Raw genomic sequence first — 144179 nt, forward strand, 5'->3', positions numbered from 1 at the left:
GTCGTCGCGTTATACGTCGGGGTAAACTTCGGGTACAACGGCCAGACACGCATATGTGCCGGTCTGTAAAATTCTAAGAGAAACGGCTTGCACCCTATTCAACTTGGGGTGAAGGGGTGGAAAGACCCTTCTAGACATGTAGAAGAATTTCGTAACCTCGTTGTGAGTAGCGGGAGCATCCCTGTGGCCGTAGGGGGAGGGGAGTCGGCGCTGCTTACAGAGGAAGCGCGGTCGGTGAGGTCGCGCGCAGCCTCGTGAGCAGACTCATTGATATTCGGGGGCCTTGCAAACTCACCGGCTACAATTCGAAAATTGACACATGCCCCGTATTGTAATTAATTAAGAAGTTAATTAGTGATTTTCTGTTAATTAGTTGAATATGCGTTTTCATTTTTCGTGGTACTAATGTCTGCCTCTTTGAATAATCCAGCTCAACGACAAGAATTATGCCTGAAAATTTTTGTGACAGATCACGAATATGATAGCGCACTTCTGTTGAGGAGTCGGCAGCGAAGATACTCTTATTACTTGCGCGCGTGTGTGTGTGTGTGTGTGTGTGTGTGTGTGTGCGTGTGTGTGCGTGTGTGTGTGTGTGCGTGTGTGTGTGTGTGTGTGTGTGTGTGTGTGCATGTGTGTGTGTGTGTGTGTGTTGTGCTGCTTGTGTGTGTGTGTGTGTGTGTGTGTGTGTGTGTGTGTGCATGCGTGTGTGTGTGTGCATGCGTGCGTGCGTGTGTGTGTGTGTGTGTGTGTGTGTGTGTGTGTGTGTGTGTGTGTGTGTGTGTGTGTGTGTGTGTGTGTGTGTGTGTGTGTGTGTGTGTGTGTGTGTGTGTGTGGTGTGTGTGTGTGTGTGTGTGTGTGTGTGTGTGTGTGTGTGTGTGTGTGTGTGTGTGTGTACCCGGGGCTACTTGCCGTACGAGGCAATGTAGCCCCGCGTGTTTCAACGTCTGGCTGTCGTAGTTCGGACAACGGCCTTAGTCATCGGCATAAACCCTCCCATCCACTACCGCACCCACCCACATTTGAATACTCTGGTACTCCGCTCAAGGAGTTCGGAATGAGTATGCTTCCACGTTGTTTAGGTCTCGCTTATCAGTTGCTCCACGCTGAAAAAGGTCAACGTATCCGAATACACCCATTTCCACTCGTTTGTCGGTCCGCTCCATGCTTGTTGCTTTATTTTACACTTATCGGAGGCTGTCCATTTCGTTTATTCTGTCATACTGTATTACAATATCGTACTTCGGTGGAATGGGGTATGACACAATGTTTCTTCGCTTGTTTTCTTGTAGTGCTTAGGCTTCGATACACACTGGTGTTGACTAGCGCAGCTGTCCTTTCATTACACAACTTCCTATTTAGAAACCGTAGAGTATATAAGTACGCCTGGCACTGAAATTACGCCACTTGCCGAATATTTCAGATAACAAACTGTAAGAACAGTCTCATTCTTAATAACTTCTTGCGCCAGCCAGACAAGTGGGTGTAGACTGGCAGAGCATGGTATATTTAGGGTCCTTCGTTTTCGGGTCTAATGTTATTTGAAATTCTGGGAGTAAAAATCAGGTGCTATTTTTAAAGAAAGAAACCTGACAGGGATCTGGGGTTCTGTCCTGTGGCAGCCGAAAGTTAGGGATTTTCCCGATAACTTTTTCAACGATTAATACCCCAGTCACACCGACACTTTCAAAGTCCTCTGAATCAAAGATCCTTTACTCCAAGGGAAGACGCGTGCTGTCACATGGGCGCATCAAAGGAGGCGTAGTTGAAGGGGGCTTTAAGTCAAAGGAGTCCGCGTTTGTCCTTTGAAATCCCAAAGGAATACTTTTGAGCCTAGAGGGCGTCCGACAGAAGAAAACAAAATTCTGTACGAAACTTCAATTTTTTACCTGTAAAAACAAGTTTCACTATATTATAGAAGTTTACAAGCACTAAACACGAAATTTCGTGACACCCGCAGTCTCAATGATGAATGCGCCGGTACAACAGCGCCGGCACGGCCTGTCACAATCAGCAACACCGACGCAAAATGGGTCTTGGAGGGTTTACGGTAACGCGATTAAAAGGCACAACAAAACCTGACACACAGGGAGGGACACACGGCGCTAACTTCGAACAGTGTTTGTTATCGAAGTCCAGTTCGTACTTTTAATCGCGCTGCCGTTAACCCTCCAAGATGCGTTACCAACAAGCCCACATTGCAACCCTCGTGAGCAAAATGGGTGCCATGTGCGATTTGGTTATCGGCTGCTACGCGTGGAAGTGTCCTTGTGTTTCTTTTTTTTCTCTCGTCACTTTTGTATTTTAGAATACGTTGCGGTTTCTGTCAAAAGCTTCAGCGGAGACCACCTGGCGACCGTGTAGCACTGATACATATCCCTTGAACTAATGTTCCTGTGAATGCTCTATATATGCTCCTTAACTTCAAAGACCTTCGGTTTGCCCGTGTGACTGGGGTATAACATGAGCAACGACCTCCTTTTAGACACAAACATTCTATTTAAAGAAGCGAAATCACTATGAGGAACATGGAATCCCAAAGAGATCTGCTCGCAAATCACGTGACGAGCTCATCTCTACAAATCCTCGTTATGAGGCATTATTAATACAGTTAAAAGAAACCACAATAGCAAAAAGCAGGTTCGGCAACAATAAGGGGAAAAATAGCGTGGTGAGCATACCGATAAAAAAAGAGCAAGAATACAAATGTGTCGCATGCTATAAGGACCTTGCAAAATTTCAGTCGGTGTAACGCAGAGAGAATAAATACTTTTGTATTGGTTTTCGTTTTGTTTGAGAATAAAGTGCTTTCATTGATCGACACGTAAGCAACTCACGGGTTGTGAGAGATGTCCTAGTGGGTACAAACATATTTATTATTACAAGTTCTCCTCCCCTCTTGACCATTGTCATCCGGGGTCGACGAGGCTGGAATAGTTCGGGTCCCTTAGACTTGGGCCATGAGGCTCGTCTCACTGAGGTAAGGAAAAAGTGCAATTCGCTTGCGCTGATTGTGGCCTATGACTGATTGCGTCCACTCTTGGAATATGGATGGTCTGGAGGTGCGCGGCAGTTTTCGTATATCTGCGTGGATCACGATGTTGCGAGAGCCGGACAGAGCCACACTAAAGATGTTGTGCCAGCATCACCCGGTAGTGGGGGTCTCAGGGTTAAATTGCACCACGTATGGGTGCTCTAACCTGCACCCAAAGCACGGTACACAAGACTTTTTGCAATCTGCGCCCATCGGAATGCGATCGCTGCAGCCACGAAGGCACGGTGGAAAAAGCCACCGCGGCAGATCAAGAGCTTGGAACAGAAAAGTCGAGAAATGCAAGGACACCTAAAAAAAGTGTCGCTGTTGAAATTATTATTTTAAAAAAGTCAATAAAAAATTGTACACCTTCAGGAGGTGGATCGATCACGCCGGGGGAGGGGAAAGAGATGGAGGGCAGTGCAATTCGGTGATGGAGCACGCCGCATGAAAAAAAATGAGAAAAAAAAATAACTGCGTGGAGAACTGAGCCCTTAACACAAACAGGCTACGATAAAATACACGAGAGCCCCTTGAGCCACTATGAAAGGCAGCGCACAGAACTGTGTACTGGCACAAGTGTGTGTAAAGTGCAGGAAATGTTAGCATTTGGTCAACAAATTTTTATCCTCACAACGTTGCAATCTAACATGCCTTGTTTTACAGTTCTTGTCTCTGCGTTTTGTGTTATTCCATTTCTACTTCAGTAAAACTTGATTTGGGCCTAGTTTCAGTTCAGATTCATTTCCACTTGTTCATTTGATTGTGTTTGTTTATCGGGCGCAGTCTAAAACTACCAATCTGCGAAGTACCATTACATGGTACTTCGCTGCAGAAGTTGCTCCAAATATTATTTTTTAAAGGAAACCTTTTCGCGAGCGGTAAAGGTCAAAGCCAGGCACCGGAAGAAAGAATTCTCCGCTAAGAGCGCGGCAGCATTCAAGCAACATCATGCCCCTACCTGCGCGTCTGTCTGCCACAGCGTGACGCCCGTTCTCGCAACGGGTGGTACGCGCACACTCCCGACACCGAGGTGTAAGCCAGTTGCTCACACGTAGCATATACAGAACGGTGGAGGTCGACGGCCAAGGCCAATGTTTGTCATGGTCATGCTCTTTATTATTATTATAATAAAGTATAATAATACACACAAGCAGACACGCCAGAGAAGGATCGAAGTTCTTGAGGTCGTTTTTCCTGTTTACTCTTGTATAAAACGAATATTTTCATTGTTATTGGCGTTCTGTGGATTCTACATAGGCAATAATTTCGTTTTATTAGCATACGTGCTCTATCTTGTGCGGTGCCAGCGGCGTATGGATTCACCACAATTGCGGAACGTCCTCGCTATACTTTGGAATTTGCCGGTGTATTGGATGCGGTGAGTTTTATTTTCACAGGTGCACGTAAAACTAATTAAATGGCTTCCAAAGGAATACTAAAATTACAGTCCATGATTATCGAAGCTACCGCACAGCCAGTGCGGCCACCATTACGTCAACCATGATTACGTGCGAAGGGATTCACGAATTAGATGTTTCATAACGTATCATGCACAGCGGGCCACGATTTGAAGGAAAGTCAAAGGAAAATTTGTTCGAGTCACTAAATTTCCGCTTAATTCTTTCCTTACGGCAAAAAAATGGCTACATTTCATTGCCCTAGTCGAATAAAAATCTCCGCACTACCGAGAAGCAGTTCTCATAAAACCTTTTTTTCTTCTTTTTTTTCTAGGACTAACATAATTTTAAAAGTCGCATGTGGCAAGTAGCCCAATTCTAGTCTTTGAACTGGATTACTCGAAAAGGCAGACATTACTTGCACGAGCAATCTAAATGCATAATCGACTAATTAACAAAATTTCACTGCATGAGGTCGAGATAATTACTTTACAGCACATATAGTAATTTACAAATTGTAGCTGGTGCGTTCGCAGAGCGTATTCATTTGGAAGTGTCAGGATGACACCAGTTTCTAGATATTAATTCCCACTTGTGCGACGAAATATGTTGGCCTTCTACTTATTTACGTGCTTCAAAGCATAAAACAGTCTTTTGTAAAAAAAAAAAAAAAACTCAGTGGAATTCTGATGCATTTTTACCGCAAGTTTGACTACGTATATCTTAACACCGGTGTAATCCTCAGAATTCGTTACAAGATGATATGCCTTTCAAGGTGAACGGCTATAATTCGTACGTTGCAATATTTCCCGTAAATTAATTAGTTGAACAATAAGCGGTATTTGTTTGATTATTCAATTATGCATTTCAAGTTGTTGTGCAAGTAATGTCCGCCTCATGAATCTAGTTCAAAAAATGTAACTGTGCTTCCTGCCAGTTCAAAAAATATAAGTCTGCTTCCTGCCAGAGTCAAGTTTAAAAAATCTGTATTGCCTTAAAAAAACACACTGGGATTTTTTACATGCGTTGCCTTGCTTAAACAGTAATGACTAAAGAAAACTTAGAGGGAACACAAAGGAAATTTCACTCGATGGTATACTGAGGAAATATTTCATCGATTCGGAGAAGCAAGGTGTCGATACCAGAGTCGGGAAATGTGTCGAAGATGATGTCGAAGAGCAAAGGCAACTTTTTCGGGCATTGTAGCTCCCTACCGATACTCTCTTCCATCCGATTTCGCGCCTTCAGCAAGATCACCTAGTCCAATGTGGTGTGTCTGGCAGCAACCAAGGTCGGCTTTCCATTCCAGGAGTTCGAAAGAACTTGTGCCCTGCATCAAGCCACTCTATATCGACTGCACGATTCCTACTCCAATTGACCTTTTGCAAAATAGTTGTGCGCATGCGCGAAAAAACAGCTCGCTAGGCGCGCCCTCTACTTGGATGGAAAACAAACCGCTTCCCGCCGGCCGGGCAGGCTTGAATACTAAGAGGCGACTGATGTGGCTGCGTTTTCAGCAATGCCAACTCATTGTGTTGCTTACGGCTGCACGAATTACTTTTATGGCAAAAATAAGCTTAGTTTTTTTTTTTTTAGATTTCCGAGCAAGAATAAGGTGGCCAGGAGAGCAGCATGGATTGCGGCTATCAGACGCCTGAATCCCGACAGTTCGGCATGGGAACCGAAAGAACACTCGCGCATTTGCAGCGCGCATTTCATCGCAAGTTTCTTTCTTTTTTCATTTTATTCTCGTTAACACCATTTGTCATAGATGACAACGTCCTTCTTCCATCCTAGGCCGGCCGTCTAACTTCGTGAAGCGCCCTGGGGCGCGATCTTGTACGCGTTCCAAAATGGAACGGAGGCGTTCCGTTCCATCGAGCCGCACACGATTGGTCAATTTCAATCGCGACGTTCAAATTGACCAATCGTGTGCGGCTCGATGGAACGGAACGCCTCCGTTCCATTTTGGAACGCGTACAAGATCGCGCCCCTGATTACGTTCCGACGGTCTTCACGTACTACGTACATGCGTACTCCTGGCGACGCTGTTGTGCGACGACACAGCCGCTGGTTGAAACGGCAGCATATCGAGTTTAAGTGCGCTATTCACCTAGTTTGTTGTTGTTGCACATGTACACAGAACTCGCGGGTGCGCGCGCAGTTTTCCGTGATGCTTTTCATGGGTGCGCACAGCAACAGCAGATGATTTGTGCGCGAGGCACGACGCTTACTCAAACTGAGTGACACGGCCAGTAATACCGATATCACACGGGCTCTTTTAATCGCGATCAACGCCGATCCGTATCGGATTTTTTGATCGCGATCAACAGTGGTCGCCGTTACGCGGTTGAAACTAATACGGATGGAGTTTGACGCTAACGCGAGCCAAATCGCGATCTCAGACAGATCACAATGCGCAGATCACGTTCGTCTTGATCCCGATTAAAGCGTGACCGCGATTAAATCTGACCGTGTAGCAGCAGCTAATACTGATCAAACCTAATCCGGATCGGTGTTGATCGCGATTAAAAGTGCCCGTGTGACACCGGTATGACACAAGCATTTTTTTAATTATTATTTTGGAACTCATTCGCTTCGTGTGAAACTTCGACGTAAACGCCGCTCTTCATAGATGGTGAGCATGCCGCTCGAACCAGCCCAAAGCGCGAATCGCCTGTTTTCAAGTTCATCATCGCATTGCGAATGTAGCCTTCTTCCTTCAAGGCCCAGCCCCGATGCGCCTGGCGAACGTTGTGCGTGCTGTTATGGACGGGTTGGCGTTTCATCTCAGCACTGCCATCCGTTGTTGCGGGTCGGAGATTAATCCGCCGCTGCTGCCAGTTTGTTGAGACTCGGGTAGCGTTTAGGCCGGTGATCCTTCAGCCAAAGGGATGAGTACGTCCGGGAGTAAGAGCGAGAGAAAAAAGGGTTTATTTTACATATTTACAGTGGCTCCAAATATCGAAGCCCACTCCATGGGGGAGCACTTTGAAAGTCTAAGCTCACTACATGTCTGAGCACATGTCAGAACTCGTCAGGACACACCACTGCACGCAAGGTGTCCCCTTATAAAACATCGGTCTTCCCTAGTTGACCCGACTAGGGAATCAGATGACCTTGATGCGGCCAATCAGACGGGCCGTCTTGTTCGCTGAACTCCGCCTCCAATGTTGCACCTTCGAAGCAAGGACGAAGCAATCCGGAAACAGGGGGTTGACACTCCTTCTACGAAAGTCGGTGACCTGTTTCTTGCCCTCCGACGGTCAGCTTGCCCGGGTCAGGAGAATGGCCTTTGCACTAATCCCCGCGTCTAACGAAGGGGGGCAAGCTTCGTGAGCTTCTTTGTCATCGCGTCCCAGCTGGTGTCGCGCCGCGTCGACAAGTAGGCGGCGGCTGATGAAGGTGGTGGCATCGTGGGAAGCACCTAAAGAATGCGCACTGCCTAGTTGGGGCGCTTGTTTGCCCGTCTCGTCGGTGTCTGGCACTGTCGCCGTCTCGGCGACGCTCATGAAAGGGCCTGCCTCGATGGGAAACAGTCAAAGAATGCGCCCGGCCGATTCGGGACGCAACAGACTCCTCCCCCGCCGGAAGATCCGACCTGAGGGTGACCAGCTGTCAGGTTGCCCGAAGCGTCGGTGGTCGGTCGAGAGCTCGGGGTTTCTTCTGGAAATGATGGCCGATGACACACTCGAGCATGAGGTCCCAGCGTTAACCTCGTTGTGGCCTTCTCCCTGGGAATACACAAGCACACACACGAACCACAGGGCACAGGAAAGCGCCTTGCTTGCACCGAGAGCCATCGGGTGTAGTGAACAAATCAACGCACCTGCCCTTATCTAATAATGCCACCAAAGCAGCCATCAAATCACTAAACCTTCGCTGAAGCCCACAAATTTGAGATTAGATCAGGATTGTGCAACCTTCTCGCAATATCCGACACGGAAGAGTCATTCCCAGTGACCAAGCGCCACACGGCGTGCAAGCGCCCGAAATCCATTTAAATCCACCAGGCCTCGCTTGTCCCAATAATTTGGACCCCAAAATTTTGTGCCGCCAAAGGGAGCTCTCATGAACCTCTGAGTTCACCAAAACTAGATCGTCGTGCTGCAGAGAGCAAAGGTAGAATGTTCGAAAATGCTCTAAATAAATTAAATATCCTACGCAGCACAAAAGCAATGGACAGTCTTGCATCCGCTAGTATCGCACGTACTAGTGCCACTAAGAGCCACATTAGCATCAAGGATGTACTGTCAGAGTCGCTTTATCTTTGCGGACAAAATTCACATGTAATACGTGCGACTCACGCACTAACAATTTCCTTCTCATATCCACAAAGGGCCCACACACTAAAAAAACCACAAAAAAATATTGCGTAAATTACACGCTAGCAATACAAGACTTGCGAACATTTCTAAAAAGTGAAGTGATAATCAAGCGCGCCACTACAGGCTTTAAACCAATAACCTGGACCTGACGCTGCAACCGTATCTCTTACAAAAAAGAAGCCTACCTGCTTAAAAAGGAATGACACGTCGAAAAAAAGTTTCAAAAATTTTAACGCGAGCGAACCATTTCTTTCAGAGCATCGATGAGCGTCTAAAACAAACAATTTAAACAATGCTCAAAACGTGCAAATCGAAATGATCTCTATTCCGGAGATCTTAAAACGTTTAACCAAACACTAAAATAAAGAAACCAACAAACAAAATGATGTTTCCGCAAAACCTGAGTCGCTTTTGAGTCCGAGTAGCTTATGGTGACGCCGTATCTTTGAGCCTTACTCGAGGCGGGCGCGGTCTGAGAGTCTGTCTTGTCAACGAGGTTGCACAAAGGGCATGTAGGTTAATCTCCTTGCTGCCCACCCCCGACACTGAACTAACAGGCATCATGCCTTCTGGGCGCCGTGCGACGACTCCGCTGCCGCGCGTGACCGATTCGCGTCGCCGTACCGGCTCGTTCTGCAGTGTCATGCCTAAAACACCTCGAAAAGAACCCAAAGAGGGGGAACATAATTGCCCCCTCCGCGCCGCCTTCGCTTTTGTCAACTTTCGAGCCGAACGGCCCTTTCCCTTCTTCGTCCTTCGGCGGTTCGGACGCGATCTCTCTGAAAACGTTCCTAGGAACAAACGCGCCTCTCGAACTCTTTGACTGGGCTCCCCACTGGGTTTAGCGCCTTTGTTGGGCCGCGTTGCCCTGTCTGCCGCATTCCCGACTTTGCGACGCCGTTTCATCCTAGCACGCCTAGTATTGCTCATTTGCAAGCCTTCCGCTTGAATCTCGTGCGGACCGGCACTTATTTCATCGGTCATTATTTCCGTCTCAACCGCACAGGCACAGTCCGAATGATTTGCGGGTAATCATTCCTCTCAGTGCTACCTCGACTGGCGGAGAGCTTCAAACACTTAGGGAAAATGCAGCTATTTCCCTTTTCGCAACGTAGCTCGCGTACTTGGGAGCTGACCCCAACTGCACTGCCCTGCCTACATGGGGCTTTAACGCACTTTCCTGACCGATTGGACTCTGCACAGGTGCTCTTGTCTGACGACTCGGGGCCACTTTGGGCTTCTGCAAGAGCTACCTTCGCGATGTACTCCCCGGATAACTGTGCCAAATCGTCCACAGCTGGCCTAGCTGCTTCTCTAGTATTCCATTGGCACAGTATCTCGTCACGCTCAATACGGTCCCCATTAACGGGCTTCTCAAGAACTATGTCACGGTCTACGAATCTGGCATCACCTGTGAACGTACATTTAGGTTCACTAAGATCAACCTTTCTTTCTACCATCGGTAGAACCGTGCGTGCTAATCCTTCGCACCTTCCGTGCGCTACTTCTACGGGTGCCTGACATTTTTGTTCCTTCACTTCAAAACCCTGTTCCAATATTTCAACCTCTTGACTGAGAGCTTCTATCTCTTCGTGTTGTTGCCTAATCCAATCCTGTCTTTTCAACTCCTCCTCATTCTCAATTGCTTCCTGTTCCTGCTCTTTTAGAATTGAGTTGCCGAAGAATTCAAAGTATTCCTGATCACTGTTGCTTTCTAAAATTGCTCTAATTTCGGCTTTGATTTATCATCCTCTATTTCTATGTCGAGCTCTTCCCACAACCGCAACAAGCTAGCTCTCGTCAAACTCATGAGGTCCATGGTCACTACTTTAGGCTTTGGCTCAGCTATTCCACAATATATACTTGCTGCAAAACCCGCACAAATCACAATGCAAGTAAAAAAACTACCAGCGGTTCAATTCTGTTTTCCCAAGAGAATTTGAAGCCTGGAAAATATAGCAAAACCAAATGCCTACACACAGAAGTAGTACCAAGTCCCCAAGTACTGCTCCACCGCATCGAATCAATTCAAAGAAGACGAAAATCCTGGGCCGCCTTTAAATGATAAGAATTACGGTAGTTCTCCACTTCCCAATTACTCCCACACAAGAATGAGGTCTGGTTTTAGTAGCTGGTTCAGATCTATGCTGAAAGCTGCTTTCTGCTTGGATGCGCAACAACCACAGTATCAAATGGGCAGTTGTACACGCTTCATCGGTTTTTAGAAAGTCTAGGCTAAAAGATCCGATGACTCAAGCGCAAAGCCAGGCACTCACCCTGTACCGTGCAGTCATGCTGCGCTGCATTCATCCAGCCGCTCGCGAACCAGTTGGCGATTGGCGTTGGCTGCAGGTTCCATCTTGCCGTTGTCATCCTGTCGCTCGTGAATCAGTTGTTGTTGACTGGCGTCGGCTGCAGCGTCCATCTCGCCACGGCCATCCAGTTGGTCGCGAACGAGATTCCGGCGACTGACGTTGACTGAAGGGTCGATCTCACGACGGTCATCCAGTTGCTCGCGGCTCGGGGCTAGGATTCATCCCATAGCTGCCATCCAGTTGTTATGGACGGGTTGGCGTTTCATCTCAGCACTGCCATCCGTTGTTGCGGGTCGGAGATTAATCCGCCGCTGCTGCCAGTTTGTTGAGACTCGGGTAGCGTTTAGGCCGGTGATCCTTCAGCCAAAGGGATGAGTACGTCCGGGAGTAAGAGCGATAGAAAAAAGGGTTTATTTTACATATTTACAGTGGCTCCAAATATCGAAGCCCACTCCATGGGGGAGCACTTTGAAAGTCTAATACCCTCTTTACACGGGCACTCTCAACTGCCATTGAGCTAATGGCAGTTGATGTCAATGGCAGCTTACCGAATTTACACGGCAACTCCAACTGTCATTGACATCTCAACTATCGGCCTCAACGGAGGTCGAGGGTCTCAGTTGACAGTCCCTGAATGGAGACGGGAAGATGGCAGCCTCCGTGGATGAAAACGTGCTACCCGCAGCTGCCGATGCTGCGAAGCGTTTCGTGTGGACAAGGTCCATGACGTACATGTTGCTACACGTGTCTCGCCAACTAAAAAATCTAACGGCTCCGACTGGATCGTCTACATTCACGTTGAAATTTTTTCCATTAGGTATGTTTTGCAGTCTAAGAAAGAGAAATGTTGCAGCGCAATAATAAATCAAACAGATTTTAAAGATAACCATGCAAAAGTAGCGAGGAAATATGCAATAATTTATCGCAAATTACTCTCGATTCAGCGCGCTCACGTGATAGCAAAATTTAACCCGAAAGTCCGTGTAAGCGCAGTTAACAGTCATTCACTTCAATGCCAGTTTGAAAGTTCAACTGTCGTTGATTTCGATGGTCGTTCAGGGTGACCGTGTAAAGAGGGTATAAGCTCACTACATGTCTGAGCACATGTCAGAACTCGTCAGGACACACCACTGCACGCAAGGTGTCCCCTTATAAAACATCGGTCTTCCCTAGTTGACCCGACTAGGGAATCAGATGACCTTGATGCGGCCAATCAGACGGGCCGTCTTGTTCGCTGAACTCCGCCTCCAATGTTGCACCTTCGAAGCAAGGACGAGGCAATCCGGAAACAGGGGGTTGACACTCCTTCTACGAAAGTCGGTGACCTGTTTCTTGCCCTCCGACGGTCAGCTTGCCCGGGTCAGGAGAATGGCCTTTGCACTAATCCCCGCGTCTAACGAAGGGGGGCAAGCTTCGTGAGCTTCTTTGTCATCGCGTCCCAGCTGGTGTCGCGCCGCGTCGACAAGTAGGCGGCGGCTGATGAAGGTGGTGGCATCGTGGGAAGCACCTAAAGAATGCGCACTGCCTAGTTGGGGCGCTTGTTTGCCCGTCTCGTCGGTGTCTGGCACTGTCGCCGTCTCGGCGACGCTCATGAAAGGGCCTGCCTCGATGGGAAACAGTCAAAGAATGCGCCCGGCCGATTCGGGACGCAACAGTGCTGGAATGCAGGTATCGCCAAACGTCTTCGATTGTCACTTTGCACTGCGAAAAATCGCCTGTCCATCCAATCTCCGAAAAGGAGAACGGGTTTGTATCTTCCTCGATCATCGGCAAAGGCGTGCAACAAGAAGCACCACTTTAAATCGATCAGAAAAAAAAAGGCGCCAGCGAACAATGGCTTTCGCAAGGCAGCACGGCAGCTCAGGCACTGTTTTCCATCCAAATATGTTTCGGCCGCTGCTCGGTAGAGGGCGCGCACTATTTTGAAAAAGGTCAATTGAGTTCGCCTTTATGCAGATGGCTCTTCGACTCAAACGAGCTCTGGTGCGGTAGTTATTCCATCGACGTCAATCTGCAAGAAGCTCAAGACCAGCCGCATCACAAGATCGGCAGGGTGACAACTTGCAGCATTCCGTAACGCAGTGCTTTATGTGTATCAGCAGTTACCAAATCACTGGGCTATATACTGGGACTCAAAGGCAGCCCTTCAATCACTCTTACCTGCTTTGCGCCGCAACCGACATGAACAATTAGCAGCAAAGATACGATTGCGCTACCATCAAGCGCTGAACAGAGGCCACTACATTGTATTTCAGTGGCTACCTAGGCACGGCAATATTACTGGGAATGAAAGTGCCGACAAAGCTGCCCGTGAGGCACATGGTGACTGTGAAAGCCCCTCGACACCATTTTCGAGAACGGATGCAGCGCGGCATCTCAGCGGCCTTGCCCATACTATTACTCTAGAAAAATGGAAAACAACGCAGTTCACCAACCAGTGCCTATGTGCAATGGACTCACATATGAAATTACAACTTTTTCCCCGGTTTTAACCGAAGGGAAGAAGCGTTACTGTGCCTCCTGATAATAGTTTCTCTCACAAACGCCTACTCATTTCTAATTCTAATGGCGGACAGTCTCAAATGCAACACATATGGTGTTGAAGAAACCGCCTAACATGTCCTGTTTGACTGCCCCCCACACGAAGATAAGAGGAGTGCCCTTCGGACGACTTTGGGGCACTTAGACGACACGTCAGAGGAGGAGAAGGAGCATTCACAGAGGAGAAGATCTTGGGCCCGTGTCCTCGTGCGTCTGCTATGTCCAAGGCCACAAAGGCGCTGCTGCGTTTCTTGAAATGCACCAGCCTGAATGACCGCCTGTGACTGACTCAGCGATGAACGATTGTGTATTGTTATGCCTGGTGGTCCCTCGGGACAAAGAATGCTTCGCCAGCAGACATGCAGCTGTAAAGTGCTGTTCACGCTTCCTCGTTTTCTCGAGGCCAAGGAGCTAGCGACTAATTCAGCGTCACCTGGGGCGAATGAACGAGCAATTATGTATCGTGTATCTCCGGCTGTTCGACCGCTCAGAGCTGGTGGGCGAGACGAGTTCTGGGACCCCAGGCTACAATGAGTTATCGGCCTCGTGCGGCGCTAAAGCGACAACGTCGCTTTTGGGGTGTTTCCGGGAAGCGCTAGCGCCCGCGCGGACTTCGTCGAGGTCCGGCGCCGACGATGACGCGCAAGCCAGGAGCCCCCTTGCGAGACAACAGCCGCCGCCTTCCCTGGAAATGGTGGTTTCCGCGAAGGCCAGTCTCCGGGCCCCGTCAAACTGACCGTCACGGAGAAGCCACTAATACTTGCACGGGTCCAACATCGAGCATTACCGTGAAAACCACGGCGACGTTTGATTCCCAAGTTACCGCCTGTGGCCTGGTGTGCGGGGGGCGATCGGGCGACATTGGAGGCGGAGCCCGGTGGGGAACGGTGCCACATCATGGGCGGGATATCACGAACTGATCGAAGATTGTGATTAGCCAAAAAGAACTGAAATGTACTCCCTCAAGGGGGAAAGTAACTGCAATAAAAATTGGAGCTTGCGTGTTGTGAGGGACGCTCGACCATGTAGAAGCTCCGAGATGTGAACGCTCGGACATGCCACGACTTAGCATGTAGTAAGCTCCAATAATCATGGAGCCCTTGTTTGAAAATATGTACATATGTATATGAAACGCTTTTCTCAACTATCTGGATATCTCATTCTCCCGGCACTTGGCACGACACCACCCATGGATCATTCGTGGCCGCTCGGACTCCTGCTCGGACAGTGGATGGCAGCTCAGTGCACGGGATCAGCCAGCGTCAGCTACCCGAATGTGGTGAGTGCCTGAAGTTTACCTCTCGTATTGCCAGACTTAGCTAGCTCACTTCATTGTTAGTAGGTTTTGACGTTTTGTCGTTAATTTGTAACTTTTTTTGGTCAGCCAAGAATTGAATGGTTTGACTGCTTAGTTATTAGTAGAGGGTAAACGAGGCGGAGTGCAGTATCAGTATGGACAAGTTCAAAGTGCAAGACCTCCCTCCAATTTGCGAGGAGTTGGGCATTTGTGCCGGCTCCGCAAAAACGAAAGACGCAATTCTCGACGTTATGAAGGCAGAAGATGTGACGGTCGAGGAAGCTGACGAGGCTTGCGAAACCTTTGTTGAAAGAAGGGAAAAGGCAGAGGAGTGCGAGAACCACCAGCGTGAAGCTGAAGTGCGCAAGCATGAGGCAGCGCGACAGCACGCTCTTCGGATGCAAGAGCTTGAACGGGAATATCAGATGCTTAGATGGCAGACAGCACGACGCCAGCTAAACACTTTCATTACAGACGAGGATATAGTTTATTTTCCTGCCTGTTTTTAAAGAGTGTGTGAGGAAGAGGGTGTCAGCCGGGACTCGTGGACTGAGCGATTAGAAGCGCTGTTCCCGTTCAGTGTAGCGTGCGTCATGAAGTGCTTGCTTGACGAGAAAGCGCGAGACTACGACAGGGCTAAGAGGGCTTTGTTCAGCCACTTTGGTGTAGCATGTCAGGCTGACTTCGAAGGCCAACATGAGAGAGAAAACGCCGAGCCTGTCGATGGCAGCAATGAAATAGGTAGTTTAGAAAACTTTGCAAAAGGTGTGATGCAAGTGACACACACACAAAGCGAAAATAGCGGCGGATTTCTCACTTCAGAAACGGAAGGCCCTTTAGGCCAAGTGAGTACGGAGGCGGCAATTTCAGCCGACCTGCCAGATAACTTCCCCTATTTCTTTTTAGATAGGTCAGAGCAGGTGCTATACAAAAAGAGACAGTTTTCTTCAATTAGGAACACGGAGAGTTTTTCTCCAAGGAAGAACATGGATCGCTTTTTCACCTCTTGGCGAAGGCCAAGACGACAGTAAGAAAGCTAGTGTTGATAGCGCTAGTTTAGAGGGCGCTGAGAGGGCTGTGGTGCCAGTAGCTCACGCACACACTCACAAGCTCGAAGAAACGGCTGTTTCGCCATTTAGCGAGGCTGTTCTGGAAGCAGAGGCCGACTTCAAAGGCAAGCGAGGAATTCTTCCTGCAGTCAAGGGCAGTGATAGAGGCCAGCTGAAGATAGACTTCATGACGAGCTAGCTTGCTCAGCGGTCAAATCTGGTCATGTTTGGTAGCCTTTTCGGCTCAGGTTAGACCCACAATTTCAAGTGGAATGTTTACGCGACGACAGGTATAGACTTGGAATGCAAACAGTGTCAGGGTTGCATACAGTTTGAAAGGTTACGCACAAGTTGCGCAAGTTGCGCAAGTTTATCAGCTACGCTTTCGCGCGAATTAATAACGCGTCGTGTTTTGTTCAACAGGAATGCCCTTTTTTTGGAGGCACGTTTTTTTATGTTACGTTCATTATTTTTCATTTATTTGATATTTCCTTTTGAATGACTTTGAGTTTTAGGAACATTTGGTTAGGCAGAGGTTATAGTTGGTCTCTTCTGATCGTGGTGGAGCCAGATAATTTTGAGTTAATTTGATGTTTGCTTTCATGAAAACGTGACAGCTGAACGCTCGAGAAAGGATAGCGTCAGTGTTTTCGTTTATTTATTTTCACGGAGATGTAGGCGGAAGACAGCCTCAGTGTAGTTTTGATTGCGACTTGTTTTAGATAGTTCGCGTAAGTTTTCGTCAGGATAAGGCTTTCTTTTCGGATTTCGTGATTTTTAATAATCACACTGTATCAGCTTAGATATTGATTGTTCTGCAGTTTATTCCAGCTGATTTTTGAAAGCGTCGGACAGTTGTTGCTGCACGCATGTAGAGAGGACCGCGCCTTAGAAACTGGTTGCGCGGATCGCTTTTCCCTGCAACATATTGTCACCCGTAGTAGTGGGAATAGGGCAAGCGCAGAGGCGCAAGAAGAAAGAAGTGCGCGTGCTAACCGCCCCCGCTCGATAGTTAGCTCTCGCCGCCATTTTCTCCAGAGCCAGCTGCTCATAAATAAACGTCGTTAGCTCCCTTTGAAGGCGCGTGGCAAAGTGGTGGAGGTGCGGGGTACTTCTCACTCATGCCGCAGACTCCTCCTGGGAGCGGAAGCACCAGCCCTGTGTTAGTCGATACTCCCGTCCATCGGACCAGCCGCAGGATCCGTGGACTGCCTCTTGAAGATACTGAAGACACCGCAGTGCTTCAGACTACCCCAACCGGTATGGAACGTGCAATGACGAATCGGTATACGCTTCAAAATCCACTGGTGCCGAAGTCGTTCCATGGCGACGTCTTCGAAGACGTCGAAGACTGGATGACCGACTTCGAGCACGTGGCCGAATGCAACGAATGGGATGACGCGACTAAACGTAGGAATGTCTACTTTTGCCTGGAGGACGGCGCGCGTACATGGTTTCAAAACCGTGAGGAGCAACTGACGTCATGGCGCGACTTCCGTCGTCAGCTACTAGACACCTACGCCAGTCCTGATCGCCGCGAACGAGCCGAACGAGCAATCCAGGCCCGAGTCCAGCTTCCCAATGAAAGCGTTACTACGTTCGTCGAAGATATGACGCGCCTCTTCAGACGAGCAGACCCTGGAATGACCGAGGACAAGAAGTTGCGTCACCTGATGCGAGGGGTGAAGGAGCAGCTCTTCGCTGGTCTGGTGTGCAATCCTCCCGAGTCCCAAGACTGTCGCCGAATTTTTAGCCGAGGCTGTAAGCATGGAAAAGATGCTTCAGCATCGCTCGAACTTTTATGATCGGCAAGTGAACGCGAGTACAGACATTTTGACGGCCATTGGAAACAATAATGACAACCTTCGAGAACTCATCCGCACCGTTGTGCGCGAAGAAATAATGAAGGTTTATGGCACGCCACAAGCCACGGTGAGCTCCATTGCGAGTGTTGTAAAAGATGAAGTGAACCAAGCGCTCCGGTCCAACTTTCCTTTTGCTAACACCGCACCTGTACCTTCGCAGAACGCTGGACCTACGCAGAAGTGTTGAGACAGCCTGCATCGCCCCCGCCGCTGTTTGTCCAGGCCGCTCATCCGGTTGCACTTCCACCAGCCCAACCGGTGCCGTACATCGAGGAACGACGCACGCCTCCACCGTTTCCCCATGCCGCTCCTCCGGTTGTGCTTCCGCAGGAGCAACCAGTGCATTACGCCGACGATCGACGCATGTCCCCTCGGAAGTCAGACGTTTGGCGCACTCCGGATCACCGTCCTCTGTGCTTCCACTGTGGTGAGGCAGATCATTTGTACCGCCAGTGCCCATACCGACGCCTCGGGTTGCGGGGCTTTTCCGCCTACTCGCCACCACCCCGACTAGGCCAACGACCTCGGGACATTGAAGATTATTTGGCTCAGCAACGCATGGCACCGCCTACCGGGCGGCAGTCGCGCTCGCCGTCGCCAAGGCGATTTTCACCATCGCCTCAGCGGTATTCGAGCAGACGGTCGCCAAGTCCCCACCGGGAAAACTAACTCCAGCGACCTTTGGGGGCGAGGCCGCTGGCAGTCGCCGCGCTGAAGACCTCGGATTGACGCGAGTAACGAAGGGTACCGGTCCTACATCAACTGCAGCTGAACGGATTGACCGGCGTTCGCTCGACATACCTGTGGTGATCGACGGTTATGCGGTTAGCGCTTTAGTGGATACCGGAGCGGACTATTCTATATTAAGCGGGAAGATGGCGACGTTTCTGAAGAAAGTAATTACACCTTGGCATGGTTCGCAGATTCGTACGGCTGGTGGTCACGTCGTTACTCCACTGGGAACCTGCACGACAAGAGTTCGGATTCGAGGATCGACATTCGTGGTGAGTTGCCTTGTCCTACGCGAATGCTCTCGCGACGTCATTCTCGGAGTTGACTTCCTGCAGGAATACGGCGCTGTTATTGACTTAAGGGGAGGTGTAGTCACGTTCTCAGCCGACCAAGCAATCGACACAAACGCCGACAAACGACGTGATGACGCGCTACGTGTTTCCGCCGAAACTGTTACGCTTCCTCCACGAGCCAGTGTTCTAGTCGAAGTGATGTGCGGTGGATTGCGCGAAGGTGGAGGGGTCGCAGAAAGTAACTTAGCGTATCTACTGACGCAAGGTGTTTGTGCGGCCAGGAGTGTGCTACAGCTTCGTGATGGCCGATCCAAGTTGCTAGTCACCAACTTTAGTAACGAGCATCGACACCTTTTCCGCGGTACTTCGATAGCGTTTGCCGAAGAAATAGAACACGTTGCTGAATGTTTTGCCCCTGAACCAGTGAGGATGGCTGACAAGGCACTGGGCAACGTCGACATTAATTCAGAGTTGTCTCAAGACAAACAGGCAGCACTGCACGAGCTCTTGCTTGAATTCAGGGCATGCTTCGCAAGCTCGTCTAAGGTGCGCCAACTTCAGTTACAAGGCACAGGATCATCACATGCGACGACGCACGCCCGATACGCCAGCAGCCCTACCGAGTGTCGGCAAAGGAACGCGAAGCGATTCGTACGCAAGTACAAGAGATGCTTGAAGGCGGCGTGATCGAACCTTCCAACAGCTCATGGTCGTCTCCGGTCGTTCTTGTCAAAAAGAAAGACGGAACGCTACGCTTTTGCGTCGACTACCGGAAGCTCAACAACGTAACTAAAAAGGACGTGTACCCACTGCCATGTATCGACGACTCGTTAGATCGACTGCGGCATGCCCAGTACTTTTCGTCACTCGACTTGAAAAGTTGATACTGGCAGATCGAGGTAGACGAACGAGACCACGAGAAAACTGCCTTTGTGACTCCCGACGGCCTTCACGAATTTCGAGTGCTCCCTTTCGGTTTGTGATCAGCCCCAGCTACTTTCGAGCGAATGATGGATACTGTCCTCGCTGGATTGAAGTGGCAGACTTGCCTTGGTGTATCTTGACGACGTAGTTGTCTTTTCTGAAACATTTGAGCAACATCTTCATCGCCTGCGGCATGTGCTAGAAGCGCTCCGATCGGCTGATCTCACGCTTAAACCAGAAAAGTGCCACTTCGGTTATGAAGAGCTCAAGTTTCTTGGACACGTCGTCAGCGCCAAAGGAGTTCGACCGGATCCCGACAAACTTGCCGCTGTAGCAGCTTTTCCTCCTCCTGCCTACAAGAAGGCCGTCCGACGCTTCCTGGGCTTGTGTGCGTATTATCGCCGCTTCATCGACAACTTCTCGAAGATTGCGGAACCCCTGACTCGCCTTACCAGGGATGACACGCCATTTACCTGGACGCATGAGCAACAGGCGGCCTTCGCTGACCTACGACAACGCATGCAGTCAGCACCCGTCCTGGCACATTTCTACGAAGAGGCTGACACTGAGGTGCATACTGACGCCAGTAACATCGGCCTTGGCGCAGTACTCGTCCAACGTCAAGACGGCATTGAAAGAGTAATTGCTTATGCTAGCCGCTCGCTGTCCCGTGCCGAGGCGAACTACACTACTACAGAAAAAGAGTGTCTCGCGGTCGTCTGGGCGATCACGAAGTTTCGCCCTTATCTCTACGGCCACCCCTTCAAAGTGGTGACAGACCACCATGCTCTATGTTGGTTGGCGAACATATGCGATCCTTCAGGACGACTGGCACGGTGGAGCTTGCGGCTACAGGAATTTGACGTCACTATAGTTTATAAGTCTGGCCGCAAGCACGAAGACGCCGACACTTTGTCGCGTGCTCCCGCCGAATCTGTCAGTCGACAGTCAGAGGACGACGACGGCTTCCTGGGCGCCCTTACTACGTCGGATTTGGTCAGATGGCAGCCTGACGACGCTGAAATTCGACCTCTGATCGACCACTTAGAGGGCCGTCAAACAACCATACCACGCCATCTACGTCGCGTCTTGACGTCCTTCTGTCTACGAGACAATGTGCTGTACAAGAAGAACGCCTGCCCGAATGTCCGAGCCTACCTCCTAGTAGTTCCCAAAGACTTGCGGGACGATATTCTTTTCGCTTGCCACGACGAGCCTACATCTGGCCACCTCGGCTCCTCACGAACGCTTGCTAGAGAGCGCGAGATGGATTACTGGCCCGGGCTGTCGGCAAGCGTCAAAGAGTATGTTAAAGGCTGTCGTGAATGTCAGCGACGAAAGTCACCACCCCTGAAGCCTGCCGGGTTATTGAAACCCATCGAACCACCTCATAAGCATTCAACCAAGTCGGCTTGGACATTCTTGGGCCGTTTCCTCTATCAACCGACGGCAACAAGTGGGTGATTGTCGCCACTGACTATTTAACCCGCTATGCTGAGACAGAGGCGCTCCCACGAGCCACGGCTTCTGAGGTAGTGCAGTTCTTCGAACATGTGTCGCATTGTCTTGCGCCATGGTGCCCCATCCATTGTTATCACAGACAGAGGAACGGCGTTCACGGCACAGCTCATGGACGAAATTTTTCAACTAAGCAACACCAGGCATCGAAAGACGACCGCTTACCACCCGCAGTCCAACGGCCTTACGGAGCGACTAAACAGGACCATCACAGACATGATCTCTATGTACATCGACGTCCAGCACAAAACATGGGATCGTATCCTGCCTTATGTGACCTTCGCGTATAATACCGCCGTACAAGAAACAACGCGCTTCACACCATTTCGCCTCGTCTACGGCCGCGAAGTACAGACGATGCTGGACGCTATGCTTCCGTGCCACGACGCCGGCGTAGACAACCACCTAGCACTGACGTCGTTCACGTCGTACGCATGAAGCCCTACGTTGCGCGTTCGTGATTTTTACGTTCCCATTTGCACCTCATGCACTTACCTCTCTGTTTTACGAAGTTGAGAATTGTTTCTAGCTACGCTGCTGTAGCTATCACTGTGTTCCGTGCGCGAGCATCTTCATTGAGCGTGTTTTCTTTTTTTTTGTTTTTGTTTTTTGTTGTTGTTGTTTTTCCTTTCCCACACCACTTCTTGAGCATCGAGCCGATGCTCTTTCCGAGGAAGGGGGGAAATGTCGCCCGTAGTAGTAGGAATAGGGCAAGCGCAGAGGCGCAAGAAGAAAGAAGTGCGCGTGCTAACCGCCCCCGCTCGATAGTTAGCTCTCGCCGCCATTTTCTCCAGAGCCCAGCTGCTCATAAATAAACGTCGTTCGCCCCCTTTGAAGGCGCGTGGCAATATTATGTAAGCCTAGGTCACATAAATACGGCCACCTGCTCATTTGGAGCATAAATGTAAAGCAGCACAATTTAGAAGTGCGCTAGAGGAAAGGCAGAAGTCAGGCCTTCTGAGCCGAGCTATACTACTCAGGATATTTTAGTGTGCTTCTACACAGTTTATTTGTCGTGTAGTTAGCTTATTCAGTTTGTTTTTAAACATGCATATGACTTTTATATTCAAATGTGTTGCCTTCAGCGTTATGCTTTGTTTTATGAAAGGTGTACGTTGCCTCAATTGCTTCGCAAGGGGAAGGGGGCTTTATACTCGTCGCTTTGAGACAAGATTCGGAAGCGAAGCCGTTATGCTTCTGTTAGCTTCTTCGGTCGTTTGCTTCCCCTGCCTACATTCCAGAATTCTTGTATTCTGGGGTGCTATGCAGAATGCGCCGAGTTTCTCGTTCGCACGAGTTTCACCCGAGTTTTCTCGATGGCAGTCTGTGAACGGAGATAGCAAGGAACGTGCAAGAACAGCAGGCAAAACGAAATGTCGAGATAAAGCCGTGTATGACAACATGAGCGCACCCTGCGCGGTACAGTGCTTCAGGGCTTCAAGCACAGAGGGCTGCGCAACAAAACGCGCCAGCGCCGCGTATTGTTATCAACGTATTATCGCAATTTAGCAATACCGTCACTGTCCCGCTGTCTATCTGCACACTTGCCGTGAGCCACTTGCCAAGCCTTTCTAGGGCGCGGAAAGGGCGTGCCTCCTCTTTCGAGCATTATCTTTCTATCCTCCGTCGAATGCGAACAGGGCACATGCGGTGCATTGTTGCGCCTACACTTTCCCTAAATCGATTACGTTAAAATACAACAAATAAAATAAGAAACACTTTATTTCTTGAAGTACCTGTTTTTCTTTTGGAATGCTATAAATGTTTGATGACAAACAGAGATCGAGCGAATTATCAAATTTTGCACTTTTTTGCCGCGAGTGGCGACAGTGAGGCGAAAGCTCACAAGCGGATGCATTGTAGAGGGTCGCACGCACGAGGGAGTTCATACGGTGAGCAGTCGCCAGGGGCGCTGCAGTGCTATCCTTGATAGGGTGCCTTGATGCCCGCACGCATCGAGGCACTCTAATACTTGATAAAGTCAGTCATGATAATGATCTTTCCATTCCCTGACTATTAGGGGAATGGCAACGCAGCGCTACGGCATGGTTGTTCACCGCAGGTGCTTCACTTAGGCGGCTATTAAGGCCGCCGCTTTACCAACTGAAACGACGGGAACAACGGTTGTCATGCAGAATGGCTGTGCCGACTTCTAGGGCTCGTAGTGACGCAGCACAGTGAAAATGCGCCCGTTTATCTGCGTGCGGGAAGCCTCCGCGATGCATTGCAAAGAAGAGCGCGCTGCCCAGTGACACAATTCATCGCTTGTCATCGCTTGCCCAGTGAAGGTGCCTCCATTCGCATGTATACGCAGAGTTTGAGTGTGTTGTTCTCTCCAATGTGCTTGCCGATTGCCTCTGCTGCTGAGCTAACAGCGATCGTAGATGGATATACGTAACGACAGTGCAGCAATCGCATTTTGGCGGGTGATGGCTCCTGTGTGCAGTTAGGAAATTAGAGCTTCGAACGCAGGAAGGGGTTGCAACTGTTTAGTGTGCCGTGCTTGTGATGAAGAAATGCCATTCGCACTGGGTTTTAAAAAACGAGCGTTTCTCGGCGCTGACCGTGTTTGCCACACTGCGGATCCGATACATCACCGATGACAGAGCAGCCATCTCAAACAACAAGCTGCGATATCTTGACGTTGGAAAACACTACGCACTGCTCAGCATCGTCATCCACCACGGCTCATCGACGCCTTGCAAGCAGCTACAGTGTCGTTCCGATAATTATTTGCTGTGCGCTACGTCGTAAAATGCAGACAATGAACCATGTTGTGGGGCCATCACAGCCTAAGAAGATAGATGCATAAGCAAGCGAAAGTCGCCGCTTTGTTTTTGATATTGGTTCCATAGAGAAAGGAATTCAACAAGAGGGGACACTCCCATAGGGCCCAGCGGCCGAATTGACTGCAGCGTGCCAAGCGGTCGGTGTCGATCACTTGCATCACTTCCGGTTTCGGTTTTGGGCGCGCGTATTTTGAACGCAGGCTAGCACGCCGGCTGCGCACCCCCCCCCCCTCCCCCCCTTTTCCCTTTTTTTTTTTGCTCTTCGTGCAGAATCGGTTTATTATTTAGTAAAAATGATTGCGAACGATCTCGTAAAGTCCCATCGAATCTGTGCCACGTGCAATTTCACAAAGTAGACGCAAGACCTTTTGTGCAATGAGGAAATATTTATTTTGCTCTATATAAAAGCTCGTTCCGCGCTTTTTGTGCGCTCATCCAACGTTGTGACACCAGCAGGTAAGGCAGTAGTTCCTGTATGGAGCTCCACCGGACGGTACCAGCTGAAAAATAAGTAAATTACAAGCACGTTACATTTGCAAGCACGTAACAGCATGTTACAAGCATGAGTCATTTGGTATTTAGACATAGGAATACTGCGAGGCGAAACGTGCGAAAGCGGTGAATGGGCGGCATTACAAACAAAAGCAATTCGCTTTTACATACATGGCGTAGAAAATACCCGACTCATCCCAAACATATATGAAAACATCTGATTTCCAAGCGTTCCCCAATTTCCGGGCATTATTTCCTGCACTTAGGCAGCACAAATACACGAGCGACTTCGCGTTTCCAAAACTTGGCCTCGGGCGACGCGACGGTACGCGACATACACAGAGACGGACGCAACAGGCACTCAAGACAAATGCGTGGGTGCAATGCCTTTTTTCAGTCCTTTAGAAGACGTAATTTTCGAATTACAGGTTTCTGATATGTTCGTCGTTCGCGCGTTCTGCCGCCGCCAGCAGCACACCCCATGTTATCACTCTTGGCAATCGCCCATCGCGTTTTCAACAGGCGTGAGTATCGAAATAAAGTATATGTTGTTGCGGAGCCACAAAAAACGTCACAGACTTGTCCCTCTAAGATTCATTACACGCCAAATTAACTTTATCACCACGGCCGAGCTGCTTATCGCTAACTGCGTCACAGCGCGCTGTGCGGCCAGCGTGCCTCAAAAGTACCCCAGAAAGTAACGAAATTACTTTTCAGTAATGTCTGGCGTCAGAGAAAGCGGCACAAACTTCTCCTAGCAAGATGCACTAGACTACACACCACGGCTGAGTTCTCGCTAACTGCGACATGGCGCCCTGTGCGGCCAGTATGGCTCAAAAACCGAAATAAGTTACAATAGTCCCCTAGAAAGCGTCGGAAACATGTCTCAGCACGATTCATTTACTCAAATTAACTGCGCCAGGATGGCCGAGCTGTTTTTCGCTAACTGCGTCTTAAGTCTAGGTCCCGTGCTGTAAGCCTAATTGCGTCGTAGACTGTGAAGATTTCTCACCTTGCCGTAGTCCAATATAGTGCAGTGGTGTCTTGTCCCAGTGCAGAAGGAACGCAAGAATACGCCAAGAGCCCAATAAACCAGGTTACATTTAAAAAAGAAAAAAAAGAATGAGACAGACGGGTCGCCGCGCGCGAGCGCTCAAACGCGCGCGCAGCCATCCTCGCTGGCTTCGGCGGAGTGTCTGGCGGATGACGCATGTATCTGGCGCGTCATTGACCTGTGCCTAGGTAAGGCAAGGAAAATAAGTCGCAAAGCTTAAGTTCCTTTATACGCAAAACGTTTTAGTTTTCGCGGCAAAGAATTAAAAAAATAAATGAATGCCTGTTAACTTAAGTTCACTTTCTTTTTTTTCGATGCTCGCGGCAGCTAACGTTCGGTGTCAAAAGTATAGCGTGACGTATGGTGACGTGTTTCCTGTTGCCAGTTTTTGCCGAGTGTCCCCTCTTGTTGAATTTCTTTCTCTATGGTGGTTCTCAGTGCACCACCGATGACAGTGTGCTGTCCGTATTTTCTGTCGGCGGTCAAGATTGTTGATGCCTCTCAGTTCCGCACCACGTCGCTGTTGCCGGAAAATAAGTTGGGCGTGGCCCAACCGTGGCGGGCGCGCGCACAAGAGTTACATGCCTCGCGCGGGGCGTGACGTATGGTTTTGATTGACACGCGAACTCGGGCCAAACTCGTACATCGCGAAACCCCCCTCGAGTTGAACTCGGGAACAAGGTGGCGGCAGCAGCAGCCTGTGTAATCGCATCCAGCGGCAGCAAGCGTCAATATGACCGTCTGGACCCGTTCACCTACATGTCCGATGTAGAGTTTCAGCGTCATTTTTGCCTTTCCAAAACGTGAGTGCGCTGGCTGTGTGACGAGTTAGGCGAAGGCCGTCGTCTGCGGAGATAGGGTGGCGGGCAAATGATACTTTCCCAGCGCAGACTGGTGTGACTAGGCTGCGGAGGAATAGTTCGTGCGATCGCTTCGGCTCTCTCCTGTTTCAAGCAAGCTCGTCCACCGCGCCCCAGCCCCAGGCCAGGTCCGGCGTCGTCATCGGAGTATTGGAGCACCTGTGAGCACCTGGGGTTCAACCCGGACCAACCAATCCGGTGCAACAGGTGCCGAAATCAGTTTTCGCAGGTACACGGTACCACTGCACTGCACGGGCAGAGAGGCGAAGGAAGTTACTGCGCCAACACGGACCGCCTCGGCCGTCCGAACGACCACCTCTCCAGGCGTGATTACGTGATTTGGCTCACGTAATGCGTGAGCAAAAGCGTAGACATATGGATGATGAAAGAGACTGTAGATTCTTTTCTCTATCGGAGCACGCCATCGCCGACTGGAGGAGCTACCCCCGTAAGGTCGCGAGGGACGAGCTGCTGGCGCGAGCTCCACTCTGTGGCCCCGGGAAGACAGCGCAAATTGACGAGTGCCTTCTTCGCGGCGAGCAAAAGTGCAATCGAGGCCGCCTAATGACGGGTGACAACGTTCCGCCGAGCCGCCAAAATTACGGTGGTGTTAAAGATGGTGGCCCATGGGTCTTCGGCATGGTCTGCGCGACCTGAGGGGTGCTGCTACTTTTCAAGGTGACCGACGACAGGCGGCGACGCTAGGCGCCATTATTGCAGCCAATGTTCCACCGGGGACCATTATTCATAGTGACGAATTGGCCGCATACAACTGTATCCCAAATTTAGTTAATGCTAACGGGGGACAGTTAACCACAGCCTCTATCTGCATCGGGAGACAGTTAACCACAGCGTGCACTTTGTCGAAACCAACACGGGCGTTCACACGCAAAAAATAGAAAGTTATTGTCAAAAAGTGAAGCGCCACCTCGTCAGCAGTGGGTACAGAGTAACTGCACTGATGCTGGAGTCCCACCTGGGATGAATGTGGTGGCACTCAACGGCCACGTGTGCTGCAGAGACCCTTTCTCGCGTTTGTTAGAAGCCACGGATCGCTCGGGCTACCCAGTATAAAGACTCTTTCCTGCGGTTGTTAGAAGCCATCGCTCGGCGCTAGCCAGTATGAAGGTGCGTCACAATGTAAAAGAAAATAAAGCGTAGTTTTTTATCCTTGCATGAGTGTTTTCCGACATTTCTGAGTGCTTACGCGGTAAGCGCGCGGCAAACCGTTTCTGCGCTAGCCGACGCTCCCTTCGTCTCGCAGGCTTACTTTAGCGCGAGCAAACGAGCGATCTGTTGAAAGCCCAGTGTAAAAATCAGGCGCACACCAATCTGTGCTCGGAAATGGGAGCGCAAGCACGTAGCGAGCCGCGCCAATCCAATCCAGAGGAAGAAAGAGGAGGGCGAGCGTGCCCTCGTGATATAACGCGAAACGATTAAACTACAAATTAGTGTAATACACATTCAGTGTACAACTTGTAAACTTTAAAACACCGATATCCTACGGTAATGTGACTAATATCATTGTACTAAATGCATTTATTTGATAACTTGCTTGTGCCTCTAATGCACTCGGTGGAACGACAAACAAGTGAAAGAATGCACGACTATGCACCGACCGTATGATAACGTGAGCCCCAGTTTGTCGACCGCCCATATGGCAACGCCCAAGGGATGATGGCCACCCAGAGTGAATCTAGATAAACCAATGAAACTGGAGGTGTGCCGACGGACAAACTTTGTCTTGTTACCATTAGTTCTTTCATCTTGGGGCGTCGCCAGAGCTCGTGAAGATCCCGAGTTCCGCCAAACTCGGGGCATCCTGCATAGCACCCCTGTAGAAGCTATTGTCTTAACAGCAACTGAAATCGAGGTCTGATCTTCGACTTGCCGCCATAAGATACGCACTTCGTTCCATTAGAGCGTGAACTTTAGTTGTCAGGTATAATTTGTTTGAGTCAGGTCTGGCAGTTCGAGGGGTGTGCAGAGGGCACTTGCAGCGTTGGGCGTGGTTTGACAATGGTTGCCCTGTCGAGTTCGTCTTATCTCGAGGAACCTCGAGTCCGTGCGAGCTGCGTGTTCATGGGGAATGCCAGGAAAGAAAGCTGTGCTCCGGAGAGCTTCTCCTCCAGACCCATGGATGAGCCTGCTGACCAGCCACATCAATTCAGCCGAGCCACGCTGAGCAGCTCGTCATCCTGATGCAATTTTCGGCGGCGGGGGTGCTGTTATGCCTGGAAGTCCCTCAGGAAAAAGAATGCTTCGCCGGCAGACATGCAGCTGGGAAGTGCTGTTCACACTTCGTCGTTCTCTCGAGGCCAAGGAGCTGGCGACTAATTCAGCGTCACCTGGGGCGAATGAACGAGCAATCATCTTTCGTGTATCTCCTGCTGTTCGACCGCCCAGAGCTGATGCGCGCGACGAGTTCTGGTACCCAGGGATGCATCATCGGCCTCGTGCGGCACTAAAGCGACAACGTCGCTTTTGGGGTGTTTCCGGGAAGCACCAGCGCCCGCCCGGACTGCGACGAGGCCCGGCGCCGACGATGACGCGCAAGCCAGGAGCCCCCCTTGCGAGACAACAGCCACCGCCTTCCCTGGAAACGGTGGTTTCCGCGAAGGCCAGTCTCCGGCCCTGTGAAACTGACCGTCACGGAGAGGCCACTAATACTTGCACGGGTCCAACGTCGAGCAATCCCGTGGGAACCACGGCGACATTTGATTCCCAAGTTACCACCAGTTGCCTGGTGTGCGGGGGGCGATCAGGCGACATTGGAGGCGGAAGCCCGTCGGGGAACGGTGCCAGATCATGGGCGGCAGGGGCGTAGCCAGGGGGGGGGGGGGGTTGAACCCCCCCCCCCCCGAAATGTTTTCCACAACCTCCCCCTTCCCCCCGCCCCACTTACCCACCCTTTGTTCTCGTCGCTTCGCGCTGACATAATTCAAGGAACCGGTGCTACTATCACAATTTCATTCCTGGGCGCTTCCGTTTGGGTTGGTACTTTACAGCGAATCATTTCTGCATATGGAAAAAAAAACTGTCACGGTGTTTGTCAAGGCTTTGACACTCTCTGAGGTTTTGGCCGAGAATGTGGCGGCCGCATTCTGAAGCAACAAGTGCGGCAGCCGCATTTTAGATGAAGGCGAAAATGCTCGAGGCCCGTTTACTTAGATTTAGGTGCACGTTAAAGACCCCGGGTGGTCGAAATTTCCGGTATACATTTCCGCCGCTTCCCTTCAGATGCCGGTTAGGCCGCGCTCGCGCAGGACGTCTCTTGTTTGCGATTGCGCCCCTACGGAAGGCTGGTAGTTACTGTTGTGTTGAATCCCAAACCAGCAATTACGCAAGGCTAGTAGTTGCTGTTGTGTTGTGGAATTCCAAACCAGCAATGTACACACAAAGGGGTTGATGCCAGCAGTGAAATTCCACCGACTCGCAACAGAATGCACGAAACAGACAGCCGACAAGCATGGATTACTGCTGTGCGCAGTACAGCGTAAGTAAACTCTTGTTGCAGGCGTTGACATTTCTCGTCGGAGTTCACGCGTCCTGAGAAATTGATTATGTGCACTATGCACTGAACAAGACCGGAGTCCATTCCTGCATCACTAGTACACCAACCAGTCGAGATTCTGTGAGGTACGAGGCCGCATCCTATTTGCACCGGCGTAAGTGAAGCAGAAATGAGTTGCACGCACTACTTAAAATGCGTACACATGCCACATCTATGCTGTGCGGTGAAATATTTTGTACAATTCTGAATCTGTTGGCGTAAAGGCAAATGACGGCTGCACACTCGCACACAGCGGAAGACAGAGGCCCATGCACTTGCCGCAGGAAATGTAACCCTCTCGTATGAGGGAGCAGGGCGACGAAAGCTTCGAAAAAAAACAAAACAAAAAAAGCCTTACGCGTTTTTGCGCGTATTTAAGTTTTCTAGCGCAAAGACGCAGCGAACAAGCTATTGCTATGGGAGTAGTTATAGCCTGGTCACGCATGCATTTTCACGTGTATAGCCGGCCTTGACTTGTGAAACGCACTTCGCCCCGACGAGGACGCCGTCATCTACGGTTAACGAAGATTAACAATTAATGATGTCTTCTCCGATCGGGCGGATCGTCTCAATGATGCGTTTTCGAAGACTGGTCCATGCAGTGGCGCGATGAGAGACCGTTGCTCCAAACGCCCACTGTACCTGTCGTACTTACTGTATTTTACTGAGCTTACTTTACTTTTTACTTAATTTCTTCGCAAGCACACGCGAGGGGGGGGGGGGGGGGGGTCCCATGTCTTTGAGATACATGTATAGAGTCTGCTTAAACTACCGACATTTATTATCGATCACGTCACGTAGAAGAAAGCAGACGCTTGCCCCCCCCCCCCCCCCCCGAAAAAAATGTCTGGCTACGCCCCTGACGGGCGGGATATTACGAACTGATCGAAGATTGTGATTCGCCGAAAATAACTACAGTGAACTCCCTCAACGAGTGAAAGGGGGATATAATTAGGGGATGTATGTCTCCAGAGTCGTGCATGCGTCTCGCGTCGTTCAGTGTCGCCACTTCGCTGCTCCGTTTTCTTTCCGGATCACGTATCGTCTAGACAGCACGATGGTGCAGGCATTGAATTTCCTGCAAAAGCTGGCTGAGAAACCAGAGGCGCTCGCGACTACGACTCTTCCCGAGCGCTTCTCATGTGGCTGAAGTGTGCAGGGCGTCATTGAAACCGACGCACGAGCTAAGTATTGAATACGGAGGCTTGGAGTGCTTCTTGTTGACGAACTCTCACGCTGCAGCTTGGGAATTCGCCCTTTGATTCCGCTGCATTTCACGCTCCACAAGAATACTGAACCAAAAAAAAATTGGCTGTGGTTCAGCTCTGGTTAAACCTAGTCGAGTAGCGATAGCTACAGTCCCCCGGCTGCGCTTAGGCTTCGCTTGTAGTTAGACATGTTGTTATTAAACTTAGTGGTTTCCCACTAGACTAAGGAAGGAGATACGTTGTGGTCAACTAACGGGTAAAACTGTATTTTTCACACCAATGAATACGCTTCCATAAATCATAAAGTAATGGTCTTTTGTGGCGACATCGTCAATGGCGTAATTGACTCATCAAAGTTCCGCTGAAGAACCAGGTCCAAACGAGTTCCCACTGCGTAGTGCCCAACGGCAGTAGCGGTGGCCCCCCAGGCGACCGCGACGAGGCGAGTTGCCGGAGAATCGAGGCCCGTGGTGTGACGTCACAGAGAGGGCGCGGCAAACGCGTCAGGCGGTTGCCAGGCAACGGCGCACGCACGCCTGCAGGAGCGGTGGCCGCGCGGCGACCGCGACGAGCCGAGTTGCTGGAGAATCGAGGGCCGTGGTGTGACGTCACAGTGCGGCCCCGGCTCAAAGTGGGCGACGGCGAAGAGGCGAAAACCTGGCGTAATGTAGATGTCGCTACAAAAAACGGAAGGAAAAAAAAGGAAAAGACCGACAAGGACCGAATGCAGCCGGGAGGGAGTATTTTACGACGATAAACAATTAACGTGAATAATTAGTTTTCCCTCGCTTCATTTATCTAATGTTTTTCTGTGCGGGCTTCGGCTTCACTATGGCGTTTCCGCAACTCTTCCAACAGGAACCCGTGTCGATTCTGCCAACGCTTCTGTACGAGCTTTGCCTTCACATTGCCTTCGTTTAGTCCATTTTGGGACCTAATTATGTCAAGCATAATTTTCTCACGTCCTTAGCAATTTGTATAGTTCGAATCGTCAGAAGTTCGACTCTCTCACTTCCAAACGTCATGTCCGTACTTCTTCCCTTTGCCTATGACAAGCACTCAAAGTTGTCGAAATGAACGTGGAGTTACATTACGTAAGTTAGACAAACATGGTATCGTATGACTGGCGTCCTTATCGCAGTAATAGAAAGAAAGCATGCAGTAAAATAGCTAGGCGAATACAGAAAAAAAGCTTCTTCCGTGTAGTTCTTCATACGCCCTTCTGCATTTCGGGGTGCTTAAGATATGATGAAGTAGGTATACTCAACAGTGAGATCAAGTTGTATTAAGTAATCACGCGCTCTCACTCGGTTCAAATAGTTCAGTAATGTGGGGTCGTGTAAGTTTATGGACACCTTGCGGAGTTTGAAATAAATACATGAATATGAGACAAAATTTTCTTTATCACCTTTGTGCGAAATTCATCTTAAGTGATTTCTGGTAGGGTGGCTTCGGTGATACGACGGTCTTATAACGTAAGTATAAAATTCAGAACGTAAAATGCCATTTCTTCTGTATAATCGCTTGAAGTGCCAGACAGTGAAGCCACGTTTAATTAAAATGAAGATCTAATAAGCTAAAGTGAAATGAAATTGGACGAAAAAGTAACTCACCACAGGGCTGACAAAATCAAGGAGTTCGAATTTGGCAGTCTTGGTGCCATGATGTAGCATACGGAGGTTTATTGGCAAGTCGCCGATTGTTAGGCTCACGTATGCTACGTGACACCTGTGGTTGAGAGGACGCTCAAATCCGCCGCCTTGGCCTTGAGCGGTCCTGGCTAACACTCCTAGGGCTAACCTTGTACATAAATACAGAAGAAAATCTCCCGAGGGACGACACCGCGGTAACTTATTGGTAAAGCAACGCGCGCGTAATGCGGAAAATGTGGGTCCGGTACCCACCTGTAGCAAGCTATTTTTTCGTACACTTCATTTTCCTTTACCTGATTACTTGTACTTTTGACTTAATTCTTGCAATTAAGTTCCCTATGTTTTGCTGTCTTCTGTCTGTGACCTTGTATAATTATGACCAATAAAAAAACGCGAGCCCCTTGGATACATTTATCTTGTTGCTGATTTCCTCTGCTTCGGGCAGCACTTCGCGGTTCAAAGCAACGCCATACAACGTCATGATGACATTCTTGTGGGATATCTCTTCCGTCAAAAGCAAGCCAATATGGCGGCTATCTAAGAACGTTGCAATATTTGCATCAAACTACAGACTCAGCGAAGTGTGTTCAGCTGCCAACCCCTTCATCATGCTTGCTTCCCCTTTCAATTTTCCCTTTTCAGTTAAAACGTCACAATTTACCCTTATATTTAAAAAAAAACAATAAATAACATTTTCTTTTCTCGCTTGGTTTGCCACGCGGCATAACATCAGAATGGGGTTAAATATAAGCATGCAGGCCCGTTTCATAGAGATACTGCAACAGCTACTAAATGCGTCGTCCATAATCAATATATCATAGTCTTCTACTTCATCACTCTTCAATTTCACGCCTTTTAGAACACTTTCTCGAATTGTCTTTGTCCCAGGACAAGTCCAAAGTAGATGGTGGGCATCCGCTGAAGACGCAGGAGCAGAGCACTTCGGACACTTGGCAATGTCATCATACGGCTGACCCCAAGAACAAGTGACGGCCGGTGTAAGGCCCGCCCCGGCCCGAAGTCTCCGCAGAGAGACTTCCTCCACCCGAGAAAGATTGTGAGGAAGGGAGCAGACACGAACGTTTGAGCAGCGTGTCATGGCCCCGCTTCGCGCGACTTGAGGAGCGCGTCGCCAGTATGGACAACCGCGTGGCCAGCATCGAATCCCACCTTACCGCCCTAGACACCAAGGTCGCGGTCCTAGAGGCCCGCCAGAGCGTGACTGAGGCTACCCTCGCGCACCTCTCGCTCCCCACCCCACTCATCCCGGCACGTACCCCAACTCCGTCCGGTGACCCCGCCATCCATCATGGAAAGACACCCCCGCACCTTAATCTCTGGCAGTGGGACTCTGTAGGGTTCTGCGGCAAGCAGAGCACTCTGCAGTTCCACCTCCAGAACATCCCTCCCGACACTCTCCCCCCCGTCCTAGCACTTCAGGAACCCCTAACTCCAATGAAGCTGCGCGACTACACCTCCTTTCATCCTTCTGAGGCCCACCCAAACGTTGCCACGCTGGTGCACCGCAACCTTGCTGCCATGCTGCACCAGCTGGTTCCGTTACCAGTGGCTATGGCATTGCGCTGCTGAGCTTGAGGTGGCGGGTTCAACCCCGGCCGCGGTGGAAGGCAAGAACACCCGTGTACCGTGCTCTATAGGTGCTCGTAAAGAACCCCCTGCAGGTAAAGTCCCTATATAGGAAAAGTACCGCCATCCTTTGATCAACGCCGCCTCTGTCTCTCCTGTATCCCTGATTGGACGGTGATAGCGCGCGCTTTCGCTTCTTGATATTTTTTTTCCGCCTCAGAGCCATGTTGAAAGTCACTCTGCGCAGCCGCAGTCGCCGGCGGTGGCCGCGGCGCGCGCCCGGCCTGAAAGCTTCAACGGGGACTTTCTAGGGGCGCCACCGTCGACTTGCTTTCGCAAGCAAAAAGTAAAGAAAAAAAAGGAGACGGCGGAGGAAAGAGTAGATGGCGGTACTCTTGCTTAATCCGGAGCCCGCACTATATACGGCGTGCCTCATAATCATATCGTGGCTGTGGCGAGTAAAACCCCAGAATTTTTTGAGCTTCTGTTTCCCACCCCAAAGTTGAAAAAGCGTGCAGCCGCCATGCACGTCTATCACTGCCTTTGGGGTTATCGCTCCGCTAGCTTGCTTGCCTGAGAAATGCGCTGTCCGCTGGCTTTCTGACGCAAGTGCCAACAGCTTGCAAGGCTGCTCTGTGTTTAGTGGCGTGGACGGGTGTGGCGCTTATCTCATGCGGCAGAGCGCGATTTCGCCGGCTGCTTACGTTCATTATCACGTTACTTTCTTATCGGGCCCGCTTTCCAACCACTTCTTGGACGCATGGGCTATCGCCTTCTCGCGGCCCCGAAGATTTCAACACGGGTGGATGAGTTGGGATGAAATAACGTCTCGATTCTATAAGTAGGCGGCGGATGAAAAAAAAAGCGAGTAAACGTAATGGTCACATTATCCTGGCCTTGGTTGCTCATCACTGTGGTGCAAGCGGCGCAAAAGAAACGACACGAGGGCAGTCATAAGCGCACACCGTCATCTTAGCGGTTCCTCAGCGTAAAGAACCACGAAGAGGAAATTCACGCATCACGAGAAATGGCAGCACTCGCAGAAGAATCCCTTTCCTCCTTATACAACAACTCGGTACAGACCTTTAACTGAGGAAACCATTTTAGAACACCGCCACCACAAGACATCGCAGCGGAGGGCAACGAAAGCTCTGTTGCAGTTTTTAAAGAATACAGAATTGGACAAGCGGCTGTAGTCTGAACTGATGTTTACAGGGCTACAAGTGCTACTGTGCTATGCAGTGATTGTATGCGGTGAAAGTGACCGACTGTGATTTAGCATCAGTGCTCCCTTTCTTTCTCTATCTCTACTTTCCTGTCACTTTACCTCCCCCTTCCCTCTCTCCCCAGCGCATATAGGGTAGAAAACCGGACCTTCCCCTCTGGTTAACCTCTCTGCCTTTCCCATTTTCTTCTGTCTCTCTCTCTCTCGGCACAAAGGCTTGCTGGGACGCCCGAATAACATCGATATATATGCGTACGCGAGCGTTTCATTGTGCTCTGGATTAATATTTGTTAACGCGTTTCCGCAGCATATGGCAGGTATCAGGTTAAGACGTAAAGAAAGAGAAACTATTATGAAAGAAACTGCATCGCATGTCTCCAGATACTTGGCCAGATGGTGATGGGGCACTAACTGCCGATCACGAGTGATCCTACGTAAGGCTTACGTTGACGAAGTACTGCGCAATATTATATGCCGATACTCCACAAATTGTCTATTACAAGCATGAGGTAACTTGAGGCAGGACGAAACAATTGTCTATGAATACAGCACAAGTGCCGCAGGTGCGAGAAAGTCCATCCGACGTACCACGCCCGTGCGAAGGAGAATAGGTGACGCCAACGAGGAATCTGCCATCCTGCTTAGGAACAGTAGCGGAAACTGGATATGCCTGCCTCTCGATATTCTGTCTTCACAGGAGACACATCGGATTCATCTCCGGCACGTCTTTCATACGAAGACTCGCTCTTTAAGGCATACTGCAAGAACTCGGGCTAGGTCTATCTTTGGGTAGGCCGTCGGAAGCCTATCTACCCTTGTCGCAGATTATGCAAGGAAATATTGCACCCTGTATACGCTGTCGTTCCTTGAAGTTATGCCACGTATACCTGGACTTGCAAGAAACAAAATACCTAAAGTATCAACCCATCAAACTACTCTTATATATACATATATATATTTAAGAGTACTCAAACATGACTAACATTTTCACGGATGGCTCTACATGTCATCTGAGCTCTTCGTGCAGCCTCTTTATGCCCTCTACAGGATAGCGATTGTTGTTCCACCTTGAGACAGTGACGTCAGCCATGTCAGCCGGGCTCTTCTTTGTTGCTTCGGCAGCCATCAAAATACTGGGTCATATTGACAGATCCTAAAGCAGCCCTACAAAACATATTCAATATGCACCGGCGCTGTAACAACCAACCTGCGCCCTGTAACGTTGCCAATCTTTACTACAAGGCCAAAGTCGCTGGGCAGTGAATCGCTTTCTATTCAATCTAGGCATCTCACTGGAAGAACCACTGGGGTTGCCTTTTCATATATGTACAAGTTTCTATGTTTTTATGATTTAATAAACGTATTTCTCTCTCTCTCGATCTGGCCCCCGCGGTATTTCATTCAGCAAACTAAAAAGTGGATGAAGCTGCCCGAAAAAGACTTCATTACAGAAACTCTAAAAGAATATTTTTAACGAAATTGGACGCTTTCAACACGGGACAAATGAAATGCCTATGAAGGAAGGGATCCCCTTTGGAGTGTGCCGCTTCACCAGGACAAATTCGAGCGACCGGTTGATCCCTGGGTTGGAGAAGGAATAAAATTTATTTACAGAAATGAGCAGACGGTAAAATCGTCCGAGGTGGGTGGCGTTCATATATAGTCCAGGATGCCGTGGACCTGAGCCGATAGCTTGGCCCTGCTCGCCAGGCGATACTGGTCTTCAGGGCACCGGCTTGTCAGCTGGGCCTCCCACTGCTCGACGGTTGGTCCGGTGATGGGTGGTGTCCGATGGGTTTTGTCCACATTCCCATACCATGTGATATAGGCTTTATTGGGCGCAGAGCAGAAGGCGTATTTGTGAGTATAGCTCGTAGGATACATGACGTGTGCCAGGGTGCCGTGCAGGATTGTGCCGGTCTGCGGTTTGCGGAACATCACAGCCTCTTCTCTTGTCAGCTTGGGATACGGGGGTGGATAGATCCTACTACCTAGTCTGTAATGACTCAGGATATCGGCGTATCTTTTCGGGACGCTATCATGTTGGTCTACCGGGGCTCGTTAACCCGGTAGGATAGCCCTGGAGAATTTGATCTCGGGCAGCGGCGTTAGCCGCTACATTACCCGCCAGGGACGCGTGTCCCGGTGCCCAGACAATGTACAGTTCTTGAAAATTGTCTAGTTTTTCGAGGATGCTCAGGACTTGTTCGGATAGGCGGTCCTTTTGGTAATTTCTACATGCTGTTTGTGAGTCCGTGATGACTGTGATATGATCTTCCTCTCGTTTGCCCGTAGTGGCCGCCAGGGCTATCACCGTTTCTTCCGCGCAGTCGATGTCTGGAGTGTTTACCGAGGCCGCTGCTTCCTCTTGTCCTTGGTCGTTGATCACGCTGATAGCGTGGGCCGCTCCGTTCTTGTACTTTGCCGCGCTGGTGTATCTGACTTCTTGTTTTGGTCCTTCGTAGGCCTTATGTAGAGCTTGCATTCTTGCTCGCCTCCTTTCTCTGTCGTATTCAGAATGCACGTTTCTCGGGATGCTGGCCACCGTGATCTTCTCCCTCAGGGGTAGAGGAACCCGCTGTTTTCTGGACTCATATTCGACTGGGTAGCCCAGTCTTCTTAGCGTGTCCCTGCCCGTGCTGGTGAGCTTTAGTCGCTCTATCTGGGTCGTCTTGTGGGCCTCTGCTAGTTCCTCCCAAGTATTGTGGATGCCCGGGCTGAGTATCTTCTCCGTCGACGTCGTTGGTGGAAGCCCCAGTGCCAGCTTGTAGGTCTTTCGTATTAGAGTGCTCAATTTGTCTCTCTCGCTGTTCTTGAGACCAGGTATGGGGTGCCGTAAGGGACTTTGTTGATTATCAGAGCTTGTATTAATCTGATCGTGTCCTGCTCATTCAGGCCGGGCTTTCTGTTAGTCACTCTTCGCACCAAGTGAGCGACTTGGGTAACTGTCGCTTGTAGCTTTTTAATGGCGGCGAGACCGGCACCGTCCTTCTGGAAAGTGAGGCCGAGAATTCAGAGTACGTCCATCATCGGTATGTTGACTCCATGTAGGGTCAACGTTGGGTCTGGTGTCTCCTGTGGAGGCCGCCCTCTTGTCCTCTTTTTGAGGATCAGGAGCTCCGACTTTTCCGGCGCTCATGAAAGACCGCAGCGGTGTAGACAATGCTCGGTCCTGTCAACGGCTTCCTGCAGGGTGTCTTCTTGTTCGCCCGCCGATCCCGTGCACATCCACACGGTCAGGTCGTCTGCGTACAATGCATGACGGATACCCCTGATGTTCTCCAAGAGGTTCGGCAATCCCCTCATCGCTATATTGAACAGCAACGGGGAGATCACCGACCCCTGGGAGGTTCCTCTCTGCGGTATTTGGAACTTCTCGGTCCTGAGGTTCCCCAGGCCAATAGTCGCCGTTCTACCCATCAGGAAGTCCCGGACGTAGTTGTACGCCCGCCGTCCGCAATTGGTATGTTGTAGGCTGTTTAGCACTGTTTTGTGTGAGACGTTGTCGAATGCAGCCTTCACGTCGACTGCCGGGAGAGCACTCTTGTGGCGTGTGCTGAGGCCGTCGATGACTTCTTTTAGCTGAAGTAGGATGTCCTGGGTGGAGAGGTTAAACCGGAAACCGGACATAGTGTTCGGCAGGTGCCCCCCTTCTTCCAGGTAGGGCGAGAGTCGATTGTGGACCATGTGCTCGAAGAGTTTTCCCGCGCACGTGATAGAGATCAGGAGCAGGTTCTGTAACTTGATGAGCTTGCCGGGTTTCAGGATCATCGTTACGACCACGTGCTTCCAGGAAACCGGTATACTGCCGGTCTCCCAGCTTTCATTGATATACTTTAGTAAGCTCTCCGTTGCCCCGTCGTCCAGGTTGCGGAGGGTCTTGTTAATTTTATCTCGGCCGGGTGTCGTGTTTCTCGTGAGATTTCTTAAGGCTGCCACGATCTTCGACTTGGTGTTCTAAATCCGGATTGGGTTCCCCTCGTACTCCGGGTGAATTACGGGGTGCGCCTTCCGTTGTTGCTCGTCTCCTAGGTATTTCTCGGTGATGGCTTCGAGCACTTCTTCCTCAGTGCCCTGGGAGTTGTGTAAGTCTGTATGTGTTGCCCCGTGACAGTTTTTGATTCCGTTTTGGCCAGAAGGGTTTTTAAAATGGCCCAGGTCTTTCGGTTGCTGTGGGCTCCCTGTAATTGGTCGCACACTTGATTCCAGTTCTGGCGTCCGAGTTTTTCAGCATACTCCTCCGCCTGTCGGGAGACTGCGGCAATACGAGACTGTACGGCTGCTTGGACGGTGGCTGCCAAAGATTTGCGTATGGTGTCGACGGCCTGAGCCAGTTCGGCTCGGAACTCATTTCCCAGTTCAGCTTTGTCTTCGGTTCGGGCCTTGTTCATCTTGTACTCTATTCCAGATTCGAGGTCCTCTATCGAGGGAATATGTTACCTCGGCGGCGTTGGTGTTGTGGTCGGTTTCTGCTCTTTCTGCAATTGGTCAATGAGCTGTTGGTGCTTCTTCTCCAGGGCTGGTTCCCTGGCCTGAGCTTTTCTGCCCCTTTCCTCCTGACGTCTTTCTTGCTCTTCTAGACGCTTCATGAGCCCTTCATTCCGCTTCATCAGGTCGGCATTTTGCCTTCTGAGAGAGGAGATTGTTTCCTCGTGTCTCGAGTTTCGCTCTTGTGTCGGCAGTGAGGGAAACGGGTCGGTTTTCAACTTGGAAGTGGCTATCACTTCCGCCCAGCTTATCTTCTGCTGTTCTTGTTGTTGCCTATTTGTTTCGTATTCCGAGGAGCTTGCCCTTGTCTACCTTGTTATAGATGGCTGTCGGCCTCTTGATTTACTTCTCTCCCTCACGTACAAGGTGGGGGTCTTGGCTTGAGCCTTTTCTCGCACTCCTTGCTTGGCGTCTCGTGAGGTAGTCCGCATAGTTTGCACTGCAACTAGCAATCGTGGCCTGCTTGTGGGTTCTGCACCCCGCACCGGTTGCAGATATGTTTGTCTGGGTTGGGGCATACGTGTGGCCGACTTCTCCGCAGGCTCTGCAATACTGTACCGATCAACGGTATGGGCGGCAACGTGTGTACGAGCTGGCCACATTCACATAGAAAGGGACGTGCGGACCTTCGAAGGTGATAACTGCTGAGGTGGATTTTCCGAGCATACCGAGGATGCCACAGTTGTTGGCTGCCAGAAGTTCCGCCAGTCGTTCCTCTGTCGTACACGCAGTGATACCGCGCACGACTCCACGTACTGTTCCTGGGAGCGGTTTGATGTACGGCGTCATCTCGTATGTGGCCGCCCCTAGTTCGATGCTGTTGATGGAACCGAGCTTGAGTGCGTAGTCCTCGTCTGCGGTGCTCGCAATTATCAGGTTCTGCTTCCACTAGGTTTGGATGATTACGTTCGCGCAAAATTCTTTGCAATGGCCCTTGCCCTTGCAAGTCCCTCGGTTATCTTCTCATCCGGCCAGCTGGACAACTTCATGCCAGTTCTTGGTCGGTACACAACCTTTTAATCATTCTCTGGCAGCGGCGGCGTCGCGCGTCGCGACAGTGGCTTGCTGTTGGTTCTGCTTCCCTGATCTTGCTGCTGTTGTTGCTGCTTGCTGTTGGTTTGCATGCTTGCTTCCACTCTCGGGTTGCTCCTCGCGTTCAGTCCTCATTGCTGATTCCGGGGGTTTCCTTGCTTTCCTCCCTCTTGTATGCGGTCCTCGTTCGGCGCCTTCTTGTTTTTCCTTGCCTTGATTGCTTGGAAGTTGGAACCATGGGCCAGCTTGACTCAGCGTCTTGCCGCTGTTCTCATCGAATTCCATGTTGCTCTGTACCGCTGTCGAGTCTCGGTTATTGTTCTCTATTTCCATTTCGTGACCATTGCCGCTAGTTTCCCCTGCCATTCCCGATGCTCGCGAGGCCACGCAGGCCCGCTCCTGGGGCGCGTGTGGCGTTCGGAGAACGGTGTTCGAATATGTCGAGGTGCTCGTTGCTCGGTGTGTCAAGGTGAACAAATCCGTTCACCGCTGTAATTCTGGTATCTTTCGATGCCGCTTCCCTTACTGAGTTCGAGTGGGCGAGGCAGCAGCAGCAGCAACACAATGCTCACGCGGTGCTTCTTTATTGTGCTGTTCCTTGCCAGCCTTCTGGAATCATCGGTGCCTGGACAGCGTGGTGGTCCGGAATGCGTCAACCTATGCAAATCAACTTGCCGATCACCGAAGATGTATGCAGACTGCCCTTCCTGTCTTTCTGCCTAGTGATAATCTTGGCATGTCCGCTGCGCCTGCGCTGTTCCCAAGCGTCTATGCTGACTCACCACTGGGTCAACAAACCGTCGGCAGGGCAAACTCTGTGACGTCATCAGTATTGGATATAAAAGGCTCCCAGCCACAGCGCAGCTTCAGTGGGCGAGGCAGAAGCAGCAGCAACACAATGCTCACGCGGTGCTTCTTTATTGTGCAGGTATGTTACTCAGACAACGCACGTTGTATCCGTTCAGATAACCGTCACTTGCTGCTGTTTACTTGCCCAAAAACTGTTGTATCTTTATATGTTTCCGTTTATGCTCGGCTTGTGCATTGTATGAGTTGCTTGTGTTTATGTGGAGACGTTGAGTTAAACCCTGGGCCAAGGGGACGTAAGGATACTTCCGGTGAAAATTGTGGCACTGGCTCTGGAACACCTGCGCTGTTACCGAGTGGAGATGTGGGCGGTTCCGATAGCGACTCGGCATCCACGGATAGCGAACTTTCCGTTTCTGCCATGTTTTCCAGATTGCTGGCTGGTCAAAATAAAATAGCACAGGATATTGCTGCACTTCGTTCTTCTGTCAATTCGCGCTTCGAATTGCGTTGCGTCTTAACGCTCTTGAATCATCCAGTACTGCGTCTAGTGTACCTAAACAAAAAGGATGAATGAATTAAAAAGCACACTTGGTTTCCTAATGAGAAAGTGATTAAGCTCACGGTTCCGAATGACGACCTAGAAAATAGACTGCGCCGTAATAATTTGATTCTGCATAGAATTTCCGAATTTCGAGATAATGATAATGTGGCATTGGTCAACTTCGTTACAAAATTTTTCACGGAAACGCTTAGCACGGACTGCCCACAAATTGAAAGGTGTCATAGGATCGGTGGACGTAACACAGGCCGCTCCCGCCCCATTGCTTTGAAACGTCTGGATTTTCGTGAGAAAGCGCAAATTCTTAGAAATGCGTCTAAGCTGAAGGGTACCGGTCAACGCATATCTGAGGACTATTCAGTCAACCTGCGATCTATCGGAGGAAAGCTATGGGAGGCAACCAGAACTTACCGCAACAGCGGCTCCTCCGTGCGCATAGTACACGACCACGTGTTTATTGATAACCTGCGCCACAATTGGGACGCGCATACTAACACGATTGTGCAGTCTCGTAATCGCGATGCAAGGGCGTCTACTTCAGCTACTGCCTCTAATTCTCGTTGACGTCCACGTGACTTTCCCGATAGTCTCCGCATTTTAAATATTCACGCCAAAAGCTTAGTCAACAAGCTTCCCGATTTCTTGTCATTAACTTTGTCCTACTTTCCCCATATCATTGGAGTCACGGAAACGTAGTTTCATAGCCCTTCGGGGCTGCAGCATGTTAAAATAAATAAATAAATAAATAAATAAATAAATAAATGACACAAAATCGTGATGTTTCGTTAAGGTTAACCGCAATAGCTCGCGATAAAAGCAGCAGCAATCCCGTCCGCTCCACTCGGACCCTGGTATCAAGAATTACACGGCTACTTCGTCATCTACGTGTTATACCATAATTCCCAGGGTACACGTTACCTGCCACAGGCGATTTTTAAAAATTATGTAAAACTTAAAAATGAACACCCTGTATATTACATGGTGATCCAAGCAATATGATGCGATCGCGGCCGGAAGTGAACTAGGGAGCTCGCGCTCAATGGCACAATAGCATAGTCACTGAGTCACCATGGCGGGTATTTTGGGATTAAAACCAACGCTCATGGTTACAAATTCCCGTGCATTCTTCGGGAATACGCTGTTCACGCAATGCCAGGTAAGCCAACAAGCATTCTTGGTAGCATATTGCAGTGACATACTGGTCCACGAATTGGCAGCACCAAAATTATGCTTCGAAGAGATTTGACTATATTTCATGCTAACGCACTACGGACTTCTATCGAGTACTAAATGTCGATGTATCTTCATTCACAGCTTTAGGTATAGAGGGCTTAACCCCACGCGTTGTCGTTTTTTTGCTCCAGTCAGTCTCACTCGAGTAAGCATAACTTGAGCTGACACCTGACATCTTTCCTTGACTACCGACACAGGAAATTGTTGGAGGTCATTTTCGTAAACCTATTCACTTAGAAACTTAACAGGCGGGAAAATACAGCCTCCCGCATTTTTAACTTTAGCGCGCGAGAACACTATAGTGTGGTCCTGCGTCCTCCTGAAGGGAACATCGCATTAGACGACTCTTGCACAGGAGAGTGATTAATGCGCCTGAGAGTACTTACGCTGGTCTCGCTGATTATCACCGCTATAAGGCGATAAAATGACGTGTGACGCGTAGTTGAAAATGCGGGAGGCTGTACATGTATTGTAAAAGAAAGCTGAAGAATAGGCTGGAGTTACAGTGGTTAATGTACAGACTCTAAGAGTGAAAGTGGGCCCTACGTTTCCTTGTACACTCTTTAACGCAGCTGGCTAATCATGACGACATCCATGTTCTTGTGACTCATGATACTCACATTATTGCAGATGGTGAACTGCTGACCAAATTCCGTGCACCTATGACGGAATAATCAGACGTCTTTTTCATCACGTTTTCATGGAGTATGCCGTGGGGCACTTTTTTTTTGTAACAACTTCATCTTCCTCGAGGTGGGGGAGCCGGCAGCAAGCGAGGTCCGAGAAGAGAAACCACTAAAAGCTGCCGTGCGGGCAACTGGAGCCTTTGCATGGGGGTGCTCGCGCCAGCGGAAGCGGCCACAATGGCACCCTGGGCATGTGTTCTCGCCCGGCCAACGCAGTCGAACATGACAGTAAATTTCTCTAAGAGCGCGCCCCGTCAAATGAATCTTCTATTTAATTAAAAATTATAAATTTTGTTTATGAAGGTAAGAGGGAAAAGATAAAGTTCACTCATATAGACCGTTGACCATTACATCGGTAATGTACAGGTTAGCAATGCAGGGTGATTAAATTAAAACTGCAAGCATGGACAGAACATAATGGCATATTGGGAGAACTTAAGAATGACTTCAAATCGGTAGGCGTCTGGACGATAATTTGTTCTTATTCAGTGTATTGAAATATCCAGAACAGAAAGGAGACCGTTATCTGTGGCTTTTTCTTAGACATCGCCGGAGCGTATGACACCGTGGACCCCAACATTTTGTGAAATATTCTGGAAGTGGAAGGCTTAGGCAACGACTTTATACAGCTTTTCAGAAAGATTTACTAAGAAAATACCGTTTGCGTTAAATGGTCAGGGATGAGGAGCGAGGAGTAAGTTGATATCACCAAGGGGCTGAGACAGGGGTGCCCTTTATCGCCACTGTTGTTTATAATATACATAGTAAGGACGGAAAGGGCGCTAGATGGAATGAATACCGGGTTTAATTTCTCATACAACCAGGTGGCTACAATAGCAGAGCAGCAGCTTCCAGGTTTGTTTTATGCTGACGAAATTGTGTTGCTTGCTAACAGGCACAGTGATATGCAACATCTGGCTAATATCTGTGGATAGGAAGGTGATAATTTAGGAATGAAACTTAGCGTTAAAAAATCAGGTTTTGTGGTATTCAATGAAAACAGTGAACAGACAGTGTCAATACAGTGCCAGGAAATATCTGTGGTAAAATAATACAAATACCTTGATGTATGGATAAACGAAGGCAATAGAAGGAACCGCAGGAAAAAACTATAATAGCAAAGGAGAAGAGAAATGCGGCCATAATGAAACCCAGAGCGCTATGGGGATACAATTGGTACGAGGTGCTCCGGGGTATGTGGAAATGTGTAATGGCTCCATGACCTACATTTGTAAATGTGGCTGTTTGCTTGAAGTCCGAGATACAATCGGGACTCAATGGCAACCAAAGGTAAATGGGACGCCTTGCACTGCGTGCTCACGGGAAGACTACAAATGAAGCTGTACAGGGTAATATGGGCTGGACAAGTTTTCAAGTGAGGGAAGCGCAGAGTAAAATTGATTTTCCAGAACGACTGAAGAATATTAAAGAAAGTAAATGGGTTGTGAGAGTGTTCAGGTATTTGGACAGGAAAAACATTGACTCACAGTGGAAGAAAAGAAATAGTAAGCTTACCAGCAAGTATTCGACCGGTATAGGAAGCAACATGGCCACAAAGAACGTTAAACAGAAAGTCAGGGAGGCTGAGACAATATCCTTGGTGGCGGCATTAGAAAAGGAACCGGCTATGAGCAACTACCTAAGAGGTAAAAACGAAATCAGGAAAGAAGCAATTTATGGTAACTCAAAGGGAAGCTCTTTGCTTTTCTTAGCGAGATCAGGATGCCTTAGAACGCGTAGACATAAAGCGAGGTATACCAAGGAAGGAGAAGCGTGTGCTTGTTGCGGTAAAGATAGGGAAACGATGGAACATGTTTTAACGTGAAGATATCTTCGCAGCTGGTGGTCAAGGCTACGTTGGCCTGCTTGAAGCTATTCGGTTCAGGGTTAGCAGGGGGAAAGTAGTCATGTCCGCAATAGAAGTTAGTAACTTAAACCTGGATATAACGAAATTGACAAATTCCCGAAAAACTTCGTTATAAAGAGGATTTTGTTATATGCAGGTTCGGCACGAAAATTCGAAAAATAAACGTTTACCGTATTTACTCGATTCTAACGCGCCCTCAATTGTAACGCGCACCCGTTTTCCGTTTTCGTCGAAGCACTCATCCTCGGAATGTCACACCAGGTACCGGATGCGTGGACGCGTGTCGTTTCGCACAAGCGCGAGGTATCGGAAACGAAGAGCACGCGTCACGATGGCGTCGTAGCGTCGTATAGTGTTACAGTAGAACCTCGCTGTTACGTTCCCGGGGGCTGCGTTTTTGCGGCTGTTACGTCGTTTTCGACCGGTCCCGGCACAGCTCCCTTAGAACTCAATGCATTGGTAACCCCGCTGTTGCGTCGCAACTGTGGGACCGTTCCCGCATCATACGTTGCGAACTGCCACCCCGCGCCGGCCCGAGCGGCCATTTTGACTTTTCATGTCGCTTGGCTTGGTGGCTTGACGATGGCATTGGCCGCCCAAAGTGCCGGGGGCGACAACTATGACGTATTTTCGGTTTCCGCCAGCAAAAGTATGGCCCCTGAGATCCGTATTTGCTATATAAAGATGGTGTCCATGACGCGTTGTGGCCCTAAAATTGGTTTTGGCTCATGATATTCCGCATATAATGGTACGGCCACGCTAGCGGCAAAAAACGCGCGCGTCATGCAGCGAGCGGCAAGTTGCCGCGCGTCAGCGCCTTGCCGCGAGGCCACCGTGCCACGCGCGTCTCGCCGCGCGGCAGCGCGATAAGATCTCCCGCGCTCTCCGAATGGGCGAGCAACATCGCGAGCGCTCGTTGTTTCATGCGAGAGACGACGATCGTCGATTGAAAACCCGGCGCAGACCGGCGGCGTTCCGGTTGTGATGGCTCCGTGACGTCACCCTCATCGCTCTTGATTGGTTCTTCATCTCCCGGCACGCGGCATTTGCCGCAGAACCCATTTCGCGCGGCACGCCGCAAGACCCCCGATTCTTGCCGCTTTTGCCGCGCGTTTCTGACGCGCGTTTTTGCAGCGTGTTTCTGCCGCTATCGTGGCCGTACCCTAAAGTCCAAGGGCGATAACGCAGTCGCCGCGCGCCGTATGCTGTATGTGCGAGTGAAAACGTGCGAGGGGAGCCGACGACCGCGTCTAAATCTCGCGCGCGCAAGAAAAGCAGGGAGGAAGCGCGCCTTCTTCCGTTGCGCTCGAGGCACCGGCGAGGGAGCGAGGGGGGACGGATAGCGGGGCGGCGCGCGGTCGCGCAGGCCGTATCTTGAAAGCGATCTGCGTTGGGGCAGAGTGTATCTGCAATTAAACCATTTTTATGTAATCGCGGTAAATAAAACGACTTATTATCTAGGTTTAATGTCCATTTGACAATTTCTGTCACTTTTTATCAAAACATGGACTGCTGGACGCGGAATAATCGCTGGGGCTGGCCACGCTGTGCAGTGGCAATCGTGTTCAGCCGCCGCGGTACCGTAGCCACAGATGCCGTAGCTACAGTGTACTGTACCGTAGCCGCGATATCCGCGGTTTTATGAGAGGTGCTGCGGTAATTGTGCGTTCTGCAAACATCCGTTCCCAGTTTGCACTCGAAGTAATTGCTCAAGAAGGTCGCGGACACATCCTTTCAGTAGTCGCAGAAAACGCCCAGCTGCGCTGTGAACCCGTCCGGACAACGCCACACGACGATCTTTTCCCGTGAGTTCTTGTACTCTGGGTGGCAGCAATCCCATAATATTGGTCGCGCCTGGACGGCTATGATTCAGCCGATCGTTGTACGCGATTCGCGCAGCTTTCATCGCCATGCAGTGTAGGTGCGTCGGCGGCTCGTAGCTTTCTGCGTGCTGTGTGTTCTCGGCGCTCAGTTTGCGTTGAAGCGATAGACAGCATGAAGGTCACTTCGCTCGCTTCTCCAGCGGCGCTTCCACACGCCGCCAGCGTTTGACAGCGCGTGTCCGCGCTCATCGAGTCTGATGTGCCACAGCATGTACCAGCGCGTCGGCAACATCAGCTGGAAAAGGAGAGGGGACCGGCTTGGCGGGCTAGGCCAGCTGCAGCAAGCGGCAGGATCAGATTTGAATGAAGGGAGGGGGAAAGGTCACGCCCGCGGCGGCAAGATCGCCGGGTCGAGGGATGCAGGGCCGCCTCGCACACGCACGCACGCACACATACGCTCGCTTCGCATTCCATCGCGGCGGAGAAGGTGCTTCCGGTTGCTGCTCGCGCAAAAATGACAAAATTTTGGGCGAAATCTCTAGGTGGTCGGAGGGGAAAATTCGTTATATCGAGGGGGTCTCCCGCTGCCACTTCGTTACGTAGAGGTCTCAAATACATGTGCTTCTATGGAGTAACGGCGGGGAATCGAAAAACTTCGTTATATCCAGGAATTCGTTATACGGAGGTTCGTTATAAGCAGGTTTAACTGTAAAAGGCTATTGGAGGTTTGGTGGCAGAAAAGTAGGGCGACCACAAACTATGGAGGCGTACAATGTTCCCGATTGCGGTTCAGAAAGTTTGATGCTGAGAATTCTTTGTGTGTGTGTTTTTTTTACAGCGAAGCTGTATATGGGTAGGGTTCCATGTATTTTTTGTATTTGTGCGTCAACAATAAAAAGGTGAGCGTGAGCCAATCCCGGGGATAGGGCAATGCCGGGCTGACACACGGCGGAGGTGAAGCAAGCTTTAAGCACTCCACCCCTAATAATAATAAATAATAATAATAAAATAGAAAAATAAATCAAGATGCATTGTTTTCAGTTCATGGGTATACTGGGATCATTTGTGAACCGCACATGGACTCATGAGCAGGAGGCGTTACGCAAAGGACTAAATGTTGTATGTACAACCATACACCCTTGACTTGCAAGAGGACACTGCCACCGACTGTGGGGATGTCTGTGCCGTACAAACGAAAGACGGAATTGTGATATTCATCATCCTCATAATTATCATCATCATCACCATCATCATCGGCCTATATTTATGTCCACTGCAGGACATGTCACCTTTTTGTGATATTCACTAGGCATATATCTCCAGGCACACCTAAGTGTGATATCGAGAAGTTTATGACCACGCACTTTGCATGGGTTAGTCGTGATGACATTACCCCTGTGATCATCGTTGGAGACATTCATGTGGACATTTCAAAACCAGACAGGAAATGGTTCACTCAGTTTGTGGTGGAACAGTTTCGTTTGAAGTGCCACACCAATCCAAGTTACTCAACTAATCAACAAAGGTCGTGTATAGATTTAATTTTGGCCAAGAATCTTCCTAAGATTGTAACCGAACCAATCAGTGTATGTCACAGTAATCACAAAGCTATCGTCGCTACCATTACCAAATGATGAAAATAGATACATGTGCCCTTGTCTAACCCTCTGTGATGTGCTACACTTTTGCTAGTCATCCACCTTTACAGAGTGCAATGACTCCTCAATTTAAACAAAGAAGGATAAGTAGAACATTAGGCAAAATAAGAACAAGAGCTTGGTGGCGCAACGCACGGCCCCGTTTCAAAGGGGACGCGAATAGCTTCCATCCATACATCCATTCATTAATTCATCCATCCATCCATCCATCCATCCATCCATCCATCCACCCGTCCATCCATCCATTCATCCATCCATCTATCCGTCCATCCATCCATCCATCTTCTGCACGCGGCCAACCTTGGCGGAACCGCGAAACGGATGGGGACGAGTCTGTGTACGGGTCGCGATCAGTTCTCGCTCTGCTCTACTATCTAGCAGCCGTGGTTAGTTTCGTTCCCAGCGTAGTTTTCGGGGCCATGTCGTGCCGCTTAAACTCTCGCCGCTATTGGCTCGCGTCAGCTTGCCTGATTGGTCTGAGTCGGCAATTGGTGGAGAGGCTCGCGTCTCCCCCAAGTCCCTTTGATGCTGAAACAGTCGATTTAAACGGGATCTAATCATTTGGGGGGTGAGCAAGAATACAGCAGTACACTGTGCAACTTTACCACGATAGACACCGCGAATCAGGCAGGCCGCCTACGACCGGTATGACAGCGTTTTGTGTGTTGTTTGTTTAACAAGTGCACATGCAGTGTAGCTTTAAATTAATATCGAGTTAAACAAAGTTAATTTGTCAAATGCTACTCTTCGTTGTCGTGCCTGCCGAGAGAGAGAGAAACAACTTTATTTAAATAAAGATCGTGCTTGGTTTCTGTGGGCACTGGCTATTGCGGCGCGCCGGGCCTGGTCGAGGGTCGCCAATTGGCTTCCCAAGTCCAGTTCGGAAAGTCGCGCCTGCCACGACCAATTGCTGAGTGTATCGTTAAGTAGCGGCGAGACGGCGTCTGCCGGACGCTGCGTGCATTGGTAAGTGATGTGTTCTAGTGTCGGGGTGGAGTCGCACCAGGGAGATCTGTCGCTGTGTTTGTCGGGAAACATTCCTGCCGATTTGCTCTTGCCTGCCTCTCTGCCGGAGCTTCCCCCCTTCATCGTCGTCTCCCTCATGGTGTGATGCGTCTGATTGTAAACATCGGCGTCACTTCGCTACAACGTAATAACGTGGCTTCAAAATGCATGGCGGTGCGCCGGGGTTGTACGGCTGTGGCGAGCGCCGTGAGTGCAATAAGCCCACTTTCGTGTTTAGCGCCTGCTTTTAGCGGCCTCGAATTCCTTTACTGAGCGTCTGTCCAGTTATTCAGTAGTGAATGGATCCGCGCTAATAAAGTCCATGTCTAAATACTTAATGGGACTAACAACCAATTTTATGGTACCCATTTTTTAGCGCAATGGAAAGCTTACCGGTCAGTGTCCAATCACCACGGAAAACGCCGTGGAAAATATTTGATCAAATTTTTTCGATCTGCAGTGAGGATGTAGTCGTACGCTAGAAACATACTGTACGGGTGAGCGCGATAGCAATTATACGCCGTCATTGATGGGAAGTGGACGACAAGTGCAGCCATAGCTGCGAGGAAGTCACATTTTGTTTATGAAGACAATGTTCCTGGGCTTCATGTTTTTTATGCGATGGCATTTTTTAGGGTACTTTACGCTCTTATACTGGGGGCGAATTATCGATCGATCTCTGTATCTTTGTATCTAACCGTTTAACCGCCTACCTGTGTCACTGGGTAGTCCGTGGTCGAATGGGATAGCGCATCAGGCTGCTGTGCTGAGGGAACAGCGCTCAAAACTAACCATCGGAAAAACTTGGGTCACCGTGTATGTGGCAATGTGTGCATGTGTGCCACTCTTCAAGGAACCTCTTTCACACCGACACGGCTCACTGTAGATGTGGGACTGGGTGGGTGCCGCTTTTCGATGAAACTTTTGACGCCGACTTTGAGCACTGTGTATGTGCCACTCGGTCTGTACTGGTCTTCAACGAACCTCTTTGACGTGGGACGACCCGACACGCCAATACAAGGGGACACCTCAACTCTCGCTAGATCGTCCTTTCGAAGTTTCGGAGATTGTGCACGCCCTTCACGACCTAAACGGACGCTCGGCCCCCGGCCCAGACGGACTAACAAACAAACTACTCAGAAATCTAGATGACAAAGCCATACACATTATTACGAGCAAAATTAACGAGGTATGGGCTGAAGGCCGGGTGCCGGACGAATGGCGAACTGCCAATGTAGTCCTCATCCCCAAACCCGGAAAACCACTCCATGCAGATAATCTGAGGCCCATCTCCCTTACGTCGTGCCTCGGGAAGGTCGCGGAACATGCCATCCACAATAGAATTGGAGAGCACATTGAAGAAAACGGCCTATTCCGCCACAATCTCATAGGCTTCAGAAAATCCCTATCCACGCAAGACGCCATGCTACTCATCAGGAGCGCCGTCATAGACAACAAATCCAGGGATGTAAAAGGCATCCTGGCGCTCAACCTAACCAAGGCCTTCGACACGGTCAGGCACGAATACATCCTCAACGAAATCTCCACTTCAGATCTCGGAGTAAATTTCCACAATTTTGTAAGATCGTTTTTGGATAACCGAACGGCCACCATAAACGTCGGACAAATCTGAAGCAGAAAGCGCATGCTAGGTAACATCGGCACCCCGCAAGGGTCAGTGCTTTCGCCGCTTCTTTTCAACATCGCAATGCACGATCTCACAAGCAAACTCTCGAAAGTCCCGGGGGTAGGGCACGCGATTTACGCGGACGACATCACCATTTGGTCCACGAGCGGGGGCGCTAGGCACTCTGGAGCAGAACCTACAGCAAGCGCTGGACACCACGGAAGCTTTCCTTACAAACACGGGACTGAAGCTCTCCCCCAGCAAATCAGAGCTCCTCCTGTGCAAACAAGGCCCCAGGCAGAGACAGCCCCTTAGCTGCCTCCCCGTTCACCTACACACCAGGGACGGAGGAAACATCCCCAGGTGTAACACAATTAAGGTCCTGGGCATGGTCATTGGGGCTTACAGCAATGACAACGCGGAGGCACTAAAGCGCATCACAAAGAGCACCCACAACTTCACCAGGGTCATATCACGGGTCGCCAACAACAGGGACGGACTGAAAGAGGACAACCTCATGAAAGCATTTCACGCCGTTCCTCATCAGCCACGTAACCTACGCCGCCCCCTTCCTCAACTGGAAGAAGATGGAGCTGAACAAAATCGACACACTAATCAGAACAGGATTGAAAAAGGTCCTAAGCCTCCCTAGAAACACTAGCACGGAACGACTCCTCCAATTGGGGCTACACAACACGGCAACAGAACTCTTTGAAGCACAGCGAACCGCCCAAATTAGTCGGCTCTCACTCACAAAGGCGGGCATCGAGATATTACTAGAAGGAGACATACAGCCCCTCTTCATGCCACCAGAGAGGTCGCAACTATGCACAAAGGCCAAGAGGTCAATAACCGTTGATCCAATACCAAGAAACATACACCCGACCCACAACGAAGGGCGGAGAAAAGCGAGAGCGAAGGCAATCCTTGACAACATCAAGCGTAACGAAACGTAAGTCCTCTTCGTTGACGCGGCCAGATATTGGAATCGAGGCGCGTACGCGGTCTCTGTGGTGGACGCCCATGGCTCACTCGTCAGCGCAGCCACGGTGGTTACCAACTTCACTCACGAATCAGAAGAAATGGCCATCGCGGTGGCCCTTCGAAGCTGCAAAGAAGCCTCCGTCATTTACTCGGACTCAAGAACAGCCATCAGAACCTTCTCGGCGGCCCTCGTCTCCAGGAAAGCAGCTACGGTTGTCAACAAAATCTTCCAAGAACCGGGAGGAGACAATCTCACATCTCCACACGTCACATGGTTCCCGGCCCACATGGGCAACATTTCCGGACCTCCTGACTGTAATCCGAACGAGCGGGCACACCAACTGGCGCGAGAACTCACATTCCGCGTCTGCGGTCCGCCCCCTCGCTTCAACCCAGCCTGCAGGGATCTAGACAACAAAGACCCGCTCGTATCATACCACAAAATCACTTCAAATCATAGGTTAGCACGAAGAATTTTTCCTCCTCCGCACCAAAACCTCAAAAAAAAAAAAGCACAGGCCGTCACTTACAGACAGTTGCAGACTAGGACATACATCACACCAACAACACTAAGCAGGATCAACCCGACCTTCCTACTGCATGCCCACACTGCGGCCACGAATACAACAACTTCGAACACATGCTCTGGCTGTGCCCTGCCAACGCGGGCACGGACTTTCCTGACCAGTCCTCCTGGGACTCAGCGCTGAGAAGTACAGAGCTCATCGCTCAGCTCAAGGCTGTCCAGAGGGCCCGGGCCGTCGCCGAAGGACTCTGCCTACCGGCCCCGACCTGGGTGGAGCCACCGGATTGATTGGCGGGGCCTCCGGCCCCGCTTTAATTCTTTCTCCTCAGGACCTCAATAAAGTTCGTACTCACTCACTCACCTCTTTGATGCCACCTTGGGTCATTGGGTATGTGCCAGTAGGTGTGTGCCGGTATTCAATGAACGTCTTTAACGCCAACGTGGGTACTTGTGCCGCTCTACAATGACGAAAAAGATCTCGTAAATTTCTCGGATGCTGAGCGGAATCGAACCCGCCTCACAAGGGTTCCTCAAGGAAATCAACCCGATGCTTAGCAGGCTGCGCCACAAATGCTCTGGGTATGTGCCATTTTTCAATGAACGTCTTTCGCACAAACGCTTTGGCGAGCTGCGCTATGAATGCACTGGTTTGCGCCATGAATGCGCGGCTGTTCAGTGAACCTTTCCCCAACTTGGGTGCCTGAGTATGTGTCTAGATGACGCAGCGTGCGGATGACGCCAATAGATGGCTCGGCGTGTCTAGAAAGAAGTGCGAGAGAGGAGCTCGGTTGCCGCATGACGCGTTTCGCAGTGTGGGCACGCACCGGCGCGCTGGGCTTTTCAGACGCCCCGCGCAGGCTTCGCGGCGGCGGCACTAGATGGCGCCGAGTGTTCTTAGGAAAGGGTGAAAGAGGAGTCCCGCTCCAGTACCCGCCTCATACATAACTCTTTTCGATGGTGGCATTATGTTGTGTCGCCATATTGATTCAATGCTATAAGCATAACCATCGACTGTCATCGAGAGATGGGTTCTGCAGAATTTGTCTTTTTTTAAGGTGGAATTTCATCTCTGATGTTAGCTACGTTCTTTGATGGTTTCCTGTCCAAATTGTTTGGTCAAATACAATGACAGGCGATTCTTTAGCCTACTCTACATTTTGCACCTAGGCCCTTGATTGTCCAAGGTACAGCGGCGAGCCCTGCACTCCCCCCCCCCCCCCCCCCCCCCCCGTGCTCGACTGCACAAGATGCAAGGAAAGGTGTCGCCGTGGTGCAATGTACCCTTGAACCTTGCAGCGAATGGGTGCAGCCCGGTGCACTACAACCGGCACCGTCTGCACTTTTTCGTTTGAGGCACCCTGTACGTTTTCTGAATCGAACAAACCTATTGTGGTGCTGGCACCCAGCTATGGCATTTTGTATTTCCCACGGAAACTGCAGAACTCGGAGTACTCACTCCTATACTCACGTGTGTACAAAAGCACTCATGTGCGCCGCCATGCAATGAGAGACGCCACGGCTGTCCTAGTAAGTTCTGCCGCTCCACTCGTTGTCGCGAAGGGGAGCGCCGCTCGTAAGCGTGAACCAATTTTTATTCGCAATGCTTACGGAATAACACTCAAACGCATATGTACTCATATAAAGACTGCGATTTTAAACAATAAACATGCGACACTTGATAACAGCCGACTTACGTGCACCAATCTCATTGGCTTCATCCCAAGTACCAAGGTTTCACCGCCACTTCGCGCCACTTACCCCTTGTGGGACTTCTTGTGCCAATTTAAAATTGTAATTCCTACTTAAGTCGCGAACAGCATGCTTGATTCTATCACTATAAATAATGGTCTTTTTATTTCTACCGATATCTCATGACACGTTCTAGGCGATTGTCGGCCCCTTTAAAAGCTGCAACGAAATACATTGCTCTTCCAGATCTTGTGCCACACTTTAAAAAATTCAGCATGAGAACTGGAGAACTGTTACCTGGAACCGCTATTCATTTCACGGCACATTTTCAGTCCTCATTTCTCCAAACTGGTCCTATTTGTTAAGGTTGGAATGCACGGAGTTCATAGGAGGCACTGTGCTGGCCATTCTTTATATATGGGGTCATGTTTCGTTATTAGAATCATGAGTTAACATAAAACTGTTGTTGCTGAGAACAACATGAATTGCCGTCATTTGCTATCCTTCATTGATTCTGGGCATCTTCGTAAATTTTGTTATACGTGTATCTTTAAAATACGCGATACTTCCATCGATGTATCAAAAATGCAGATCATGATACACTTCTTGCCGAATGTATCATGATGGAGATACAAGACATCCAAAGAATATATTTAAAACAGAACAGTCCAGCCCGGATATATCGACCACACATATAACGAATTATTGTGTATAACGAACAGCAGTAAAACCCACTGATAATTTTTGTATGAAATTTTTATTTCTTATATTGAATTACCTATACATCAAACGTTTTTGTGATCCCCTTCAGATTCGACATATCCGGGTTCGACTGTATCTGTATGTTTGGTACAATCCAGCCCTATAGAGATCAGAATAATTTACCGCCCTGCCTTACTACTGTGCGGTGCATTATACCAAGTATTACACTGGTGACTGTCTCTGATCCTTAAAGATAAAGAATTCGAGATATAGAAAGTTTTTACCAAGATTTATAACAGTGGCTGACATCAAAATTAGCGCGATAATCGCCGATCTTAAATTTAATTACCAATTTCACTAACTACCTTTCAAATTATAAATTTAGGGGGCATGTTTTCAGTGCATAATTAAAGCCCTCCGGCGCTCACAGCATAACATCCTGCTAGAAACTTTGTGCATTTCATCAGTTTCGATACTGAAAATGTGCCGTGAAATGCGTTGCTGTTTGTTTTAGCTAACAATTTTCCATGTTTTCTTTTTCCACAGTGTGGAAACATACGAACTTTCTAGCAAGACCTAATGTGCTTTGAGTACTGGCAGCCTTGTCTTCAATTCTGCAGTTACAATACAGCCATAATGACATTAACTTATATGTTAATAAGAGAAATATTGTTAATTAATATCGGTGCTCACGATTATTGCACAGACTCTAATCTCCGGCGCTACTATAAAGCTTGGGAAGTAAAACTTTCAATTTTGCCTCGAATTCCCCATTTTTAACAACCTGAGAATCGTCGCAAGAACATGCAGTATACGTGCCAGTCTCAGATGCACTTCGAAAAAAGCATTCGACACCTTTTAATCTTAATATGTTTGTACCGTTTGGCTCTGATTAATACTGCAGCCAAGGTGCTTCACATCAGAGCATTGGCAGAACCCATTTTGTTAGTAAAAAAACCTCTGACTATATTTTTGGCATGTCATGCTCTGCTCGAGTTAAAAACGTAGTACAAACTTGCGCTGATGATTGAAACTTCCTTAAGTAGAATGAAAGCCTTTAGAGGAGACGAAAGCAGATCGCTCGTTCAAAATAATCGCTTAACGTACTCAACCATGCGCTCAACGGTCAACTTTTTTTTTTTTTTTTCAGTGGGAGGCTTGCAGGAAGTGAAGGCGAGAAGAACGCTTCAAGAGTGTCTCACCACCGCCCTAACGCTACATATATGATCAGTGAATTGCCGTGTATGGGTGGCCGTGAGTAAGATTGTGGCCTGACACCGTCGCCCGTTAAACACGTGGCCGAGCCCTCTGAAACGCGATAAGCGCTCCAGCTCGCGATAGACAAAAAGAAAGAGTGAGAAGCGAAAAACATCGTGCGATGCAACGCTTCCGAATGCGTCAGCGCTACTGCCCCCTCCTGGTTACAGCGGCCTCCCTCCCTCCTCTCGGCTGCCTCGCAACGCCAGCAGCCGCACGCAGCTCGGACTCGGACACTCAACGACGGCGTCGCGGTGAATAAGCTCCGAGGCGCTGACCCTGCCACGTAAGTTTTCGAAAATTTCCGCGGCCGCATTGGCCGTCGTGCCTTTGTTCACCTGTAGCTGGTCAGAACCTAACACCGTGGAATCAATATTCCCAAAAAGCTCAAGGGTTCGGTGACGTAATATAGCGATCGTGTGTCGTTTATAGTTTCTGGCCGCCGTACCCGCATTCCCCGATCAACCAGAGTCCACGGCTACGTGCCGGAAAGTCAGAATAGACATTGTACTGGGTTTCTCTGCGACGACAGCTTCCGGACATGTAGAAACAGTCTTGTATCGTTATCTCACCGTATGGACGCAAGTAACTTTGTAAATCAGAAAAGTGCGGTGCTTTTCGGATGATGCAGTTATTTATGAATGAATGAATTTATTTTCCTGAAGGGAAGCAGAAGCTTAAGGCCATGGCTTGACGAAGGCTTCTGCTCCTACAATTCCTGCTTTTCTGATGGTGCAATTATCTAAATGAATGAATGAATGAATGAATGAATGAATGAATGAATGAATGAATGAATCAATGAATGAATGAATGAATGAATGAATGAATGAATGAATGAATGAATGAATATGCCTGAAGAGAAGCAGAAGCTTAAGGCCGTATGGCCTGGCGATGGCTTCTGCTCCTGCAATAATTCGGCCTTTCTGATGATGCAGTTGTCAAGTGAGCGCTTAAAAAAAATGACAGGAATGAGTCGCATTGGTGTAAACTTACCGTCATGCTCTGCGACATTTAGTTTGAATTTGTGATACTGTACTTTTCGGACCCTGTGTTTCACAGTGTTTTCGTAGAAAGCGCTTTCTCTGTCAAACAGTGCTTCTTTTTTCTTTTTCCCGAGAAATGCTTGGCGAGCGTGGTGCACCTGGAGTTGGGTTGTGTAGATTGTTCATAAGTCCCTGCTGAAGAGTGCCGACGTCGGCTCAACATCGTTCTTCTTACTCACCAAAACACGTGGTTTACCTTTCCTGCTGCAGCGCCAGAGAAATTTCGGATTTTCCTCCTTCCCCACCCCGTCCATCAGTCTGGTTATGTTGCATTACGTGAACTTTACACTAATGTGACAATCAAGTAATGGGTGGAGAGGGGGCACAGTGCCTTCAGTCCTTTTGAAAACTAACTCAATAGCAATGACGTAAAATATTCATCCAATATATACCGTTGGATGCGCGCAGAACTTTATGGAACTGCTTTAGTCATAATCTTGATGTCATCTTTCGCGAAAATGGACAATACCTTCATCTAGACCGTTGTGTCATCACATACAACGAAGAACAACCGTGAAGAGAATTTCGAGTATAGCGAGTTGACATGAAAATTCACGATGTAGCATCAACATGCCAACGTAACAAACGATTTTAAACCTTCACCTCCGTGTTCACATAGAAAAAATGAATTTTTAAAGCAAAGAGTTTTCTTCGCGAACCCTTTCTGACACACCTGATCATGTCTGTTGCGGCTGTTTTACCAAATAGCTTACACTCAGTACAGCACGCATATAATGACTTGGCTTACATAAAGTCAAACATAGTCATAAAAAATGCCCACTTTGATACTACAACGTATCAATACTAGACCGCATCAATGTGGGCATTGTTTATGACTATGTCTGGCAACCTATAACTTCGCTTCAAAATGGCCTAAAAGAACTACATATAGCTTACGACGCGCTATGAACATTCAGAATCGATTCCGTGTGCTGTACTTTACCACGCAACTTGCTGTTAATTAGCTAATGAGGCCCTAAACAAAGAACACCCTGTTTTGGATAGCGTAAAAATGATTTCCCACAGGAACAAAATATTTGCACATTTGAAATCACCTGGTAAGGATACATCAACTGTGCAAATTTGATTCAAATTAATTAAAGATAATCAAGTTATTTTAAGTCTCTCGTCCTCCCTTAAGCAAGAAAATAGGTATTTCACGTTCGTAACATATCAGTCGGTAATAACTGATTTGAAGAGCGATTATGCGCCTTACCTCTCATCGTGTCTGAGGAGGATCTACTCAACTTCCAGTCCGGCGTCTTCCTCAATTAGGGCCGACCACGTACATTTTGCTTCTTATTCCGCCGTAGAGGCGCTGTAAGGAACGTAACGACTAATTAAATAAAATGCAATAAATAGCTTGATTATATGCACCGCATGCAGTATTCTTCGATCCGCTTTAAGACACGGTTCATCTGAAGAAACGATAAAGTCTGCAGCAACGTCGTCATGCAGTAAATTATGAAACCAAGTACGACGCCAAGAAATCGCACGCGATTAGCTTAGTGAATTTGATGCGCTTCCAGCACTGATCCGCATTGCTTTTCACTGGAGACCAGGAAACCAGCACAAAACATTGCCTGCCCGGGATGTAGAACTCCTCATAGATTCGAACGCTGCATTGCAACAACCATGTCGCGTTATACACAGTCCATCGAGTTTCCGCGCAAGTCATTACCATTCAGGAAAGACCTCACCAACAAATGCTTTGCGCTGAAGTTTCCGTGGGTTCCCTCCCACACTGGTATTGCTGGCAATGAGGAAGTTGATGCTCATGCACACCCAGCAATACCGTCCTTCAATGTCAACGCCGCAAGGAGCAATCAAGTGACGAAATCAGACTTACACCTAACGAATAACATGTAATTAATTACTTGTAATCAATGAAGTTTATTGTTAATATTCTAAGTTAACGATTACTTTGTTGGTAACGCTCACTGTAATTCAAAAACATTTTTGAGTAACCAATTACATGTAATCAGTTACAATTTTGACAAAACAAGCTATAACATGCGACGCAGCTATGAGCTTTTAATTTAGTGGGAACTACAGAGTCCAAAGGGATGAAAAAATGTACAGGAGTTATATGCTCCCAGTTGATATTTGCTTCGATGGATGTGAAGGAAACTATAAGGTGTCGTGGATGTCGCGAACTCCCATTACCGTAGGCAAGGCTGTGACGCTGATTGCAAGGGGTCAACTGTTTTATTAAGATGGAACAGGAAAGCGGTAGAATGGAAACTGTTTACACACACATCAGTACAAAGAGTCAACTCACTTCGTCGCTTGGAAGGTGTGCGTTGGGGAAACAATCCTATGTACATGCTTAAACTGAACGCTGCACTGAGAACAAGCCGCATTCGCTATCAGCTGCCGCTGATGTCACCATGATCGAGTCAGTTCGAGCGCTTGAAGGCAGTGCACAGACTTGGCGATGAGAGTTGCTCGAGCGGCTTCAAACAATAAATTTACTAATGAAGCAGAGTCTCTCCCACTCCGCCTTTTGGCATCTCAGGCCTTGCTGACGCAGCTATTAAGGCTGGGCAGGCACGGCGCTTCTCCAGCGTCTAAGAGCAAGAACTCGCTCCCATTACCATGCGGCGCTGAACACCTTCCAATTTTTAGGATTGGAATGGCCTAAACGGAGTCGCCTCGACCCGCCATGGTCTTTTTGGACGTTACCTGCAGTCTCAGTGTACCCCACCTACCGGCGAAACGCACCATTTCAACTGCCGAAGCAAAGTTTCTTGTGCTGTACCACTTGAGCACAGCGTTTCAAAACCACGTACAAGTGTACACAGACGGGTTGGTGTGTGCAAAAACAGATAGCTGCGCAGCGGCATTCTGCATAGCCTTCCTTCGTTGTATCATGGTCTGGCCGCCTGGATCATGTAGTTTCGTCTACAACAGTAGAAAGCGCCGCAATTACCGCGGCTTTGCGGAAACTACGGGCCTTTTCTGCACGAGATGTCGTGGTGCTTACGGACTCAAAGTCAGCGTTACAAAGATTACATCGTAGCCTACCTCTCGAGAAGTTTACAAGGCGATCTCTGGAACTGATTAACGACATAATGAGCAAATGATTTAACGTAGCATTTCAATGGATACCATCCCACGTAGGAATTGATGGAAATGAAAAAGCTGACGCTCTTGCACGCCTAGCGCTGACATATGTCTCAAACGCGAAAGCGCCAAAACCTTTTCAGGACCCTAAGGATGCAATCCGCTTTCACTTTAGGGCGATCCACAAGACTCCACACGAAACCTGTGTGACTCATAGACTTACTCGCGAAGAAGCGACCCTGTTGTACCGCATCAGAACCCCGCGTACACCCCACCCCGGCTTCGTTATTCAAGACTGGGCGTTGCGCTTTCCCGCTCTGTGCCTTCTGTGGTGACATTGGTGACATAGAATATTTGATTTAGCGGTCTTATGCACAGCACTTTTGAAGACGTCATTTTTCCCGGCGGGCCCGCGGCAATCAGGGAGAGAGCGCAACGACTGCTGATAGCGTTCTTGCGAGACACGTTGCTCATCGACACCTGGTGACACACCCCTGATCTCAACTCATAGGAGGATCAAGCGGAACAAGTGCCGGCAATGTATGCTAGGCTAACCCCACCTGCTTCAACATCATCATCACCATCACCACCTACACAGACATCAAAAAGACTACAATCCAAAAGTTACATTGATGTTACAATTTTTATGTTCTTTCTTTTAGCCGAATCTACACCGAATCCCCTCCAGCAGCCCTGAACGTACTTAAACAGCTTCCCCGACATCACCCTCGCCCCCTGGTTCGTCCAATCACACTGTGGTACGCGCAGTGTGCACACAACGGGGCTCCAGGGTGACACTATCTGCAGTTCCAACGTCTCCATACCGTTGCCATAAATCCTTTGCAGTACAATGAGTCCCTTGTCTCACAACCCCGCAATGCCCAGTCCAGACGACCATATCCAGAGCAGACCAGATGCGTTGGGGCATCTGGTCTGCTCGCGGAATGTCTAGGCATGGGTGCGGTCAAGCGGTGATGGGTGGACTTCAAAGCTACGGAACTGCTTCCGTGGAACAAATGGCGCAAGCCCCGACTCACAGCCAACCCGCTTACGTTCTCTCAGTAAACCATGGCTCTGCACCCACCGACGGCTCTCTGCCGCCGCCTTGTTGCCGAGCCGCGTGTCTCTTTTGACAACGATGCACGGCCCTTACATGTAGCCGCCCGCACAAACAACGCTGAAACTCCACTCTTCCCACAATCAGCGTCCTGCAGTTACGCCTAGATCATCTGAACATGGCATGCTTGCAGATTTGCGCACCTCGCTTGGAAGTTCAACCTCTGAGCTTTTCTCTGATAATAAATTCCTCTCTCTCTCTATCCCTCTATAGCCTTCTCCGGTAAGCGCTTTTAGGCGGCCTTATAGGCGGTAGTAGCTGCTGCCAAATTCTTCTTCGCTTAGTGCTGTCAATGACTTCTATGACATAGACGAGGTTCTTGGCCGTTAAACGCATATGTTTTTTTCCTGTTTTATAGAATGCGTGAGTCATATACACGTATTTTTGCGATTTCACACATGAACAGTATTTTTCGGGTTGTATATTATACATCTTTATATTGCATTGCATTAAGCATTTGGCCCCATTTTTAAGAAACGTGAACATTCGCTGCCATCCGTTAAAGTTGGTCATCGCTCTTTTCACTCTGTCTCTATCGTCGTCCCTTCCTGGTTATTTTTCGTGCTGTTACACAAGTTGCAATGAACCAACTAGCCCAGCAAGCTACCATTCTGCAATACGTTAAAATTAGTCGTTTAAGTCTAAATGGCAAACTAGAGTGAAGGGCACCACGAGGAGATCCACCAGATCTTGGATGACAAATTTAAATGGTGCTTCTATGGCTCAATTGTCATGGTAAATTACGACGTTGATCTCAGGGAATCACCTACTGACAATTTAAAAAAAAAAGTTTTTTTATAGTCCCTATCAGGAGTGCCTTCCCCTAGCTCCAACTAGAACGAAGCGCTACCTCCATGAAGGACCCAGATCCGAACACCGCGGCATTGAATAATGACAATCTTGTGAGCAAGTTTTTTGTACCTTACCCCACAGCCCTTCTCTCCATCACGCCCATCGAGCGAGTTTTCTTTGTCGCTGCTCAGATGCCTTCACGAGAAAACGAGGGAAGATTACGGAAGAAAATCTTGAAAAGGAATTCTTATAATGAAGATAAACAACATGTAAAGGGCTCCAGAGGAGGCATTGAAATAACCAGGCCAGCTCGTTATATCTACTGTATTTGTGCAATGTCAATAAAAGTATGGAGGAAAGTAACGTTAAAATATGCGATTATTCTTTAGTAATTGCTCAATTACTTTCGTAGGGTAGTAATTGGTAACTGTAATGAATTACATTTTTCAAAGAAGTAATTGTAATTTAATCGGTTGCTTTTTTTCTACAACATCTACAAGCCTGGACGAAATCAGAAATCCGTGCTAACTTTCGATCACTTTGGGTTCCGCCTCGTGAACCCTGTAGTACCAAACAGTTTTGTCGAGAGGAAGTGTCAATAAGGACAGGATCTGCCTGTACGCCAGTATGGCCTCTTAAGACGGGGCCTACCAGCTCTCCACTCTGTACTTAGCAACGAGACAGGAAATATTGAACACTGTCTGGGGTCGGGCCCCAACCACAGTGATGAAAAGGACGCTTTTCTCGAGAACCTACAGAAGAAAGACCTTCCGTATGCGTGCCTGCAAAACCTTGTGTTTCCAGGATGGTCTGTTATAGCCAGCAAGGAAGTGGATAGCAACGCCAAAAACATGAAGCGGATTAATGGCGTATTCAAGAAACTGTAGCTGGCTCTGGTTGGAAACTTGTTCCACAGTAAATAGTTGTCTAAAGCCTTCTTCTCCTCGGAAACATGTTGGTATGTCAACAGCTAACCTATTGTAATCGCAGCCTATTTAGAGCACTCAATAATTATCTAGGTAATGAGATATTCTCTCTACCGGCCCCTGAAAGTTTGCTCCCATCGCTCTATCAGCCTTGATACGCAAGAAATAAAAATACAGTGACGTCAGTTCTAATGTTTACAAAGTACAAATGTGCCAGGGAACGTGGAAACTAGTTCACTCACGAGTGAAACATTCGAAACAACGCTCACGAACAGGGAAACAAGAGCGACGGAAGTACGGGACAAGAAACCTCGAAAACCATCTTTCCGATTCAAGGAGATAAAAATGCATCCCCAAATACAACGTTTTACCGAAATAGTTAGATTTAAGCAGACGCACGTGTTTCAGCATGAGCCAGCATACATGCATGCAATGCAACCTACATGCAACGTGCACTGCACCAACCAAGATATAAATCACAAGAATGCACAAACGCAAAAGAGCGAGTTCTTTAGCAATTATCACAACCACTCAATAAGAGTATTATGCACGTTTTTACTGCGCAAAGGTTAAAACACTGTAGTTACATTAAACAGCCATTTATTAGTAGCACAGCTGCTGCCTATATTGGTAAGGAATACACACAGGCAAATGAAAAGTTGAGTGTGTTTTCTTTTTGCAGTATGTTGGGGGCACGCAGTATAAATGTGTGTGCAATTTTTACCCGTTGCGAGTATGATCTAGCTTTTTCACTATATCGTGTTAAGTACCTGGGAGAGCTTATAACGCAGCATTTGATCACCGTAGCCTGTTCTCTGACGAGGTGCAGTCCATTTTTGATTAGTGCGGGTAGGATATATTCTGGTGCGCTGGGTAAGATTAGTTGTAGCGATTCTTGCACTAACTCCTGTACTGAAGTAGCAGTAACGTCCTATAGAGTTCAGGGACAGATTTTCTATGCAATGCGCTAAGTAAAGGGGTTGTGTAGACATGAAACAAAACCTCAGTAATCATGGGGCTGCTTTATTGGGTAAATTGTAGGGTGCCGAAATATTTGTGTGCGCATATATTTGTGCCCTAAACTATGTGAGGTTAGATAAAATTAAGCATTATAACTTTGTTATTTTACCTCTATGGGCAAGAAAAACGGAAACCTATAGATAACATTCCAACAATCTTTGAAGACTTCAGGAATAAGATTACTGGTATTGAGGTCCCATAACATATTCTCTTAAAGTACAATACCACGGTTCTTATAGATGATAAAAATTAAATAAGGGGTTTTACGTGCCAAAACCACGATCTGATTATGAGGCACGCCGTAGTGGGGGACTCCGGAGATTTGAACCACCTGGGGTTCTTTAACGTGCACCTAAATCTAAGTACACGGGTGTTCTCGCATTTCCCCCCCACCGAAATGCGGCCGCCATGTCTTATAGATGACACAACTTATAAAAGCGCAGTAACACCGGGGAACAGATCTTAAAGATCTGTCTGCAAGCCCAATTACCCGCCGTGGTTGCTCAGTGGCTATGGTGTTGGGCTGCTGAGCACGAGGTAGCGGGATCGAATACCGGCCACGGCGGCCGCATTTCGAAGGGGGCGAAATGCGAAAACACCCGTGTACTTATGTTTAGGTGCACGTTAAAGAACCCCAGGTGGTCCAAATATCCGGAGTCCCCCACTACGGCATGCCTCATATTCAGATCGTGGTTTTGGCACGTAAAACCCCATAATTTTTTAAGTCCAATTATGATTTCCATTGCTTTTGAGGTATTTATTTTCAGCGACGATACGTCGCTCCAATCGCAAAACCTTTAAACCATGTTGTTGGCTTTTCGTGTTAATTCTGTAATATTTTCGGCTAAATTAATATACTCTAGATTACAAATAACTTTCAGAGATTCGTGATCCCTGAACAAACTGTACTAACGTGCGTGCAGCAATGTGCTTCAATTTTTTTATAACACACACGCAATTTTTCCTTGTGATATCGATGTTTTATCCAGTGCCTATAAGCTTTGCCGACAGCCTCTTATGGCGAGTGAATATTTTTTGCGGTACAAAGTAACGCGTTCATACTTGCTTATCAGACTCTCCACAACAGCTCACAGCGCTGTCATTCTTTCCTATCCCGTGTAAGGAACAATTAATATATAGGCTTTGCCAGCTCGAAGTTTGTGCTGATCATCATCGGTATAGTGAAATGCGTATTGTGGTTTAACTTATATAATCAGAAGACTTCCCCGCATTTAAGAAATTAAATTTGCTGGAAATTCCGGCCACATAGTATGTTCGAAAAACAACGTGCATATAAACATAATCTTGATGCACTTCGTGCACCAAGATCAGCAGATCTGGTGGAAAATGATGTCATGATACGAAGCCCCCTTACTATAGCGTAAGACTTTCGCACTACTGAAGTTCCTCCGGTCAAGCAACATTCAGGTCAAGCAACTACAGTTTCTTGATCTCTAATTCACATTAATCTTCTTCGCATTTCTAGGCAGTACTACCTCAAATCTCAATAAGGGATTCTAAAAATTTTTTTCACGAACCATACGGAAGTCATCAAGAACGAAATAGCAATGGCTACTTTGTGCACGAGGGAAAAAAAAGCCTTCATTACGATGATCAACAAGTCGGCCCGCCGTGGTTGCTTAGCGACTTTGACGTTGCGCTGCTAAGCACGAAGTCGCGGGATCAAATCAAGGCTGCGGCGGCCGCGTTTGGAGGGGGGTGAAATGAGAAATCGCCCGTGTACCATGCATTGGGTGCACCTTAACGAACCCCAGGTGGTCGAAATTAATCCGGAGTTCCCCAGTACGGCGTGCCTCATAACCAAATCGGGGTTTTGGCATGTTAAACCTGAATATTTAATAAAATACTGATGAACAAGTCCCTATGTTCTAAATTTCATCCAAATAAAGCACTCGCTCACGCCGCGAAATTTTGAATGTCGACAGGTCATGGTGCTCAAAATTTGTTCCAAATAAATTACTCTCTCGCATCAAGATGTGTGCGGCTGGCTCCTCCCGCACTATTTCGTTAAGCGTTTATGTCAGAAATATAACTACAGGTTACGAATTCCGTATTATTCGCATTTCTTCTGCTGAATTCATTAGCCAGCGCTGTTCAAAGGGGCGGCTAATGCAGTGATGCCGCAGTTCAAACAGAGGCGACGAATTCTGGTGCATACTGATCGCTGCAGGTCATGTATTTGCTTGTGCGCATTTTTTACTAGAAATCTGAGATATGGAATTTAAAAGAAAGAAAGAAGTAGCGATGCATGCAGCATGACTCTGCGTTTTTTTTTTCTTGCGAAGAAGGGGATGTTTATTTTTCTCGTGTCGACGTTTGTGTTGTGGCGACTGGTCTGGAAGTTTCCAAGCTATATAGACAGGAAGTCGCCATGTCGTGCACAAACGGAGCACACATTAGTTTCCGTATCGACCATTAAGGATTCCAGTAGCTATTCTTTTGCAGGGATATAGTGGTAAAGCATGCTTGAAGACAGGAAAGCGTGCCAAAAAACTAGGCATCTGTATTGCACGAGAGTGAGCGGCTTCTAGAGAATGAAAGTGCAACGATTCTTCACCGAGAGCAGCAGGCAACAACTGCGATATTTAATGAAGACAGTTGGGCTAGTTCGTGCACTTTAGAAGGCTGAGACAAACCTAAGGGCAAAAATGACAATGGATGACAAAGGACGGCACAATAGCGCTCTGTTGTTTCTCATCCGCCGTTTTTTTTTTTTTTTGCACTTAATTTTTGTCTTAGCCTTCGACAAATGCAAGTCCTAATGTGACCCGACTGGCCGTCGGCAGTGTTGATATTAAAGGCGTGAGGCACATTACAGGGGACGCATTCTCGAACTGTAGCTTTCGGCAATATCACTTTCAGTGCGCGCTTATTGGCTCGTTACGCAAAACCGGATGACCTGATTGGGTGGTTGAGCACTACGACACGCGAAAGCAATAGTATCGCCCAAAATGATCGTCCGAGAATATGTTCCTAGATGAACCGGTGAAGACCGCGACATTTCGAGGGCTTTGCACGAGCAGCGCGCATACACTGATAGGAGGGATTCGCCTTTCTAGACGAGGTTACAGTATTGACGTAGTAAGATGTCGATACTGCGAACGCGTCATGCGCAAACGGAAACATGGTAACAGTGATAGCGTGGCGAAAGCAAGAAACATTCAATAAGATCGCAAAAAAAGTTTGCGTGTCCGCACACAAAAACTATCATCATCAATGGCTCATTACCCCATACGCACTCATACCCCGTAAGCAAGCAAACAATGCAATGGCTCACAGCCCCGTGAGACATAGGCTACAAGCACTCAGAAAAGTGAAGCTAACAGTGCTTACATTCTTTGGAATCACACATGAAACATACAGAACAGCACGTCGAAAACGGTCATTGTCAATGACGCATACCCCCGTAAGAAGGGCAGCGAACAGTGCACCACCGAAGATCGTGCCCAAGAGGCTGACCGTAAGCGGCAGGCCAGGCGGGACGACGCGTGTCGGGAATCGGAGAATGCGAAGAAGAGACGCAAAAGTCTCTTCGATGTCAAAATGCGATGTCGAAAGGTTCATCGCTACTCACTTTGCGTGGGTTAGTTGCGATGATATTACCCCTCTGGTCGTTGTCGGTGATTTCAATGTGGATGTGTCGGGACCGAAAAGGGAGGGGTTTGCGCGCTGCGTGTTGGAGACATTTCGCTTGCGATGCCACACCGATCCGGCCCAACCGACCACCCAGCGGCGAACGTGCATCGATTTGACATTATCAAAGAATGTATCTGCAGTTGCAAGTATGCCGATCAGTGTACATCATGGCGACCACAAAACCATTGTGACCGTCGTTATACTAAGTGACAATGAGTGATGCAAGGAGGTTTTTACCACAAGTTTGTTTTCTTACCACGACGTTTACAGCTCCGCTGGTCATCCACCTTCACAGGGAGGAATGGCCTCGAATTTTTCTTTATTTTATTATTTTTGGGCCTGCCTATTTATCTTATATTTAATTTTTGAATTCTCACGGGTTTGCCGTACGTGGGAGTTGAGCATCTATCTGCCCTCTTAGTAAAAAAAACAGCCCTTTCACGCCTCGAGAGCCTCGTAGGGAGTCAAAAAAGGTATCAAAATGTACGTCCCAACGAGTCAAGAAGCAAAAATGACTCCCAGAGTAGGTAAATAACGGTACGAGAGTAATTAGCGTTAATATAGTCGAAAATAAACGACATAGCACCATAGGAGGATAGGCCCACCTGGCCTCTCGGTCAAAAAAAAAGGAAGAAAGGCGTGTCAACCTAATTCGACGCGAAATAAGACAATGTGGACGTATACATGTGCGTATAAAAATCGACTAAAAACTTTGCCATGGATGAAAGAAATTGAAGGTCCGTAAAAAAATGTAATGTCTGACAAACGCACGAAGAAAACAATGCAAAAAGTATTATGCAATTTTGCAACATTGCATCATCTTTAATGCCTCCAATATCAGTAGATATAAATACATATACCATGTATGCCAACCTTGTCTTCTTTCGCGCCGACTTGAAATGACACGCCCTTCTTTTTATAGCGCAGCTCTTAGGTGCCCGTTCCTGCGGCGAGCGTCGGCATTGTCCCTCGGCGTAACCGAGCGAACGAGCAGAGCGAAAAATGAAAGCGAACGCGGAGCGCAGCGCAAGACGAAAAGCGTAGTGCCACACAAGACTTGCGACGACTGCTACGAGATGGCGCCAGAGCAGCGCGCGGTTCACCGATGGCATGTGGCGAGCGCGTCCAACGTACGATACCATATATGGAAACAAAGCACTGAATGAGCGGAGGTCTGTCTGTGGCGGCTACAGTGAATCGCGCCCATGCGTCACCCACGCGCTGTCTGTCGTGGTCTCTCGGTTAGTGAGGCAGTCGCGTCACATTTCGTTCCGTTTGCAACGTGCCGCACGAGAGATTGTCCGCGCCGGCCAATGTATCGCGAAATGAAAACACGTATAGAGATACGCTCAAATTTCGCATTATAGGGAGTATCGTATTCGTCGGTGAAATGTTTTATATGTACTGAAATTGGGGCAATAAAGATGACGCAGCATTGAATAATTGCATGATAATTTTATTTATCATTCATCTTTCATCCTTATCATCTCGACCCGTATTCGCAAAGTTTTCTTAGCTAATAGGTAAGCGCCGTAAACGATTGGCCATCACCGCACTCATCATCTTGTTATCACACCGATTGCTATCATGAGTGGCGGACACCTGAACAATGAGGAAACGCTCTAAACAGAAGTTCTGTGAATGCAGGATACGGGCCCTAGGCTCCTACGATGTGGCGGAACGTCGTTTGTTTAAATTGTGTCACCTGAGAAGATGGGGCCACCAGAACGCAGGTAACCAAAAAATCACTAATAAACACAGGCGCATAAAAAGTATAACGAACAAGAAAAAAATCCGACGAAATGAATAAAAAGATTATGAAAAACCAAACGCACATGTTCGTATCTATGTGAAACGAAGCTTCAGTCAAGCGGTGCGTATTAAATTGTATCAAACTAACGGCGATGTGTACAGTTGCGTTTGCTTTCATTCTATGCAGCGCGCAACCTCACGCAATTCGTATCCCCTACAAAGGTCGCAACTTTAATCTTAAGCGAGCTTTATGTTAATGTACTACTTCGCTGGCAAGTTACGCCGAAATGGAAACACTAACTGAGGCGGGTGCACAGTGCGAGACGTCTACGCAGCGATGTCACGAGGACAAAGACGATTTGCTCGTCAATAAAAGGATGGCGATGACAGGTGTATGTATGCAGAGACAAGTGCGTCTCGTATGAAGCAACATTTAGGGATTCTGTACCTCTTGTGTCACAGTGGGACATGCCCATTCTGGAGGATTTTTGGCCAAGAATGGGCACACCCCCAGTGGCACGTACCGGACAGCTGAACCAAAGTAAAGTCAGGTAAATCTACAAATCCGTTGAATGAAATCTGCTATTCCATTAAGAGGTGTGTATGCTTTAAGGATACCTATGAGCCGACATTATACGTTCAGGTTTTATGTAAGAAATTATCGTTTTTTTTATTGCGTATAAAACATAGATGTGCTGCTTACTCGCACTACTTTGTGGGTCGGCATACAGGGGTCTTATAAGCCTGTATGCTGGTACTAGCATTCGGCGCACATATATCAACTTCGCATACATATCCACACATATATCCTCCAAGATACCGACCAACCCAGCAGCAGCAGCAGCCATGCCAACCGCGGGAAGGTCGGCATGAGAAAGCGTCGCTTTCAAACATGAAGCTGTTCGCGTGTCTGTCGTCGTCTCAATTTCAAAGCGGGGCACCACAGTCCATCCGTGCGCGCGAAACACCTGCAGCACATGAGAGTTTTAACCTTGTGCGTAAGTTGCAGATTACGAGCACGACTCGACACGGAAGTCAGTAGAAGTACTCGCATTGAAAGCAAAAACAAAAACAACAGAATATGAGGGGGAGGGGCTATTTGATTTTTGAACAAAACTAGGTTACCGCAGAAGCTACGGCCGCTGAGTGTCCTAGGAACAGTGAAATATAAGCCTGCGTGAGACCTCGAGAAAGCCCGCTTCTGTGGTTCCAAAAAGAAATAAAAAGGAAAAGGAAAGAAAGTCGCGTGACAACATGTACTCTTACAGCCGGCTTGTAGTGGATGAAAGCGATAATTGTGGTTAGTTAGTCACTCAATTAGGACAGTTTGATGCGATAGATCGGTCGGTCTGTCCCTGGTCGCTTTCTCGCCGAATTCACTTACAAAAAAAAAATGAAGCGCATTCGGCGGAACACCCCGGTGCTCTAACCATTATGGCACAACCGCTTCATTTTTTTTTTCTTGTTTTGTTTACCAGATTACAACAACAGACAAGGTTGCTATCAATAAGTATGACAATTGCTCTGAGGCCGGATACGAGTTAGTTATATTTTTTTCATATCAATCATTAGGCATATCAAATCCATTGATCCATACCGGAGGTTCAGACTGTGCCCGTTATATCTCTCCTATATATGCGGCACTCCTGATAATGTTTTCGGGCATGGGACGTACGTCGACATATACATGCCTCACTTGCAGACGTGTCTTCCATATACGTTAGAGGCCTAGGAGCATGATAAGGTCGTATTGCAGGCCTCCCGTCATTTCAACTGGTAGAAATCTGATTCCATATGGGTCTAAAGGCAACTCCTTATGAATGGTACGTCAGAGGATGTCCCAGAAAAAATATGGGATCCCAACAGTCTATGAAGACCTGTTTTCATGTAAAAACGACTTTCTTATAAACCGCCTTGCAAACCGCCGGATGGCCAATGTCTTTCCCGTGGCCAGGCACGCTCTGTCCCTTTGAATATATGCATCAAGCCGAAGGAATGCGCTAGTACGGTGCGTGGAAAGTGACCTGTTCCGCAAGTGTATCTGCCGACTCTGGTTGCAGCAGCCCCGCCTTCGGCGTCCGCCGTCGCCAACCCCGCTCGTTCGTCAGTCCGCCGAGCACTGCGTCGGCCGCATTGTTTACGTCGGCCGCTTTGTTTACGTCGGCCGCATGGTTGTTTGCGTTGGGCTTGGCAAGCATCCCTTCAACTGTCTTCAGTACATTTTGTTCCAGACCTCCACTGTATATTGGGCGATATATGGGTATAGGAAGCATGGTATCAATGGGGTCCATGGAGAACTTCTTTTTAGTGACTGTGCTTAAATATTCCACAGAAAATCGGGCCTTCACTATTCGACAGGCGAGGACTACTTCCCGCAGGTATCCTTTTCCATTCAGTACACTGCATGACGACACCATGAATGCCGGAAGAAAACCAAGTAAGCGTATCTGCATCACAGTTAGGAAAAAGCTGTCCCGCTGATCCCCAAAGAAAACAAAAATGCGACAAAACCTTTCGCAAAAAAAAAAAAAAAAAAAATGTGAGCGAAGAGATCGCACCGGTTGGTTCTCTCTCTTCTAGCTGGATGCCCAAATAAACACAGCGAAGACGCGGTGAAGCTTTTGCACGTTGACTCGCGATATATTTGATACGTTAACCAGACAAAAGACAAATACTACATATTGCAGATCTGGCAAATATACACAAATCACGACTACGCCGCCCGTTCGTATTTTTCTTGATCATATTCTTTTGCTCTTTCCACGGTGGTTCTATGTCCTCATAACAGTCAAAGGGCACACTCGCTAGGCAGCCGAGACCACTTCGTATTCACAAAATAGTCTGGCTTATCATCCCAAGTTCCATGCCAGACACCACTACTCTTCTCCCAGTTTAGCTGACATTCTCTTTGTTTACAGTAATTTTTCAATTACTGATACAACCTCGCAAATTCTGTCTGTGTTTGAGCAAAACAAAGCGACATCATCAGAATACGCGAGGACCTTCACGTGGGCCGATTGTAGTACGTAGCGTATCACTCTTTAGAAATAAGAGGCACAGTGGTTCAAGCTATGCAGCAAAAAGCACAGGGCGATATATTGGTCATCCCTGACGCACACTTGAACGCACATACACAATATCAAAGGCCTTTGCAAGGTCAAATTGTAACAAAGCAACCCGATCCTCAAAGGCATCACAACATTAAAAATTTTACGAGCAACATCGGTATTTGCAGCAATAGAACGACCTTTAATACCTTATGTTTGACGTGGTTCATTTAGTACCTGCAAGACACTTTGTAACCGCCTCGCTAACACATAGAACATTTTGTAATTGACGTTGGTGAAGCTCATTAGACGATAAGTACCCACCAATCGTCGGCGGTCAGGGTAATCCGTTTTCGGAATTAGTACAATATACGACGACGTGAATGTATGAGGTACATGTTGTACGTCGTACGCTTAATCCGATGCTAAGAAACATTGCCGGAGCATGATGGTTTTTAAAGGCTTTGTAAAATGCACAACCGTTAAACACCCTCCAGAGGAAAATGCTGACGTGAAAGAAACGCCACCGGCCACAACCACACGTACGCTTCACTCGTGCCAACGCTAACTAGCTCTTTGCGATGATCACCACATGTTGATGATTGTGATTCCCATAATATGGTGCATCCCCACAAAGGGGGATCGGCCAAGAAGCCTGTCCGCTTGTTGATTATGATGATGATGATTTTCATACAATGGCACATACCCACAAGGACCCGCCGCGGTTGCTTAGTGGCTACGGTGTTGGGCTGCTAAGCACGAGGTCACGGGATCAGACCCCGGCCGCGGCGGCCACATTTCGATGGGGGCGAAATGCGAAAACACCTATTTACTTAGATTTAGGTGCACGTTAAAGAACGCCAAAGGGTCCAAATTATTCTGGAGTCCCCCATTAAGGCGTGCCTCATAATCAGATCGTGATGCTGGCGCCCGTAACGCCCCATAAGTTTAACATACCCACAAGGGGGCTTGGCCAAGACGCGGTTGGTACAATGGCACATGCTCACAATGCGGGATTGGTCAAGAGGCGGGAGGTACATATTGTGCCAACGCCAACAAGCTCTTTAAGATGATTGCCGCGTGTTGATGATGATTATCATTTCGATACTATACCACAACAGGTGACTGGCCAAGAAATGGCCCGGTAAACTTAAAATAAATAAAAATAAATGAATAAATACAAGCCTATATAAGATTTGTCACCTTGCGTAGTACGGGTACGCGAGAGCACATGAGCGCGCCAGTTTCCTTTATGCCAAAGACGCAGGAATCAAATGGACAAATTTAGAGCATTTTATTAAGCGCTTCACGAAATCTTCGCTTCACATACATTCTAACATGCGCGTTACACAGCCTGAATGGGTGTAATGGGCTTAAGAGACTCGTGAAAGGGTCGCACTTTTTTTTCTCGATTTTGATGAGGTGCGGCCCTTACACGGGACCGAACCTTTTGGTCAAAATGATGCCAGCGCAGCCAGCAATTTTTCGCCAGAAACAGCGATTTCTGCAAGCCGTCTACATATACTGGTTGTAAGGATTGTATAGGGCTATGCTTCGTCCTCTCAGAACATATGTTAATTCTCTGGGTCTTACGCAGTTGTCGTTCGCAAGAGCAATAACAGGTTTTTCTTTAGGGACGAATGAATTACACCTCATTGCGTAGCTATGCGCACGATGAATCTAAGAGCCTAGTAAGCAACTGCCGGATATGAGTGCACGCTCTGGACATATATGCAGGACTATTGCAAAATAGACGTTGAGAAACTATTGCCCTGCAAATCTATTGTTCAGTGCACGATAAAGAAGGCAGCGGCTTGCATTTCCTTCCTCTCTCTGTATCCTGTGCTTACGCATGGACACGTGTATATCGCAGGTACAGCGCTGTGTTCGCGTAATGAATGTTGAGGGCTAACGATGCGCTAACCGGCCTCCAGATTTACAAGGCCCTTTGTGCGCAGTAACACTTCGTAATAACCTGTGTTGGTTAGTCGTGATAGCGCATGAGATGACAACGAAGCTGGTAGCCAGCAGCGCACGTTTTCTACGGGCCAGATGCGTTGGGAATCCAACCTCAAAACCACAACGCGCCGATGTCTGGGCGCAATTATTTCGAAGGAAAGGTGTTCCCGCTAAACCTGATGAAAGAAAGAAAATGAAACACCAGCTGTGTATCAGCAGTTTCCTACACAGCACGCGTGAATGCATGCACCCACTCGCACGCGTGTATAGCGTCTGTGTCTGGCGTTTTGTCAGAAAAACAGGGACTTCGTAGTTGACAGCCGGAAGGGAAGGCCAAGCAGCTGCTACTTCTGCTGCTTTTATGGCGCCGCTCTCCGCCGAGGCCGCGTCTTTTTTTAGTGCCCGCTTGACTGAGCGGCGAGAACGCATCAGCTCTTCCGCAGACAGAAACTGAAAGCGCTGCTGGCGCCGCTCATCCGTGTCAGCGGTCCTGATCGGCCGCGCGCGGTTTCGTCGTGCACTCATCTCAGATGTCGATCGCGTCGGAACGATGGAAACTGTTCCCCCGCAGGCATAGCCACCTATGTGGTTTTATTGCGATAGCAATTATGCGGGCGCTTGAGGCTCATGCGAGCAGTAGGCGATGCCTCCGCTGCTGTCGTTCTCTCCCGCTGGGTTACAGGGTCTCCAGATACTGGGATCGCGTCCCGCTGCTAAAACGACGAAGCGAAGTAGTCAACATCAACGCTACGTTCAATAGTGCCGCTGGCGGAGCAGACTATAAGGCAGCGTTCAGACTTTCACTGCTCGCATGAGCGCTGTGCGCATGCCCATTATCAGAATGAATAAATGAATTCTGGGGTTTTACGTGCCAAAACCACGATTTGATTAGGAGGCACGCCGTAGTGGGGGACTCCGGATTAATTTTACCCACCAGGGGATCTTTAACGTCCCGAATGGACGCGACATGGGCGTTCTTGCATGTAGCCCCCATCGAAATGCGGGATCTTATCCCGCGACCTCGTGCTTAGCAGCGCAACACCATATCCGCTAAGCCACCACGGCCGGTACACATTATCAGCGCACTAGCGTTCCTGCTTAGCTGTTGTGTGTATATTCTGGTCTGAGCAGTAAAAGCCAAGCTAGCGTTATCTAACATTTCATTCGGCGCTGAAAAAACGCCGGTGGTTTCGCGTCGGTCGTATCTTGTGCACCATCGAGGAGCGACGCCTGCAACGCCACTGGCGGCGCTCATCACGCCGGGCGTCTAGCGTTGTGAGGCGCCTGGTAGCAGCCAGGGCACTGTTTCTTCTGCCCAGCAGGAACTGCTTTGCGTGCTGCGTCACGCAAACATGTCGCACCGGCGTATAGTTAGAACATCGTCTGCACCGTGTCTAGCGACCTGGAAAACTCGGAAGAGTCAGGGAAATTTTTCAAAAAAAAGTCAGGGACTTTTTTTATTATAATGAGTAAAGTCAGGGAAAATGACTGATTAAACTGCCCATGTTCGCAAGGCTATATGAGGTTTTTTGCAGCGCCACAATACAGCTTTCTTGCACAACCATCATCATCATCATCATCATCATCATCATCATCATTTATTTTCTCTTAAAGACCCCAATGGAACCCGTCGCGGTGGCTGAGTCAGCGAAGGCGTTGCGCTGCTGAGCACGAGATCGCGGGATCGAAGCCACATTTAGAAGGAGGCGAAATGCAAAACCGCCCGCGTGCTTGCGTTGTAGTGCACGTTAAAGAACCCCAGGTGGTCAAAATTAATCCGGAGCCCTCCACTACGGCGTGCCTCATAATCAGAACTAGTTTTGGCACGTAAAACCCCAGAAAGAAGACCCCAATGGGACATTTTATAAGAGGTAGGAGGGATGAAACACTACAATGCATGGCATAATTCTGTTTTAATCGCCATAATAAATGAATGTATTCATAAATTGCGTGTAGCACTGGCTTCTGGCCCTATACGCGAGCGCACACTTAGCCCCTGCATGCTCTTGCATGGCAGCGGGACCTTCTACCGCCGTGCAGTTATTTATACACAGCGCTTGCTATACGTGAAGCATCTTGCACGTTGCAATGAAGAATGTTGATAGTGACATGGGCGAACCTCGCTTAGGGTCTATAGGTACGCGCCATCGACGAACCGAATGTTTTAGTTCATCGTGACGCATTTTTTTTTACGAGTTGATGCCGCATAACGGCTGGATTGTAACCAACAGAAACACGCTGTTAGTACAGACAGGACTTATTAGCATAAAAAATCCCGTGGGTTGTGCTGTCGCCCACATGGAGCAACAACATGTGGAGACCGTAGATGGAGGAAGGGGCTGGACAAAATACATGGACCTAAAGCGCAAGGTTGCCGGGACTGCTGCACTAATTCACTTTGTTAACCTGACAAAACCTGGTTATAATAACGTGTCTTCGCTGACTGAGCGAGTGGGTGATTTATTTGGATGAAAGTGGCAATGTTGGAAACTATTGTGTCACCGGTTTCTTCACAAACAATAAATTTGTCGATGATCAAAGGAAGATAACATGAGGTCGGAATGCGGCACAGGCCAAATGTGCCGCGATGAAGTGAGATTCTGCTGCGCAGCTGAAAAAAAGGTCCATTATATTTAAGAAATACCTGCATACAGCTTACATTTCTAATGTAAGAGTACGGCGCTTAGTTCTAAAACACGAGAGGAAGAACTACCTGGCAGTATACGGTGAAAAACGGCATATCCAGCACATCAGTTTCACTCTACACCAAGGCGTGCACTTCGGTGAAGGTGTGCTGCGGATCAAAGACAGTGGGTCGAGCAGAGACCCAACTTTAGAAATATTTTTCTTGCGTAAAAAAATAATTTGGTTACTCTCCCTCAAATAAGTTATGTGTCCTACTGTCTAACGATTTATATAGTTTCTATTTTAGATAGACCAGAACAATATTCCGTTTACAGCAAAACAAGCAGAAAAACTGCCATTTTCTCACATTCGAGACCATTCTTTCCTTTCTATTGTGTTTGTTGCATGGTAGAATACTTTTATCCAACTATTTCTGCTTGCCTGCCAATATCAGATAATAAATTACAGGGAAGAAAGCGAAAAGGTTTATAAACTCTAGGCCGGCCCTAAGCTGCGCTTCTTGATTCGACATTAAATACAGCAAAAATAAAATTAAGGCCTATAATAATGGGCAAACGTGTAATTTCTCTAAATTAGCGTAAAAATGTTTCTGTACTCATGAAATGACGCATCGTTTCTTTTTTTATTTGTGTTTTGCACACTATGTGTCACTTTTCATTGGTATCGAATGACGCTGAGCTTGCAAAAATCTGCCAAAAATATTTTGGGAATGCACTTCCCTAAGTATATAAAAGTAAGCCGCAATTTTTTATTATAAATTGGAGAGGGTCAACTTCATGACTGGTGAAACTGGCATCAAATAAGCCTTTTGCAATCATATTAAAAAATAACAGGGAATATTCCATCTGGAATTGACAAGCGGGTTCTCTTCGCAACTGTTGGAGCTATAGTCACTGGTTGCAGATGGTTTTGAAGAAGCCCTTTTACACAATTTTAATTCATTATTTTGCTTTGTGAGCACTCTTTGTATACAGTCACTGTATTCTTATTCGTATTTTATCGCGGCATCATCACCCTAGAGCCCGACTACAACGGTGGTTAAGATTTCGAACGCTCGCCGAGCTTTTGCTTGGTCTCGTTGGACGCCATCTGCTCGTATGGCGTTGAAAGCGATAACATACTCGTATAATCTTAAGTGTACTGGTTGTGGCCTTGGTGCCCGGCATAGCTATAGGTACACTGCATAGGCCCTACACTTAAGGCCCACTGCAACCAAATTTTGGACTGTGTAAAAAACCTAGTTCCAGATAGTGTAGGTATATAGCAGTCTCTGTGCAAAATTTTACGTTATAAATAAGAGCGGATGCGTTATGAAAGACTCGCAAAAGATGTTTTTGATACGAAAACAAACAAACGCCGTCATTACCACTCGCCGGAAGTAACGCTGGACCCAGAACACATCGACTTCCCGGCATGACCTCCAAGATTAGGCGGCGCGCTAAAATCAAACAGGCGATGTACTGGTATTTGCATAATATCCGCTAACCACAGGTATGCCCACTGCTTGCTCAGGGGCTATGTAAAGGCTGCTAATAAGAAAATTAGGGAATTACCAACCCTGCAGCTTTGCCAAGATTGCTTCGATAGTATATGCTGCCCATTTATAGCCAGTTCAGCCAAAATGAAATTTCGTGAAATTATTAGGCCTTACACATTTACACTGCACCCTGCACGCTGTGTTCTGTGTGTCTGCAGCTGTTGCACACGTCCCAGGCATTCTCTGTAGGTTGCTATGCAAATCAAACAATTTCATCGTAAGTCGCACATTGATCTGAAGGACGTGCCCGGCGTGTAGAGAAACTTTGTCTGTACATCGCCCGTGACGATGGCGCTTTAGGTGCTCTCAAGAGCCAAAGGACGGAATAAAACTCCGTAACTAACGTTTAATATGTCTGCGTGTTTTCGTTTGTTTTCAATGCGTGTTTTTGCAGTGTGTGTCGAGCCTTTTTTTTTTTTGCGCATGTACTTCATTTCATCTGAGTAGCATGTCTACAGATGTTGACTGACCTCTCCAGCTTTTATTAAAGCTATTCTCTCTGCCTCTGGTTATATATGTTTCTCTGTCCAGAAGCTTTCTCCGAGAATGAGAATCCCGTCGGCCAGCGCTTAACATAATGGATCACACAAATACGCGCAAAGGAAAGAGGACTTTGCCGCCATAGTAAACTGAGAGACCTATATACAGCCGTCCTTCATTTGAAGCTCTTCGCAAAGCTTTCATCGTTTTCAGGCCTAGCGAGTGACATTGAACGTGGCAAGGCTTCATGAACAACGAAACCAGAAACAACAGAGCGCTGTACGTGGCTTCAAGGTCACGGCCGTCATCGTTTTGATGTACTTAGTGTCCTTCATACATATACCGACTGTACACGAATGCTGCACCAGCTGCGCTTGTTTTTCTACTTCGGTCGCCTATGCAAAACGTCATTCAAAAAAGCAGATTTGTTTTTGCACCAGTTGTAATCTCATGCCCTTGCTTTGGTGATACTATAAGCGCTGAAATTGGTGACCGCCACGCCCCCTGAACGCAGCGCGATAAACCTGGGACGGGATACTGCGCGAACTCTCTGTGCATGCTGATATATGCTGAGGCCGTAGTTTCTTCATGTGTTTGCATTGCGCGCTGTATATTGGAGTGTGCGTATTGAATCTGCAACTTTAGGTGGCGTCCTGAGTCTGTTTCACGCCCAGCTGACGCAGAAATGTTCGAACACACATGAACTGGATGGACGTGACACTGCACCATTTGACTGACGCATTCGATAATTTTAACGCGAGAGTGTTAAGGGCCCCGTGTAGCAGAAAATCCGGCGTCGGCGTCCGCGGCCAAGAAAATCATCCTGAACCACCCAGACCACGCAGGCCCTCCGCGTGGCGCAGAGGCGCTTGTGAACTGATTGAATTTCTCAAAGTAAAATGCGTCAGAAAAATCGTAAAGTACGACTTAACCACAACCTACAGGTATGGTAGCGTCGGATTGTAATTTGAATATACGAGAAAACGTAATTGTGTTACGCGGAAACTCAACACTTTCCAGTATTCCACTCAAACTTCAACTATTCCAGTATTTCTACCATTCATATAGCGGCGTGCCCCGGTCGGTTTTCCCTGCAAAAACGCCATCCAGATGGTGCTCGCCTCCTCGGCAGCGGCGCGCCGAGGCGAAGGTGCAGAAAAAAGAAAGCTGCAGTTGCTGGGAAGCCTGACAGTCAGGGATCTTTGAATGCTATCGAGTTCCACTACTTAAAGGGAAGCTGAAGAAGTTTTAGAATTGGAAGATTGACGGGTGTTTGAAAGGCTGACACAGTATAATTAAACTCCTGCAGTTATTTTCTCGATTATGCGCGTAGCAGTGCCGCAATCGCGGTTTAAATTTTCGTAGAAGCTCCGCCCCTTTCGCGCGGCCAGCGTAGCGGCGAAAGACCGGGCGCGAGGATGACATCAATACAGGGGTCACGTGAGCGCTCTCTTTGAATCACGCTCCTCGCCGATACCTAAGATGACGTCATGTTTGCCACCAGAGCCCGTTAAACGACCCGCGCCGTCTCCCGCAGACGCTGCAGCTTGTTTTTGCTAAATTAAAGCAGCTAGTGGTGACTTCTGGCCTGTTAAACTATGATTTTCGTATTCAGGGGGTGAAAAACTATAATATTTCGTTGAAAGCGTACTTTTCTAGAAAAGTTATTCAGCTGCCCTTCAAAGGCGAAGGTTAAGCCGCCAATTTTTTTTTATCCCTACTCGTGTCGATGTTTCCTGTCCCATTAGCATGTAGGATTCAGTTTCACGGACGTTATTAATCAATTTGAGTGACCATGCTCACCAAGTCCATGAATTAAAGGTCATTGCATGCAAGGGATCACTTACAATTTTAAACTGACACCTTTGTTACTGTATAAAATAAGTGGTAGCTATTGTTGGTATCTCGCTCTTTAGAAAGCACTGAAGACATGATGCGAAAGTGAGAACTTCGTCCTGCAAGATATATGCATCCACGGTGGTTATTTACCGCAGCAAATGCTTAGCTCTGCGTAGACAAATAGTAGGGTGCTTGCAAAGAAAGGACCGCGCGTACAGCCAGATGTGTAGCGTAAATAATCGTTGTGCACCTTCTCTTATTTATTTTTATTGATCTTAGTACCTTCGTAGTAAAATCAGCGCAAAAGGAACGGCAGCAAAAGACAGATAAGTACACAGAACAGGCGCTGAACTAACAACTCCTGTGTCCTGCGTACTTGTCTCTCATCACAGAGAAGTACGCAGAAAAGTGTGTTGCCGTTCCTTTTGAGCTGCTTTTTCTATGAAGATCAACTAACTCGCCCATTTTACGTTCTATTTTTGAATACCTTAGGGGCCCTGAAGGGCATTACATAGGGGGATGGGGTGATCCGAAGAATAACAGTAGTATACCGCAACACTGTTTAAACAAAAGGGGAGGAAAAAGAAATGGGAAAAAAATGCACGGTTTCCCGTAGACTTTCATAGTGCTATTGATGGCCAAAACATATTGAGTGCTTCTTCGCACCTTTCTTGTGTCCGTGGCTGTAACAACTCATTTTATTTGTCAAACTTATCCGTCATGGCGAGTGGGCCATCCAGGCTATAACTTCAGGGCGGCGGCGTCCACGCTCATAGCAAGCGGTGAAATAAATGGCATGTGGGAAATGCATTATTTTATATGCGCTCCCTGGACTACATATGCATTCGCAAAAACCACCAAACTTGCGTAACAAGCTCTGTAAATTCGCATCATTGATCACCAACTAGTCCGGTCACACACTTTGTTTACGTTACCAACGACTTGAAAAGTGTAGTTTTTCGGCCGGGCTTGCGATTCCGTGCGCTCTATGCCAAAAACGAATGCGCAGTTTATGTAGCATTTTTGGGGTGTGCAAATTCGTCGCACGGGTACATCAAGCTCATTACGGTATCTAAATAATATAAACAAGCCAGTGCTGGGCAATCATGCATGCATACGTGACATAAATGACATTAATGACATCGATGACATGACATGTTTGCCATGACATGTATTTCTCCACATAGATGGTATGAATGGCATGATGCCGTCGTGGTCGCTCTTTTTGCACTTGATATACGGGGTGATGAATTTTTTTTATTTTTTCCAAGTGGATCCGCTTTGCAGACTCACCGGCTAATATTCGTAGAGAGAGAGAGGAGGGCGGGATATCAGGAAGGCAGGGATGTTAACCAGGCAAGAGTCCGGTTGGCTACCCTACGCTGGGGGAAAGCAGAAGGGGAAGAGAAAGAAGGGAGAGAGGGTGGGGGATATGGAGACGTGCACGGACCGTGCGTAGTGCAGAGTCAAAGGCGCTCGTATAGAGGACTGCACGGGCTCGGGCTTACCCGAAAGCCCGGGCCCGGACCAGCCCGTGGGCCGGGCCGGGCCGGGTAGAACAGTTTTTTCACGGGCTCGGGCCGGGCTCGGGCACGGCGTGTGCTTTTTGACGCGGGCCCGGGCCGGGCTCGGGCTTTCTGGTGGTGTGCATGTAACGTGCAGCGAGTTATTCTCGGGCGTCTCAACTCTGAAAAACATTATTTTTCGGTCTCGGGCCGGGTTCGGGCCGGTTTTGAGTCGGGCTCGGGCCGGGCTGGGGCCTAAGGTAAAGGGGTGGCGGGCCGGGCCGGGCGGGTAACGTAGATTATTTCCGGGCCCGGGCCGGGCCCGGGTCTCGCCATAAAAGTTTTGATCGGGCTCGGGCGGGCAGCCCAACGTAAAAACGAGCCCGGGCCGGGCTGAAAAAATCGGCCCGTGCAGTGTTCTACGCTCGTACAAACCAGACGCTCTCAGAAAGCGCAAAAGTGTCTTCACTTCCTGCTGAGCCGATGATCGGTGGGGCGGTGTTCTAGTATAGTCTGTTCACTCAGACGACGATTATCTAGCTTCCCGAATGCGTTGATCATAGATTGTCTTTCTGCTTCAAATTGAGGACAGCGACACAATAAGTGCTCAATCTTCTCCTCGCATCCGCAGACATCACATGCAGGACTGTCAGCCATTCCAATTAGTGCTGAACAAGCTTTCGTAAAGGCAACTCCCAACCACAACCGACACAGAAGAGACGCTTCACGTCGGTGCAGTCCGGCCGGAGGTCCGAGTTCCAGCGAAGGGTTTAGTCTGTGCAGTCTGGTGCGCCTTGTATGTGCAGTATTCCACTCAGCTAACGAAACTGTGCGTGCTAGAATGCGAAGCTGTCTCGCGGCGTCGGTCCTTCATAGAGGAATGGGGACGCAGCAGTCTTCTTGGTTTGACGTCCGAGCTGCCGTATCTGCGTCATCATTTCCAATGATACCGCAATGGCCTGCTCTCCACTGAAATGAGATATCATGGCCTTTTCCCCTCAAGTGATGGATAAGTTCAATGATTTCGCACGTCAGCTGATCGTAAGTTCCATGTCGGAGAAACGATTGTACCCATTGTAAGGCCGGCCTCGAATCGCAGAAGACTGCTCATTTTTCAGGATTCTTTGTGTTTATCACATGAAGCGCACCGCGGAGAGCGGCGAGCTCTGCACCTGTAGACGTAGAAGTTGATTAGATACTTGTTGTTAATTAGTTGAATATATGTTTTGGTACCTCGTGCAAGTAACATCCACCTCTCTGAATAATACAGCTCAAGGACTAGAATTATGTTATCTACAGCAGGCGATTTAAAAAAACAAATTAAACGTAAAAATGATCACACCGTATATCAGGATATAAATGGCATGCATTCGTGACCTGACATGGATGACATGGCATGAAATAAATGTCATGACACGAATGACATGCGCATGCATGTCATTCGCGACCTGCATTCGCGACATGCAGGTCGCATGCGCGACCTGCATGCGCATGTCGCGCTACATAAATGACATCACATGTTTGTCATTGCATATATGTTATGACATAAATTTTATGAATCGCATCATGCTTTTGGGGTCGTTTCTTTAAGAGGAAGGTTCAACTCGGTCCGAACTCCGATACTCCTTATTTAAATGCATATGATACGCAGAAACACTTTTCTAAGATAACCACTCGGCCGATTTTAATGAAATTTGCTGCATTTGAAAGCGAAAGTTCAACGCTAGTGACTTTTGGAAGCGGAATGTTTATTTATGGCCAGAATTTCTTTTTCATTGGTAAGTTTGCAATAAAATAAAAGCACGAAGTTTACTAATTCGTAGCTCTGCACCTAAACAGCTATCACAGTTCTGTAAACTGCATCCGTTAGAGCATCGAAAGCCGACAAATTTTATATATTAATTTATATCTTAAGTGAACTTGTTACATTGTTTACAAGAGTTTTGCAACAGTCCTACTCACATATTAGTGGTCTATTTGAGAGCCATGGATAATACATAAATTTTGTCCGCTTTAAAGATACTATTATATGCAATTCACAGAATTGTGATATATTCTTTGATTACCGAGTGTTGTAAACTTGATAGTTTCATTTTCTGAAAACTTGCGGTTTTCAGCAATTCTTATTTACAAATTGACGGCTTAAAGCGAAATTAACAGTCACTAGATTTTAACTTTTCCTTTTAAATGCAACAACCCTCATCAAATTCGGACTTTCATGACCCTTCTGGTCCTTACCAGGCCGCTTTATCAAACATCGAGGCCCGCCCTTTCCTGGTGCACATAGTGTACGAGTGCGACAACGCTGCATCGAATTCCACTATGGCAGCATCATCACGGCTCGGCCAAGGTGCGCAGTGCGCCCCGCGACTCGTCGGAATGGCTGTAAACGGACACGTGCTTCAGGTTGCGCTACAGTTTCACCGTCAAGTCCCCCGTATGTACTCTAAGTGATACCACGTGCTGCCGTCCGTGAGTATTTAGTTTCTGTTTTTTACCCATCTCGCACCTCCATTCGGCCGAGCAGTGGGAGACTTTGCTGCTCAGCTTGGACCCAGAGGAGCAGCTCGGGGCCGTCCGGATGGCCGAAGACGCCGCCAGAAAGCAAGGGCTGGCCGCCGTCTGAGGAAGGGGAGGCCTGGGGGTTAGTCTCCCAACCCCCGCCGCCCCCAGACCCCATCATGGACGCAATAAAGTTTTATCTCTCTTTCTCCATTCGACTCGTCCACATGAATTGGACCGTTCGTAGAAATCATGCAGTCGTCGTTACCGTCGTCGTCGCCTTGCTGCTGTCGTCACGCACACGCACACTCGCGTGAATTCTGGTTCACTGTACTCGCGTCACTCACACAAGTACTGGATTTACACAAACACATTGGTCAGCCTGGTAACGCTTTGCGGAACCCTAAGCAATGCTGCATAGCCAGCTGGCTGCAAAATGCTTCGCATAACGTCGATTCCCACAGTGCATGGGATCTGCGCGATTTCTGTTGTTGTTATTATTATGATTATTATTATTGTTGTTGTTGTTGTTGTTGTTGTTGTTGTTGTTGTTGTTGTTGTTGTTGTTGTTGTTGTTGTTGTTGTTGTTGTTGTTGTTGTTGTTGTTGTTGTTGTTGTTGTTGTTGTTGTTGTTGTTGTTGTTGTTGTTGTTGTTCCATGCAGTCTAGGCTACCATGCTACCAGTCTAAATGTCATGTGCAATTCACGTATCATGATCACGTGGGCCGTTCCCTCAAATACAACTGGATGAATGTGCGTTGTCTGAAACCGCCTGCACCGCTGCACCTGCGATATCATGAGTCCGGAAGAGTCAACGACAAGGTCGCGCGATGTTCCGCCGAGGGGAGCGGCCTCCATGGCACCTCCTGGAGTATGGGGTCGAGAAGGAAGGAGAAGCAATCGTGTTGAAGCAGACGTCAAAGAGTAACTCGCCTTCTCCGTCGTGGACGACAAAGAACAGCGTTGCGACTGCGTAACCGTGCGATCAGCTCCCACAATACACTGCACGTGCCTACTTTGGAAATGATAACGCTGGAACGGGGCGTCCGAACACTGCCGTACCGGGCCGTTTCTCGTTTAGGGCTTTATTAAGCGGGATAATGCTAGTGCAAGGACCGCACTGCCTAGTGAAATATAAGCGAATAGTCATAAAGCAGCAGTACAAAAATGAGATTCCTCTTGGCTTTCCATTGGGCACCTAGACTCAAGGGCGAATTCACAAAGTTTTTCGTTCGTAAGTGCCCTCTGCCATTGGACGGTTGCCTCCGCTAATGATAACATCACGGCTGATTGACATCCACTCTTACGAACATGCAGTTCTAGCGTGATAACTTTTTTTTGTATGTGAATACGGGCCCTCATCTGAAGTATGTGCCATCCGCGATTGACTATTGCTGCAGCGATAGTTGTTTTATTGCGCCGGATGCTATCAAAACTGGCGGGTGCCCGAAAACCGGCCAATGAGGTATCGCTCCTCAATAAGCTTTTAAACGCTTGTAAAGGAGTTGTGGGATCGTCTCTCACTGGTGGCAATGTTCTCTTTCTTTCCACTCTCATTTTCCTTTTTTTTATTAAGGATATGCAGTTTATTGTAAGGTTAACCCTCATCCTTAATTATCTATTCAAAAGTTCATTCTTAATACGTTTTTTTTTTTTCTTGGCGTCGCTGTCTGTTGGCTCGTTGTAGTTCTTCCTATACGTTAGAGCGCTTCGCAATCCACATCGACCGATCGTCACCGACCGACCAGTCGGAGTAGCGAGAGCTTGTTTGGAAACGTACTTTATCTAACTTCATTGTACTTTTGCTGTCGGTTTCCATTTAGGCCTATGACTCCCACCAATTCACGGTGATCCTTTGATCCTTGGCTGTGGATGGTTAGACCGCTGCCGGCCGCCGTAAAGCACTGCGCATGGTCCGTCATATGCGAACTCCACAATCTTCGTGCAATGAAGCATGACGGCCGCCTTGTCGTATGAGGATGGGGGCCCCCAGACAACATATAGGTGACTTGGAGAATGTCTTGGGGTACCTGCGACAGACTGTGAGAACATGTCGGACAGTCCCAGACTACATGGGTTGCGGTGGCAAGCGTGCACGCCGCGATGGCAACACACGCCTCCGGTAGGGTCGTCCATGTAGAACTTGGTTCCATAAACAAAGGTCGGCATACTCACTCATGAGTACACTGACACATATTCACTCCACACCGATTTTACAGGCGTAGAATAGGGTTTGAGGGAGTGACGGAAGGTGTCATTGTACGTTGGTATCAACGGAATTAGTGCCCGTGAGTTTGAGTGAACATGTGTGTCAATGTGAGCGACTGTGGGCGAGAGTGTGTGGACGTGAGTACGAACAGAAGTGCTGGTGAGCATGAGTAGACGAGAGTGAATGAGTGCCAGTAAGGAAGCGACTACGAACGCCATTGAGTGTTGGCTACTATGTGTAAACGCGAGTAGGAGTGAGTGCCGATGAGTCTGAGCAAGCAGGAGTTTGAGTCTGTCTATAGGTGAGTGAGTATGAGCCAGTATTCGCTTACTCTGCGGACTTATGTCCCAAATGCTGCAGACAGCTATAGGGCGCACGGCGAAAATATTATCAGCGGAGGTGGCTAACCAAAGACAAACGTTCGCACGAACGAAAAAACTTTGAGAATTTGGCCCAATATATCTGTAACGTTCAAAATGTACGGCTGTTCTCATTACCACATCCCACTGGCATCGCGCTCCATAAATAGAGAAACGATAGTGTTGTCAGGGGAACGTATGCTGCAATAACGGCCACGCCAGCTGCCACGACTGCCCGTGCCTGTGACTCAACACTGTTCGACAACTGCGCGCGTCGAGGCGACAACTGCTGCTGCACATGGACTGCAATTGCCTTCAGACCGCTACACGTCGCAGCCGGTTACGCCATCTCCTCTGTGGTCTCTGTCGAGTGACGCAAGTTAAAAAAGAATAACTGTAGTCACCTACCTGCATATTTGCCAAGTGACGGAGTGGAGAACAAAAGTGCCAACTGGATATTGTATTAACTTGCAATCCAAGTCCCCTCTTTTAGAGAGAATGCGAGCTTACTAAAACAGGTGGAACTGACTGCCCATCTACATATATTAAGCTTCACTAACTACAAAGACTCACCGAGTTCAGCGAGAGTGTCAATGCAGCGTTGCTTGTCTGCGGCAACACCTCAGGGACAGATTTTGACGAGAGTGACTGAGTCACATGGAAGGTTCGTCTTTGCATGGACACTCTCGCCTCTGAATGTGAAATTAGCGTTCTGTGAGTTATTTAACGATGAATATCTCGTAACATTTCTAAACACTTGATTATTCGACACTTCAAGTGTGTAATATAAGCACATACCATAATCCGCCATAAGTACCATAATACCACAAACCACAATTACATGTGTTTGTAAGGGGAGAAATCAAACCGGTGGAGACAAAATCGGAAACGGCCATGTCCCGTAATGGATGTATTAATAGTTTTCGGGCTGGAAAAAATAGAGGTATTAAAGAGAGGCTACATATACAATTAAATAGTTCAGTGTCCGTATGGTCTCTCGTCCAGATAGATACCCATTCTATTTTTCAAGTATAGAGTATAAATGAAAACATATTGAAGTGAATAATGAGTAAGATTTGCGTTATTTGCCAGTTAAGGAGGCTGTTTCAGCGACTGTGTCAGCCAATTCGTTGCCTAAGATGTTTTGATCGACCGGAACGTAGAAAATATGAGCACTGTGTGTTATGCTGCAGGAGTGTAAATGTTGTTTAATGGTGCGTACTGCAGGGTCATTTTTTGTGATATGGGTTAGTGTTGTGAGGAGGGACAGACAATTCAGTGTATAATGTATCGTGGTATACTGACATGTCTTTTGAATGAATAAAGTGGCCTCTAAAAATGCAATGAACTCTGCACAGTATGCGCTGGTAGCTTCGTGAAGTTTATATCGGCGAACATCAGTAAACTGTTCCCGCGCTGTTTATTACTAATAATGCGGCACCGCCTGAACGCGACGTGTATGACCCGGCTGTAAAATGTATTTCGAAATACTGCAGGCAGCTAGTGCTGCCTAAGCACGATGTGTGTGTAATGTAAATGCGTGTAATTAGTAGTATGGTTATGTTGTGTGCTTGTTATGGTGTAAGTTTTGTAAATGAGAAGTGGAACCTTAAGGAAGGCTGATGAATTCAAAGGTCGAGAGAGAGCAGTATGCTGTCGGGGTGGCATGTGTAGAGGCTGTATAACGAGACAATTTTAAACTGAAGAAGGACTGCATTAAATCGGGCGAGCTAAATATGCATGGACATTCAATTGGTAACCATGTGGGGAGCTTATGTGGGGGTTTCTCGAAAAGCACGAGTTATTGCTAGTATTAAGGTTCTTTGACGACGTGGCGACGAAAGTGCCGATGGCAGAATGAGACCTGTTGAGCAGAGTTCCGGAGGCACTTGTGCAACGGAGAATGGCTTCGAAAAGCTGTTGGTTGGCGAGCCAGAGGAAACGGCACAACTCAGGATGATTACAGGTGTAAAAAGCCCCCGGCAGCTTTCACTTTGTAGGGCACGAATCGCGCCGCTCTCTACCAGGTAACACAAAAAATCCGAAGAGCGGATGCCAAATTTGCTCTACTGAGGATTGGTAATGAGACCTTGCGGGGCGGAGCGTCTGAAAAACAAGGCAGTATGCGAAGAATAGCGTCGGCAAATTTTCCCTCTCCACTCCGACTCGCAGCGCTTCCTTTCTAAATGCTTCCAGACGCGCACGGCATAGCACGCAAATGACACTGTGAGCCGCCGTGGACTCTTTTCTTCGAAGCGTCCCTTTGGCTTAAGGGTCAAGATAATGAGAAATGTCACACCTGTACCGGCACGCGACGGCCCTCGCCGTGCGGCCGGCCCGATATGTCATTCTTTAAGTGTAGAAGCACAGTGTGCCTACGCCACGTGGTCCGCTTATCCACAACACACTTCTTCTTCTTTCTGGGGTATTACGTGCCAAACAAGCGGACAACACACATCATGTTGTCCGCTGCATTTGGACGCAGCACGCACACCACAAGGTCCATAATGTTTGGCAGTTCTAACACTGCATATCATTTCTTTTAGGGAGCTAGTCGACGAAGAGTCGCATGGACCTCCTATCTGCGTGTTCTAGTGTGACGTACAACATCTTAGTTGATGAGCTTTCTCGAATGTGGAGCTGTCGTTACGGATGGATACTCGCTGAGCAAATTCCCGTAAAGTAATGGCATGGTACGGCTGGTGACGGTATCGAATTGAAAGAAAGGTGACTTGCCGGTAACGAAGAGGCCTGTGATAGAGTTGAGCATAATCTTGTTGGTCATGTTCACAAGGAGGAAGAAGGCAATTGTTGCGAGGAACTCTATAGATGACTTTCGTCGCGAAGAAAGTGAAGCGAAATATCCGACATAGTCCAGAGTTAATTAGCAACTTCCATTTCCTGTTCACGGGAACGCTCGTGCCTTGACCACTTGTAGGTGGCCCACGGGCGTGAAGGTGCGGTCGGCGGCAGTGGAGGACAGTACGCTAAATTCAACTCCTGTGTCGTCGAGAAAACACGTGGTATCTGTGATTTACAAGATGCCACTTTTGTTGCCCGCGGAACCGCTCGTGACCATTAGTGATCCTTCGCGTTGTTTCCAAAGCAGCAGCAGGGCCGCGCCTGAGAGAGGTGGTCATGGTACCAGCAGTACGTGGATGTACCGGATGCGCTTTTCTGACGGCGAGCAAGTGGCGAGGGCAAGCGGGTGCCAGAAAACCGCGGGCGGAACTGCTTACGCTTGCGGTACTGGTAGCTAACCGGGTTTTGATCGTATAGAGAACGCATCGCGGCGACGATTAGGTCACGAAGATTGTGTATAGGTCTTGACAGGAGTTCGATGATTTCACTCGAAGCTGATGGTGAAGCCGTGCCTGAGGTGCTTCAACCATGCAGAGCCATGGGGGAAGGAATGAGGAAGGACGCGGCAGGCCGCTTTCGATACTGGTTGGCAATCTCCACGATCGTGTCAGAGCGCTCTGCGAGGACTGACAGCGTACGGCAGGAGGTTGTTACGCCGTAAGAAGAGTTGTTTTAAAACATTTTTATCAAACCTTGCAGCTTCCTCTTGGAGCAGGCTTGCATATCACGTAGCACTTCATGCAGGGCGACAATATTTCAGTTCCACGTCAATATCACCAATTGTACTTCGTTAAAAAGGACTTGTTACAGGTTGTCCTTGAAGCTTGCATGTCCTAAGCTTACGAAAACTACATGTCACGATGCCTAGCCCACAACAGTGGATGACGCACAGTGCAGGCATCGACGAGTTGCTGCTGCTGCTGAGTGGAAGGCTCGACGTGTCCGGAGGAGCTATCGCCGTGCTCCACTCTGAGTTGCCAAGGTGGAGAAAAGGAGGTGAAGCCAAAGGCTGAGAGCGAGGAGATTCTGATTTATTACATGTCACGTGCACTCCGAACTTCTTCATCGCCGGTTTAAGGGTGCCACTACAGTTCGAAGGATGCACACATCACACCTACAATTATGGAGAGCAACAAGTCAGTCTTGAGTCTCGAGCAACAGCGCACGAAAGTTCTTTTCTATGCTCGAGTCGTGTGACGAATGTACCTCAGGAGTATTACCGTCGGGTCGGGAAATTGACGGATATGGTCAGTCGAAAGCAAAGAAGCACGGCATTGAAGTCATTAACGATGCTTTAGCAGAGTAAATCTCGTTTTTGTGGTGGCACGGGTGTCGTTGGTGCCCTCGTGGTCGTTTGAACAAGTCGCACTGCGGAATGGCGGCAAGTCCTCATGCATAAACCTCGCAGCTCGCAACTTTTTTTCGCAACTTTAGTGGTAATATTGGTAAACAAGTGGTAATATTTCCTCTGCAACATTTTTCGCCATTCGCGGGCATATTGCGTGAGAACGAAGCAGCGATTCGCAGATCACGCTCAGCATAACTTTTCCTCGCGAAGACAGTGTTCTGGGCTTTTCTGGCGCTGGTGATTCATATCCTGTTACTACGTGATTTCTGTATTGTTCTCTTGTGTAAAATGGTGCACCCAGCTCTCATCCATATTAGTAGGAAGTCAGTGTAGTCGTCGGACTCATTCTGATGCCTGCCCTAACTCATCCTCGCGCTCTCCACGATTTCTAAAGGTCTTTTCATGGTAAAATTTTATAGCCTGTAAGTTGTGTCGCTTGGCGGAGTCTTGTTTTCGTACCTCTGGCTATTTTTGTTAAATCTCCAGTGTATCTATCAGTCGTCGCGCCTTGTTCGGTGGCGATGGACGTGGACCGCCCAAGGTGTCTGCCGGAACCGGCGGCGCCAGCGACGGCCGCCTCCAGGAAGCGGATCGGGCTCCAGACTGACAGCAACAGCGAAGGCACCCATGTCTACTCGCTCAGCAGCGAGGACCCTTCTGACGACGAAGACTTCGAACTTGTGTGGAGCCGCAAGGGGAACAGAAGGAACGCCAGATCATCTTCGTCCTCCCGTACACAAACTGTTTGAGCCCACGCGGAACCTCCGACGCCAACACCATTCTGTTTATGCCTGTGATGACCTAACGGTAACATGAAGCGACTTAACAGGCAATCTGTCCCGATGCTACTGGAGACCATGGTGCCAAATGAAATCACGGACATTAGAGTGAACACCCAGAAAAATGTACTGGTGGTTGATGTTCTGCATGTGGGTTGCTGCGGCTCGAGGTGGCGTTTGGGCCAAGAATCCACCAAGCCCATCGATGAATACATCCAGCAGTAGGAATGAGAAAAAATGATTTAATTGACATTATGTACACTGGCCCCTGGTACAGAAGCCCACTCCATCAGGAGCATATTCAACGTCTGAGTTCGTATCAGGTCACGTCAGCCCCCCTTACTGCACCACACGTCTCCGCTTTTATTCCCTTCGTCTTCCCTAGGAGACTCGACTGGGGAATCTGCTCACCTTAATGCAGCCAAGCAGAAGGGTTGCATTGTTTACAGAACTCCGCCTCTGATGTTGCATCCTCACCCTCGCATTTACTGCAACTCTGTGGCCATCTGGGAAACAGATCGTCGCCGTTCCCACGGTAGTAATTCCTCGAAGTTGGCCTCTCGCCTCAATCCGTGGCATCTCCGTGAAGATCAGCTTGTCATGGTCGGTGTCGGGCGCTGTCGCCGTCTGGGTGACGCTGATGAAAGAGGCTGCCTCGGGGCAACACCCAAAAGGATGCGCACTGCCGATTCGGGACGCTTGTCTGCCCGTCACCGCCGGTGTCAGGCACTGTCGCCGTCTGGGCAACGCTGATGAAAGGGGCTGCCTCGTGGGAAACGTCCAAGGTATGCGCTGGTTCAGGTTGAGACATAATAGGGTCCTCTTAGCGCCCTACGCAAAGTAACAGATCTTGATGACATGCAGGTGCGCTCTCACATCCCGCTGGGCTCTGATGTCGTCACCGGTGTAATATACAATGTAGACTTGGCCATCCTCAGCAATGAATTGCCGATTCTGGTTAAAGCAGCGAATGATCGTGACGTCATTGTTGATGTCTACCGCCTGGACAACTCACGTTGCATGAAGATGGTTTTCAAGGACAACTGCCTCCCGTCGCACGTTAAGGTAGGCCACTTTCGTCATCCTGCCCGGCCTTTCATTCCGAAGCCTCTACAGTGCCGCAAATGCATGAAGGTTCTGACACGTGAGCAGCGTCTGTGAAAACGAAACAGTGAGCCCCAACTGCGCTGAACCACGCGCCGCGGATAAATGTGCCGCCACTGTCATCCAATGTCCAAACTGCTACGGATCTCATGAGGAATCATCGAAAGACTGCCTCAAAATTAAAAAAAGGAAATGGCTATCTTAAAAGAGAAGGCAAGAGATCATTCCTCTCATCGAGTAGCCACCGCTAAAATCAGGAAATAACGCTCTCGTCGACGACGTTCTTCAAGAAAAGCTTCTGCGTCGGTGACGCGTATGCCACGTCCACATTCCCCTCCTCCACTGCCACCCAGGCCATTGACATCAGAAAGGCCTACAAACGACAAGGGCATTGGGAAGAATACGTACACTGAAGCCTGGCCCGCATTGCCAAAACGGCAACCACCCGAAGAATTGCTGCACGCCGATGGAAGTCTACCACCCCGGGCATCTCCTGCCGGTGAATTGACTGAACAGGATCGAAAAGTGGTTAGAATGGTGCGATCACAAATGAATACCATTTGCGTGCTACTGAACAAGCTGCAGACACCAACAGCTCAAAGCGCAAATACTGGATGCACTGAATCCAGTACTTGCAAGCCTCCTATAAGCACCATGGCTCACCCAGTACTTTCTTTTCGCACTGGAGTTAGAAGTGCGACGATTTTTCAATGGAATGCCAGAGGCTTGAAGCCCTGCATCTCGGACTTACGCCAATTTTTCTTGAGGAGTCGGTTTCCGATACTTGTTATTTGCGAACGGAACGTATCAAAGCCCTACAGACAATGTGGTTACGAAGCTTTTGCTTCTTCCATATGCGAGAAACGGAGCAACGTTCTCATATACATCCGCATGGACTTGACCTACGTTTCGCATGCTATTCAGCCTCATGACTACAACCAATACGTATGCCTGCGCGTCAAAAAGAACAAAATGGTCTTCACTGTTATTGGTTGTTACATCACCCCTTCAAGGCGGTTTGAGTCTGAAAGACTGCAATGCATATTAAAGGAAACTGATGGCCCCTGGGTCATCACTGGGGACTTCAATGCACACCACTTGCTTTGGGGAAGCACCAAGATAAACTCCAGGGGAAGAAATGTTGCGTCGCTTGCCTCTGATTATGACCTTTGCATCATGAACGATGACAGTCCGACGTATCTGCGGGGTCCTACGTATAGCAGCTGCCTGGACTTGACTTTGGTGTCACGGAACTTCACATCACATGTTAAATGGTTTTGCGACATCGAGACTCACGGGAGTGATCACATTCCCACCTACTTAACAATTAATGGACTCACTCGGTCTTTCTCTCGTGGTATCTTGAAGAGCACTGACTGGAATATGTTTACGTCGCTTATGGAAGAAGCGTGTGGGGAAGATTCCGCCAGCGAAATCGACGGCACCATCGCAGAAGCACTTAAGGCTGCCAAGTGGTCATCATCGCTGTCATCAAACCGAACGGATTTCGACATTGAACTTAAGACACTTAAGTGCGATTAGACGACGTGCAGAACGACGATACAGACGCACTAAATAAATTTATGATCTGAGAGACGCACGTCGCATTCAGAAGAAAGTTCAGCGTCGCATAGACAAACTAGAGAGTGAGCGATAGAAGACATTCTGTGAGTCACTGAACCCTCAGAAGCCGCTTTCACATATATGGAGGACAGTACGTGGTCTTCGGTCATCCCCACAGCAACGACCCCCGATTTGCGGCTTTGGCCCTCCATCTTGGCTAAACAGAGCTTGGTGTGGCGGGGAAATTCTGTGCGAGAGTCACTGGCGGGCCTGTCAACACCAACGTTGATGTAAGTCACCTCCCAACGGCTCAGGTACCGGAAATCGACATGTCCTTTACCATGGAAGAACTCGAAGCTGCCCTGGCAATTTCTGAACGATCATCCTCTGCAGGCCCTGACAGCGTCACTTATTCTGCCCTGGGACACCTTGGACAAGAGGCAAGAAGAGCGCTTCTGAACAGCTTTAACAACTCATGGCATAGAGGCACAGTTCCCCGGCAATGGAAGTTAAGTCGGCTGGTACCATTACTAAAGAAGGGAAATCTCCGTTGCACTTGGCGGTATATCGCCCTATTGCTCTCGCCAGCTGCATTGCCAAGGTGTTGGAAAGGATGGTCCTTGCACGTCTAGAATGTTACCTCGATTGTTACAATATCTACCCCGCTTCCTTAGCAGGATTTTGTTGGGGTCGTTCCTCAATTGACAGCGCCATTGACCTCACAATGTTTGTGCAACAGGATAAAAGCCGTAAGCGCATATCAGTTGCGCTCTTTCTCGACGTGAAAGATGCGTATGACAACATTGCATATGATGCCATCGTCACCAACCCTGGAGACTATTGGGATCGGCGGCCGCATGCTTCGTTGGTTATCCGACTACATAACTCACAGGTCGTTTTTCTGCAAACAGAAGATATGGCTAACCTACGGCTGCACATTACACGTACTGTGGCGTTCCTCAGGGAGGAGTATCGAGTCCGACGTTGTTCAAAGTGACACTCATTGGACTAACTGACGTTTTACTTAAAACAATCTGCCTCTCGATATACGCAGATGACATTTGCCTTTGGACTTCTGCAGTTACTCGGCTTCAGGTGTGCGCGCGATTACAGAGGGCAGCAACCTTGACATCAGCATATCTTCAAGCACAAGGCTTGACTGTATCAACCGCGAAATGTGCATTGATTGCATTCACACGAAAACCTATGACACCATACCCAGTCTCTATTAATGGACACACTACTGCCTACGGAAAGACCCATCGATTTTTAGGTGTAATAATCGACCGCAATCTTTCCTGGAGCCCTCATTGCACGTCTCTGAAGAAAAAACTATTGTCTATTGCTCAGGTACTAAGATTCATGTGCGGGAAAATATGGGGCCACATCTGTACGCTCCATGGTTTAGTTGTACAGAGCTCTATTTCTAAGATATCTACGCTACAGCCTTCCAGTGTTGTCCAATACAGTGCAAGTCAAATGTTCTCTCATTGGAGAGCTTATAGGGCCAAGCAATTGCGCACTTGCTTAGTACTTCCTCGCTGCGCGTCAACACCTGCAACAATCGTCCTCGTCAAAGATCATCCGATCCAAACATACATGGCAGTGGATTGTCTCAGGGCGCATATCCGTCATATTTCCGGCGTCCCCGATCATCCCTTGGTGTTCTTGCCTTCGCAGAGACCTCGTTCCACGTTTTTTGAAGTTATCGTCACCAATCTTCTTCCATGAGGATACACCCCAGCAGCAAGGCCTTCATTCCCCTTGTGGTGACTGCAACAGCCTCAGGTGCGCGTAAGTATTCCAGGAGTAAAGAAGGCCAATGACCCCAAAATATCTCTGAAGCAGATGACGCTGCTATTAATGAATGAGACCTACGGAGACTGAATACACATCTATACCGATGGTTCGGTCTCATCTACCAGCTCTTCAGGTGCCATTGTCATTCCGGCTACGAAAAAAACACTAAAGTTCAAACTGTCACATGTGACAACATCAACGGTGGCAGAGCTTGCTGCCCTGCGCGCTGCTGTAAAATACCTCTTGCAAGAGACATCTGGGTCATCTTTCGCGTTTGTAAGGCACCTTGAGTCCGCAGCCAGGCCGGGGTACAAGCGTACCCCGGCCTGGCGGAAGCCGAACGCCAGGCCGGGGTACGCTTGTACCCTTTTGAACCAGTGGGTGCCCGGCGGCGGTGAGAATCGAACCCACAGCCTCCCGCAGCCGAGGCGGGCGTTCTACCACTAGGCCACGGCTGCGAGTGATTGAGGACCTTGAGAGTCTGCATTTGGCCCTTTATCACAGGACTCCTGAGCAGCTGGCATGTGAGATAAGAGAAAACCACCATCAAGCTATCACTAAAGGGCATGAAATTATATTTTAGTGGCTACCTGAACATACCAGCATTGCTGGTTATGACCTCGCCGACGAAGCCGCCCGGTCTGCTCATCTGGAAGGCCGACCAGTTCCAATCACCTTATCCAGGACCGGACCTGCAGGAAAGCTTCATATCGTGGCTAAAGCTATGACACACAAATATTGGTCTTCTCTTAACCTCCAGAAGTGTCATATTCGCAAAATTGACCCATCCTTGAAGCTAGAAGTGCCATCAAACATTTCCCACTCTGAGGCGACAGTACTGTGCCGCCTCTGGCTCGGGATGGCATTTACAAAGGCCTACTCGTTCCGCATTAGAATGGGGGATAAGCCCATGTGCGATTCTTGTGGAACCAGAGAAACGATTGAACACGTCTTATGTCTCTATCCCCAGTTCGACGTCGAGCGTGAAGCTCTCCGGACAGCATTGAACCGGCTGGACTCTACACCATTTTCGGAAATGAAGATCCTTGGACCATGGCCGTATGCGTCGACTGGCACAGAAAACCACGAAAGCGTTGTTACGATACCTCAAGTCGACAGGTCTTGGCGACCATGTGTAGACTTCGTGCGAAGCTTCAAATGTGCACGAAACTGTGCTCTCTCTATCTCCTTTCTCTCTCTTTTCATCCCTATAACCCCTTCCCCCCAGTGCAGGGTACCAAACCGGACGTGCGTCTGGTTAACCTCCCTGCCTTTCCTCTCTTCTATTTCTCTCTCTCTCTCTCTTTCTCTCTCTCTGTGCTGGTACATTATGCAATGTTCGTAGCGTGCCGACACTAAGGATGAGTTTGTGCACATAATTATTTCGAGCTGTCATTCAAATATCTAATTTACTTCTAGTGGAAAGAGTCAAAATTATTAAAGCACTACAGTGGAGGTAATGTCGTTATTTTTAGGCAACGCGTTATATAGCGGCGGCGAACTTCAATGAATGCATGAAGATCACTGATTAGCTGATAGAGTAAGTTATTGGTATTAAGTTAGCAAAATAGGTAAAATAAGCGAGTAATTGTAAATACATTTAATCAATTAACGTTTTAATTATATAAGACATTTGTTTCACATCAATAGTTCAAGTAGGCCAGTGCTCGAGGCATGCCCACTATATTATAGTAGAAATTGTGACAGTAGCAGCGCTTTCAGAATGGCCAAAAATACATTTCCCACTCAGTTTATTTTCGCATTGCACGAAGGAGCCTTTTTCTAAATCTAATAAATCGGCCGCCAATGGACATTGCTCCGCACGTCCGCGAATCGATATCTAAAATCTGGGGACAGCCTCAGTATTCCTACTACGTGTAAATGCCTCGAGCACTGATATGCTTGCATTCCACAATCATAATATGTGTCTTAATGAAGTTGATCAAACATGTAATTGAACAATTTTTGAAAATATTAGGCAATCAGTGTTTATGACACATCCACTAATGTCCACAGCCGCTAATAATGCGTGGCCGCGAATAAGGCATCATTGCCGCCACTGCATTGTCCTAAATTAAATTTCAGGCTCTTCACATCTGAAGGAGATGGTTTGTGGCTGCACAAATCACCTTTCCAGTGACACTAATTACAGGTCAGCGGTATACATTTGCTACTTGTGGGTGCAAACGCTTATTGGTGAGTGGGTTTTTTATTGATGCGAAAGCGTCAAGTGGCTCATTGAGCGAAAAAGCCGGCATCTGTCATCTGTAGCAGCGAAATGACCGGTAAATTTCCATTGGCTGCGACGCCACGTCACTAGCGCGCCTCGACGGAGTAGAGGGCGAAAGGCAACAACTGCTGCATCGATAGCGCGCCAGGTGTTGGGTGAGGGGAGAGGGCATCACCCTGAAAACACGTCACCCTCGCTCTCGCTCTCGGAAGCCTGTGTTACCCGCTCGTTCCTTGTCCGCCCAAGCTCTCGCCTGCGTTCTAACTGCGCCTCGGTAACTGAGCCTTGGCCAAATCAAAATGCGCTCAACGTGCTCGCTCGCCCGTGAGAAGTTCATAACTCGAAGAACCGCTCAGCAGTGTTCAATTAGACATTATTGCTTTCGCATTCACAGCTCATAACAAGTGCTTAGGTGTCCTCGGATTTTATGATACTCTCTTGTCTTAATGTTGGCTGTGAGCAATGGTTATTCTGTCAGGTCAGGCACATTCAAGGCTTTGGTATTTTTTGGAGGAAATTGGAAATGATGGCAACTATTGTGTAGCCGGCTTCTCCACAAACGATAAGCTGTCCAGTGATCAAGGGTTGATAACGTGAGGTGATATGAAGAACGTCCCTTTTATAAATCACACTTCGTTAACAGGTTTAAATAGTCAATTGAGATTTTTAAAAAAGAAAACGGCACATTCAGCGCTTTCTGCAATAAAGTACAAGTAAATCAATCAAGTTAGTCAAATAATACGAAATAAATAAGGTAGAATAATACAAAATTAATAACCACACAAGAACATATTAAGTATTACAGACACACAACATCACTTTCAGTAAAATATGTTAATAAAGCTTTTAGAGTTGATCGCTGTAATCGTTGCCCCAGTGGCTCAACCAACTTTCCTATTTCGAAAGGACTATCACCAAGGCGATTATTGTTGTCCTCAAAGCAAATTTTTGCTGTTTAAATTTAGGACAGCTTATGGGAAGTGTTCTACGTTCTCTCATGAATGACCGCACGTGTAACAAGGTATAGCTGCATGACGTATATGATACAAAAAGGTTACCTGTATACAGCACTTCCAGCCTGAGACTATGAATCAGAGAGCCTATGTCACGGACTGCAGAGAAAATAAATTTCAAATACAGGGCAACGTTATACAGGAGACTGTTCGCAGGAATGGTATCAAAACGACGAACTTGTGTTATAAGCTTGCATAATTGTTTTATTCTAATGTTAGCATCGTCCCTCGTGAATTGAGTTAGTGTAACATGATGGGCATCTGAGTTACGGCGAAATGATGAGCATCTCTAGACAGTTTGTCGGCTTGAGTGTTCCCTGCGATACCGACATGTCCAGAAATCCACTGCAGCTTCATTTGATTCCATGACAATACAGCTGTAGCTATTTTCAGTGAAACCGGATAAATCACTGTTGCGTTTGGCTCACGCCGGCAAAATCACCTCAAGTATTAAAGAACCGACTTGGAGACTGTTAGAATACAGTTGGTTTCTCCTGCGCCTAATTGAAGCCAGCGGTCGATGGAATTGATGATGTCCCGTGTGATAGGCAGTAACTTTGACGTATCCCGATTGACGGAATTACAAATGCGGATGTTGATCCTGACAAAGCTGTTGAACCGTCAGTATATAAACAGGTATCTTCCATTGTGATAATCATGTAGGTGACACATAGTTAACAGTTTAGCAAAAAAGGGTGCAAACAACATTATCATTGTAGTGACCGACAATATCCGAATTAATCTGCAGGGGGAAAAAAAGCCAAGGTAGGCAACGTGAATCGACACTCCACTGCGCATTGTCTAAATCGAGAACGAAAGACCGCGAAGTAATGTTTATCAGATTCGTAAAATTAACAAAATCTTACATTTGCTGACGCACTGTGCATGATACTTGCTTCATTTTTCCTCTTACAATTCCACAATAATAATCAAAAAAAAATGACTGGTCTAAACAGTAACTGGAGACTGCTACATTATAGAAAAAGTGAATTGACTTTAACCGTATGTGGGACATTTTCTTGCTTTGTTCATATTCATGTCTAAGAATCCAAGAAATCACATGAACACCGACGACAGTTAGAACCACTTAAATTTTCGTGATTTCCTTGGCTTCTGCTATTAATGGCTGCTTATATAGTGTTTCTCTCCAAAGAACGAAAAATAATAACGCTTTAACGACGGCTGCCATAGCGACATTCATAAAATATGTGACTTTTTTGTGTGCTTTCAGGCACCTGAAGAACATCTGCTGTGGACCTTTCCTCGCAACCGCCTGACACATTTCATACGCACCAGGTTTGTATTTGTTCTTGTAACATTCAAAAATTAAATTATGGGGTTCTGCGGGCCAAAATCACCATCTGATTATGAGGTGCGCCGTAGTGGGGGGGGGGGGGGGGGGGGACTTCGGATTAATTTTGACCACCTGGGGTTCTTTTAACGTGCACTTAAATCTAATTACACAGATGTTTTCTGCATTTCGCCCCCATCGAAATGCGGCCGATGTGGCCGGGATTCGATCCCGCGTAGCCGTGCTCAGCAGCCTGACACCATAACCACTGAGCACCCACGGCGGGTCTCCTATAACTTTCACTTACCATTTTAGATTTATTTTGATAAATAGCCTAGCCTGACTGACTGCAACAAAAGCAGATCAGTTGATGCAGGTTCGTGCATGCTTTAAAGCACCTACACTTATCCAAGAAACGCAAATTTCCATGCTGTTCGGGCACGCGTCATGAAGCGGATGCGTAGACAACTGAATTTTCAGAGCATGAATGCAAATCTATACAAATAAAGGACATGCAATAACTGTTTAACTTAGGGCACCTGGGCGACCATTTAGCTTATTTATCATCCCAGAGTTCTCGCTGCGTTTAACAGTTCGGGAGATTATCCTGATTAGCCGCCGTTACCATTCCTCGCACCTTGATGAAGAATGGAGAAAAAGAAAGAAACATGCTAAAACATACGCACAGGAAGCATGTCAATTTAAGCGAATAGCGTGACACAGTCAAAAGACACCTGTTCTGCTAAACAAAACAGAGGTTCACAGGAAGATGTGCACTTGAAGTGGTAGAACAAAAAGTGACGCTGGAGCAACAGCGTTTCGACAAGGGCATTTGTGTTCGTCGGGGCGAAGACAAGTCCCTTTGTCGAAACGTTGACTCTAACCTGAGAAATCTCTTGCTCGACCACTGTTCATTCGTTCCGCCATATTCATACAGGATAATTTCCTCATTTCGTCGTTTTACCTTAAGTACAGCTCTCTGCCCCCCCCCCCCCCCTCCCTCAGAAGAAAAATACTAATAATAGACCAAGCTTAGCCTCTCAAAAACGCGAATATGTACTGCCGGAGGGTAACAAGGAATGATGAGGCACCTTGATGTTGACCTCTTCACTCACCCACACACGCCCACCTTTCTTCAGGCCTCCCTGCAGAAATCACAGTACAGGAATTCAAGAGCAAATCAAATCAAACCACGTTCAGTAGACTTGTCCTGTGTAGATATTTTTATTGCGCCATTACCAGCTCACTTCCATTTACAGTCAGGGTCAGTGAGAGCAGGCTCGGATGTCGCCCGCAACCGGTATGTGTCACGTGACTTTTGGCGTCGTATGTCCCCCACCGGATGTGCACTCTGCCCCGAGTCAGCGTTGTGAGCTCGGGCGCTGAATTGCGGCCGGAAAGCTATACCGCTCGTCACTTGTATGTTAAATATAGCCAGTCGACACAAAGTCGATCGGAAGCACATCGGAAATCTTCTGGGCGTCTGCTGATGAGCGCGGAAAGATGGATGCGATTGTCACCTTGCGTACCCCGGAAACTTTGTCGAGTTCGTGCGTTATTCTTTTTGAACAAACTTAAATCAGCAGAGACAACACAGACGGCATACATGCAAAACGCAACTGGATTGCGTATATAGGAAAATGAAATTTCAGCAAGCTGAAGAGCCACCTTCGCGCGTGTGCTATAACAGGCAGATAACAGACAACCGCAACAAAAACTGTAACCGCCGCGACAAGGCTGTGAAATTCATTTTCTGTTATACGGGCTAATGGAGTGCTTACGCAGCTTTCGGCCTTCCAAACTACCGTGCATTTAAAAAACAACCTATTCTTGGAATTTTGAAGGCAATAGCGGCACCGTGGATTTGTCATCGTGTATCATGGAATGTAGCCAGAGGTACAGTTTTTATGGTGCATTTCCTGCCTTTTAAACATATGCGATTATGGATGTCACTATGAGCTTTTCTGTCTCCTGTAGCTGGCTTGAATCACGTTATCAAATAAACGCAAGTTCTTATGTTGTGTGAATGTTGGCTGTTTTTTTTTTTTTAGTTTATGGAGGTTAAATAAATTTTAGGGCATCACAATTGGCCCTGTTTTCCACGTTTTGCCAAGCTGTTTTATGACATGAGGCGCAAATGTAAAAATTCGAAGTAACGCGGTCTCTTTTCTTTTTTTTTTCTTTTTTGAACAGCTTCTGCTCTCGTTTTGTTATCATGGCGCGCGAGCCTTAATTCAAGCAGCGAACTTCTGCAAAATCGAATATGATTTATCATGTTTTCACTTCAAAATAAAATTAGCCTACAACAGCATAGTCTAATGTATACGTATTGGGCAGCATTGTCGCCTTCTGGCACACTACCGTTACTTTCCGAAATTTTCTTCCCGTACGGGCTTTATTTTGTTATGTACAGTTTGGTAACTTGGCAATAATATCAGTGAAAGCCGCTCCTGAATACTGTTACACTTGAACGTTTTCATATGCGGTGGCGCGCATGTGACAAACGACGCGGCAGCTCATAAACATGGGTGGTGGCATGCGGTGGCGCTCTCACCAACGCCGAATGTGGCGTCATCCAACTCGCCTCCAACTAGTGCAATTAGGCCAACTCACACGCTCCTACGTTGACCGCAGTAGCGCAGCCGCGATGCCACTGTTCAAGAGTCGGAAGTTGGTAGGACCCGATGGAAACGTAGACGGGTCTTTCGCATCGTCTTACCGATGCTAAGAAACTCGTCACGCTACTGCGATATGAGAGCGTATATCGTAGTCGCCGCACAGAATTGGCGAGTCCTCAACTTCGATGCTCAAGGGGTTCATCGAGCGAGGGCTTGGGATAGCTGGTATGTGGACAATATATGAAAAGCAACCTTGTCAAAGGGGTTGTAATTACTGAAGTACTTCGCAGTGCATCTGGGACATGTGTATGTGACACAGGGGACATGTCAGGTAATTGCTTGAAGAATGGCATCGGAAAGAGAGTTGTCTGGGGAAGGCACTGGAAGAATCTGCCACGTTATTTGTCTGTTCGAGCTATGAACCGGCTTCAACGCTACTCTCTGTTTTCTCTTTCATCACACTGGAAGAAAAATGTGTGTTGTGGTATAGCAACCATATACATGAACTCACTTTACTACGTCTCGTGAAGGTTTATCAAAAGTTCACGTAAACTCTTCCGCATTTTTTTTTTTGTTTTTGTTTTAGTGTCCCTTTGTTTGTTTGCTTGCTTGCTCGTTTGGTTTGGCTTTGTGAATTCGGTCCCAGGTTTTGTAGGACCAGCGCATAGACGAAACACAAGAAAAAAGACACACACATGGTGCCGTCTTTTTTGGGGGGGTCTTTTTCTTTAATTGTGCTTCGTCTAACCGCTGGTCCTACAGAACCTGAACTATATGTAACACCAGATTCTATCTTTGCAGGCCCACATCGTTGAGAATTGTCTCGCCAGCTATCTTCACACAAAATTTGTCAGCGACTATAATCTCTCGTTAGCTTTGATTGCCAGTGCACAGAAAGGGTGACTTGCGTGGAGAAACGAAGACGCTGTAAAGTTATTCATACACATGACTGTGACTTTCCAGGGTCAAGGGATTGGCAGAAGCTTGTCCATCTGACACTCAATTTTCTTTTCCAAAAAGAGCGTTTTGAAGCATCTGTTGCTTGTTGCTGAGCATTACGTCGTTGCATTGAGCATTATGCTTGTCAACGTGTTAGTGTTCCATAGGGTGGGTACACCCTGTGCAACCTGGTTAACCTACCTGCATTTCCTTTTTTTCTCAATCTCTCTTTACAACTTATGCCCGCCTTCTATGTTGGAGTTGTCTATCGAAACAACTTACCATTAGCAACCATCTCGATAATTCCTCTCAGGACGCCATACATTAGCGGTAGTGGGTATTGCGTGTTCTATTATGCTAGATCTCTTTAAATAAATCGGTATTGTACCCAAAGACGACCAGAATAGCTTACACTTTCAAAGGCGGCAGCGAAGTGAAAGCACATCCACTTTCTTTCCCCTTAGGCACTGCCGTTGTTACTATGGTCAAAGCATTGTACAAACTCCTGGACATGAACGAAACACGAAGGTAGAGTACATATACAAACACTGACTTGCGCCGGAAGTTTTATTTGAGAGATGTGTCGCATATAGAGGGGGGGGGGGGGGGGGGGGGGGATAGCGTTTAGTCGGAAACCGCATGGGAGAAAATACAACGACAAGGACAACAATTTAAAGTGAAATAAAAGCACTGCAACAACGCTATTTGCAACATGTGAAAGCCATCGCTTCTTTGAGCAACGTAGCCGAGGGCAGGCGCGAGCTCATTTGATGATGTTTTTGAATAAAAACGGCCTTAGATGCACATCAGCCAGTCTTTGTGTTTGAACAGAATATGTGCCGTGAAACTTGTACAATAACTCAAAACACAGATAAATATACTTGCAGATAAAGTTTCTGTAATTGCCAGAAGTTAACAGCGTATAACAGGCTTTGTATACCAGAATGGATGAAAAAAAAAACACGAAATACGCGTGGGAACAGCGCCTCAGTTGATGTTCCCGCATAAAACATCCGTGGTGTCATGCACTTTGGTAGCATCTGCCAGAAGAGAAGGATTACAGTGTATTCAATTGCACAGCTAGGTTGAGTGCTCGCAAACAAACACTCCGAGAGCATTATCTGTGGTCTATTCCTGCAGGAAAGAGATCAAGATGATTGAAAAATATTGTAAAATCAGTGACGCCATTTACGTCATCAGCAGTAGGATGTAGGTGCGAAGTTCAAATCAGTGAGTTGGCCGTTAGCTTTTCTCGCTAATAATCAACCACTTTTTTTTACTCACCAAATTGATGCAAATGAAGTTCTAAAAATAAACATTTCGGAGTTTAAAATAACGTAATGTTTCTTTTCGTGTCACTGAAAGTGCGCCTCCCCAGCTATTACAGTTATTATTATTATTATTATTATTATTATTATTATTATTATTATTATTATTATTATTATTATTATTATTATTATTATTATTATTATTATTATTATTAGAACACATATATACACTTGAGAGGCTAGAGAAAATAAACAACGAAGTGTCACAAACAAAATTATGACCCATTTAAGTATGCGCCGAATTGCATTCATCCTAATACTACGCGTGACAGAGAGCGGACATCTGAGATCCAGTGCCTACCAGGTCACTTGACAATGCCGTAGAATGAACGACCCCATCAGTTCACCTGTGAGTTGTTAATCCGAGCTCCCGACATTCCCCAACAGGAGCCGGCAGAGCACTTGTTAGACCCCCCAAAGCTAGTAGACTCGTATCGGATGGGATGGGGCAGGTTCTCTCAGCTCCATCCTAGCCTAACGTGGCGCGCAAGGCACACTCACACGTCAAGCGCGCACGAACACGATCCTCACCCCTGCGCGCATGCACCTCTATCGTGGTTCAGTCACCGGATCGAGATCCCTCGCCCTGCCTTCACTGTGAAAGTTACGCGAACACCTCGCACTAACTCTGCACATGCCGCCCTACTCCGTACCTTCTAGCCACTTGCAAGCCTACGGAGTGGTTGAATCAAGCAACCGCCTACGACACGGCGACCAGATACATGGCGCAATTAATCGGCGCATCGAGAAAGAACACCGTCGGTGAGGCTCTGGCCTGAGCGAATCGGGAACCCACCATCCTTTAACAAATCTTCGCGAATGCATTTGTCATCATTGCTTCAACGATACCCATCTCCTCCAATGCGTGGCAACACAGGCTCTGAAATAATGCCAATGCAAGAATAATGTGGCACGCTTGTGAACACTGTGATAAGCTGTTGTTGCAAGTGCTTGACGATTACAAAGGGCGGTGGAGCGCCCTTGAAGCCGTGTGCGCTGAATCTGGTCAATAATCGCCAGCTACCGCAAACTTGCTGAAACGGCAGCCGAGTGCCGTCCGGCTGTAACGACGGGAGCGCTGTACGCTGACGCAGTGGCAAAGATGGTGCACGACTGTTTTTGACCTCGCACCAATACACGTCACCCGTAAACCTGCTTGTGACCTGTGCCGATGCGTCGGCACTGCACTCCGTCGCCACTAAGCAACAGAAGGTTTCTCTGAACAGCACCATAGACATCGGCATCACATTGGCTGTGCTAATATACGTATGTCTATTTAAGCACAGCTTGCGCTGTTTTCGTGAGGGCAACCTGCAGATGCAACTCAAAGGCGCGCTCGACTGCTTCGGCGATCCGTGTTGGGGTTCTCCCCCTATACTCGCCCCCTGGCGGTGGATTCACAATATACTTGCCATTCGCGCATCTCGCTTTCCCTTCTAGTTCCCTGGGTCCACTTCTCACCACTCGCATTCCTCAGTACTCCATTCCTACAGGCAGTCACGGGATTCTGCGTGGCGTCATCCAAACATAGTTCACTCGTGGTGTATTCAAATGTGACGGCCTCAGAGGTTTTGTTTCTTGGTGTTTCCCTCGCGTTACGTAACCACACTGCGATCCCTCTTCTCCCGTCCACAGAAACGTTTATCTGTAGGCCGTTTACATCCCGCGAATATATATATATATAGCCACTGGGACTGCCAGGAGTAGTGCCAAAGAAAGCTGGGATTTAAAAATGCTGAGCTATAACGAATTTGATGTACGCGTAAAGGAAATTTATTTTTTTCGATGGTGTGTTTATGTTTTAATTGAACCAAAAGCTTGTTTCATGCTTTATTATACAAAATGAAAAGCGACAGAAGTGAATAAAACATGTCTTGGAGGAGAAAAATTAACTGCGCGCGACCGTGAGACAATGTCGCATTCCTTCCAGCTCTTGCGTTCAGTCAGCGCACATGTAGGTGCAAATATTGTGTACACGTGTCATGTACCTGCCCGGAGCAATTATCTGTCTGTTTTTCTGTGGTGAGCATATTTACAATTCCCACGTTTTCTATTTTTCCTTTTCTGTTTTCATAGAACTAAGTTACTGCCGAGGTAACAAGTGCCAAAAGGAAGTGAAGGTTTTGGCACTTGAGTATGCAAAGGGCCACCGATTCTTCAGAGCGGGGACTATAAAAAGAAACAACCCGTGAAGTCTCCGCCGACACAGAAAACAGGCAACATAAGCGAGGGTATATGAAGGTGCTGTAAGCCAACTTCGGAGTGCTGCCAAATTCACGTGAACTATAAGGAGGAGCAGAACTATTTCCCCCCTGACGCGCACACGGACTTATACGTGTCTAGATTTGTGTCGCCATTGACGTCATTACAACCATAAGACGTTAAAGCGCAGAGTGAAAAACAAGCACGACGTGTATCTAGTAGCGTTGTTGTGGTGGTGGCCGTGGTTGTTTATAGCCCAGTTTTCTTGATCCTGCTTCGGTCTGTCATAGCCGTGACACAAGCACACCGAACCTACTCCTCTAGGCCCCCAGAAACACCTGTTGCTAATCTCAGATATTTAGCGTGTGCTCCATCCTGAATACTATGCGCCAGACTTTTTTTTTGCACTCTTTTTATCAGCGTTGCAAGTATTCTCTTGCACTGTGAGTGACCAAAAACAAAGTGCACTTTCATGCTAAAGCGTGGTAGGAAATACGAAAATACGTCCATCTGCGACAGCTGCTCTAGCGCCCTCGTGCGCACAACAACACTATTCATTGACTGTTCCCGCCGTTTTCCTCCTCGCTACATTGGTAAGCCCCATTTTGCTGGGGGTCAAAATATGAGAAAATCCCTTGTACCGTTGTTTCGGGGAGCACAAGGTAACTCCAGCTGTGCTCGAAGGTCATTGTAAAGTGGCATTTTGCGCTGGATAGGCACACTGCTTGCCTGCTTTTTGGACGCATGGAGGCGTTTATTTGCGCACGTACTGAAGGCATTAACATGGCCCATAGTTCTCTCCAACCTCAGCTTCCTGTGTTTTCACATAGAGTAAGTTGCTCCGATTTGAGTGCGCGAGCACTTGCTCGGAAGCATTAGGACGTGTGTGCAATGCTTCAAAGAACGCACTTTTTGACACGCTATAGTCTTCCTCTACAGAAAAAGCGATGAAAATGTGCATAGAATGGGTAGTGCAAGGTTTTTTCAGCAAATGCGACTTTGGTCGCTGATGCTAGGACTTACCAACGCGTGGTACGAGGCAAAAAATTCATTTCCATAAAAATGTTTTTGGCTCAGCTAATCGGCACATCTAATCGATGAGCCAGGCTGAAAACATCGATGGCAACTTCTTTCACTACTTCGTTGACGCTGCATCAAAGCCCCACTTGGCACCTTAAGATTAAATTACAAACAAAACCAAAGTTAAGAAAAAATTTTGTACGCTGTTATGCACAGAAGAGAGACAAGCGTTTATGCGTAATCAATCATTTGAAAAATGTAGCCCGCAGACCGAACCCGCACGGAATACCTCGCCAAACATCTACATGTGCAAGTGTTTTTCGTTTTCCACCGTACACGAAAGTGTACGTGCATCACTAGCCGTCTTGCGAGGATCACCAAAGTAAGTTTAGCTCTTCTTTCTCACGCTGTTTGACAAACAGCCACGTCTTATCCGATTGATCTTGATTAACCGCCAACCTGCCTGTTCTCTCAGAGGGCTCGAACTCTCACGAGTTGTGTTGTACAATCCTGACTGAAAAACAAAAGAACAAAAGAAATCTATCTCTCTTTATTTTTAACCTCCTAAAGGGTGAGATGTACGGGCCTATCACTGATGCCAAAGCAAGACTGTTAAGTTCGCTATCGGGACGGACAAGGTTGTTCCGTCAGCTTACAATTCATTAATACTGATTCATTGACCTCTAGTATTGGCACGCGGTCGAAAGGTCGTTCTGCGATATAGGGTGCTGGCCTTTCGTAACGCCGGCCCGAAAACGACCGGTTTTTTTTCTTCCCTTACGTCATGGTGATGTGAGGTTTTGCGCTAGAAGCGCGCGCACCTCCCCTCCCCCCGCTCCTAACCTTGCCATGCTCCTTACAACCAGTGTAGCAGAAACAACGGTCCGTGTATCTCTCCTTCCTTTCTTTTGTTCGTTGCCATGGCAGTGTCTATGTTGCCACACGCAGTGCCTCAGAGAAACAGCTTCTTTCTCGTTTTTTCATGGTGGCCTTAATCGGGAATGGTAAGTGACGCTTGGCACGAGGATGGGTTGTTTACGCTGATCAAAGCGCCGCTCTCACAGCAAAGACATAACGTACGCAACGTGCTGCGCTTGCCTATCAAATACAAGGTGCTGTCCACCGAGTATACCAAGCGAACAGGTAGCCGACGTGCAGCCCGTACAAGCTTTTCTTTACTCTCCGTTAAGCGAATGCGTGCGTATACCACGTGCACCGTAGATGCTGACTGCATCTACCTAAAGCTTTACATCTACCATCCTCCACTCGATCAGTCGCCTAATAAAGCAAGACGACGTAAAACAAAAAACAAAAACAAAAACAAAAACACGAGCGCCGCCTTTCCACGTCAAATCGACCGGAGGGCGCGGCCTAGTTAGGTTACTCTGGTCGGCTCGGTGCATTTTCGTTTCTCTTCCTAGAGGTCAAAACTGGGTCAGACGGGCAACTGTTTTCATCTGGCGCACCTTGGCAGTTTCCGTTTTGCATGAGGCCGCGCATGCGCGGCGGAGCAGAGAGACAAGACGAGAATCGCGCGCTCATCCAAACAGCCTAGGTTGTTCTAGAATATTCTGGCACCGGCGGAGTGGCCCGAGCACACATGTTGAGAGAGGAGTACGGGGGAGGGCTGCCTGTCTCGATTGCTCGACGAAGGGCGCAACGCCTAGTTCTCAGCAGCCGCCGGCAGCGGTGGCCCGAACGCTAAAGCTGCTCCCTTTCTCCCTCTCTCTCGTTTTCTTCTCTCTTTCTTTCTTTTTTTTTGCGTTCTCGCGTTGCTTAAGGAGCACGCCTCCGATGCTTACAGCTGCACGGAGATAGTAAACGCAGCTGCTGCCGCAGCCTCTGGAGCGTGCGCCGCGAATCGCATCCTCTGAGGTTCTGCGCCTCTTTTCCGGGTGGTATCTCGCGTTCGGCTATCACCCTCTTCCACACTAAGCCCGTCTCCAAGCCTAGAGTATTGCGGCGCTCAATGCTGTGAGGATATTTCATCTGACTGATCGATTTATTTATGCTGTACAGTAAACGTTGCCGGCTTCTCCTCAGCAATAAATTATTGAAGACATGAGCTATGATGAAGCATTATAGCGTTTAAGTAAGCAAAGTGCCATGGAAAAATTAACAAAAGAAACCTAACTAATAAGGAAAGAGCATGCACGGACAAAATATCTGCGCCGAGAGGCGTAGTGCTCAACAGAAACGTTGCCGAGTGGATTGGAGAGCTCCAAATGTTTATTTGAATTTCAAGGGCTTGTTTGCTTGCTTCTTACATTCAATGCAAGGAACAAATAAATTAAGCATGCCATCCAAATGCATGTTTATAATCCACAATAATTCTTTTGTTTTGAATTAAGTGAAATACTGTGTTTCGTCAAAGGTGCGTGCAGTGTTCGGGAAACGCAAACGTAGTGATATGATCTCGCGAGCTCTCTTTGTTGGAATGCCAGAGAGAAAAAGGCACAAAAAACACAGTAAGCACTGTTTACAGCTGCAGTGAGCTCCAGGACTACACTCGAGAGAGACGGTTGACGACGAAACGTCGCGTTAAGTGAAAGCATAGTGCAAGGCTTGGAGCAAGAGAGAAAACAGAGTTGGAGTAAGAGTCGCGCCATTTGCACGTTTTAAAAATCTTGCTGACCAAGACAGTAAGGACATTTTTTTTTCTTTTTTTTTAGGAGTGTACAGTGCCTGAAATTCCGTACAAAATATGCGCAACTTCTACACCTTTTCGTCTCGAGAGGCTTCGGGCCTTTAAGCTTTCCAATCGCCACCTGCATGCAGCTATGCCTCTGACTGTCACACAACGGCTAAGCTTCTTGCAGAAAAACGACTGGTCTAAATGTATACGAAAGGGCATGCAGAAACCCACTTAGAGTAACATCTATAAATGTGTCTGATTAACGCTGTGCTTAACACATGAAGACTGCCGAATCTTTTTTTAATATTATTGACATGGTGAAAAAGGAGATGTTGGCGCACAAACACGGCGCCTGGCAATTCCTTGTAGCATTAACATGTGGTACAATTACACATAAAATTACGCATCGTGTGTGCATAACAACTAGATTGTAGCAGTGAATGATCGTTCGTATATATAACCACGGGACCTCAAATTTCATTTTATTCATTAAAGTTTCTCTCTCTCCCCTTTCCCTTCCGCTCTGCAAGGGGAAACAAATTAGTCCTTCAATACTCCTCTTCGCTTTTTTTCTTTCTATTTAGTTTCTATTGCAAGGTGAGTGGACGTCTGAGTAACGGGACAGCTGCCTACAGTGCTCGTGCAGTGTTCGAGTAGTCACAGACAATACATTTCGCATATGCGCATATTTCTTTCATAAAACAAGAAATAGCTAGCTCATAATGCTTTCGACATACAAAGCAAGCAAGCATGTTTGTTTTTTGTTTTTTGTTCTTTCTACCGTATGCCCTTAAATAAAAATAGATACAACTCTCATTTATGAAATTCGGAAATAAGGCCCTCAGTTAATAACATAAACTTGCTGTTCGTGTTTCACATATGACTATTTTCAGTCTACGCGTATTCTGGCCTTGGCTCACTCTTTCTCCATCTCGCTCCCCTTCCACCCTCTTTCTCTTTTTAACCTCCCCCCCCCCCCCCGGTGCAGGGTAGCCAACCGGAACAACCTCTGCTTAACCTCCCTGCCTTTATATGCATCATTCCTCTCTCTATCTCTCGCTCTCGAGTGATTATGCTTTGTGAGAGCGAGATCAACGTGCCAATGCACGTCTGCGTGCCTCCCAGCCGCGCACACAAGCACTCAGGCCTTCGGTCGGGTTCATTGTCATTGGAGTTGCCATTGCTGGTTATGCGACAACATTGTGCTCTCCGTTTCTTTTTCGCCGCCTTCGCGTCACGCTCCGCATTTATTGCTGCCGACCGCTGAGGCAGGGTGCGTGGCATTGTTATTTTGGGTTCCTCCACGGTGGTGGGCGGATCATAGTGCCGCACACTACAGGCGCCCAAATGACCAATCAGAGCGTGCGGCCTCTCGGAGAACGGAACGCCTCGTCCCGGCATGACACCCTGCCATTTTCACTCGGGCGAGAAGCATTGTCCGGATTTCGTAATCCTTGTGCGGTTACTTCACCTGAGTGCACTGCAGGGGCGTGAACACGCAGCTAACCGGGGTCCCGCGACCGGTACGTTTGTTCTGTTATTACCTTGTTGTACTGCTTGAGCGCATTCAGCCAGCGCCGTTCTGGTGCAGACGAATGTCCCCTCTCCCTCTCCCATTCCTCTCGCTTCGAGATTTTTCTGGAAGCGCCACAAGAGAAGCGGAGGGAGTGAGGGGATATGGGGGAGGGGGCGCTCGAGGCCTGTGCGACGAGCGCCGCTTCCGCCTGCTGCGACCTCGCGCAGACTCAGCCGCGGTATAGGCACAGTGTCCTGTGACTCCAGTCCGGTTTAACGCTTCTCGAATTGCGCACATTGTTTCGTCTGAAGTAACTTTAGTTTCATCGTCCTCATGACGGCCTTGTCTGCGAACAGAACACGACTTTCGTTTCCTCTTGACTAGCTGAGTCACAGATGACCACCAAGTTGAAAAGAACGGTGCGAGCGGAAATCATGCTGATGGTCGCTCCAGCGAGTATACAAACAAACAAGAAAGGGAAAACAGATGGCGGAAAAAAATAGGTGCCTCTTCACATCGCTTTTTCAAATGCGTAAGCATTTCTATGCCTACCCAACGAATAAATCCGTCCGTCCGTCTGTCACGTAAGACGATCGCTTTCAAGATAGGGCCCACAGCAGCGAGCGAATTGAACTTCTAGCTGCCTCTCGCTTCAACGCGAATTAAGTGGCGTTTACATCGCAGATCGCTTTCAAGATAGGGCCCGCACGTTTTGCTTCAACGCGAACTAAGCGGCGAGAACACAGCGCACACAAAGCTATCAGCACTTTTCAAAGTTTATTGCTTCAAAGTGGTTGCATGTTTGGATAGATAGGATATAAAAAAGGAGGTCCCATACTTGTCTCGCCGCACTCTGCCCCATCGCAAATGGCTTTCAAGATAGGGCCCGCGCGGCCGCACCATACGCAGCCGCCGCCGGGGCGCGGCTGATCACGGTTCGTAATGGTTTGACGCGAATGGATAAGGAGGCGCTAAAGTGCGATAACGGCTTATAATGATCGTAACGTCATCAGCGCACCTGGCGCCGCCACCTGCAGTAGTTTGCTTGCGTCATCAATTCACTTTGCGCCGCCATCCGCTGCAATTCGTGTCACCGCAGCGCTGTCGTTTATACTGGTCGGATAAAGTTTGACAACGTTGATAATGGCACCGGGTTGTGTGGAGATGAGCAAGTAGCACAATGCCTACGCATACTTAGACAACTCCCATGGGGGGGGGGGGGGGGGGGGGGGGGGGGTGTTCCCCCTCCCTGGGAGTTGTCTCCCATTGGGGGGGGGGGGGATTCTGCGTGAATTTTTCCCCTCTTTCACACTACTGGAGAATTTTGGCTGAAAAATCACCTTCATTTTATGTAACCCTAAATGTCTGCCGAAAAATAGTTGAAGTCTGTTCGCCTTGTTTCCCTATGTGCAATATCCCACCAACTAGCCCAAATAAATGTGTTGGTGCAATGAGCAAGGCGTCCTTGGTGTCGATCAATCGGAGTGAGCTGCGGATGGTCGTTATAATGTGTCTTTATATGCTGAATTTCATCCCTAGCACTCTTCAAAGGGAAGCTGTTCTCTGAATTCAGCCAGTAAAATACACCTCAGTACAATATAAAATGATTCACCTTATGTTGACGGGAGACCACTTGTTGTGTTTCACATCTCTTGTGCTGTCAGTTTGCCCCAGTGACCCACCTCTTTTCTTCGAGCCTTGCACAGCCCCTCGACATCGTAAAACAAGTAGATCAGCGTTACAAATATTGTTGAATGACTAAATTAACCAAAGCAGACTTCTTATACCAGACTTCAAGGCGTCAAAAACCTCAGAAATGTGTCGATGCTTCGCAAGAATCACAGCGCTTACACAGCACACATTTTGAGTTATGAAGTCGGTGCGTACAAGCTCTGTCGCTGTCTATCAACAAGCCTCCAACACTCTTTTGCGTTTGTTTAGCTTTGCCCAAAGTTCGTAAAGCGTAACATAAAACTTAACATCGTACAGGTACCTCCAACCAGCCTCCAACTAACTGTACAGTTTTCACCAACCTAGCTTTTTTGATGTGCGAATAAATGTAGCCTTAATGGAAATAAGTCTGTACTTTTTTTCTTTTTTGTCCTGTTCCTCTCCAAGCTCGCGCTCGTAAACACTGCGCCTTTCGCCTTGGATCCGCGGAGTGTTCTCGCGCGCCAGCAAACGCGCGGGGAAGGATGCTTTCTTGCTGCTCCGCGCGCGTTCTGCGTCGCAACAATGCATTCCAGTGTTGCGAGACAACTGCAACCACGCTAAGGGCTATTTGTTAAAAACTAAGGGGTAGGGTGTCACGATGGGCTGCCAAAAAAAAAAAAAAAAAAAGTGGTGGCGGGACCGGTCGTCCCCCCGGCAGGTATACCGCTCCGCACGCTCTGGTGTGCGAGGGAAAGCAACCGCGACAGGAGGGGGTGTCCGCCGGTCAGCGACCGTCGGGCGCGCCGCCGCCGCCGCCGGCGGTGCCAAGGTTAGGCCATGGTTAGGCGGCCACACCGGCGGCGCAGCACTCTTCCGCTACGCTCGAGGAGCGCGCTCCTCGCACCACGTGACGCGCAGCTTGCTGTTTCGCTTCCCGCTGCGACCACGTGACCGCGTCTCTGTGGCAACGGCACGCCTAGTCACCGGCTGCGCCTGTGCAGCAGCCGGCGAAGGAAAATTCCGCTTCTAGGCGTTTCTCTCTCGGCGAGCGGATTCGATGTGAGGATCGATTTTCCGCCAGTCCGGAAGTAGACGCGCTTATAAGACAGTCGCCGGTACTTGCCGGTCGTCACTTGTTCGCTCCTCCGGCTGAGCACTCTCCAGTCCCTGAGAGATCAGCTGCGTTCAGCTGCCAAGCCCTCCTCGTACGCGATAACTGCGAGAAGCGCTACTGCTGCTGCTGCTGCTGTCGCTGCTCCAACCTCTTCCAGAGCTCCTGCCCACCGCACGGTAGGTGCCGCTTTCGGTCCAATCTTGCAAGTACTCCATCAAGAGATGCGTGTCCGCGCGCGCTAAACCCTGTGCCGGCGGCCTCTGCGACGCGGCGCCAGCTTCGAGAGACGTTCGAAAATTTGCATCGCCTGCTGCTGCTACAGAACGCAGTATTGGTAAACACGGAGGGCGTTATGCAGCTTCCCTGCAAGCCATGTTCCACCACTACCCCCCCCCCCCCCCCCCCCCCCCATCTCTGAACGGCTCGAATCGATTGTTCTCACCGGTAACCAATAAGCGGGTTAAAAGCGAGAACATTCGAGTGCCGGTCTAGATCATCGTTTTTCAATCCAGTCGGAGAATCGCGATGTAGGATTTACGTTGGCGTTGGTTTGTCTTCTATTGATGTGCCAGCCGAGCACTCTTGCTATATTGCCGCCTGGAGTGGCTCCATTGTCCAATCGCTAGGCACTAAAGCAATCGAAAAATATCTTGGCTCATGATTTTCTCGAGTGAACAGTAGCATTGGCGCATTTCTAAATAAAAATAAAATAAAAGGCTTTCGAATCGGTTGAAATTGAAGGCTGTCTTGCATTTACGCTGTGCTAAATAACAATTCGTTACTCCGACGTAGCAGCAATTAAACGTTTCAAAAGTTATGTAAAATATCCAAAGTTAGCGTGCAACCAAATACTAAATCGTAACGCAATAATTCGCAGAACCTCAGCAAAATGTGGGTCCAACACTTCTCTAAATAGCCCAAGCCGGCAGCCGCGATCAACAGCACTGCACATACTTCAAAGGCCGATATAGAAAGCAAAAACACGATTCGGGGAAGGGCTGTTTGTTTACTCTGCGCGCCTCCATCTGGCCCTGCATGGTTACTATTCCTGTGCCATTGATGCGAACCTGCACATGCTTCTTCTTCTTTTTTTTTTTTTTTTCCTAAGCTCTTCTGGCATCCCCAACGACCTGCTTGTTTTCGTAAATCATTCGGCCAGCGTAAGTGCGACGCATACCTCGCACCGGCATTTTCTTTTTGCATTTCAAATTGTCCGCGTCCCAGGGCTGCCCGCACGAGTAGCGAGGCCGCCATCATGGCGTCTTTCGCAGGGCGATGGAAGCTCCTCCCTCTCTTCTCTTTACCGCCATAGTTGTGGCTGCGACTGCTTACTCAGGCTCACCGGCACCCGATGCATAATATACATGTATATGAAGGCGCGTTGTGCGTAAGTGCATTAGTGGTTTCTTGTTCGTTTTAGTGCCTATTTTGATTCAATTCTCAGCTAACGTGCATCTTTAACATCTTGCGAGCGGTGATAAAAATTCAAACAAGTCGGGAGTTATGACATGGCTTTCTCATGGGAGCTTGCAACCCTGTAAGTGACGCATATTCCCCTTCTGGGAGCGTTGTCTGGGGCCTCAATTTTTTCACTATTCGTGATCCGGCCGGCACAGTGTTGCGCCCGCGCGGGACACGGTGACAGATTTGCCCACGAACTTCAATGCAGCCGCATGAAGTCGCATGCATGGGCGCCGGATGACCCAAGTCCTGGCCAATATCTAGTGCATGTCGTCCCGAGCGCTTAATTCACTGCACCGTGCGCTGTATATTACGCTCCAAAGTGAATAGAATTTGGCAAAGGAGGCACCGAAACGATGTATCCCCAGAAGTGGAAATGAGGAATGCTGCGTTCGTTCCTGACAGTTGTCTGTCACTGATAGCGTAGCAATCGATTAGCGTGCAGGCTGATTGTGCCGTTTTAGGCAATGTGCTGTGAGCTGCCTCACAACACTGGGAGCAGTTAGACAGTACATTGCTGTATGTTTACGGTGTCTATCGAGAGTCTGGAGAGTGGTTACTGTGGCTAAATCGCGCCTTTTTTGCCCTCGCATGTGGCACGCATCTGTCACGTTCACTGCAGCATGTCTCTCGTTGCCGACCTGGGCAGCGTTTCGAGCCTCTCTGAACCTTGCTTGTCTATTTGTCGTCGTTTAGCGCTGCGATGCTGAAGTTCTCTTCTCTGTTTCAGCCCACTTCGGGTGGTGCCAGTAGCTTAGGCACTGGTCGGTGTCGACCTGAAAGCCTCAGGCGCACGCGGATTCATGTACCGCCTCAGTTCCGGCTGTGTCGAGAATGGTGTTGTATGCCACCGGGGGTTACGTATAATGAGCCCTGTGTACGAGTTTCCACCAGAAGATGCAACCTTGTTTCGAGATGAGAAGGTTAACAGACCCTGCATGATTGATTGCTGCAGTGCTTTTAGGCCGGGAAACGTTCATGGGTTTGATTGGTCTGCAAAGGTGACTGGCAAACGCGCTCGTGCCGTAGGCGCTTAGAGCGAAACTTAAGGATTTATTAAGGATGACACTTCAATGTATAATTGTGTAAAAGAGGGGAGGGTGACATAGGCAGTGAAAAAAAATTCTGACTGCTTCGCTTTTTCAGTCGAGCGTTTCATTCCGAGTCACAGCCAACATTTCTGACTTTGTCAAATTATAGTACGAGTATGACAAATCACATTAATCCATCAAATATTTCACCATTTATTTTCCTCGTGACACTCGTTGCTTGAAAATGGTCATGTATGTACAGACCTGCGTAGAAACAGACATGCGTAGGCGCAACCTAAGTGGTTGCGCGCGAATGTCATGATTATACGCCAGTCTCCACAATAAGCAGCAAGCATTGCAACAATCGTAATGCCGTGACAAGCTTCCAACTTCTGGTGTTCTCATCTTTCTAATATGGCGTTGTACTAATTTTAGTAAGTGCGTAATTTCTCTAGTGGTTAGCAACTGTTTAGCGCACGCCTTGTGCCAGTCGCATTTACAATGTCACAAGTGACTCAAGAAAGCAACTCGCATCAATCAGTCGGCATGGTGCTAATTGTCAACTTAGTCGCTTTGTGCGCACAGCATATTGCGTGGTGCCCTGAAGCGCCGCCATCCACTGTTGGATGCGAGCGCCGCTTTCTTATTCAAACTTGTGCAGTTAGGCAGTGTCGCCCGTTGTCATCGCGTTATTAGTATGTTGTATAACCTGGATTCTTTCGTTGTGATTGAAGCGTTTATTTTCGTTCATTCTTGCTTCCGTTTGACGTTTTCCTGCATGGTTGATATCACTCGACAAATATCATCCTTGAATAGGCACTAGTCTTCGAAAGTATTAGCCAGTCTTGCCACTCGGCATCATTGTTTGGGAATGGTTAGTGCACCCTCTTGAAAAAAAAAAAAGATATTACTTGCTCTGGTGTTTGTTGTGATAACTATTTAGGCACTTCAAGTGTGCGGTTTTGGACGTTTTCTTTTTCATGATTTCGCGTAACCTCATGAATGCCATCTTGTTGAGAAGGGCAATTCTTAAATCAAAAGTGAATGTTACGTTCTGTAATTATATATAACCACTGGTGCAACAAGATAGCCTGAACATTGAGGTTATGCGGTACCACATTTTTGTTAGGAGCATATTGGAACTGTTTCCACGCCTAGGTATAACGGCCGGACGGCTTTTGTTCCACGTCACGCCATGTACTGCCATTCAGCCAAGCACAACGGAGGTTGCATTCACCGGGCACTCAGTGAACTTATTTCTTACATCAAATAGCTGTACCTCAACGGGGAGTTGCACAACACCATAGCTTTGGTTTTACTCTATCTAACCACAGCTTGCCCTACATCACGGCATTTTCATGATTCGCGAAGGTGAAAGAACCTTTACCGTTATAAAGGAAAACAACTCGTAGTAATGTTGCAGTGTCAATACGGTACTAAGCAATTTTGCACGTTGCCTGTGGGTATGACTATGCTCGAGTCACTCCTCATTGGGTGCAGTGTATTTTATGTAAAAAATATTTCCCGAACAAAAAAATGAAATGTTTGTGAAGTGTGCTACTAACCATGGAACTGACGAACTGCTTTTGTGCTCCATTCATTTCATTGTAAATGCTGGCGTCCCTCGATTGCCAGTGAGCAACACATCTTAGTGAGAGTTGTCTGGTCAAAAACAACTTCAATAGTTTCAAATTCTGGCGCAGTGAAACACTTCTGAATTGTCAAAATAACTCTAATTTTTAAAATAACCTGGTCGACTAAAAATATTGCTGAACGCATGTTTGATTAAAATAGAGCAGATTTCCTGCCCTCATCACTTGTAGTCGGGATCAGGTGCACTGAACCCCTGTAGATTTAACCACAGCCCAACGGCCCTATGCTACAGAAATTTGCAACAACATTCTTTTGCAAGCAGTAGGCCAACTACAGTCGTCTTGAACTGAGTGACACAGTTCATTTGGGTCGAAAATGCTGTACCAAATGCCTCCCATGGGTCTGTGTCAATAGGACATTTTGTTTCGTGCCACAGGGTCTGCTCATGTATTAAGGCGCGCACTTGGCAATTTCTAGTGACAATTTCTCTAGTCAATGATACCACCAATTGTAGGTGAGCTTTTTTGTGAAGAGACGAAACATATATTAAAGAATATATTCCCTGTGGATGCATCGCCTGCAGCGCTTGCTGTATACACATGAATAAATTATTAAAAAGACATAACAGTCTCATTTAGTATTGACTACTAAGACTGGATTCTTGGCTACAGCTATCTAGGTGCGGTAGAAAATCGTACTCCGTAGTCAAGCATAGTAATTATCGCCAGAGTCAGGCGCTACGAAAGGTCCCTATGCCGTGGTGCTCGCTAAAAATATAGCCATCGCAAGTTCCCGGACAAGAATGGTGTCGAAAGTGCACACCTGCTTAGTCAGAACATTTAATGCTTTTCAGTGGAAGCTGTTTACTGCACGATGTCTGCTAGTACTAATTGTATATGCATGATAGTCGCCCACAGTCCAAACTGCAAGGTATTTAGTACCGAGATTTTTCTCGTGCATTGAACATTAGAAGATAATTAGAAGCACAATTTTTCTAGTTTTCTGCCATTGTATTCGGTACGAGTGTGTGTCGTAACGCCGTGCGAGTTTCAATTTGGAAATAAAATATTTGACGACTCAAGGTTGCACTGCCAGTAAAGGTGGGTCTCTGCCATTAGAGCTTCAGCAAGTGAATTTTCTTCGTCAAACAAAGCCCATTTGTTGCAGCGGTGCTCGTGAAAATTGGGCGAACAATAGTGCTTTGTATACAGAACAACAACAACTAAATGTTTGTTACGGTCCGAGGCATAAATAATCCATTCTGTAAGCGTTCTGTGTTGAATTGCCTGCCGCCGTAACCTCTTGCTTGACATAAAGCTGATTCATCCACAGAACCCCTGTGCCCTGTATTATTGCAAGCAAGAACCGTCGGTTTCGTTTTCAAGACGACCGTTCGATGCTTGCAGTGCCAAATGCTACACATTTGGGTTCCTTCATTAATGGTGTGCGCTGAACAGTTTCACTCGCTGTCCTGTACTTACGCAGCAACGTAGGACAAAACAAACCAAAAATGGTAGCTGAAGGAACACAGACACGATCATTGTGGAAAGCCAGTTTTGTTTTCTATTTACAGCAAGAAATCGCAATCTGACACGTTGTGAGCACATTTTTCATTCGTTTCAGCACTGATAGCATATTTTGTTTTGTATATAAGAACATGTGTTTTAATGAGAGCGCACGCCATCTCTTGCCGAGTCAAATGCAATGGTGACGTGAACAAAATGATGCTTCCTCAACGTAGTGTTTTTCAGTTGCCACCCACTAACACCATTCCCGTTCTGTACAACTCGCACATCGTATTTCAAAAAGCCTAAGTTCCTGCTAAGGACTTCATGAGCACAGGTACTGTGCGTGATGGCAGCACTGACACGCATACGCATTTAGTGATTACGTAATAAGACCAATTCAGCCAATGCTCTGCGTTAAGTGTAACTCTGGAACAGTTTTCGTTTTTGGGTACTGCTCTCTTCTCGTCTGGCAGCCTGCTAAAAGCAAGTTTCCTCGACTCCTCGATACAAGAAGACCAAGCGAGTTGGCTAAGCTTGTTTAACTTCCTAAAGGCCTTGCTAAATTAGAACAAACGTTCGCATTGTCGTAACCTTGTCAGGCGATGAGTCAATGTGTTCGTCGCCGAAGGCTGCGGCGTCGTTGTCAGGCGATGATAGCCGTAGGGAATATTTCAGGGGCCGAATTCACAAAGCTTTTCGTTCGTAAGTGCTGCTTGCAATTGGCCAGCCTCCTTCGCTAATGATATGTCCAACACCACGATTGGCTTACACCTGCTTCTACGAACAGTTTTGCCGTAAGAACGTTTCTGTGAATCGGGCCCCAGGATCTTAAGTAATCGTTTAGTGTTAAGTCGTTACGCTATGACACACTGCAATACTTGCGAGTGAGAACAGAAATGTGCATACATTTTATCAGTGCTACCTCCGGGCTTTATCCCATGACGTACATTCATCAATCTTTTTTTACAAAATAGAAAGAACAAGAAAAGAGGACACTGAACACGAATAAAACTTCTCTTGGCAAAAGCTTGGCGCATGGCCAATTATGGTCGGTATTTTCAACGCTACTGAACAGACGTCTTCCGTGAGGCACCACTTCATTTCCTGGTTACGTTCCTGTCATTCTAGAAATACTGTTATGTTGCTCCTGACGTCATTTCCATGCGAGGTAACCCAACAGGCTGTGCTGTTACGCACAAACACAGATGACACGGCCCACGTTCTTCTATTAGATTCATCTGAAATCGCGTCCTCCCTTTCTCGGCACTTCTTAGCACACGGCACAAAAAGAAAAACGATAGATGAAATGCATAATCGTACTCGTATTGCCGCTTTCCGTCTAGACTTCTTTCCCTGCACTTTTGTAACTGTAATCGAGATAAATTCATCGGAGAACACTCTCAACGGATCTGGCTAGAAAGACGAAATTAACATTGTCGTCTTCAAGACCGTGTTAAGCATGCGCTAAAAGATTGGCGTTGGTTCTTGTGATAATTTAACCAGTTATGTCACTCACCATGAAGTAACAAAAATTCAATTGTGCATTCGAAACAAAAAATGTTCGAAAACAGCAAATAGTGTTAACACGGTCTGGAAGGCTGCTTATTCTATTCCATCCTGCATATCACTTAATGGCTCTAAAAACGATGTGAAAGCACAGCAGCAAGCTTAATTCCTGTTGACTGAAAGCTCAGCATTTTAGTCACAGCAGCGATGCTATTGAAATTGGTTTGCATCTCGAGCTACAGATGGTTTCTGTGTAACTAGGACCCCGACTGGCGCACATCTCGCGATAAGTGACATTGCTTTCGAAGGTCCTTTTGTGTAAGTAGGACCGATGTACTCGCACTAAACCGACTATCATGACCTGTGAAATTCAAACATGCCTAAAGGAATGGCTGTCTGAAACTTGACTAAATAGACGCTTAACAGGTCTCCACTTTGAGAAAACGCTTCCTCATTCGGCAAGTTTTTCTACACCCACAAGTAACCTACATAAGACGTTTGGGATAGCATGTCAGTGCAGCTGCGCACCATGGCAACGGCCAGTAGAAGACGTCACGAAACACAGCATATTCAAAGCATCGTTGAGTATTGAAATGACGCGCGTCTTTTGTGCTTTGGAAAAGTGTAGCAGAGCGTCCGTCTGAATTATTTGAAACCGTTTTATTTCACGCTATTTAAGTTTCTAATTGAATATTCCCACAAATACTTTTTTTATATTAAGGTCGACCGCTTACAAGAATTATTTCATTGATATAATTGTGCCAGAATACCTGCAGCTACACATGTCTCGGCTAAAGCTTGGTTCTAGCTGCGTTGAAACCCTCTGTAGTTATAGGTCACGTACTTCAAAGAACTGTTGCTCATCAATATCTGACACATCATACGGAGGCACTGACAGCTAACATGGGTGACAACTGCATACGCACTGCATGAGGTACAATGCAAAGCAGATATACACTTATAGAATCCACGTGAACAATTTGCTTTCGCAGATTTACTCCTACATGAGTTCGTATGCCGGAAGCCAGATGGTCATATACGATAGAAAACGAAGCACTACGTACAATAACATTCTTATTACATTGAAAACACTCTTGAACGTCACTGGTGCGCGCCATCCAAGTCATCGACCTCAAGTGGATCATTTCAAGTGGACAATGTGGTATGTCAAAACTTTGAGCAAGTCGCGCATCTCTCCAGGGAGCTTTCCTGTCAATGTAGCAAGGTTTATGTAACCTGCAGCCATAACGCATGCTGCTCTGTCGCACTATCATTACTTGGTTGCACTATCATTTTCGACAGAACTGATCGCGCAGTGATTATCGCGTGCGTGATTAAAGCACAAGTTCCACTCCTATCATTCGCTCCCGGCATCACATGCGTGACTCGACGAGCCTTCCGTTCTGGAGGCGAACCATTCGAGGTGCCTAATAGACGTTGTTTGCGGGGAGGTGTGCTGGCATAGGAATGAAACTTGCGCTCGGAACCCGCATTCCCAATATTGTCGACGGACTGGCCGCAGCCGGACACCTCTCTGCTGCGTGTCTTAGTAGCTCGCTTGGCACATCGTCGGCTCTAATATGATCGAGTGAAGAACGCGCGCGTCACACTGCGTTGTTGTATCGCGAAACTTTTGAGCTTATCTGTGTTTTCGCATGTTACTGCATTGGGTCCGTGGACAGTAATGCACGATTTTGAGTGATACACCGGCCTGGCGTGCCAAGTTTCTACAGGGCGGCATTTGCGATTCTGCGCAGAGGCAGCTGGCATCATGACACAACTTGCATGCAGCGAGTTCTCCGTTTGCGTGCAACAAGGTGTCGAAGCACGATATGCATTTATGCCACCTTTGGTACAAACAGCGCTTGTATTTTACCCATGCAAAGAATTGCATCACTTGTGGCAAAGTTGTTTGGGCGCTATAAGTCTATGCGTTCTGAAGTAGTGCAGGCGTGTGAAAGACTTCTTTTATGCGAATGCTCTCCAACGACACTAATATGCACTTCATATCTAAAACGCATCAGGTCACATTTGGCCTCTAATCATTAAAGTTGTGAAGCTTTCTTTCACGTTATAGTGATTTTTTTTTCACCGTGATTGCTCATAAACAAGGAAGACATGCGTGGAGCCGTTTTGCTTTGCTTCCTTTGTAATTGAACACCTCCCAACTTTGCTTTACCTAAAGTATGTACACTTAGACGATTGCATGATAATCGTTCAATTATCTGTTTAGCCGCACGAAGCTTAGCAAGAAGCAGTCACGGTGATCTCCCATTTAAAAGTGCTTGCACCACTTCACTCCATGAATTTGCGAACTAGTTCTAGGGTAGGCAACATCGAACGGTACGCGAGATCTCTACTTTCGTTTATTATGTGGTGCCTTCATGTCAGCTTTCACAGGCGAGCGGATCTCAGCCCTTTAGAACCTGTACCTGTGCCGAATGCAACGCAGTACGGAGCAGGTGTGAAATCCCACTGCGTTGTCTGTCGTACAGTGTGTACTGCACCCATTTCATATTCAGTGAGCCACCTATGTAGTCTTCGTTTCGATAATTTAATCTCTGATGCATACATGCACTAACGTTTCCGGCTTGTTGTGTTGCACAAGTATCAGTCATTCTCCCTGTAGGCTTAACAGACAGGGATGCGGCAGTTTATTTTACAGCACACGTGACAATGCCACGAGTAGCGAACGATTACTCGTGAAAAGCGCGGTGCCTTCACGCCTGCTCAATTCCTGCGAAGTCACTTGCTGAAAGATCAATTGCGCGACAGTCTCGTGGAAGCGGGAGCTGCGCCTCTTGCCACGGTGTCCTTTAGAAATGGGCCAGAGTAGTACGTGGGTGGATAGCCGTGGCACCGGGCCCTCTCCATCTTCGACGAGCCCGCAGCTAGCAGCAGCGCGCGACTGGTGGACCTAGGGGTGGTCACTAACGCGACGCTTGTGTCCGGGTGGAGCAGATTGCGCATCCAAGATGGTGAAAGTGGAGATCGACAGCCCGATGGTGCGCTACTCGGCGGACCTGATTGAGGCCGACTACGTGTACTCGATGTCCGAGGCCAAGGTCGAGGGCAACGTGTGCCGCGTACGGCCGCGCGACGTCCGCATGACGTTTCGCACCAAGAGGCATGTGCCCCGGCTGGGTGTCATGCTGGTCGGCATGGGAGGCAACAACGGCACCACCGTGATGGCCGCTACGCTGGCCAACAAGCTGGGCCTGTCCTGGAGAACCAAGGAAAAAGTCCAGGTAAGCGGCCGCGCCCCACTCGCGAGGTTTAGGCGCTTGTGCACGAACAGAGAGGCAGAAAGAACCTGCGGCAAAGAGCAGCTTTTACCGCCATCACAAGGGCACAGATAAGTTAAAGTTCAACCGATTTTAGTAAATTGCGTTCGCAAAGACATCAACTGAAATATCCTGCAAAGACTGCATTGTGACAGCACCGACAGTATAGAAACATTCAGCGGCTCTTCGGGTACACTTTCGCCCCAGCCTTTTAACAAATCTTACCGCAATAAATACATTAAGTACACACTAATTCAAATGGATTGAATGACCTTTAATCGGTGCTTGTGAACTTTAGTAGTTAAGCTCTTTTGACAAGAGTGCCTTTATAACACAGGAGAGTTTTCTTCTCGCTATACTGCAAGCGGAGGACATCAACTGCGAAAGTAAATTAAATGTTTCACCACTGTACTACTACTGGGTTCACCCTGCGACGTGTTTAATCTCAGGCACTGAATTCCCACACCGCTGAACGCATGAGCCGTTGGCGCCTGGAAAGTAATAGCGCTATAGCAGTACGATCCATGGTCGTTTTAGCGTGCCGTCACCGCTGCAGTTACCGCGACTGCAATATGCATGTGCACGACGAAGTATACGAATCGTATGCGCATCGAAAGTCTGATCATGTTGTAGAAACAGGACAACTGTATGCTCAAACGTTAACATTCGCTTGAAGAGAAAGAGGTCGTAGCGCACGCGGTCTAAAAAAAATAGTGGCTCTCCCGTAATCGAGAGTAGATGTAAGCATGAATGGCTACTGGCAAAGCAGATTGATGCCGCGACGAGGGCCTGAAAGCTTACTGAGCCGAAATGAACCTGTTTTGAACTGAACACCGTGACAAGTCTCGTCTCGGTCAAACAACCATCCACGGCGCGCCGGACTACTGTAGCCGGACGCTGCCGGCCTGGTCACGAAGCGTGGCGCCATCTCTCGAAGATGACAATCATGTGTACGGTGCACTTTTTCTGCCCTTTGAACGTCGCTATGGGGCTCCTGCTTTGCCCAAGGGGCGCTGCGAAAATGGTGCTAAAGAGCTCCCTCAGTAATGAACTGGGTAGTACCAAGCTCGGTCGTCTGCTTCGGAAAGCACGTTTACAGTATGGACCCGCCACTTTCGGTTGTGTTGTACCACGGCCTGCAGCGAATATCAGGCGCCGAATAATGGTTTAGGGGTGGCACACTGCGTAAAGGCAAGAAATTGTGCAACGCCGAATACGTGTAGGCCGTTCAAGAAATAAGCGGCGAAGTTTTAGCGTGGTGTCAATCGCAAGTGAAGTGAGTCGCGTATACGAAGTTGAACTTCAGGTAACGTTTGCACGCTGCTAGATACAGGCGCACAAACGCGAGGAAATGCTTGCTATAGATGAATTCACAGCAGCGATAAGCAGACATAATGTGTACGGAACTATTCGAGCGCACCACGGTACGCGCCGCGACGGCAGTGGTCTTTCAGCATGCCGCGATGTACGAACTGCTCGAGCGCACGATCGTACGTGCCGCGACGGCAGCGGTCTTTCAGCACGCCGCGATACGGCGGGCCTCCTGCAATCTTTGTTCACTGCATGCCGCTAGACAGGTAGTTATGCCTGCGCTGTAGTAGCGACCATCGGTCCCTTTAGCAACTGATAAATAACTGATGCAATGCATATGAGCTCGCAGTAACGTACTACGTGCGAATCGCGCTGCAGCGCGAGCTCGTGTGCTGCTCGCTTGATGTAGCTTTCAATGACAGCGCTCGAACATCGATGTGCTGTAATCTATACTGCCTTGCTGCGCTGTCTCAACGTCCTGGCTTGAGGTCAAGGATGAGCACATTTAACTCTCAAACCTGTGCTGCTCATAGTGGGGTAGTGAAGTTATCCAGTGCGCCCCACGCTCCGCTTCGTGACGCCTTGAAGGAAAACAGTAGAATCTGATGTTGGGATTCAGGCCTTCTTGCTCGTGGCAGCTCACGACGCAACAGTAACGACGGTGACGCTTTTCCGCGGCTGAGCTAGGTCTCTCCGGATCGGCGTCGCCGATTCCTTCTGCTTCCAGCATTACGTCCCACGGCACACGGAGAATCCGCTTTCGTTTTACTAGGCTGCGGCCAGCTCGCAGCGTGGTCGGCGTGGTCTGTGAAAAGTGACGAGCCTTTTCGCACTCGCAACGGGGCAGAAAAAAATAAGAATCGACGCAAAATTCGAGCTAGAAACGTGCTTCGCCACAGCCATGGCTCAATACTACCCTAGCTGGTACTACCCAGATAACTTTTCTCGCCACCACCAGGCGCCGCTACTATACCTCAAGCTCCAGCGCAAAACGCCCACTGGAAATGACAAATTAAACTTCAGCTTACTAAAAGTTACAGCTTGAGTGATATTCTGAACAAACATTAGGAAGACATCGGAAGCAATTTTTTTAACTTGTTTGGGCAGTAACTGGCGTATGTAATGCGGTCCAGTACGAGGAGTTGGGGGCCAGAGACCGCATTTTCTTAAGTTTTGACTGGTTGCCCGGAGGATCTCGTTTTGCTCTCGCAACGATGCCCGGATGTTCTCTGTCACGGCTGTCACCCGTTCACCGTCGGCGCGAAGTCGATCGACGGGGTATACAAGCCCGTTGGTCGTTCCGTACTCAAGCGAAGCACAGTGAAAGAGTCAGAGTCGGGAGTAAACAAAAAAACAAGGTATTTATGGGCTGATAAATATGCACAAATTAATCAAATAAAATAATAAAGAAAGACACAAGACAACTAACACACCTGAACTTAATATAGCTCAATGATGACAAGCAAATGTGACGAGCAATTAACAATGCATATACATATGAAATAGTGCGAGGATCAAATACACAAGAATACACTTAACAGTAATTGACTAAAACAAAATTCAAAAGAAAACAAACGATGTCATACGCGTGGCCGGGCAGCAGCAACAACTCCATAAACCGTGAAGTCGGCGCGCAGAGCTTTCCCGAAGAATGCTGGAGGGCCGATCTTGTCGAGGTGGATGCGATTGCTGGGCTGGGTTTCCCGGGAGTCTAGATCTGACGACTTCCCTGAAGCAGGTTGAGCTAACTTGAGGCGAACTACCGTGAACTTCGTTGCAGACGCTGGTATGACGTCTCGTACGCGGCTAGGCGGCCCAGGTGATACTGGACGGCACTAGCTCCTTGACTGCTTCTCAGCAGCTTGCAGGCTCAGCTTCTAGACTAATTATCTGGGCCCAAACCTGCGCTTAAATAGCCTCTCCCTTCCCCAGTCTGCAGGTATACAGAGTTCACATAATTATTTCATGACTCCTCCCAAAAGTCTTGGCCGCGCCCCTTTCACCAGGGGCAAAGGAACGGTAGACTCCCCCCCCTCTCCAAGGTCGAGCCCCCGCACTGTACCACACGGACGCACACGCGCACACCTGGGTCCGTTAATCGGTGTGTCGCTTTCTCGAGACTATATGCCGCACCGTGAAGACACGACGTTTTTGACGCTCGTTAATCGGCTGTGTCGCTTTGTCGAAACTATATGCCGCACCGTGAGGACACAACAGTTTTTGGCGGCCGTTAATCGGCGTGTCGATGACTCGAGAGACTACGCCGCTCCGTGACATTCTCGTTTCGTTCTCGCCCCATTATCGTCTCGAGTGCCCGGATAACGGCTCTAGATTTGGCTCAAGGTCTCTTGAAGGTCGCCGACAACGGGAGCTAAAAGCATTTCATGCTTAAAATTCGTGACAGGACGGAATCACTCGACCTTTCTGACTGCAACAGAAGTGCTTAAAAATGAAATTCTACGTGGCTTTAGCCTACATTTCTATATTTAATAGTTTATGCTCTTGGGCGAACTTTCGAAATAAATAAAAATGCAGCCACCACGATCGAACCTGCGACCTCGAGCGCAGCAGCGCAACGCCATAACCACTAGGCTACCGCGGTAGGTGATGAAAGTGGTCTGAAAGTTGAATTCAGTCGTTTTCTTGGTGTCGAGGTGGCATAGATTGGTAACAAAGGTTGTGGATAGCACAGGACTGCGTGCTCTCGCGAAACGTATACTAACAGATTAGCAGGCCACTTGTCTGAGGCCATCGTATATCGCAGGCATAGCTACCATCGTCCCTGGCAAGGTTGTCTTTTTGCAGCCTATGTCAACGTTCACCCGCCGTGGTTGCTCAGTGGCTATGGTGTTGGGCTGCTGAGCACGAGGTCGCGGGATCGAATCCCGGCCACGGCGGCCGCATTTCGATGGGGGCGAAATGCGAAAACACCCGTGTACTTAGATTTAGGTGCACGTTAAAGAACCCCAGGTGGTCCAAATTTCCGGAGTCCCCCACTACGGCGTGCCTCATAATCAGAACTGGTTTTGGCACGTAAAACCCCATAATTTAATTTTTTTTTATGTCAACGCTCTTCGTGGCTCGAGCGCCAGTGCAATGTTTGCGATGCTTTTCTTCCACTCAACGTATCCGCATTTCCAGCATGCCAACTACTACGGGTCCATCACGCAAACGTCTACCGTCAGCTTGGGGAACGGGCCCCAGGGAGAGGTGTACGTGCCGATGAAGGACCTGTTGCCCATGGTGAACCCGAACGATGTGGTCTTTGACGGCTGGGACATATCGAGCCTAAACATGGCCGAGGCCATGCGTAGGGCCCGGGTGCTAGACGTGCAGCTTCAAGATCAGTTGGCGCCCCACATGGAGAAGATACAGCCTCGGCCGGGTATCTTCGACCCAATCTTCGTTGCCGCCAACCAGGAGGACCGCGCCGACAACGTAATACCAGGTGCGAAATCCGCAGGCTCTTATGCATTTATAATCCACTACTAGTCGCCACTACTAGTCGGCATTGTATACTAAGCTACTAGACTAACTAAGCTAGTTCAGTCCTGCTAGATAAAATATAAATTACTTCTTGCGCTAGTTGTGGCAGCAGTGCAAATACAGCAACAGAAAGATAACACCTTAAGATGATGCTAATGTACCACATTTATTTGCTGTTCTTCTGTACAACAGGAAACAAACAGCAACAGCTGGAACGCATCCGGGCTGACATCCGGGAGTTCGTTGCCTCGAACAAAGTGGACAAGGTGATCGTACTCTGGACAGCCAACACGGAACGCTATTGTGATGTCACCGATGGAGTCCACGATACGGCTGCAAAACTTCTTGACGCCATCGAAAAGAGCCACCCTGAAGTCTCGCCAGTCGACAATCTTCGCTGTAGCCGCAGTGCTCGAAGGGGTAAGGCTCCCCCCGCCTCTTTCGTGTTTACTGAACGTCCTAGAAGTGCAACATTTATAGGCACTTGGAAATTGAGAATTTGCTGGAAGGTAACAAACAACGGAAATAAAGGAGGGCGGGGGGGGGGGGGGGGGGGGCTTATAGACGTAGGTGTTGAGGGTGATAAAATTCAAAATATTTCATTTACGAGGATTTACGTGCCAAAACCAAGATATGATTATGAGGCACGCCGTAGTGGGGGACTCCGGATAAATTTGGACCACCTGGGGTTCTTTAACGTGCACCCAATGCGCGGTACACGGGCGTTTTAGCATTCTGCCCCCTTCTAAATGCAGCCACCATGGCCGGGATTTGATCCCGTGACCTCGGGCTTAGCAGCGCAACTCCAAAGCCACTACGCCACCACGGCGGGTAATTCAAAATATTAAGGTTACAAGTAATTTGTATAACAATAGTGTCAACTACCACGCTGAATAGAGTGATTACCACGTTGACAAAACATGTGGCTGCAACGTAATTGTGGCTTGTGTCATTGGTGCTTCAGTAGTGTCGAACGGAGGCCGCAGTGCTTACGTCAACGACTATGCGAACCAGTAGTACCAGCATGTCACGCAGGTTTTCTACCAACATAAGTGTTCGCGCAACAAATGAAACCGGAAATGTCAGCTGATACATTGTACAAATATCATTTCTGCAAAAGCCGCGTCACTGCTTCGTTCGTTCGCTTTCTTTCACCACTTTTGGGACAATGGCCAACATATGTTCACATTCCCAATTTTTGTAGTACACATTATTGTCGTGTTTTCATTGGAAGATATCCAGTCCGTCGCTAATTACCAGTTCACATGCCTCAGTGGAGCGCATAGCTTCAACGCTCGCATCAACACGATCCAGCTTATAAGGTGAGCCATGTTGTCGCGAGTAAGCCTGATGTCTCCGTTTTTCGGCTCTCGCAGTGCACCTACATCAACGGGTCCCCTCAGAACACCTTTGTGCCGGGACTTTTGGAGCTGGCCAGGCAAGCACCAGGTCTTCTTGGCTGGTGATGACTTCAAGTCTGGCCAGACAAAGCTCAAGTCGGTGCTCGTGGACTTCCTCGTGTCGGCCGGCATCAAGCCAGTCTCCATCGTCAGCTACAACCACCTAGGCAACAACGACGGCAAGAACTTGTCGGCTCCCGCCCAATTCCGTTCCAAGGAAATTAGCAAAAGCAACGTTGTCGACGACGTGGTTAACAGCAACTCCATCCTTTACGCTCCGGGAGAGAAGCCGGATCATTGCGTAAGTAGTGCATTGTTGCAGCAGACCCCTCCAGCCCATCCCTCGCTTCGTGCGCAACGCGCTGCGCTTTACAAATATAGACTACTGCTCACTGTGCTCACCATGTGCAACACTGGAAGACATTATTTTTTCCGCAACCCGTGCTACTGCACGGCTCATAGATCCCTTTTGAAATTTCGAAGTGCAAAGGAACGTAAACCTCCTTGCAAGCAAATTACACATACCATGGCCTCCGAGATGAGTGGGTAACGGCGCGCATGATCTCGGAAGCTATGTACTTAACAATTTTAAACATTTTGCTACACTCTAAATGTAGTAGGACACATTTATAAAATGAATGCGAGTGTTTTTTCAGACCTGTGCTTAACGAGTTACAAGTAATTACCTGCAATCAATTAAATTTTGGCTAGCTTTGTAATTAATCGTTTACATTTTTTATCGCTAACGCTCACTGGAATTCAAATATTTTTTTTCCGGTAACCAATTATTCAATGTAACCAGTTACTTTATTTACGCAACGAGCTGTAACAGGTGACGCAGATTTGAGCGCTTCAATTTGGCTGGCGCTATATACGAGACAACGCCCGCGGTCGTGCCACGCAGCAGCGTCTCGGATGCGCGTGTACAGAGGTAGACCGAGGCGCTCAGCAGTATCTGTTTCCTCCCCATAAAACTCCACAAGATGTTGGCCGATGATTTGAATCTACGTTGCAATGGCTCGATAGCTATGCCCATTTCGGATGTCGATGCCATGTAAATCACCTGCGGACGATATTTCAGCTCTTCAATGGCTTTCCTGGGATCGCCTTCTCAGAGTGTCAGCAACAATGAAGCGCTGCTCTTCACAGGGGACCCAGATGCGAGCTTCGTGGCATTGAGTAACCACACACTTGTGCTCAAGGTGTTCGTGCGTTACAGCACCGCCCTTCTCTCCAGTGCGCACATCGAGCAAGTTTTCAGTGTCTGGTGTTGTAACCCCCCCTCCCCCGTGCGCGCGTCCAGCCCCACCAGTCCAACGTGTACCTTCAGTGCTCTGTTCACATTGTCGGCACAATTCAGAAGGTGGCTTGTGGTCGAATTTTCCTGATTAACAAAAACTCTATTACTGTCTTGTATTTATTCATTCCCTCTTACATTACTTTGAGTAAAACGTTGAAGTAATATAAACATCATGATCCTTGGTGTCATTATATTATTATAATCATTAGGCATTTTATTTGCTGTTGGATTCCTCTGGCTAAAGCAAGGAAGTTACATATTATGCACAGTGCTTGCTTCCCCCCCCCCCCACCCCCATACAATTTAACCCCCCCTCCCCCCCTGGCAGAGATCCTTGGTGCGCTACTGGTTATCGGCGCTATTGTTTTTCGGTAGCGGGTACAAGTAGCGCTGGTTTTTTGTTGTGCAACATATGCATATAAGCTGCAGGCCGGATTTTGAACGTTCAATGTGTCCACGCCCGCCAATGTCGAAAATGCGACTGAAGTTTGTTCCTCGTGGTTTTCGGGCTATGTACTCCCTGTTCTAGTATTCAGACCACTGACGACGTGGTCTAGTCTGCCGGATCTTGAGTGCGGTACTGTTGTATGTAAGGTGTTGTCGTACTGTTCTCCAGCCGGCACATAATCCATCTTTATTTATCTATTTATTTTAATTTTCCCGGATATTCATTACCCACTATCCTTTTTTATTTTAGCATTTCTTTCTCTAGAGCAGGCAGGTATCTCCTGGCGGCAGTTCAGAATGATAGTAATATCGTTTCAACTTGCAAAACCGAGAACTTGACACCACTGCAGGCTTGCTAAATTGTGTTGGAAGGTGGCAGTCTGACCTTGCACCCTTTCGTTGTACAAATTGCAGAAGAAATAAAATAGCTTCTTGAAAGTAACTTACGGCGAGAAATCGTAGTTCATAAAATTTGACGGAAGCATAGTACTTCGCGCGATTTTTGTAGGCGTTTGTACTGGTATACCTTACACAGTTTTTCTGTCCTGGTTCTACTTTGAGTCGACGCTTGTTTTCAGTTTAGGATGCACAATATTAATCAGCGTATTACGTGCTGAATGTATAGTGTGAGCGTTGTAGTACGTGAATACTACTGTAGTGGTTCGACGTGGTGAATGACGTCTCTATATTCCCGATTTCGTCACAGGTGGTCATCAAGTATGTGCCCTACGTGGGCGACAGCAAGCGTGCTATGGACGAGTACACGAGCGAGATCATGATGGGCGGCCATAACACCATTGTGGTGCACAACACGTGCGAGGACTCGCTGCTGGCAGCGCCGCTCATTATCGATCTGTTCATCCTGGCCGAGCTGTGCGAACGCATCGAGTTCAGCGTGGCCGGCAGCAAGTTCCAGGGCTTCCACAGCGTGCTCTCTCTGCTATCGTACCTCTGCAAAGCGCCCGCCGTGCCCCCCGGCGCGCCCGTGGTCAACGCACTCTTCAAACAGCGCTGCTGCATTGTCAACGTGCTGCGCGCCTGCGTAGGCCTGGCGCCCTGCCATTTCATGGATCTCGAATTCAAGGCCAGCGACGCATCCGTATGGGAGCGCTCTAAGAGCGCCCTGGTGCCCGAAGAGTCCGGCTCCAAGAAGCAGGCCCGCTCGCCGCACGAGGTGCGCACCATCGCCTGAGCGGCCACTAACCTGTTGATGCCGGCCGAAGCCACCGTCGGCGAGTTGCAGATCTCACGCGAAGAACTGTGTTCACGCAAATGCTGTCCCTAACGAGCTGGCACTGTTTTGGCGAACGCTGAGCGAGCCACTGTTCACTTGCCTTGTACGCAGGATGCCAATGTCGGATCAAAAACGCGAGTGAAAAGCAGCCACTGATTTTTCGTAGGGCTCTCACAGCGCTACATCCAAACTTCTCGTCCTGATATGCACAATTAATTGTCACAGATCGAATCGTTTTGGCTAGGTAGCAATTTTGCAATTAAATTTTAAATCGCTTTCTGATCATTGTTTCATGAAACTACAACTTCAGTAGCAAACCTGGACTAGTTGACTGACGTTTAAAGCGCTTTCACGAGGCTGACACGTATTGCCCTGTTTTGGACCAAAGGCTGCATCCTGCACACTAGTTTTAAATGCTTTTGACGGCGCCTACCATGACCACTGTCGTCAGGACTAGTAAGTACTTAAGATTCTCACATCCGCCTCCCGCCACATACACGCACGCGCGCGCACGCATGCCAAACACACAAATACACTGGTTTCCTCGTAATTTTCTGAACGTTGTTATGCGTGGTCACCCTCAGCCATGCTTTAGTGCAACTGCGGGATCGGAGCGCTCAAGGCAGCCGAGTTCCGGTGTGCCAGTACTGAACTACTTTATTCGTAGATAAAGCTGCGCTCGAAGCTTGCGCCATTTCTTGTCTTTCGCATTCTGTTTTTTTTTTTTTTTTTTTTTTTTTTTCGTGAGCGTGTCGTGGCGAATGTACTCAACTTGTTCTTTCGAAACCCTTCTTTATTCGAATTTTTGTTCGTGCCTTCCTAGCACTACTGGCAGCTTATTTTTCAATATAGCTCTGTAGTTGTCATCCATGTATTTTTGTGCGTAAATAGATGGGGGGACATGCTCCACGTTATTGCTGTATACTATTCGTGATGAGTTACGTGCCTGAAAAAAGTTTGCATGCGCACGCAGTGATGGGAACTTCGTGAGTATATCGCTTCAGCGATGCGCAATGCGAAGGTTCGTGTGCGACTGACCTCTGTGCGGATGACAGGGTTTGGCAGTGAGTGAATCCATTGCGCTGTTGGCTTGCGCGTATGCATTGCGAACAAGTAATGGAACAGCTCACTGTGGTAAAAGAAACGAAGTGGCTTTTTTTTAATGCTCGTTTTTGTACCTGTGCACCTGCACACGGGCGGGCATCGCGCTTTGTTAATACATAAATTTTTAATGAACAAGTTTCCATACGTGATCTTGAAGCCAGTTTATCTACGTGTGTGCCGTATTCTTATAAAAAAAATGACAGCTGTCCATAGCCGCAGGAAATGTGACGCTTCCGTCTCTTTTAAACTTGCGGTCGCATTCGAGCGCACCTGCCAGCTGCAAGTTTTTTGCAGTGCAGCCATGCTCCACGTGTTCTTACCTGGTCACGTCACTAGTGTGTTCTTTTTTATTTTATTGAATTTTTCGTTCATACACGCTGTGTGGTTTCTTGTTGGACTGAGGAGCTTTCTGGCAATGGGCAACGCAGCATTTTGTACCGCCGGACTCGCAGCTATATCTCGGCAATACATGCGTTCGAGATCTATTGCTTGCAAGCTCACGTCCCGTCATCAGGGCGTTCTGAAACTCGGTCGCTCGCGCCGAAGACCTCCTCGAGACCAACACCTCGCTCCTGTGAGATACTGACATTGTAATAGTTGGCATTTTTGGCACAGTATTGTCCTGCGATCATCACTGCAACTGCCGTGTTGTTGAACTCGGAGCATGTGCATGTGGAGCCTTCTCTCTGGCCACGGATGTTTTAGTAGACTTTTTTTTTTGTCCTGTGAATGAATCGACTCTATTGTATTCTGTTTTAGCGTTGCTTTTGCGCGCTTTATATGTCATGTCTACCAGATAACTTCAGTCAAAGCCAATGTTCCTTAGAGTGTACTACGCCAACGCGCGACCGTCGTCAGACTAAAAACAGGTTGTTTTAGGAAACTACCTTCAGTCGTTTGTGCGCACCTTGGTTGTGGTAACTATGTGACTTGAAGAATGTTTGTGAAAAATCATGTCCGCACTGTTGGTAACACCACATTGCGTGATTGTAAGTTTTCCACCTGCTGGCTACGTCGAATGTTTTCGGTGGTCTGAGATTTATATCAGCCTGATAGTGTTTTCATACCACCGTACCATAACGTGTTATACGAGTGAGCAAGCGAGCTGAACCTGTTTCTTGTCTAATAAATAGTCATGGGTCCATTGTGTTCCTGTTTGTACAGTATACAATATTGTCTTGAATAAAGTACAATGTTAACACATATCATCTGCCCGTTCTTACCACCGGTGTTCTTTGCAGCGGTGCCAAGGCCGGGACCTCTTGCCCTGGCACAGTTCTAAACCAAAGAAGTGGCTCCTTAGGCGTGCCTCGAGGTTTGCTGTGTCGCGGCACTTTTGACAGCCCTTTTGTTAAAATAAAAAACCATGTCAAAAGCGCTATGGCCTCCGAAATGTATCCTATTATGCAGCACGAAAAAGATGTATCGTCAAACTGTTGGAGCACTGGGAAAGAAAAGCAATTGGTAGTATAATAAAATGCAGGCGATGATGTGCGACAATTCTTATTATGTATTAAGGGCATACTTGTGCAAATAAGCGTCACTGTTCTTTAGGGCTGTCACAGGTTCGCTCACATTACATTTTAAAGGAGTACTGACATGATATTTTCAATTCTTCATTTTTGCGTTAAATGAAGTTCCGGAACCTCTAAATCCTAGAAAAAAATATTGGCAAGCCTCAGAGCACCCTAAACAAGTTAGTGTAATAGCTTTTTACAGCGAAGCTGTCTATAGCTAGGGTTGTATACATTTTTCGTGTCTGTCAACAGATCTGCGTGTACTTAAACTCAGCTACCGAATTTGATGCAAAATCGCTTTAATCTGTGCAAAAGCTTATGTGTCTCATTACTTGGATATGCATTTTCAGTGGATTAGTTATCAATAGGTACCATTTTCACAGTCAGTAGACTTCAGGTAAATAATAAGGGTTCCTCAAACATTTGCGCTGTGCGACCCAACGTTGCTAGACTAGCTTCAGTTGTCAAACTCGGCGGCGTTGCGCGGAACCGCCACCCGCGTCTTCATGGCGCTGCAGTTGCACCCAGCTTCACTTCCCGACTAGCCGGCTACGTGAAATGGCCCAACACACTATCTAGGTGGTGTTGACTGGCCGGACGAAACACGCGGTGCAGCGTTGGTGTATTCTGTGGTTGGTTGTTGACGGCGGATTTCAGGAAGCATGTCAATGTCATCCGCGAAACTGTAGCCTTCGCCGCGTTTGTTAAGGATATTAGCAGACTGTGCCGACGTGCTGCGTTCCTGGCTGCACAAGCGGCTATCGAACATTGTCGACAGTTCGGCGCGCCACTTCTTCTGTGCTCCCAGCAATGAGACACTTCGCTCCGTGTTGAACAGAGCGATTTATTGTGCCGACCGGGAACCCTTTGCGAAATCCAAGGTGTCTGATTTACACTTTCATGAGCAGGACATCCTAAAATGTTACGTGCATATTATCAAGGGACAGATGGTGGAGGTGCCACGAGGCAAAAGGACACTTGCCGAGGGTGCGGTTACGAAAGTGTTCCCGAACCTGTCCTAGTACCTGTCTAACCAGCCGGGAAAAAAACACCCGCAAACTAAGTGAGACGTTTGGTGACCTGTTCTGGGCAATCTTAGAAGAGCTGTCAGAGAATACGCTGAGTCATGTTGGGTGCCCCTTGCGCTTTCGGGAACTGAGTGCACGCATCATTATATTTTATTTAGTCAGTCACGCGCAGGCATGCACGCATACCTTGCAGGAACCTTGCATAAAAGTGCATTTTTATGCAAGGTTCTTGGAGCAGCGGCGGGGATCCAGTCTAGAAGTAAAGGCAGCGAGGAAACATGCCAAGCTTCTGTAGATAGAGTTTGTTTCCACGTGGGCGCAAATCATTTTCCTAGATTATGTCCCTTCTGACAGTTTAGGTCTTAGTTTTATATACAGGGTGTTTCACTTAACTGCAGCCAAACTTTAAAAATATGCAAATGCCACGTACCTGGACATAACCAAGGTAATGTTGTTTGCCGTCGCTTGGAGATACTCAGATTATATTTGCATTCCGCCTAATTAACTAATTAGTCCTAATTAATTAATCAACTTCTCAATTATTATAGTGAGATGAAAAGTGTCAATGAGAAGATTGTAGAGCCGAACTTTCGATACAGCTTTCTGTTGCTCAATACGTGCTACATGTAAGTGTATTTCCGAGTGTGAAAGATGCCCGCGAATACACGCAAACTGCCTCGAGCGGCCAGTCGCGCGGCAGTTGCTCTACAATCTTCTCATTGACACTTGCATCCAACTATAATAATTAAGAAGTGATTAATTAATAACGACTGATCATCTAATAAGGCGGAATGCAAAAAATAATCTGAATATCTCCAAGCGACGGCAAACAACATTACCTTAGTTCCGTCCATGTACGTGGCATTTGCATATTTTTAAAGTGAAACACCCTGTATATCTGGGGCATACAGTTGTTTTTTACTTCGTTTTCTTTAATAAAGCATTCATTGGTTTACAAGAAAGTTGTGCTGTTATTTTTATGGATAATAAATTTGGTCTCGCTAGCTGGCATATAACTGCCCCAGACCAAAGTGTTAAGAAAACGTGCCAAGCTTCTGTAGGGGAAAGGTAAGCTGCGTGAAAGGTTAAGACGACAGGAAGAAACACACGACACTTAGAAACGAAGCTTCTACCCTTCGTCGTATGCGTTTCTTCCTATCGTGCAGTTTGCCCTTCTTTCAGTATGAACCAACTAGGCCGATATATCTTATTGCTGTAGGTGGATACTGCTTTCGCATGGTATTCAGACGAGGGAGAACGCCAGCGAGCGTGAAACACGCTTAAACTGCACGTCCGCACGAGCTCAAGGCTGCGGCGAGGCGTCTGCAGTGGAGTTCGATGGAATGGCGCCGCCATCTGGCGACTGCCAAAGGAGTGGCGACAGCGGCGGTAAGCGCAGAGGCGGAAAATTTGACAACTGAAGCTAGTCTAGTATTGTTGGTGCCACCCGCGTCGGCCATGTGTACGCGCTCACACCGCCCTCTCTTTGTCGTCGCTCCAAGCGCTTGCGTGCCTAGTTTCCTTCCGCTTTCCCGGCGTGGCGGTCCCGTCGCGCGTGTTTAGTTTCCTCCGGCTCCCCAAAGTGGCGGTAGTCTTTCACGCGAACGTATGCCGCCGATCAAGACCGCCGATCAAAATAAAAGTGTGTGTGCCTGTGTCTTTCTTCGGGATGGCCACCGTCGCCGCTCAAGTGAAATAAAATTTGCTAATACATTGATCTAAATTATACGTGGTGGCGTGGAGCAGAGGTAGAATACCCGGCTTCAAATCTGAAGGTCGTAAGTTCGAATCCTACTCCAGTCCACCACATTTTCAGGCATGGAGTGGTGCCTGACAACGGCAAAGAAAAAAATATATATATATATATATATATATATATATATATATATATATATATTGCCGAGAGCTAGTGGGGCTATACTAGTTCAGGTGCAACCAAACGCGGAAGGCCCACTAAGCTTCATCAAAGTCACTCCCTCACCAGAACAGGAATTGGCCTCCCTGGTGCAGTATTCGGCCGCTACCTCCCTCATGACTCCGATGATTAACCCATGGCCCTCAGTCCCCAGTGGCTGCGGAGCACCTGACCAAGGCGACGGTCAGACCTGCTACGCGGCAGAGGGTGCTAAGAATCTCTGGGTCCGGACAGGCCACCACTGGAAACTCAACCTGGCAACGTTCAACACGCGCACCCTATCGAGTGAGGCTAGTTTAGCAGTACTATTTGAAGAATTATCAGGCATTGCCTGGGATATTATTGGCCTTAGTGAGGTTAGAAGAACTGGTGAGGCTTACACAGTGCTGACTAACGGCCACGTCCTCTGCTACAGAGGTCTTCCAGATAAGAGAGAATCCGCGGTAGGACTTCTAGTCCATAACAACATAGCGGGCAACATTGATGAATTCTACAGCATTAATGAGAGGGTAGCAGTCGTCGTAATAAAGCTGAATAGAAGGTACAAAATGAAGGTAGTACAAGCCTACGCCCCAACCTCTAGTCACGATGATGAAGAAATAGAACAGTTTTATGAAGATGTTGAATTATCAATGAGAAAGGTGCAAACTCAGTATACTGTAGTCATGGGCGACCTCAATGCAAAAGTGGGAAAAAATCAGGATGGTGAGCAAGCAATTAGCAACTACGGCATCGATTCTAGAAATGCAAGAGGAGAGATGTTAGTGGAATTCGCGGAAAGGAATAGGCTCCGAATAAAGAATACCTTCTTCAGGAAGCGCAGCAACAGGAAGTGGACCTGGAAAAGCCCTAATGGAGAAACAAGGAATGAAATAGATTTCATACTCACTGCCGATCCAAGCATAGGGCAGGATGTAGAAGTGT

The 144179-nt window shown here is 48.0% G+C and overlaps 1 protein-coding gene, 1 long non-coding RNA gene and 1 pseudogene across 2 annotated transcripts; 2 read left to right on the forward strand and 1 right to left on the reverse strand.

The window, feature by feature from the left end:
• Positions 1–49111: 49111 nt before the first annotated feature.
• LOC119437941 (U2 spliceosomal RNA) lies at positions 49112–49229 on the reverse strand (annotated as a pseudogene).
• Positions 49230–57800: 8571 nt separating this feature from the next.
• LOC125940615 (uncharacterized) lies at positions 57801–116546 on the forward strand. Its single transcript, XR_007463811.1, has 3 exons — positions 57801–57945; positions 103046–103110; positions 114836–116546. It is a non-coding gene; the product is annotated as an uncharacterized LOC125940615 (long non-coding RNA).
• Positions 116547–118169: 1623 nt separating this feature from the next.
• LOC119436321 (inositol-3-phosphate synthase 1-A-like) lies at positions 118170–140000 on the forward strand. Its single transcript, XM_037703139.2, is given in 8 exon segments — positions 118170–118306; positions 128191–128477; positions 132966–133272; positions 133503–133693; positions 133695–133730; positions 134687–134752; positions 134754–135011; positions 137164–140000. Coding segments are annotated over 7 exon segments (1617 nt in total). The 5' UTR covers positions 118170–118306; positions 128191–128204; the 3' UTR covers positions 137650–140000.
• Positions 140001–144179: the final 4179 nt, after the last annotated feature.

This window comes from Dermacentor silvarum, chromosome 1 (assembly GCF_013339745.2).
Source record: "Dermacentor silvarum isolate Dsil-2018 chromosome 1, BIME_Dsil_1.4, whole genome shotgun sequence".
In the NCBI taxonomy this organism is placed as follows: Eukaryota; Metazoa; Arthropoda; class Arachnida; order Ixodida; family Ixodidae; genus Dermacentor; species Dermacentor silvarum.